Source organism: Triturus cristatus, chromosome 2_1 (genome assembly GCF_964204655.1).
Source record: "Triturus cristatus chromosome 2_1, aTriCri1.1, whole genome shotgun sequence".
Classification (NCBI taxonomy): domain Eukaryota; kingdom Metazoa; phylum Chordata; class Amphibia; order Caudata; family Salamandridae; genus Triturus; species Triturus cristatus.
The window spans coordinates 157,228,655-157,372,833 of NC_140581.1; positions in this window are offsets into that span (position 1 = coordinate 157,228,655).

The following is a 144,179-nucleotide window of genomic DNA, read 5'->3' on the forward strand; positions in this document are numbered from 1 at the left end:
CATGGATAGTGAATGGCGGGCAGTTGGGAATGGATAAGCACACAGAGAATGGAAGGCTTAGTGGACTGTCATGGGACGCACATGGACAAGAGGGGTGTGGGAAGCAAGACCTGTAATGGGAGTTAGAGTTTTAAACAAGAAGAAAAAAAATAGCGCCTGAACATGGAGCCGTGGAAGGACACAGGTGATGGGTCTATGCTCCAGGTGGGAGGGAGGAGCATAAAACACCAGAAGAGAGAGGAAAGCCAATGGAAACTGATGAATAGGAAGCACACAAAGGAGAGTTATGACAAAGCCAACCAATGGTAGTAAGCAATGGGCAGGCTCAAAGCTCGCTGTAAGCTAAGAATATGTGTTGCAACAGGCAATACATGTGCTGCCTCAGTCGACATCTAAAAATGATGCTTTGAACAAAATCAAATACCCTCTTCGACCTCTTTCAGACTGTTCCAGGTCTCGCCTCAACTCCCCATGAGCCCCAGCATTACAATATCAGTATGTAAAGGTTGTATAGACAGCATAGGATCAAATATGAAAATGGTGATGCAGAAGCTATGTTCAGCCGGAAATACTCCGGGCCCCAGGTGCATCTCCACCCAAGACAACCTGCAGGCAGGGAATCTCTATGCTACTTTCCTTTCCTGTCCACACAGCCAATAAGAAATGTATGGTCGATACATGTCAAAAGGAATGAGGGAGTGGGCTGAGACACAAGACCACAGCCTCACTGCAAGACCCCAGCCTCCAACCTCTGCAGATGCCGAGGAAAACCACCTGGCAAATCTACTCACCATCTGCTTTGTAAAATCCTGCACTGCCTGGAACACATAGACTCACACCTCAGGAAGAGGCAACAGCAAGGATGGTAGATGAGCAGCAAGCACTAGATCAACTGGCCGCAGCAAGACTCATCTTCTCACAAGAAGGATTTCTCGGCGAGAAAATAGAAAAGCAGGGTGAATGGGACTCTTTGATTTCGCATCGATCCATCCATCCATTCCTTCCATCACTACCTGGAACAGGCTCCAGGCCCATCTCTCCTCTGCTTCCTCTCCATTCTCCTGAGCGCTTTCTCCTGCTCCAGCACTCTAGGGTTCTCTCCGCCTCACCTCTATCCCTGCGGCTGCGACGCCCGCCTTTCATCTGGAGTGGGCGGGTGGGATTCACTTTTCTTTTCTCCAGCGAGGCCTAGGGTGCCCTTTCACCCCCTTCTAAAACCCACTTGCGGCCTACTATCGTGCCCCCTGATTTGGGGGGCTGTCTACTGCCCTGGGAGCGACCAAGCCTGGTCACCCCCCTTTCGCGGGCTCTCGTCCTGGCGGGGGGGGAGTTCCCGCCTCCGGGCGGAGTTTGTCCCGGGCCTCCATTGGGGCCGGCTTCGCCTTCCCCGGCCCGGGCGTCCACCCCGAAGGGAATCCCATGAGTAATACAACCTGCTCATTTTGTACAAAACGACTGAGTGTGTCTCAGCATGAAGAGGCGGCCATCGAGCAGGGTTAAACACTGAAGCAGGCTGCATTAGTCTTGCAATACACGAGCACACCACGCTCCTATAAATGCTAAGAACGCCTTTAACAAACGCATTCTTCACCAGCGCGCGCTCTTGCTGGGCTGTTAAATGGAAAGTGGCCACGCCACCATTACTATAGCTTGACTTCGGTGGCTGAAAACATTAAATAGGGTGGCAATCAGCATCAGAATGTGCAATGTTCTATAGGAAAGGGAGGGGGGGGCGGGCCACTGGGGGGGGATAAAGCGGTGGGGAGCGCCCAGGTGACCCCCTTGTTCCCTGGACGCTCCCCCACATAGGACGTGCCCCGGCGCTCGGGGCTGATAATTTTTCTTTTGTTTTACAGGTCGGCTGGCTGGACCGGGACTCGTCGGCGCTGGACTGCCGCCTACTGAGGGAAGCTGCTTCGTGCCTTCGTTGCGTTGCCTTGCGGTTTCGTGTTTCGCCAGAGCGGAGTTGCGGTGCGGGAGCCTTCGGAGGATCGTAGTGGGGAAGCTGGTGCAGACCCGGTTTGAAGGAACTAGCGAGGTCCGGTCCGGTGCGTCGTGCTGGGTCACAGGACAGAGGTATTGTGAGGCAGCGGGTGGGGTGCGGCGGCGGAGCGGATTTCCCGCCCATTCTCTACTGGTGCATGGTTGTTGCAGAGTAAGAACAGCAAAGTCACAGATGGCGTCAAATTTGGTGTCATTATAACAACTAAGGTGGTTTAATCAAAAGTGTTTAGGTATTCTATAGCACGTGGGAGGAATTTGATTTCTTAAACGTTTTTAAGTTTCTGGTGTCACTCCTGGGTCCTTTTTTCTCGTTTTTCCGGCGGGGAGGGCACGGCTGTAATAAGACAATAGCGGAGCATTGTTAGGGTACTGGTGGCGCACAGTACTGAAAGAGTAGTTGCAGGGGGATACAGGAAAAGTACAGGGTATCAGCACTACTGCAGGGAGTGTGTAGAGACAGAAACACGCGCAAAAGGGTTTAAAGGCTTTCTTTAACGAGCTCTATAGAGTAGGTTGTGCTCAATACTGCTCAAAGGGTGTGAATAATAAGGGCGTGTGCCTTGGTCTGGTCGCTAGTACACGTTCTGTGATTGCTAAGGTAGGGGCAACAGCCAAGGCCAGTGGACTGGGCAGTTAAAGAAAGTTAGAGCTTGTACAAACGTGTTAACTTTGCACAGTCTGCTTGCACATCTGTGTGATTTACAACGCCCAGGATTTAATACATTTTCTATTTTAGGTGTGTTATTACTGCATTCCTGCAATTTCTCGTGGTAAGCCTCGAGGGGTGGCCGGCAGTTGTGGTCGCAGGTCAATTCCGGCTGGGAGAACGCAGGATTGGAACGGTAAGAGGAGAGCGGGGGGCTCGCATTACATTGCTTCTGGTAGCCGCCGGGTGGGTCTACGTTAGAGTTTACTCACCCCTGACAAACCGGATAAGCCGGGGCGTTGCGGTTACGGTTGCATGGTGCTTACAGCCCCCTGTGGATCCTCCATCTAGTGAAGGTAATAAGCGTACTGACACCTGTATTAGGGTATTAGTGTAGGGCGGTGCACCCAAGTCATGGCGGGGCCAGTGGGTAGTGAAGGTGGGTCCAGGATGGAGGCCATGTTGCAGGCCATGATGCAGGAGATGAATAGCATCAATAAGAGATTGAGTAAAGTGGATGAATTGGAAGCGCGCTTGAACGAAAGGTTTACTGACCCCCCAGCGTCTGCAGGCAGGCCCGCGCGGCAGCGGAAGGCACCCTTGTCCAGGGGGGATTTTGTTAGCCCGCCCAAGTCATCTAAGGCTAAGAAGCGAAGGCGCAGTGCCCCAGCCCCAGTGGTACCGGTTTCAATCACACCCGTGGTTGCTGATTCAGTACCCTTGGTACCTGTCCCGACACCCGCTACATTGGCTCCTGCCATGCCGCCGCCGCCACCTCCTGGGGGGCTTACCCCCCCGCCCATACTACCGATCCCAGTGCCGGGTCTGCCGGTACCGGTCTCTCCATCGCCTATCAGGCCGGCCCCACCGGCTATGCCTCCCGGGGGGCCCGTAGTTCCACCAGATAGCCCAGACTCGGTCCCGCCTGAATTGGCATCTCAGATAGCGGCTTTACTACCTTGGCTAAAAAAGGGGGGGGTTTTACCAGCGTCGTCAGATCATGCAGCTGAAGCAGCACAGTTGGTTGCAAAGATTAAAGCAGCAGCGGCAGCGGATAGAGCTGCGGTTCCCCCTTCTTCTTCACTTACAGGTTCCAGCCCCGCCCAACCAACGGCAGATGGAGGTCAACCGGTCGCGGCGCAGGAAAAGGGTAAGGAGGTGGCACTGCCCCTCTTGGGCGATGGGTCATTGCCCTCTAGGTCTGAGAATTTGGCACAACATGTGTCCCAGGCAACGAAGGAATGCATTTGGGCGGGGAAATATGTTTACATTTTTTCATTACTACTGGATCACAGGGAGATGGACCAGGCAAAGACACTAAAGGAGTGGATGCTTCCAAGTGAGTGGAGGGCACAGTGTGCTAGGTTTAGGGTTGAAGAATCTTTGCTCAACTGGGTGAGGGCTTTTGCAGTGTTCACGACCATCATGGCCGAGCGGCCTCCTAATGTGCAGGCGGCATTGGCTTGCTACCAGAGTAGAATCGTGGGGTGGAGCGAGCAGTACCCAGGGGATGCCTGGAAGGAGTATGATGTCAATTTCAGGAAAGCTAGGGAATTTGACGCGTCATTGGCATGGGATAAGGTGGACTCTGTGTCATGGCATAGGCAGTTCTCTGGGAGCTCTGCCCCACTACAGTCTGCCACTGCGGGCAGGGGGTACTTCACCAGACCTCAGCACCCCTTTCGGGCGGCCCAGGGGAGTGAGGTCCCGGGTAGGGGTAGGGGGGGGGGGGGGTTCGAGAGAAAAGGGGTGTGTTGGGACTTTAATAAGCGTACCTGCACGAGGGCCCCGGGCACCTGTAAATTTAGACATGCATGTGCGATCTGTGGTCACCCCTCCCATCCCGAGTCATCTTGCAGGTCCAAGCAGGGCAACCACAGCCAGAGGGGGAGGGGGAAGCCAGTGTAGGGCCGATATTCGGGATATCGTAACCCCTATAGATGTTTTGGCAATGATCCCTTGGTTGAATAGGTACCCGAATCACACAGCGGCCACTCTACTGCAAGAAGGTTTTTCTCACGGTTTTAGGATCCCGGCAGGGGGCTACACAGGTAGCACGCATTGCAGGAACCAACTGTCGGTGCAACATAACCCCGCAGTGGTGGCTGCTAAGATTAGCAAGGAACTGGCCCTGGGTAGAATAGCTGGTCCTTTCCAGGAGGTGCCTGTCCCCGATTTTGTGTGTTCACCACTAGGGGTGGTACCCAAAAAAGAGAAGGGTGAGTTCAGATTGATCCACAACCTGTCGGCCCCGAGAGGTGCGTCACTGAATGATGCTATTGATGAGGGAATTTGTAGCGTCAAGTATGCATCATTTGACCAGGCAGTGGATTTATTGCGGGCACTGGGGCCAGGGGCATTGATGGCAAAATCTGACATAGAATCTGCCTTCCGCCTCCTCCCAGTTCATCCTCTGGACCATCACCTTTTAGGCTTCACTTTCGATGGCAAGTTTTATATGGACAAATGTATGCCCATGGGCTGTTCTATCTCATGTGCGTACTTTGAGGCGTTTAGCTCATTTTTGGAATGGGTCATGAGGGAGGTGACGGGGCATCGGCAGGTGATGCATTATCTGGACGATTTCCTTTTCTTGGGTGCGGCGGGATCTCAGGAGTGTGCTTGGGCGTTGCAGGAATTTTGCGCGCTCATGCGGGCTTTTGGTGTCCCGCTAGCCCCGGGGAAGACGGTGGGCCCGTCCACTTGTTTGGAATTCCTCGGTATCGAAATTGATTCCGTGGAGGGATGCTTCAGGTTACCCAGGGCTAAGGTAGCTAGCTTCAGAGCAGCCCTACGGCAATGCCTACGCAAAGACAAGGTTACATTGCAACAGCTACAGGAGGTGGTGGGGCAATTGAATTTTGCGCTTCGGGTTATCCCAATGGCACGCCCTTTTTCACGCTCTATTGCCCAAGCAATGAGAGGACTACGGGAGAAACACCACCACACGAGGTTGTCATCTGAGGTTCGCCAGGATATGCTCATTTGGATGGCATTTCTGGAGGACTTTAATGGCAGAGTAGTGTGGCCGGGTCCTCCCTCCACATCGGCGGAATTGGGCCTATGGACGGACGCTGCTGGGAGTACCGGCTTCGGCGCCATTTTGGGTACCAGGTGGGTCGCCCAGCGGTGGCCAGCGGAATGGAGGACACAGGGTCTGACTACCAATATTGGCTTTCTCGAGCTTTTTCCGATATGGGTAGCGTTGATGGTCTGGCCGGAACACTTGCGCAACCAATCCGTGGTGTTCTGGTCGGATAACATGACGGTGGTGGAATGTATAAATCAGCAGGGGGCACGCTGTCCATTCATACTCCGCTTACTGAAGGAGATTGTGTTGCAATGCTTAAAATGGAATGTAATTTTCAGAGCCAAGCATGTCCCTGGCATCCTCAATAATGCAGCTGACTCCCTTTCTCGCTTTAAAATGCAGGTTTTCAGGGAACACCTTCCGGCGGCAGATCCCCAGCCGGCGCAATTCCCGGCAGTACTCTGGCAGATTGGTGCCCCAGATTACAGGACCTCGTGGTCGCTAGCTTAGCCCCCAGGACCAAGACAGCTTACGAAGGGGCGTTTTTGTCTTATCGGGCTTTCTTGGGGCGGGAATGGGAGGCTAGGTGGGCGCAGGAGGACAGCTTCGCAGCTTACCTGGAATCAATGCACAAGGAAGGGCGCTCAGTTGCGACTGCGAACAGACATAGGGCGGCAATCTCCTTCTTTGCGCAGAGTAGGGGTGTGCGGGATCCCACTAACACATTTCTGGTGCGCAAGGCATTGAGGGGTTGGCGCCGTGTACAGGGTTACCGGGGCGATAGGAGAAGGCCCATTGGATTGGCACGGCTGACGGCTTTATTGGGGGCACTGCACACGGTTTGTAGCTCCCAGTGGGAGGTTATCTTGTTCAAGGCGGCATTTTCCCTGGCCTTTTATGGGGCTTTGAGGGTTGGGGAGTTAGTTGCTGGGTCAAAAACTGATAACGTGGGGGGACTACAGCGGGCCGGGGTTGAGATCAAGGAAGACGTTATGCGAATAACAATTCAGAAATCAAAAACCGATCAGGACTCTCGGGGTCACACCATAGTGCTCCATCGGGCGCGGGCCAACCCCTGCTGCCCGGTTTCCCACGTGGAGGCTTTCTGTAGGCAGCGGGAGTGCACGGCGGGGGACACACTGCTGTGTCACGCCGATGGTACACCATTGACTAGGTACCAGTTTAAGCGAGTTTTGGAGCTAACGGTCAGTCTGGCAGGGTTCGATCCAAAGGAATTTGGCACTCATTCGTTTAGGATTGGGGCAGCAACCGAGGCAGTGGCGAGGGGTCTCTCAGTGGAGAGTGTGAAGACACTGGGAAGATGGTCGTCTGAACGTTACAAGAGTTATGTACGAATTGACATGTTGTGATATGATGGTGCTCACGCCCTGTATGTTTCTTTTGTTTACAGTTTCTCAAACCTGTCACGCAGGGGAGGAACTCGTCACCGGGCGACAACGGTCGACATCGGCAAAGCACGGAGGACACAGGAAGCTGGTGACTTGGATTGTGGGCCATTCTTATGTTAGGCGCGCGGAACATGTTTTTCTTTCAGGAGACCGTAGGATGAGCGCAGCGCAAAAGGGGTTGGATATCTCATTCTTCGGGAGGGGGGGTTTATGCCTTAGCCAGTTTCGGAGTTTCTTCCAGGGAATCTTAGCTCAGCAGCGGCCCCCCCCGTCAGTGGTGATACTTCACCTGGGGGAGAATGATTTGGCGAAATTGGGGAGGCGCGTGCTCATTGAGGAGATCATTTCCACTGCGGGGTGGGTGGCCAGGGCTTGCCCGGGTTCCACAGTAGTTTGGTCGCAACTTATTCCTCGGTGGCAGTGGCGAGGGGGGGTCTCGGTCAGGGCATTGAATCACTCGGTACGGAGGGTCAACACACAGTTGGACAAATTATTTCGGACCCCCCAGTTGCAGACGATTCCACATGGGTGTATCTGGGGCGAGCATTTTTACTTGAGGGACGGGGTGCACTTGACCGAGGCAGCTAATGTCCTGTGGTCTAATAATGTCTGGGCCTGGTTGGAGGGGTTTTTAAAAAAATAGGCGCGCTCCTGGTTTATGTCTGGGTAGAGGGGGAGGCCAGATCGTCGGTTAACAATGCTGGCCCGTGGCGGTAAGGTCATGACCGGTGAGCAACTATTTGAAGGTCTGAGGGGGCGGGCATCATCCTACGGAGGTGCCCGCCCAGGGGGAGGGGCCATTGGCCCCTCCTAGAACTTCAGGGGCAAGGTAACTGGTGCTTCAAAGGGGCGCGGGTTGGGGAGTCACGCTTTCCTTAGGCTGGTAGCCACCCCGCGCGCGCATACTCATGACGTCACCGGATGGCGCAGAGTAAGGGCCCTCCTTTAGTGGGTAAATGAAGTTCACGGCGTGGACCGGGTAATTACCGGGCCCGGCTGCGCATGCGCACACCTGTAGGGGAGGCGCAGCTAGTAGGACCTGACACCGGTTAGCGACCTTGCCATATGGCCCAGAAATGTTAGTATACAAAATTGCAGAGGAGGATGTTAGATTCGGTTAGGAAACAATTTGTATTAGAGTCTTTGTTAAGGATAGACACTCACACCTGTTGACAATTATGTATCTAATGTCCTGCTGAATTTTGTATAACCGTTTATCATGCAAGTTTGAAATTTATTGTTTTTGTACTTAATAAATACGGCCGGGGGGTTTCGCGACCCCCCGCCTTCCAAAGATACCACGTCTGGGTGCTGTGTCCGGGGGTGGTGTGGTCATAGGGGGAGGGCGGTAGCCAGTCACTGACCATGTGGAAAGGGGGGGCTTTTGGCCCCCCCGCCTGCATGGCTGTGCGGCGACCTCCACCCGGCCTACTCGGTGGTGGGGCGCGTCACTAGGGGGCGCGCCCTACCGCCGATTGGCTGCCTGGATGACCCGGATGTCGTTAATCGACATCCGGGTCGGAAGGGAGGGGGGGGCGGGCCACTGGGGGGGGATAAAGCGGTGGGGAGCGCCCAGGTGACCCCCTTGTTCCCTGGACGCTCCCCCACATAGGACGTGCCCCGGCGCTCGGGGCTGATAATTTTTCCCCACCCACCATCCCTGGAGTACGTAGTTGATGTGTTGTTTGCCCAACTAGCGGGCATTTGGGCGCGGGTAATTGTCATGAAATGTTGGTTTCTGATGAGGTTGTTCTGTTAGGACTTTTTCTCCCATTGTAGTGATCAATATGGTATTGTGCAGTTATGTTTTGACTATGCTTTTTGTAGCCCTTTTTCTCCCTAGGTAGCGATTGATTTTGGATTATGTGCAAACTGTTGCAGTCGTGTTTAGGCCTTTTCTTCCCTAGTAGCTTTATGATGTTGTACATGACCTGTGTTTTTAGTCAGTGTAGTTGTCCTTTAGAATTTTCTTCCTTAGGTCGTCGTATTTATTAGGTATGAGGGGCATGCGGTAAGGTCATGACCGGTGAGCAACTATTTGAAGGTCTGAGGGGGCGGGCATCATCCTACGGAGGTGCCCGCCCAGGGGGAGGGGCCATTGGCCCCTCCTAGAACTTCAGGGGCAAGGTAACTGGTGCTTCAAAGGGGCGCGGGTTGGGGAGTCACGCTTTCCTTAGGCTGGTAGCCACCCCGCGCGCGCATACTCATGACGTCACCGGATGGCGCAGAGTAAGGGCCCTCCTTTAGTGGGTAAATGAAGTTCACGGCGTGGACCGGGTAATTACCGGGCCCGGCTGCGCATGCGCACACCTGTAGGGGAGGCGCAGCTAGTAGGACCTGACACCGGTTAGCGACCTTGCCATATGGCCCAGAAATGTTAGTATACAAAATTGCAGAGGAGGATGTTAGATTCGGTTAGGAAACAATTTGTATTAGAGTCTTTGTTAAGGATAGACACTCACACCTGTTGACAATTATGTATCTAATGTCCTGCTGAATTTTGTATAACCGTTTATCATGCAAGTTTGAAATTTATTGTTTTTGTACTTAATAAATACGGCCGGGGGGTTTCGCGACCCCCCGCCTTCCAAAGATACCACGTCTGGGTGCTGTGTCCGGGGGTGGTGTGGTCATAGGGGGAGGGCGGTAGCCAGTCACTGACCATGCGCCTTTAACAAACGCATTCTTCACCAGCGCGCGCTCTTGCTGGGCTGTTAAATGGAAAGTGGCCACGCCACCATTACTATAGCTTGACTTCGGTGGCTGAAAACATTAAATAGGGTGGCAATCAGCATCAGAATGTGCAATGTTCTATAGGAAATAATGATAGTGCATGTAATGTAGTGGTAGGCACGTAACGGCCCTGTTGAAACTCCCCCTGCTGACTGAGCTACAACACTAAAACCATGAATAATTCACACCAGCTCAGCACTGAACTGCGTGCAAAATAATCTAATAGGTGAATGTTTTCTGAAACCAGACATAATGGCGGCTAATGAGAACATATTGCAATTAAAGTGCCCAGTTCTTGCTGGGAAATCGCATTTTATACAAATGATGGTGGAATTAGGCACACACAGTATTTGAGTGCTGGGGGGGGTTGTTACACGTTTAGTCTCATGTTTTAATTATACAATGGAAAAGAAGTGTTAGCGTTGCTTTGATGTGAAGATCGTGTCTGTAGTGCTTAATTTATAAAAAAAACATAAGTGCCAGGGCTCTCGTCAGGAGGCCCCTGCAGCTTGCGTCACACATGGCCCCTGCCGGCGCTGCCAATAACAGTAGCATCACAACTAATAAACATCACACTTCAGACTATTCCAGCCCCCCAGAGCTGTAAGAATGGCTTGGGCGGCAGCTAATAGTAATTTCTAATGTATATTGAATTAATGATTGACTGTTGTTGTGGTCATCTCGGACAGTGCCACCTTGTGGCAGACTGTCACAAGCGCTGGTGTTGACACTTAAGCACTGCGTGCCTGCATTGGCTTTATGTGTTTGAGAATCTGTAAGTGAGGCAGATCCCCCAGGATGTTGCAGCATAGATTTGCCCATTTTGCTGCACAAACTAGAAATTTTGCGACACAAGTATGGAAATTGTACGCATTATTTTGGCACTTTATTTTACTTGTAATCATTTCTTTTCAGCCTTAAATCAACGGAAACTGGTTTAGCAGAGTATTCCACTTTGACTTTTAAAGTTTCTGAGAGTGTTTGTTTGCTATATTTTCCTTTGTGGTAACATTCTGGATCATAAGTTAAGCCAAGCACAATAGCACAGGGTTGCTAGTCATACTGGAGCAGATTTACAATAACTGGCACATCTCTGCATATTAGCAGAGATGCACCAGTTATTTTGCGTCACGGAAAAACTGCCTTTTGCCACCATGGATGCCCACATTTAGAATGCGACGCACCGTGGCGCAAGTATGGAAAGATGTGTAACGCATCTTCTGACATAAAGGCAGCGCATTGCAGGAGTTGTGTCACAAGCACGACACAACTCCAGCAACGGCTAGGAATGCTTATTTTGAACATGCTGTGTCACTCCTTGCGCCTGCTTCAAGCAAGCGTAAGGTTTTGACGCAGTAGTGTCGTAAAAGTTACTCAGTGAAATCTTGTAGATTTCACTGCGTCACTTTTACAAGGCTTTCCTTCTTCGGGACGCCCACCCTGCATACATTATAGCTGACACAGTTATAATGTAGCGCAGGGCTTTACAACGTGACGCATCTAGTGAGATGTAAATATGCCGCATAGTGGCGCATTGTTTACAACGCCGCTGGGTCACAGAAGTGACGCAACGGTGTCATAAAGATGTTCCAAGGGGCTTGTAAATCTGCCTCCCTGTTTTTTGTGGCATTGTGCTGTCTTGAGGCAAGCGGTTCCAAGTCCCAGAGCCATCTACTGTAGAGCACTGTTTTGATATTTCCACAATGTGAGAAAGCCAAACTCAGGGTTTTCCATCAGCTGCCCTGAGATTACCCTAGATTACTCGTCCACCTCTTCTTCACCAGGCCTCTTACTGTCGTGATATTAGAAGAGCCCTAGTTGGACATTAGAATCCCACTCTGACATCTTTCACTAGCGGTTCTGTTTATCAGTCACGTATCCTCATTAATGAGGATAAAAGAATGATGCTTTGTATAATGGCGTCTGAGTTAGTTTTGAGACCCATCATGGTGTCATTCACCAAACTGTTCAGTAACCAATCATGAATCACCAACAAGGACATCGAAGTGTTCCTTTGTCTGATCAGGTCTGGTTCGACAAGGGAGACACATATTTATGTCATACAATTCTATGTCTGATAACCATTCACATAGCACCAACAATGAGGTCATCAGAGTTATTTTGTTTTATCAGATGTGGTTCCACAAGAGTTATCCATTATGACATCACCCACAACGTGATCCATTAAACTACTGATGCACCAACAATGAGGTAATCAGAATGTTGCTTTATTTGATCAAGTCTGATTCGACAATCTCAACTCATTGTGACATCATCCACTACTAGGGCTGCTAACCATTCATGTACCACCCACAATGTGGTCATCTGTGCTGCTTTATTTGATCAGGTCTGGTTTGAAAATAGAGACTCATTTTGATGTCATCCACTATTAGAACTGTTAGCCATCCATGTACCTCCAACAATGGTGGTGTCAGAATGTTACTTCGATTGATGCCTGGCTGTCTTCACTTACTACAAAGTCAGTTTCATTAATATTGACCACGTGTGCAGCTCATTTTACAGATTGACCTGTCTTATCTTTCGGTATTTTACGAATCACACACCTCAGCAGGACCTGGCGGGATCGACTGTGCCACATTTTACAACAAAATAAAATGTTAATTTAATTTACAGGTTATATGTAGCAGCACGAATGTACATATATTTCACCACATGTTGCTAATGGTTAACATGCAAGGCTGTTCAAAAGAAAACGGGTGGGGGCACTGCAGGTTTAGGTATAAATACAGAGCATTGGAAACAGGATCTTTCCTGAAAGGAAAAACTTGGAACGGAGAGTAGCTCCTCAAACCTATGCAGCCACTGGACTAGGATCCAGATGTATGACCCTTTTTTGCAGCCGGAAACGGGATATCCTCCCGTTTGCGACCGCAAAAAAGGGTAATGTCATGTACAAATGCTATTAGGAAGGAGAGCCTATCTAACTTTGTGAAGACTTCCTTGGATTTAGCCTGCTGCTTTGCTTGAAGGGAAAAAAACCTAGGGCCAGATGTACAACCCTTTTTTGGAGCCGCAAATGGGAGATCCTCTAGTTTGTAAAAAAGGGTAATGGCATGTACAAATGCTATTTTGCGAGTCACTGACTCCCACAATAGCATTTGTGACTCTCGATATTAGGAAGGGCCGTCCCTTCCTCATAGCGAGTCACCATGCCAAGTACTATTGTTTTGTGACCGCAATTGTGGCTGCAAAACACTTGCAGTTAACCACCTACTTCAAGTAGGTGGTAAACCACTCACAAACGGGAAGGGGTTCACAGGGGACCCCTTTCCCTTTGTAGGTGAGAAAATATTTTTTAAGAGCAGGCAGTGGTCCTATGAACCACTGCCTGCCCTTAAAAAAATTGAACTGAAGGGTTTAATGTTTCTTTTTTAAATGCATTCCGTTTTCCTTTAAGGAAATGGGCTACATTTAAAAACAAATAATCTGCTTTATCAAAAAAGCAGTCACAGACATGGTGGTCTGCTGACCCCAGCAGGCCACCATCCCTTAGAGTGCTAGCCATTCCTAATGGGGTTGCAAGTTGCACCTGCCTTATTAATATTAATGAGGCATGCAACTTGCAACCACATTAGGTTTGCAAACAGTGTCTGAGACACTGTTGTGCTTTCCAATTTGCTAGTCACAAATTGCGAGTCTCAAATGCGACGCAATTTGCTACTCACAAATTGGTGGGTGGTACATCTGGCACTTTGTCCCAAGGTAAAACATCTGACCCGGCCAAACCTGCTTGGTGTATCCTGCCTGGACTGCTTCACGGTCAGCCCAAAATACCAGTCTACCGTGACCATTGACTGCCATTGGTGCTTCGCAATTTTTGGTGATTTTTTCACTTAAAATCCAAAAGGTTTATATCCCTGGTTTCCCTTATTAGATTGTTCTTATTTTTGCGTCAGCTTGTTCACTGCATTTTACTCTATCTTTCTTAAATGGTTTCGGATTTGTATCGCTTCGTATTTTGGCTATATTACCATTTTTGCACTGCATAAATATTTAAATATTGCCCAAAGTTAAGCATATCTGTGCTCTGCAGTAGCTACTGGGGGGATTGAGCTCAGGTTCATTTAGTGCCTTTGAGGGTTCGCTCTGACAAAAGTTGTAATTATTCCTTTAGGAGGGCAGTCTCCCATTCCAAGTATCAATTTAATTTGTTACACATTCAAACACATGATTAACAGATATAAACTAAAAAGAACGTACCTTTTCTATCATCACTGAGTTGTATTGCTCTTTTTCTAAATGTTGATATGTGCAAGATAATGAGTGATTAGTTGGGAATGATGCAAGCCTTACTTAAATAAAAAATCTCAAACCTGTGTTCAGCCCCAGGTACTATAGCACAGAACAGACGGGCTTAACTTAGAAAAATGTGCAAAGTATTTGGCGATACTAAAAAAAGACAAAAAGTCAAAACACAACTCAATAAAAATCCCACAACCAATTTTTTTAAAATAGGAAAAATGACACCAAAACGGCTAAAATCCAATAAGAGGAACCTGAGAAAGTTTTAAGGCAATTAGCAACAAGAAATAGTAAAGCGCAAACCAGAAATCACTGTTAGCATTTGACCGGTACGTAATTTTAAAATGACCACGATGGAGCAGAGGACCGATACACCAAGAAAGTTGTCCCAGTCAAAGTTTTTACCTTTTCAGCTGGTCTTTATAATGGAAATAAAAATCCTTTAGTGGGCAGGGTCAAAAGCTGTATCCAACAAGGCCCCTTCAAACCAGTGGAGTCACTGGGCAAGGTCCTGCAGAAGCTCTTGCTGTTGGTGGGAAAATCTCCCATCAGCAAAGTTCAACCTTTGTGGAATCCGATTTCCTCTCCTCAGACAGATGCATTTTGGTTTATCTTCATACCTTTTAAGGCACAATATCCTCTAGTGGGTCACTCCTTGACCCATGGCGCTATTTCAATATGGCTCCATCTATTCCAAATCACAGCTCAAGCTTCTATGACTAAGGTGCATGCTCTTGCAGAGTCCAGTCCCTCTTCCACTTCGAGCATTTAAATGAAGCTAACGTTGTGACATCCACTGACCCTTCTTGGGAGGAAAGCAAGTATACTATACACTTTCTTTAGAAAGCTGAAAAATGTTCAATTGGCACATTCCACGAATATTAAGCAGTGCTTAGAAAGAAACTAATTCCATCCTTTGTGTCAGATTACATAACATATTTAATGTCCGTGCATTGTTTAAATGATAGTAAAAAAATAATTCAAAATGGAAATTATTTGACCTACTTTGGTCTAACTTTCTCTGCTAAAGTTGAGGCTCTCATTACACTAGATTGTGAACTTGCTGTTTGAAACAGGGTTTCTATTTGTCAGAGGTATGCACCCTGTCCAAGCAGGAACCACAATCCTAGTCAGGCTAAGTCAATGAAACGATGTTTAAGGGACTGTGCAGAAGCACTTTAGCACTAGAGGTGGTAAGTGAATAGAATCCTAAGGGCAACAAAAATAATTTACCAAAATTGGACTCAAATGGGCAAAATGTTTGGGGAAAGAGCACCCTAGGCTGACAGGTCTAACACTTGCATTTTGAGATGCTGACTTGATATTCCTGTTCCCGAATGCTTGCTTACATTGTATCAAATTTACTGGCAGAGGAATATTTGGAAAAGAGCTGTCCATTAGTAAATGCCAAGAACCTTTCACCCACCAGTGTGCACCGAACATATAGATTCTGTGTTTTTGCAACTCTAAACATGACATATGGTCCAGAGAACGGGCGTCGTTCTCTGGACCATATGTCATTGGAATATAGATCCGCCCGACTGAAAGAGAGTAACGAAAGCCTCGCAGTGCGCGGAACCCTACATTAACTTCCGAGAAACTAAATATAAGAAGGAAGGAAAAATAAAGATTTAGACGAAAATTAAAGATATATGAGAGAAGGAGGTCGTCATAAGTAACCAAAGATAGGATATCGGACCTACAATCGTCGAAGACTGAATAGTCGTTAAACGAAAGATTATAAATAAAACTCTGATTTAAAAAAAACTGAGGATTCATCATAAGAGATAGACAAATTTGTGTCTTGCTAAAGATGGTACGATTAAGTTGAGGCCATCGAAACGCGTCGACGCCGTTGAAGGCACAATCCAAGGACCAACATAGAGAAATTAAATACTGATTATATCAATGTATTAAGAAGCTATGTTTTGAAGTCCAATGGGATGTGCATCCGTAAAGAACAGTAACTTTTGTCTTACATATATGTCTGTCTCTATTATGCTGGTCATAATTGTGATTTGTTGTTCATTTAACCTGTTGTTTAATACGAAATGTAGATTGTTTTAGTGAAAACATTTTTTTCTTATATACTGTAATAATTTTTGTGAGATCAAATTTTATTGTATGTGTTTGGAAACAAATCAAACACAGTATATATTTTTAATAAAATATTGTGATAATATAGAACTTTTTGATCTAGTACTTAATTTCTCTATTGAATTAACAGTATCCATTGATATTGAAATTGTTAAATCAAGGGAATCTCTCTCTTTTTCTCTGGTTATAAGCACCTCATTTCCCTTGAGAACTTTAAGGGGTCCCTCTTATTATTATTTCACTATTATGAAATCACACATTTCAAATTTAAATTATTGAAACTATGTTTTACCTTGACACATTTGTGGCTTATCTCAAATCCACCCAAATTAGTAACTCACAGACATAACAACTAAACAGAGAAGCCTGTACATATCATGAGAGCATATACAGGGAGAGCACAATAAATCAGGAACTTGAAACTGATTATATTAGTGGCAGATGGTGCCTTAGTAGGTCTACCCAAAGTAAATGCCTTAAATGTCTGTATATATGTATGTATGGAACCACAATGTTTGTTGCCACTCCGGTCAGAAATCATAACACATTTATAGGTGAATCCTCCCATGCTACTTACATTTCTAAATAGACAGACAAAGAAGCTGCAATGGTGAATAAAGAAGGACAGGGAACATAATAGCATATATCATTTGAATTTTGAAATCCACTGCAATATGTTACAAAACGCAGCTGCATGTCTTGACAGGCAATCCCTCCTACATTTATTAATGATGATGAGCCACAAGGACTTAATCTTAATACTGCCACTTTAATGTGTTGGTGGGCAATCCTTTATTGCATTGATTTTCACATTTGTAAACCTTATTTTTGAAGGTTCTACTCTAAATGTTTGTACATCCATTCATCCTGAGTATGACCCCATCATTGATTAAAGGGGTTGGTTTTAATATATATATTGGTAGAACTTGTGTTATTGGTTGACTGGGGTGTGCCCCCTGGTCGAGCAGCAAACACAATCCTAGTCAGGGTAAGGCACAAAAAAAAACACATTAACCTATCCTCAATGCCTTTGTAGCTTGGAACAGAGCAGTCAGGCTTAACTTAGAGGCAATATGTAAAGTATTTGTTCAACACATCAAAAGCTAAAACAGTGAAAACACCACACTAACAGAATCCCACACCAGGTTAGAAAAATAGAGATTCATCTGATAAATAAATCAAGACCAAAATGGCCAAAATCCAATCACTAGACCCGGCGTGATTCACTTTTAAAGAATAGACTGCAAGTCCACCTAGAAAGTGACAACCGCAACTATTGTTGTGCTGTATCGGGTCAAAGTTAAAAAGTTCAGGCCAACCACAATGTAGCACACACGTTCGGCTACTGTCCCAGATTATTTCAATTGGAGGTTTACCTACTCCCGTTCACATTGGGAGCGCAGGGTGCATGGAAAGCATTGCCGGTGGTGGTCGATGGGGCGCTAGCAGCAGGCCAGGCATCATTGATCGGCAGGTTTGATCGATCAAAGCTTGCTGTGTGAAGAGACAGAGTGGCGGTACAAAAGGGGGTGGTGATGGACGGAGCATCAGAACCAATCAAACACTCACACCCAGTCAACAGATCTGGGTTTGATCCATCCCCGTTCTTTAGCCCACTCTGCCACCCCAGTTCAGACATGGCCATATGCAAATCAGTCTGACCCTGTGCCTCATGGGAACAGTCCAGCCCGAACTGCCAAGCCATGCCTTCCCTTGACCGGAAACAAGCTTCCTAGGACCGGTTTCTGGCATTTCAGCCGTCTTCAGCCAGGCTTGCTTGAATCCAGTGGCAAAGTGAGCAAGGGACTCAACGTCTGAGCATACCCTGCCAACTTATGGCGAACAAAGCGGTACAAAAGGGGGTGGAATTTCCGTGCAGACGACAATGTTCCGGTGCGAACAGGCCTGTTCACGGTTACAAAGATCCCAAAAGCTTGCTTTAAGAGCCCAGTGAGCCACACGACGGGTCCAGGACCTGAGGGGCACCATTTGGGGGTCAGGAGCTCACTGAAGGCAGGTCCAGGAGCCGTAGTACAGCCTTTGGGGTCCTTGGGGCTCAGATCAGGAGGCCATCATTCTATCCCTTTGAGTCACTCTGGGGTCCTGGTTTCAAGATAGGTTCTTCCTTCCCAGGCAAGAGGGAAACAGGCAGCAGGTCAGCACAGCAGGGCAGTAGCAGTCCAGCAGAGTGGAAGTCCTTTCAGCAGTACAGCAGTCCTTCTTCCTGACAGAGTATACACAGGTCTAGAAATGTACTGAAGTGGTGGTGTCTGAGGTCCTTCTTTTATACACTAGCACCCTGGTTCTGGAAGGAGGAGAAATGTCTAGACAGTGGCTTTCAAGTGCATAGTATTCCCTTCCTCCCCTGCCATAGCTGCAAGCTATCTGAAGTGTCAATACAGGGTTGTTAGGCCCTTTGTTTGGTGATAGGACACAGGCTATTCAAGGGTAAGATGGGCTGTGCCCAGCTTCTCCTTCCCATCCTGCTAGTGATGGCTCATTCTGCTCCATTTAAGATCCCCATTGTGTGTGGCTGTCCAGGAGAAATACACAAAGGCTAACTGCCAACTATACCCAGTCATGTCACCAGAGACAGGCTGCAGGCACCAAATGGCTTAGGCAAGAAAGTGCAATTTTGCTTAAAGTGTAATTTACAGAATTGAATTTTAAAATCCAACTTCACCATAAGTTAGGATTTTAAATTGTGATTCCAGAGACACCAAACTTGAAGGGGTTATCTCTTCCCATTTGGAAATTACACTTATAAAATGTCATAAGGCAAATTCAATGTTATCATATGGGAGATAGGAGATAGGCCTAAACCTTAAAAGTACATGCCCTACCTTTTAATTACACTGCACCCTGCTTCCAGACTGTCCAGGGCCTACCCTAGGGGTGTCTTATAGATATGAAAAGGGAAGGTTTAAGCCTGGTAAAAGGTTTTTGTTGGCAAGGTCCAAATGGCAGTTTATAACTGCACACTCATGCACTGCAATGGCAGGACTGAGACATGTTTAAAGAGCTACTTAAGTGGGTGGTGCAAATAATGCTGCAGTCCCACTAGTAGAATTCAATTGACAAGCCTTATGAGTAAATGTAATATGTTTATGTTGATGTTTTGTAAAGCGCATTGTTGCCCTAAAAGAGAGCTCATTTTGTAGTCATCTGAGGTCCAGTGGGAGCTCATTCAACAGCTTCAGGACCAAGTGTGCAAATGATCTTCATCCCATCTTGTCCTTTTGACTCTGGTCCTACTGAGAGGATGTACTTGAGAGGATCTTAAGAGGTTGGTTGGAGCATATGCAGATACCATATTTCTGAGCTTTGATGGACCTTTGTTATGTATGGCCCTGTGTGCTATGCAGAGGGATTTTAACGTGATACTAGCCTCAATCTGCAGCAAATGGAGCTGTTTAAATGATTCTCTTACAGAGACGTAGCTTGGAACCTTTAGCATATGCCAATTGGGTATAAGCCAATTCTACCATGTTTTAAGAAGAGAGTACAAGCACTTTAGCACTGCTCAGCAGTGGCAAAGTGCAAGGAGTCCTAAGGACAACAAAAATGAAATAAGCAAAAAAAGGAGCAAGGCAAAATGTTTCGGGGTGACCCTGCAGTAAGTACCATTTCCCAAAAATATATTGGTCTGTTTTGTCATTCACATTTTCATTTTGCCCTCTACATCAGACAGCATGGGCAATGGGCCAACATCATCGAGCCACTGGTTAACATGACTTTGAGTGACTGCATTTTCCCTTTTTCAAAAAGAGCATATTTGCACAAAGTAGTTCCCTTCAGTGCCACTGCTTTAGTTTTTACATTAGTGTTGCCTTTGTGTGTAGAGCCTGATGTAATAGCACAGTGATTTCTACCAATTGTGAGCATGGGCACAGTGCAGATTTATCAGTTTCTGCAACCTACTAATGCTGTTCTTTGTTTCTTTGTTTCTTTTTTCTTCCTTTGTTTGTTTGTTTATTTGTTTCTTTCTTACTTTTTTCTTTCTTTCTTTCTTTCTTTCTTTCTTTCTTTCTTTCTTTCTTTCTCTCATTCTTCCTTCCTGAATCTAGGGGGGTAATACACAAGACACACTTCAATCATTGCCTGACTTCATTATGAGTTATGGCATGCTACCCTTTCACAAGGAGCACTTCCACACCCAAGATAATTTATTCAGAGTCCTATGGTATTGTGTTTTGTTTTAGACCCCAAAAACAATTTGGGGCTTATTTACAAACCCCTTGCGCCACCCTTACGTCACTTTTCCCATGTTAAACATGATGCAAAAGTGGTGCAAGGGGCTTGTAAATCTGCCCCTTTGCCTTTAGCCAAAGGCCCAGCAGCTTCCGGAACAATGACGGTTTGTGAAAACCATGAACAACCAAAACAAGAATTGAAAAAGGCTGAAGACCAACACAGATATATTGGCTTTGCTAGAGTTTGTTCATAAATGGAACAGCATATATTAGAGTGTATTTCTCAGATACCATTCACTCCTGGGTATGATATGATATAGACATTTAGTGTAGCACACAAATCACTCCCGAAGGAGTATCGTGGCGCTGCACTGCTGAGAGACTAGAAACGTCCAAAAACAACTAAGTCTTCAAACCCTTCGTAAAGGAGATAAAGTCTGAGCAGAAGCGGAGACCGGGGGGGAGTTTGTTTCAATGATAGGGGTGGTGTAGGACAAAGATCTACCCCCTGATTTGAGGTCCGAGTGCGAGGGAAAATCAGAAGAGCATTATTGGAAGACCAAAGGGTCGATTTGGTTTAATCGCATGGACTAGTAGTCAGGGTGGGATTTGTGACGTGCCTTATGTGTCAGGCAGCAGAGTTTTAAAATGAACTTCCTCTGATTGGCAGCCAATGTAGCTTACCAAGAATAAGGGAGGAGGGGGAGTGAGAAGGAAGATTACAACTTAATCTAGCATTGGTGTTATGTACCACCGGCAACATGGTCAGCAACGTGTCATTTACTGATGTTAGCAGAGCATTTCTGTAGTCCAGGCAACTGATCATGAGAGCCTGAACAAGGGTTTTCCTAGCACTGTTGGGAAGGCAAGAGAGGGCATTTTTAAAAAGCTTCATAGTGGTGAAGCAGGAGCCACAGGCGGTGATTACTTGGTCCTTCTTTGAGAGAGACCGTTCAAGATTTACACTGAGATTTTCCACATTCTGCTTAGATGCATGGGCCAGGCCAAATTCAGGCGGTCGCCAGTCGGCAGACCAGAGCACAGATGCTTTCCAAAAGAGCATAATCTCAGTTGTGTCGCTCTTTAGTTGGGGATAGTTGCTAGACATCCAAACAGCGACTTTCCCCATACAATTAGTCAATTTGCTTTTCACTTTGTCTGGGCCAAAGCAAATAAGAAGTTGGGTGTAGTCAGTGTACAACACTTTATCCACATCACAGACTCTCACAACCAGAGCAAGTGCCGCCACATAGATATAAAAGAGGGTGGGGCTTAGACTCGAGCCCTGGGGCATTCCCTTATTCAAGTACATAAGACATGACTTGAAGGGTTCAAGGCAGACTTTTTGTGTTTTATTGATCAGAAAGTTGCAGAGCCATTGAAGGCCTCGGCCATGTAGCCCAGCCCCGTGAAGCCTGTGCCAACAAATCCAGCAGCACCAGAATAATTGGGGTACCTGTGTCAAGAGAGAGCCTCATATTATCAACCACAGCCAACTAAGCACTCTCTGTGCTATGGAGCTCTCCCAAACCTGATTGTGAATAATCCAGGATGTGATTTCCTTCAAGAAGGGCAGTGAGTTGTTTATTGCTAAACCTTTCCAGAGATTTGACGAGGAGAGGAATCAGTGGGATTGGTCTATAGTTGGCAGCAAAACTCGGATTTGCTGAGGATTTCTTGAGCAATGGTGACACTAATGTGTGCTTCCATTCCTTGGGCATGACAGATGAAGTCAGAGAGAGGTCATGTAAATCTGTGACTACAGGAGTCAGACAAGTTGCTAAACTAGCTGGGTATTCTGGGAGGGCAGGGTCCAAAGGTGAACCGGACTTAGCGTGGAATAATATATCCAACACCTGAGCCTCAGAGCCAAGTGTGAAATTTCTCAGGCTACCCGTGGCCGTCGGATGGGATGATTACGTTTGAAATTGTGCTGAGAACTATCTGAGATATCTTTACAGATGTTTATGGATAGATCCAATTTGGTCTTCAAAGAAGTTGGAGAAATTATCACAGAAACCCTTGGAGGCCTCAAAGGTGGTGATACAGGCACAGGGTTTCACAAAGTTATTGAAAGCTTTTATAAGCTCTGTGGTGGAACTCCCTCCTTTTTCAATTGAGATTGCTAATAAAGCTCCCAGCCTCGAGCTATACTCTGCTTTATCTTTAAGAAATTTAGTAGAATGCCACCTGCGTTCGAGGCGTTTGCACATAGATTTTCTTTAAAAGCAGGGCGTCTGAGTACCACGGGGCTTGAGCTCCTAGAAGAGACTGGGGATGATATCTTGAGGGGTGCAATATAGTCTATAGAGTTCGTCAAGGTATTATCGTCACCCTAGAACACCCATAATTTGACCAACGGTGCTGATTTACTCTAACCTGATATCACACTTTGCAGGGTAAATACCATGGATCTGGTATTGAGTTTAAGTGTTATTTAACACACTTGATAAATAATGGTACCAGGGGTAAGTTATTTATTAGGTGGGATAAATAACACATTTTCTGAGTTTGTAGGGGAATAAAATGCGGATTATGGTATTTAATGAACCAAAAACCGCATGATACGGCAAATACCGCATGTTTTTCCCGTTACATTTCAGAACGTTAAACCTGACAAATTTGAATGAAGGCTGAGTTATTCGACGCGTTTGATAATTATCGGTTGTGCAGAATGGCTTCAAACTCGTAATTCCGACTCATGGGTAAAGAGGGGTTTATGCATGGGTTGGAATTAACCGACCCACTTGTAATCAAGAACTAAGTGTAAATAACGTGATATAAAAGTCGGATTTGGGTTACTTGAAATGCAGAACCCAAAACACCAATCATGAAACAAGCCACTGGCATTTGTAGGTTGATTTTCAATGGGCGAATGACTTGCATTCGGCACCAGAGTTCCATCGTAATGAAAGGTATGTGTGTGTGTGCGCGCGCGCACGTGAAGTTAAAGGAGTTAACGTAGGTCTCCTTTAGCGACACCGTTTCTCTAAATTAACAGACGAACATAAATTGCCTTTTGTTCCTAAGAGACCAGGCTCAGGGCTAGCTTGGTGTTCCCTTTTAGAGAAGGAGTCAGGTTCCCTCTTGCAATGTCTTTTGCTATTTCCTTTGGCTAATTGTTAACTTTTACTTTGCAAACACAAACTACAAACAGTGAATGTACAATCAGGCCTGCTACACACCAAGGAGTCAGTTCTTGATAAATTGAGGGTAACACGTTATAAATCAACAAAGCCCCACTTTCTGCTCTGAATAATTGAACATGAGAGCAAAACCTTGGAGGAACTTAAACAATCTATCGCTGACTGAGCTCAAACTCGGAGATTGCTTTCTGATACACAGTGATCCTTCCCTTTGCATTTTAATTCCATTCAGCAGTTTAAATATAATTTGAGTTATAGCTAGTTAATGTTCATCACAGAAGGCAGCTAAATCTTTAATGATCGCCTAGTGGCCTGCTTAATATCATAATGTAATTGATGGCTGTAAAAAAAGACGCACATCCCTGCGTGTGTGGACATTAAGTTATGTTTGTGTGGGGATTAATTCATATCATACATAAATATGCACCATTTCTACATTTGCTTTAATATATGCCTATAGTTAATGCACAGAGCAAGCAGACAAGAAAACTATTTATTTGCATCACACTAAGGAAAATGTTCAATAAGCTAGTCCACACCATTCACATGTAAATTTGATGAACTAATATTTCCGAGCGGGGTGGGGAAGTTGTTTTGACTAGTTGGAGACCTTCACTTCAGTGGGTGTGCTAAGCTACCGACTATGCTCAAGGTGCAATATAAGCCACCGCCATGTTGATAGCGGTGGCTGGCACATGTAACCGCGGTGAAGCAGTAGGGTGGGGAAGGGCGCGGCAGGGGGGAAGCCAACAGATGACGGAATAGGTATGATTTATTTATTTAATTAAACCTATTCAGTCGTCTGTCAACTTCCCCCTCCCACCCCACCACGCCCGCCCACTGCGTTTTCCTGTGCCAGTCTCCGCTGCATGTTGCTTCACTAGTTTCCCCAGCAGGACTTTCCATGTGCAGGATATCCAGTGCCAGGAAATTAAGGGGCATATCAACAACAACCGGCAATAATTATCGCTGAGCGCACTTAGCGCTCGGATAATTATCGCCGGCTAGCGCCGATTTTTATCGCTGAGATAGCGTGCTATTAGCAACGCTTATCTCATCAGCGATAAAAATCCTAGCGCTAACTGGCTAACGTGAGATTATCGCTGGAAACCCAGCGATAATCTCACGTTAGCTAGTTGATAGGGACTAACAAACTTAGCCATGATATCCACCTTCCATAGAATATCATGGCTAAGTCAGTCCTGAAGCAGGTGTTAGGAAAGTAGCGATAACAGGTGTTATCGCTACTTTTCCTGACGCTATGCTTCATAGCGTGGGGCTTGATGATAGGAGAAATGTCGCTTAGCGATATTTCTCCTATCATGTCAGGTCAGGAACGCCCACTTTGCATCTCATTAGAGATGCAAAGCTGAGCGTTAGACATCCCCACGCTAATATGCTAATATAGCGATAAAATTATCGCTGCTGTTCGGCCGTAAACGGCCGCTAAAGCGGCGATAATTTTTTATCGCCTCGTTGTAAATATGCCCCTAGGTGCTTTAATGGGCTGGTCGGGTGATTCTATACTTCAGCTCATGTGTGACAAAGACTTTAAATGATATTCACAGTAAAGAATTTTTCTTAATTCGTAGTACAGTCCAGGTTTACTATTATTTGGAGCAACACAGCAAGAAAACTTGCTGCTCTGCGTCGAAAGGAGAGCGCATGAATGTGCCATATTAACTAACATATGGGATATTCCTGCTCTCTGTCTGCGGTGGCACACACTGTACAGCCTAGCGCCAAGGCAGGCACCCTATAGTGCAAAGGTGCCTGCATCACAAGCAAGATTATTTTGTGTAGGAAGGGACGCAATGTGGAAAGTATTTGCGAGACACTTAAATTATGGTAATTCAATGAAAAACACCACAAAAATACTCCATACACGTTCAGAAAAATAAATAGAATAAAGAAAATCTATCTGATTAAAAAATGACCAAAACGACAAAATATCCAATAAGAATAAGTCAGGAAATTCATTTTTAAAGATTAAAAGTGAAAACATTGCATAGAAGTCACTAGCAGTCAAAAGGTTACTTGAGGTTGCGATGGGCCGGTGCAAGTTCAAACTTTGGGGTGACCGATCTGGAGGGCGTGCCGGCTACAGAACCCATACAGGGTCCACTAAAAAATAACTTTGCATGGAGACTGTGGATCTGCTGTCGTTTGGCAGCCGCTTGTCAGTTCAAACAGCTGCAGTGGTGGAATCAGAAATCAGCTACAGAACTCACTTCTAAGTCCCAGGACTGGAGGGTGCACCTCAGGCAAGAGTAGGACTCACAGATGGCAAAATTCAGCAGCACCAGCAGGATTGCAGGAAGTCTTTTTTGTCTCTGAGACTTCAGAAAACAGGGGGCAAGCTAGCAATCCCTTGGAGACACTCTGGGTTCACATGAGAGGGTCCAGTCCTTGTCCTCAGCAGGGCAGAGATCAGCAGGCAGCAGGACAGCTCAGCAAAGCAGAGAAGTAGTTCCTCAGAACAGTTAGTCACATCGAGGTGGCAATCTTTTTAGCACACTAGTCTTTACTCCAGCAGAGTTCTTCTCCGGTCCAGTAGTGTACTGATTTGATAGGGCAAGAGTACTGGTACTTATACCTAAAAGTGCCTTTGATGTAGGGAGGTGATTCCAAAGAAGTCCTCTGAAGAGCACAAGGATCCCTTTCAGCCCATCCCTGGCTCCAGACTACTGGGGGGGGTAAATCAGCCCTTTGTGTGTGGGCATGACACAACCTATTCAGATGTAAGTGTGAGCCCTATCCTCCCTCCTGCCCAGGAAAGCTATCAGTATGCAAATGAATACAGATGTATGTCCTGTCACACCCAGCCCTTCCTGTGTTTCGGCTGTCTAGAGAGAATGCAAAAAGTGAGGCTGTCACCCCGGCAAGACTGATATTGGAGGCTGGCTGCAGGCAACAGAGCAAAGTTAAGAGCAGAGAAATGTCCACAGTGCCATTTTTAAAGAGTTTTTATCACCACCATTCCAAAGGTATTAAACATGAAGTAGCTACTCCTTTTTAAACAGCAATTACAGCTAAAAAGGTGTTTTAAGTAAATCCCAGTGCTAGCCTATGGAAGGCATAGGCCTCACAGCAGTAAAAAACAAATGTATCTGGTTGTCACTGCCAAGACATGTAAAACTTAAAAGTGCATGTCCTACCTTTTAGTTACACAGAACCCTGCCCTTAGGGTCACTTAGGGAAGTTTAAGGCTTGACAAGTGGTTTTAAATGCCAAGTCAAGGTGGCAGTACACCGCACACATGGGTTCTGCAATGGTTACTTGTGTGGGTGTCATAACCAGTGCTGCAGGCCCACTAGTAACATTTAGATTACATGTGTTGGGTACATTGTATACCACTTTACAAGGGACTTATAGGTAAACTAAATATGCCAATCAGGTATACACCAATGTCAACATGTGTAGGGGAAAAGCATATGCACGCTAGTACAGGTAAGCAGTGGTTAAATGCTCAGAGTCCTAAAGACAACACAAAGTTACAGTAGTTGGGGGAAAACCACCTTAAGGATGGCAGGTTCAACAGAAGCCCTTTGCTCTTGTATCAGGGACCTTCTGTTCAAACCAAGCAGATGCAAACAAGGGTGCCCACGTCTGTTTGATAGTCACTCTTCTGCAACCATTTATCGACTGAGGAAGGCGCTCTCGGCTCTTCTCATAGATCTCCAGGAGATTAGGGCAGCAAGGTTAACTATGAGAATGCCATGAAGGTGAGGAGGAAGCTCTTGTTTAGTAAGGATTGGGGAAGACTAGAATATGGAGCCACACAGCATAACAGTAAAGCCGTCTGGGTTCTGGTGAGCAGGATTAGACATAGGGATGCTTTGATATATCCACTTTTATCTTGTAGTGTGATGGGTTCTGATTGGGTCCAAATATTTGGTTCCATAAATCATTTTGAAGTATACAAGAGACTGGAGGCCTGTTTAAGGGATACACTGAGGTATGCTCCCTCTTTGATGCTTATCTTACAGGAAGTGGTAGCTGTTATGTAGCATAATCCGGGCGGATCGATCTCTGGGGCCCCTTGCTCTCTAATACTTTAATAACTCTTTTTCCACAAGATCCCAAATTCTTGGAAGGTGTCTACCATAGTCCCCGTCTCAAAAAGGGGGTCAGGAATTCACCTAAGTGCTATCGCCCTATTTCCTTACTGAATAGCACTGTTAAGATTGTATTAAGGGTGGTATTCAATTGAGTAAGAGCATGGGCTACACAGAACGAAGTTTTGTTTCCTTACCAATTTAGCCTCTGTACGGGACTGGGTACAGTGGAACAGTGCCTGAGCTTGCATCTGATTATAGGCAAATACACCGTTGCTATGCACTCTCCACTGTACCTGACCTTTATTGACTTATCCACAACATTCAACTGCGTTGATAGAGCCAAATTATGGTCAATGCTGTTGGAATTAGGGCTGGACCTTGCATTGGTAAAATATCTATCCAATCTGCATTATGATCTCATAGCTAAAGTGAGATATGGCCCTACAGGTGAAATTTCTGATTCCTTTTTGCTGGCTGGAGGGGTTTGCCCAGGATGCATCTTAGCTCCCTTATTGTTCATCCTCTACATAAATAAGCTGAGATCACATTTGTCAAGTGCAACCACTAATGTGCAGAGAATAAAGAATCTGTTGATACCAGCACTGCTTTATGCAGATGATGCTGTTCTCTTCGGCCGGACTCCCAGAGCCTGGCGTGTCTTGGTAGAGGCATTCGTAGCGTTTATGACCAACCTCTACCGTATCACCAGCTACGGGAAGTCTGATATTATGGCCTGCGGCCCAGGCAAGAAAGGATACTCATCATTGCATGTCAATAGGTAAATTTAGACCAGTGTTGATAGTTTTTGTTCTCTGGGTGTTGTTTTTGACTCCTCTGGCTCCTGGCATTCTCAGGCTATCACTGCACACCTGTAAACTGAGTAGGTTGGCTGAGGCCCCTTTCCAATCTTCAATGCACAGTGTGTTTCCACGGCTGTACATGGTGCAGGAGTCTGGGGCTTTTTAAATCCCTTCGTAATACAATTAGAGGAGAACCAAGTCTGCAGGTGCATGCTTTATCTCCCCCTTACAGCTCCCATTTCATTATTTAGTTGGAATTAAATCTTGATTTTATTTCAGATCAAATTAAATCAGCTCCATTATTGCTCTGGGTCAATTTATGAACTAATGTGGATGTCGGCTTATGGGGGGAAATTATACTAGATTGTCTCAACCTTGACAGGGGTTTTCCTATCCCATGGTTAAAATATGTATCCAGCATGTTTGATGAGCTAGGACTGTTCTCCATGTTCCATGCACCAAGCAGTTTATTAAAGTCTGATAAGACTAATGTATTTTTTTGTTTTCTAAAAACTGAGATTTGATGATTTTAAGAAACTGAGATTTGATGATTTTAGCCATTCCGGAAGATTGTGTTCTGAGTCTAACAAAAGCTCAGTTAGGAAGTCTGTAGAATTTAACGTGCCTGAGGTGCCAGGAATGTATTTATCCTTACCTCTTTTCAGGGTGGGAGAGGTTGCTTCAGTTCCGTTTTAGGGCAGGCTCGATATGGCACCTGTTATATTTTTGGGACAGTCCACATGGATTGGATACATGTGTTCAGGGTTGCCCTTTCAACAGGTCCTCTGACCAAACCTTGATTTATTTCATGTTTTTTTGTTGTAAATTTTATAGAGCACCTTTTGTTATCTATCTCAAGCCAATTTTAAAGTTTCCTGAATTTAGAAAGTGCTGTTATGGTTTATTTTTTAGCAGCTTCTAGGTGGTTTAGATGTGTGTTTTATAGTTTCCTCTTTTCTCAAAGTGTCTGCGAGGTGTCGAAATCCATGGAGGGCTGATTTAGGATTTTATTAATGGTCTGCCTATTCTGGTATCAAAAAATAAACTAAGTTTTATTTGATTATGTGTGAGTGTGTTTGGACTGTATATCTTGTATGGTCTTCCTGTAAAGTTTATAATGATACTCAAATGTTTTATGTGATATTAATCATTACAGTATTATCTTTTATTGCTAAATGCAAAGCAGAATAAGGATTATTTTGACTTTTACCCAGTTTGTCACCAAGTCTCCACTCATCTGGCAAGACATGGCTGATGTAGTTTTTTTTAATGTCCAGCTGGACCAATTGGATCCACTCCCTCTGCCCTGCACTGACTATTTTTAATTAAAGTCAGATGATCTGTGCATGTGTCTAATGGGATGCATACAGGGGAGCCACCAAATTTGTTTAAACATTATACTAGTATTAATTCTGAGAAGTTCAGCAATGTATTGAAGGCTTCTACTACAGCGCTTTTAAGTGATATGGAGGTCAATGCTAACGCTGTTGATAATTGGCTGTGCTAGACTGTAGATAAATTGGCTCCTGTCAGTGCACACATCTTGTAAAAGATGCGTTTTGGCTCCGTGGTTCTCTGAAACCGTAGTCACAGAAATTAAATTCTGTATAATGGAAGAGAGACGCTGGCGTAGACATTACAATGAAGAAGATAAAGCTGCCTGTTGGTCAGATTTAAGGACCATGCCTTAGTTAAAGCCACTAAAAAAGCTTACTTTGGGGAGAAAAGTTAGGCCGCTTAGAATAAGACTTGGCAAATGTTCAAGACTGTAAAGAGATTTCTTACACCTACTGCTTGTGCCAAAAGCTTACCCCCTTCTTTAGAATGGTGCAAGAAACTTGCTACCTTCTTTCAAGATAAAATTGTAATGGGCACAGAGGCTCCTCATGGCCTTAATACAGATGCAGAACTGCATGTCACTTGTAATTATAAAGCATACCTGTTGGTTACCAATATCAGGATTTGATTTTGATTAAAGTATAACAAAAGCTATTAAGTGAATCAAAAATTAGGGTATCATTTAACCAGATTATATTTGTTTGGGGAGATGGGGAGAACCGCCACCAACACCCACCACAAACTCATCAGAAATACGAGAAAAACAGCGATCAAAGACAGAATATCCAGACATGCACACAACAGCAAAGAACTCTTCAGCACCACCAGCAAGTCTACTGACATTCCTCCCTCACAAGACCTCTGCAACAAACTCAGTGCCTTCTTCCACCACAAAATCAAGAACATCTACGACAACTTCGACGAAGACATCCAGCACACTGAACCCTCACCAACCACCCCGACACCCTGAAACCAACGATTGGTAGCAGGACAACCCTCACCACCGAAGACACACTGAAGATGATGAAGTCAATCCACTCTGGGGATCCCACGGACCCCTGTCCCCACCACATCTGCAAAAGAGCCGCCGACACCATCGCACCCATGCTTCGCCACACCACCAACCGCTCCCTTGCGAACGCGTCCTTCCACGACGACTGGAAACACGCCGAGGTCAACCCCCTCCTGATGAAGCCCTCGGCAGACCCCACTGACCTAAAAAACTACAGATCCAGCTCCCTGCTCCCGTTCCCAGTGAAAGTCATCGAGAAAGCCATCAACAGCCAACTCACCACCTTCATTGAAGAGCACAACATCCTCGACTCAACCCAATCCGGCTTCAGAAAAAACCACAGCACAGAAACCGCCCTCCTCGCCGCAACAGATGACATCCGCTACCTACTGGACAAAGGAGAAACAGTAGCCCTCATCCTCCTCAACCTCTCAGCGGCCTTCGACACAGTCTACCACCGCACCCTAACACGCAGATTCCACGACGCAAGGATCCGGGTCAAGGCCCTCAACTGGATCCACTCTTTCCTCTTCGGCATAATGCAGCAGGTCAGACTCCCTCCCTTCCTCATGGACCCTACACCAACCACCTGCAGAGTCCCCCAAAGGTCCTCCCTCAGCCCCACGCTCTTCAACGTCTACATGGCTCCGCTCGCCCCCATCGTCAGAACCCATGGACTCAACATTGTTTCATATGCGGACGACACCCAACTCATCCTCTCCCTATCCAACGAACCCAACACAGCCAAACACAACTTTCAAGAAGGCATGGAAGCTGTTGCCAAATGGATGAAAAGCAGCTGCCTACAACTCAACACCGACAAAACAGAAGTACTCATCATCATGGGCCCACACCCCGATGCCTGGTCTGACACTTGGTGGCTCCCTGCCCTCGGAAGCCCACCCACCCCCAAGGACCACGCACGCAACCTTGGAATCATCCTGGACTCTGAGCTCAAAATGGACCACCAGATCAACTCTGTCGCATCCTACTGCTTCCACACCCTCCGCCTCCTATGCAAGACCTTTAAATGGATCTCCCTCGAGCACCATGCAGGGACATGTACAAACGCTATTTGGCGAGTCTCAATTAATTTGCGACTTGCTAAATAGCGTTTGCGACTTGCAATTAGGAAGGAGCATTTCAAGGGTGTCCCTTCCTAATTGCGATTCTGAGCCCTGTGTATGACTGTTTTGCGACAGTAATTTTGGACGCAAAACTGTCGCAATTTACCACCTACTTCAAGTAGGTGGTAATGCAATCTTAAATGGGAAGGGGTCACAATTCCAAATGGTCGTACATCTGGCCCATTGTTCTGAGAACAATAATGGAGCCCTTGCATATGAGGATGGTATAGAAGCTAATTGTTTCAAACTTACTGATATTTTGCACTTCATTGTGTCATTAATTAATCATTTGACTTTTTTTTAAGATTGTGAATGTTGCAATTGGATTGCCATTCCCATAATAATTGTATTGTTATAGATACACACATCTATGACATAGAATCCAATGTTTGAAGATTACTTGCCATTGCATCTATACATGACATTAGGAAATTATGTGACGTTTTTGAATAATATTAATGGTAGGCTCAACATCCCCCACATCACCCTAAAAAAATCTTAGAACTCTTGTTCCCTCCTGCCCCTCCCTCTCCATGCCTTATCCTCCTCCTCTGTGGGCCACTCCAAATCCCATATTTATGTGGGGGCTAGTTAATGCCTGACATCAGATGCATTGACATAATTGATACATGAATTCATCTAAGTGGTATGGCATTTTCAAGGATTCTGCAAATTCGGCATCACATACAATAAAACCTAGGTACTTCACCTGAATATATCTCTCTGGCGTAAGGGTATATAGGGAAATAAAAAAGAGTAAATCATGTGATTAAAACAATAATATTCATAAATAATAATTTATAGAAAAATAAAATAAAAATCTAAATACCTGTTCCGGATGTTGTGTAACTAATGCTTCTAGTGGATTCATTTAATTTATGTATCTTGTAAATGTAAATACATTTATGATGTGTGGTTCCATATTTATAATCCTTGAGAAATAGCACTAATACCTTTGAATATTTGGGTACTACAATTAAGGAAACAGCTATAGAGATCAAACTACTATGGGGGTGATTATGATGGCGGGCGGATCGTCACCGCCCGGCGGTGGCGATCTGCCCGCCATCACAACCACATTTACCCCCGCCATATTACCATGGTGGGGGGTACTGCGGCGAACGGAAAGTCCGTCCGCCACTTTTCCGCCGGTCGGAAATTGTTATGCCGGAGCTCAGAAATAAATGGTGCACCGCCATCCATATTATGATGCCTGGTGGTAAAGGCCTGGTGGGGATGTGCATTGGGGGCCCGTTGTTGGCCCCCAGGAGGAGTGGGGGTGCACTTAGGGGGTACCTATGGTACCCCCCTTCATTGCCATGCACAGCAACATGGCAATGCACAACATGCCTCTTTGGCATTGAGGCAGGTGCTGCTTACAGCAGCACCCACTGCAATGTTGAAGATGCAGAATGCGACCACGAGGGTGGCAATCGCATCCTAATTGGTGGTGCGGTTCCGCCACACTGCTGGCAGCCGGTCCCAACACCGCTAGGGTGGCGGGCGGACTAAAGTCCGCGCGCCAACCTAATGGGGCCCTAAATGTTTGGAAATCCAAAATGGAGGAAAGAATGTTCTTTGGGTAAAGTAATATTAGTAGTCTTGTTGTTGTTTTTAAAGGAAGTGAAGCAAAGGGGTTACCCCTTGAAATACACATTTTGCACTTTTACTACCTTATGACCATGTTGAAGGCTACGGCTTGAAACACATTATTCTTTATGTTTGTATCAATGGAATAAATGAAATAAAGAGGATTGGTAACCTTAAGAAAAAAATGGATCAATGCCAAATCATAAAAAGTGTGCTTTCTAGACCAAGAGCTAGCTTTCTGCCAAATTTGGTTTAATTCTGTCCAGCAGTTGGTACTGTAGTCATGTTCAAAATACCTAAAGGAATTAACATAACCTCTCCTTTTTCTCAGACACCACTTGACGGATCACCCCCAAACTTTCAAGACTGCAGCAGAATTCTGATCAGAAATATTTTTTGGTGCAGTTTTCTATAGCACAAAATCGACTGTAAATAATTGGACAGCTTTACGTGAGCACCAGTTTCATTGCATAAGGTCACATTATTTTTTTTATTTTTAGAAACGGTATTAGAAATTGGGTTTCTAGTTGGCAGAGATATCCACCCTGCTCAAAGAGGAACCACTATCCTAGTCAGGGTAAGTCACAATGTATTTTATTATATAATTTAAATGTATATGATGTAAATTTTTTGTACAATAATTTTTTATGTTGTTTAACATATTTTTAGTAGATATTAAGTTGAATGTAATTAACTTTAGTGATTTTTAGTGCCGGAGTGGGTTGTGGGTTTATAAGGGTAAAGGGTGGGAAGTAATTTAATTATAATACATATAATGATTATTTTTTATTTAATATTATTTATTTAATTAATACTTAATTATGGCAATTGTGCTTTAAAACATTTTCTCTACATTTTATATGTTGGTAGTGGGGCTTATAAGGGTAAAGAGTGGGAAGTAATTTTTTTTCAAATTAATTAATAATTAGTTGTTAATCAATATTAATTAATTGATATTTAATTATGTTAAATGTGAATTTTTCTTTTTAGGTGCAGGTTTGTGGCGTTTATAGGGGCAAAGGGTGGGAAATAATTTCCTTTAATTAATTAATAATTAGTTGTTAAATAATATTGATTAATAAGATAATCAATTATGTTTATTGTGTAATTTTTTTTTTTTAGGTGCAGGTTGTGATGTTCATAGGGTTAAAATAATTTTCTGTTAAATTTGCTGTGTGTTTTGTGGGGGTATTTTGTGGAAAGTAAAATAATTATAAATACTTAATAATTAATATCCAATTAATGATAATTAGTTTCTTGATAAATATGTATATTAAGAGTGTAAATATTTTGCTTTTAAAAAGGTACGTTTTAGGTGCAGGTTGTGATTTTTGTGGGGTTATAGGGTGAGGAGTACCTAAATTAAATGTATGTAATAAATATTTTTGGTTAATAAATGATTTTAAAATAAAAATATGTATTTGTATGAAAATTATATTTGTATTTATAATAGTTATTTGTGATATGTATTTAACATTGTAATATTTTTCTATTTTTAAAATTCTTAACATTAAATATATTTGTTGTTTTTTTGTACATATTTATATTTTTCTTTATTTACTTTGTTTTTGAAATAATTTGGTTTTGTTCAAGATATTTTGTTGGTATTTAATGCTACTCTGACTGGAGTGGGAATAGTAAATTGTACCCCTCCGCAATCCAACACTTTACCTACTGTTGTGCAGACTGGAGTGGGAATAGTACATTGTATCCCTCATCTATGTAACACTTTCCCAACTGTTGTACTGATTCAAGTGGGAACAGTAAATTTGACCCCTCTGTATCCAAAAGTTTCCCTACTGTTGTACTGATTGGAGTGGGAAATAGTACCTATTACTCCTCCGCTATCCAACACTTTCACTCCTGTTGTAATGATTGGAGTGGGAATAGTAAGTTTTACCCCTCCACAATCCAACACTTTCCTTACTGTTGTACTAATTGGAGCGGGACTAGTACGTTTTACCCCTCTGCAATCCTAAACTTTTCCCTACTGTTGTACTGATTGGAGTGGGAATAGTACGTTTTTCCCCTCCGCAATTCAACACTTTCCCTATTGTTGCATTGATTGGAGTGGGAGTGCTAAATTTTACCCCTCCCCTATCCAACACTTTCCCTACTATTACATTGACTGGAGTGGGAATAGTCAATGTTACCCTTCTGCGATCCAGCACTTTCCCTTCTGTTTCACATATTGAAGTGGGAATAGTAAATTGTACCCCTCCGCTATCCACCACTTTCCCTACTGTTGTATTGACTGGGGTGGGAATAGTATATTTTACTCCTCTGAAATCCAACACTTTCCCTACTGTTGTACTGAATGGAGTAGGAATAGTACATTTTACTCCACTGCATTCCAACAGTTTCCCTACTGTTGTACTGATTGGAGTGGGAATAGTAGCAATTACCCCTACACTATCCACCACTTTCCCTTCTGTTGTACTGATTGAAGTGGGAATTGTAAGTTTTACCCGTCCGCAATCCAACACTTTCCCTACTATTGGACTGATTGGAGTGGGATTAGTAAGTGTTCCACCTTCGCAGCAATTCAACACTTTGCCTACTGTTGTATTGACTGGAGTGGGAATAGTAAATTGTTCCCTTCTGCGATCCAACACTTTCCCTTCTATTGCATATATTGGGATGGGAATAGTAAATTGTACCCCCCCGCTAGCCAACACTTTCCCTACTGTTGTATTGACTAGAGTGGCAATAGTGAATTTTACGCCTTCAAAATCCAACTCTTTCCCTACTGTTGTACTGATTAGAGCAGGAATAGTAAATGTTACCCCTCCACAATCCAACACTTTCCATACTGTTGTACTTATTGGAGTGGGAATAGTAAATTTTACCCCAACACTATCCAACACTTTCCCTACTGACTGGAGTGGGAATAGTACATTTTACTCCTCCACGATCCACCACTTTCCCTACTGTTGTACCGAGGGGAGTGGGAATAGTAAATTTTTACTTCTCTGCAATCCAATACTTTGCCTGCAGTTGTACTGATTGGAGAGGGATTAGTAAAAAGTACCTATCCACAATCCAACACTTTGACTACTGTTGCATTTACAGAAGGAAGATTTGTAAATTTTACCCAGTTTTTTCATGTTTGCGTTGCGTTAAGTGGGAGAAGTACATTTTTTATATATTTACTATAATAGTTTGCGTAGTTTTGTATATTTTAAAATTTCTTTTATATTGTTATAATTTCTAATATTATATTTTTGTTTATTTAAAATTATAATATTTATAATTAATGTTTTTAATATATAAAATATTTTTACTAAATGTTAAGTTGTTTACTTTTTAAATTTAATATGAATGTTATGTTTTTTAATGATGTTATGTTCTTTCATTGGCCTGGATTCTAGTTCCTCAAGTAGTAGTCCTGCAAAGATTTTTGCACAAATATCTATAAGTGCAATCATGTGGTAAATGTCTGGGTTCACATATGGGCCTTTCTTACAAATAAGATGTATAATTGCCTATTTCCATGAGTCTGGAACCCTGTTTTCCCTTAGGCAGGTATTATATATTCTGCCTAGGTGACTGCTCCAGAACACTCAATCATTTTTAATAGTGCTGTGGGCAGGCCATTAGGCCATTAGGACCCAGAGTCCCACTGCCTCTGTAGGCCTGTATTCTTACTTCGATTCTTTGTTCAGTGAAGTTTAGGCATGAAAATACACTGGGTGTACTTGACGAGAGTATAATATTATTTGAGGTCCAATATAGTTTGGAGACGTACACTATCCACTTTTCTTTGAGCACCATGTTTCCAAATGCTCCTATGAGGCCTTGCTTGAGTTGGTTATGTAATAGTAATGTGTTATTGTTCTTTGCCTTACAGCCTCCTCAATTCGTATCCACTCCTGATCCATATAGTCTTGCTTTGCCTCCTATACTGCCTTTTTTTTACTCTTTTCTTATTCCATAAACGGTTTTTAGGTACAACCTGCTATATATTGTGACTTCAGGTTTCTAGCAGCGGAATTAACTTGCTGCCTCTGTTGCCTTAAGGCCTGGGTATACCATTTATTTTTATGTATCCGTACTCATGGTTCTTTGGATGCTGTGGACCCAGCTGTTTTCTCAGTGATACCTGCATAGTCTCCCATTTAACAATCAAATTTGATTCATCCCCTTGCTCAGTTGGTAAGTTCCCTTTCCTTTTGTCATAATTTTTTAAGGATATGTTGGTTCATCTTTTTTACTGCCAGTGGCTGCCTGGATCTTGTGAATCAAGATTTTTCATTTGGTCCTTGCGCCGGTAATTGTTTCATATTTTCGTGATCTGGAGGCGATGGTCACTTTTGCATCTAAACTCTATATGAAAGCTCTGAATGTTGTTGAATATAGATAGTAAAGTTTAGTCCAAGGTCAACTCAGAATTCTGTGACTTATTTGTCGCTGCCATTGGAGAATCAGAAGGAGTTTCTACCATTTAGGGTTCTCAGCCCCAGAGCCTTCAGGACATGCAGGAGAATATGATTGCTTCTGTTGATGTTCATGAATTGTGATACCTACATTGAAATTCTCAGCTTCATGTCTTGGACCCTTTCTCTGGAGGTTCTCGTATAATTGGTTGCCTGAGTTATGTTGAAGTCTCAAGTGATTATCCATGGTATTTCTTCATTGGTGTCTCATAATTCTAATAGTTTGTTCTCTGTGGTTGTGATTACATTTTGTTTCCGAGTGATGTTAGGATTTATATAAATATTGATTATCATGAGGGAGGTTGCCAGAGTTCCAGTTTGGAATTGTTGTTGCCAGCATGCGGTTATTCTTTTGATCCAATTGCCTGGCATTGAACATTTCACTTTTCATTATGTAAGTTGATAAGCCGCCTTTCGAAGGGTCTTTGCCTTCTTTGCTATATTCGTAAATTCCACATATCCTGGCAGTGGGTTCTCAGCTTCTCACCAGGTTTCTTGGAGACAGATGATGTCAAAGTTGCGCAAACCTGTTTCAAGCGTAGGTCCTGGGCCAATTTACTGCCCTCCTACTATATTCCACAAAATCAACTTAGTAGTTGAAGACATTGAATCAATGTTAATTTGCATTAGCTAGATTTTATGAGTTTTTCCTGAATTGAATGCTTGGAATTCAGCCCCATTTCAGCCGGTTGTGTCAGAATGTTGTGGCTCTTGCAGAGCCACTTACTTGGATGGATAGGGCAATGGCGATAGTAAACTCGCCTATAGACCTGGAGAAGTTGAAGTTAACTCCCTTAATATGGAGTACCACTGAGCCCTTATTTTCAGGCCAACTGCCTGTAGGACAGCCTCTTCCATCCTTTTCCTTTCTCCCTAGTGAGTTAGAAATGATGGGTATTTTTTTACTCTTGAGCTACATCAACTCAATCCCCCTATCCTCAAGCACTTTAACCTTGGTCACTACTGACTGCATCATTTCTTGATTGCAGAAATGCACCTCAGTGCTCTCATTTGATTCACCCTTTTTAGGTGGCATGAAGGCTATATATTCCAGGTCCTTCTTCTTTATGTACTCTAAGCCCTGGAGTGGGTTGCATATCTTTACTATGTGGCCTGGTGGGCACCTATGATGCCCCCTTAACATCCCTGCACTGTGGGGCAGGCAACGCATGGTGCAGGGACGTTTTTAAACCTCTCTTTCTCAATGGAAACTTGTGCTGCGGGCCTTTTCAGCCTGCTGCACAAGCTTCCATTGTGAAATGGAGGTTTGCAACCGCCCAATGGGCAGTTGCATCGTAATATTGTGGTCGAAAACACAGCCCTAAGGTCAGGCAGTTTCTTTCCCACAATGGTGTCCACCCGACATCGTGATAAGGCCCTTATTGTTTTTCCCAAAACTTGTTGTGGAGTGGAAAGAATTTGTTGAAATATTCCTCTTGGCAGTCAGATTGTCCATTCACATTGTTCAAGGATGGAACCCTGTCCTGGTTAAACACTTCCTCTAGTGCCTCATGAGTTAGTGAGTCCAGACGATCTTTTCCAGTTCTTTTGAAACTTGCCTTGGTATTCCTGATGTCTGGTTCTTGGGAACACCTTTACCTGTTGTCAAACTTAGTGGCCAGGGCCCACCAACTTCCATGAGGTCTTATATGTAGCCCTTTATGACGACAGTCATTGACAATGAGTAGTCCTCTTTAGACCAGCTGGTGTTGCACTACGTTTGGCTTATTTGTGTTTTTTAGGTGAGGACCCTGCTTGCCGCTCCACTGGTGCACCTCAATGGCATCTCACTATCAGGCTGCTGGTGTGGCTGGATGAACAGGTGATAAGAAAGTGGCAGGAGGTGGGCAACTGACGGCAGGAAGCTAATGACAGACGAGCAGTGCCAGATTGCTGGATGGAGAGAGCAACAACATTGAAAGGTATCGAATGAGGAATCGGCAGCGGGCGCGATCCAAGATGGCTGCCGCACCTTGAGCTCCGTCATTACCTGCATCACCTACGAGTCTCTACCGATGATGGAGGCATAACTATGCTTCGTTTATGCCCCCAGCTGCTCAGTTGTGGTTACTGCAGCGCCTGGTCCTTTTTCAGGAATCTGGTGTCTCCGTAGGAAGTGTGGTAGATGTTTTTCATTTCTCCTCACAGAGGGCTCCTGCTCTCCTCAGCAATCTTCAACAGCCTTCCGCGCAGAGGTGGCGGACTTAACCTACTGGACACCTCCTCTTTTTAGAAGCCTCAGCCCTTCTTAAAGGGGTTTTCGTCCTGCCTCTTGTTGGCCACAGCTTTGCAGTTTGGAAAGAATTAAAGGTATTTTTTTCCTTTTTCTTTGTACTGCAGCCTATTGTTACTGTGTATTAAGTCATTTTGGAGCTGATTCTCCTGATTACTGGTTTGGTTTTTAATACCATGCCAAGTCTCCTTATTACACTGCTGGCTTTTGTTATTTGTGGTGTAAATATTGTTTGCTCCCTGTTTACCAGTTTGGAGTCTAAAATGGGTCCAAATAAACGCAAACAAGCTGTCTCACCTCCTCCTGCTAAATCCAAAGCTATTGACTCCCAAGAGGATTCATTGGCAAAAATGTTGGAGGAAATTCAAACTATCCATATCAACACGGACACAATTTCCTCAGATATTAAAAATGTACATAGAGAAAGGGTTTCCTTATCGATGAGAGTTGCTGATTCTGAGATTAGGATTCATGATAATAATGCAGCCATTACAGCTATGGCTCTAATTTCTGCTCAGGTTGCTTCTCTCCAACGTTCCCTACTTGATTTGGAAAACAGAAATAGACAGTAAAATTTACGCATATTTTATGTTCCTGAAGGAGTGGAAGGTCAGAGTTGTCGCCTTTTCTTGGAAAATCTTCTCCCTAAACTATTAAAAATTAACTTTCCAGAGCGCTTTGAGATTGATAAAGTCCACAGAATACCTTCAATTCGTAAACCTCATCAAATAAAACCACGACAAATCATTTTCAAAGTTATGAGGCATCATCATCATCTTCTTCTTATACGTAAGGCTGTCCGAGATATCCCTTCTCTCCTAATTGAAGGAAACAAAGTCTTCACTCACCAGGACTTTGCAAAAGAGACGGTTCAAATACGACGCCAATTTTCAGATTTACGTCCTTGTTTGCGAGAAGCTTTCTACAAATATGGTCTTTTTGACCCGGCGGTCAAATCTTTGTCAGCTCCTGCAGATTTTATAAGATTTTTGGATCAACATCATCCTATTCTCATGGACTCCCAACCTTCTGGTTCTGCGGGCTGATAATAATAATATTTTTTCTATCGCCTTATTGCAAGTTGTTATTCACTTTCTTTGCAGGTACATATTAATGGTGGTTTTCTTGCTTCGTTCCTCCATCTCCAATGTTCTATTGGTATGAGGTCCTGGTAACTGACCTCATTTCATGTTGTTTGTCTTGTTTTGTCTTTTTTATATGGGCTACTATATTTCTTTCTTTTTTCTGTCCTGTTATTTCTCTTCCCTATAGGAAAGTATGTCTAGGCCACAAAAGTTAATTGTTGCTTCCTTAAATGTGAAGGGTCTTAGACACCCAGTTAAGCGACGTAAAATTTTAGAATATTTACACAAGTCTACGGATGATATCTGTTTTGTTCAAGAAACTTATGTTAATTACAAAATACTGCATACTATGTCTAAAGGTTGGGTAGGGGTTATAGTTTCATCTCCTGCTGCAAAACGTAAAAATGGAGTAGCTATATTTTTCTCACACAAAGCTTGTGCGCAAATTTTGGCACATCACCATGACGCAGATGGTAGATTTGTTGCTGCTCAAGTTCTTATTGACAAGCTTACTTTAAAATTGGTTAATATGTATGCCCCTACCTCTGACGACCCTGCCTTTTGGTCCTATGTCTCTGCTGAAACACTCAAAATTGGCAATGCGTCCCTTATAATGGGGGGTGATTTTAATCTTATCAGGGATCCTTAGTTGGACCGGTCTTCTGTTTTAAGTTCTGGCCCAGGAAGGCATTCTTTGCTTTGAAATCTTTTCTTTCTATTACCAAATTGGTAGATTTTTTGAGATTGGAATACCCTACAGACATAGATTTTACTTTTTATTCTAATGCTCATTCTTCTTTTTCTAGAATTGATTATTTATTATCCTCACATAATTTATGTTACATGATTAGTGAATCAGATATTCACCCTATTACGGTTTCAGACCATGCTTTAATCTCTTTTTCTTTATCTATTTCCGATCCCTAAATTCCTAATAAAAGATGGAGAATGAATTAGAAATTAGTTCTTAACCCCACCAATGCAAAAAAAATTGCCTCAGCCATTTCTGATTATTTTTTTAATAATAAGTCTTGTGACACCTCCAAAATCATACATTAGGATGCTTTTAAAGCTTATATCCGTGGAGTTTCAATTTCTTTTATGGCACACGAAAACAAATCTTTTTATTCCCACCTAATGCATTGGAGACTCAGATTGCAGCAGTGGAAAAGCTTTTTATTACATCTAGAGATTCACAATATAAATCCCAACTTCAGAAATACCGTTACGAATATAATTGAATGCTTAGTAAACAAGCAGGTTTACTTATCTCAAAAGAAAAGTCAAATTTGTATTTTAATTCTAATGAATCGGGTCGCTTGCTAGCTAATTATCTGCATCTCAAATGTGAAAGAGTTCAAAGTCTCTTCATAAATTATAACTTCATCAACATTATTGTTATCAAACATAAATCTGTCTCCTCTTTGATAATACTACCTGGGTGACATACTGGAAGTATTCATTAGATCATATGATTTATAGACAACCAACACATTATCCTTTATGCTACAGCAAAAAGCTGGGCTCCATTCTAAGGACTCTTGTAAGCACATACAGAGAACTGCTATTTATGAAGCAGTAACTTAACTGGTGGTAGGGTGCCATGATGCTCACTGCCTTACTTCATATTGCTGTCAGACAGTGAGGTGTAGATTTACTAAAGTTCTGTTTGGTTGTTCTCATTTACATCACCAGCCCAGGTTTTTCTATTCGATGGGAGTTCATTTCTATTTGTATGCAGATAATACTCAGCTAATATGTAATTATTCCACCTACACTGTTCTGTAGTAGCTCAAAACTCCCTCCTTCAAGATCCATCCACAGTAAGACATTGGATAGCTGCACACTTTATAAAACGTAGTCCAGCGAAAACAGAACTCCCCATAAACAATGCAATCAATAAATGGACTCTTCCTGAGGTAGGTAACCCACTATTGCCCTTCAAACGAATTTGCAATCTGGATATTTATATTGATTCATATATCTCTCGTGAGCATTGTATCTTCAAAGCACTAGTACTTGTTTATAGCAAATAAAACTGGAGAATACAGTTCTGCCCTTTATTGATACAGATCGCCCAGCTGTTCTAGCTTTTGTACAATATTTCTTTTAGCTGGCCCTTCAAGGTCCAGAACCTTGGTTCAGAACCTGGAAGGGCCAGCAGGTTCAGAACCAGTACCACCACGGTGATCACATCTCCCCCAGGTATCCATTGGCAGCCTATCCAAAAGTTCCTTTCAAGGCATTGTTTAATCTCGAACCATGTTATCAACAGCAACCAGCCTCTTCTTTAAAAGTCAGACCTGTAGTCAGAAATGGTCCTTCTTGGCAACTGCAGCAAGAGCGGAACACATTTCAATACAAAACCATAGGCTACCATTATGCAATGACTTTTATTGCTGCCCCAACAAGCAGCCCTTTAAAGTAAACTAATACATCATAAAGAATAGAATGTTCATTCAGGCACTCTAAATATATTGTGCACCTTGTCATCCTCCTCTTTTATTATCTGCTCCTCACCAAGATGAGTATATGATCTTCACATGATGTTTTACTGTGTCTAATACCTTATGTCTATGTTTCTTAATGTGGAGTGTAATGCTGTTTAAGGATTAATATTATTCTCATTGTTATCATTGTTTTAATAATATAGAATGTTTTTTCTAGTATTCAACATATTCATACACTAGAAAAATGGAAATCGTAAGCCCATCTGAAGACCTAAATACGCAGCCTAGCAGCCTAGCGTAGAGACACATTCAATAGACCTAATTATACCATAAGTAAGATAACGTGGCTGAGCGCCGACATTATCGTGTTTGTACCAAACTACGAGGGCACGATCACCATCTAAATTTCAGTATTGCATCCTCCAACGTGGTTACTAAATTAAAAAGTGCACAAAACAAAGTAAATAAGCGGTATTCTCTCCTTCCCTTAACAACGAAGCTGCTGGCTGCAACAAGTTTAAATGTCAGCATTGCATTGCTTGATGTGCTACTCCTCACATCGGAGGATCGAAAGTCAACAAAGGAGGCAAACATCCTTCCTTTGTGTTGATGCCCTCTGCAACTTGCTAGCGTGTAGCCTTGATAACAGCTCCTCGCTCGAGCTGAAATGGCTGAGCTGCTCGCCGAAACATACTAGACAACAAGAGCCTCGTCTATTGAGAATAAAGTGATGCTTTAGCCCCATATTGTGGCCACCCCCCAAAATAAATATTCTTAACAAAAACCTTTTAAGGAGATACAAATCCTTGCATACTACAGACTGCTAACTCAAACCATGAGTAGAACCTTGCAAAGAATTAAACTATTTATATGAGAAAGAGACTTAAAGACCCTAACATAGTCTCCTATTATTATGAGTATGGAAACCAACAACCCCCAACCACAAGCAGAGCTATTGGGGGGAAACATTAAGAGGTTTCTAGAGGAGGAACGTAGGTCCTCGGTTAAGGAGGCAGTGGGTGCCGCACCATCCAGCAGGAAGAGGGCAAGCTCCATGGAGGAGAACTCAGATGGGGAATCCCCTATCATCTCTAAACCTAAAAGACGGGGGAAGGTTTCCCAAAAGAGGAAGCACTTGGATGAGGCTTCTAACAATGCCTATGGCTCCGGTAGCCCTTGCGCTACAACAGAAAATGGTGCTCCTAGCAGACCAAGAGAGAAAGGCCACCCAACTGGGGAACATAGAAAGGTTGCCCGTAGCGGCATGATAGAAAGAAGTGACCCTCATGGCACAAGAGAAGCAGAAGATGTTTTTAGCTTCTCTTCGGAGAACATTGATTATGATGAGATGCTAATGGATGTATTTATATTTGGTCTGAAGACACATGTAACACCATTGAGATCCCAGACCAAGATCTAGAGCAACCCTCAACCTCGTCAGAGATTAAAGACACCTTTGGGGGAGAAATGTTCAAACCCACCACCATTAGGCACCCACATAGTGCAGAATGGTGGCCTATGGATCATGGAACAAAGTATTTGATACAGTGGGTAAGAAAAGGACTGGAGAAAGAAACTCACAATTTGCTGAGAAATGAATACCCCTGAGCCTCTACTGGGGACAAAGTATGCAATACCCCCAACCTTGACCCCAAATTAATTACCTTTTCATTTAAGTTTGGAAAGGACCCCAGGAAGGTCTTTGAAAAATGCCTAAAACAGTGCTAGGACAAACTCCTGGACATACTCGGCCAACTTAGCTGCATATTGGATATGGCAAAGGAAGCCAGAGGGAAGACTACACCTGTGAATATTGACCTCTAGAGAGGCTTATCCCAATACGCCATATGCTTACTGGGTAATGCCAATGCTGATTTGATCACAGCAAAACGTAAAGCTGTCTTATTGAGAATGAATCCAAAAGTAGCGGACTGATCCTCTAGGGAGGACATGGGGGACACCAAGGGCCTCCTATTGGAGGTCGACTTTGTTAGATCACTGGGAAAGTAGGTATCCACCTTCACAGCTTTTAGCAATGCTCAAACCAACATGCTTAGAGTCTTCTTCTCACCCCCCTTTTTTGGACGGGCTGACAGGAGGGGACCAGCTGTCAGCCACAAACCATTTAAGCTCACTTCTACCCACAAGATCAGAGAGGGCCTCCTAACTTCAACAGAGGTTATCACCAGAACTCCAACTTTTACCCTCCCCCTTCCCCCCCAAGAGGAGGAGGCTCAAGATCCTGCGGCGTAAGAAGATTATTTACTCCCCCATAAAGGTAGGGGGAGACTAAAACTTTTCACCCACAACTGGGAAAAAAGAAGACAGGATCCTTGGCTTCTGAAACAGTACGAGTTTCAAGATAGATTTTTGGGATTACCCAATTCAAACCAAAGATCCCAGGGAAATGAATGTGGATGGAGAACAAATGATTTTGATAGACTTAGAGGTATCATAAATGTTGGCCAAAGGGGCCTTAAAGAATGTCTCAAAACTAGAAAATTTAAAAAAGGATTCATAAGTATAATTTTTAGGTGAAAAAGAAGGACAAGTGATGGAGACCAGTTATAAACCTAAAAGAATTAAACACATTTTTAAACCACAGACATTTCAAGATGGAACGTATCATCTTTTGAGAGACATCTTGCAAGCCAAGGACTGACTGGTAAATTTGGACCCCAAAGATGCCTACTTTACGATACCCATGGACGAGAACAGCCAGAAGTATCTCTTTATCAGTTCCTCTGCCACCCCTTCGGACTGTCCTCTGCCCCATGGTGCTTTACCAAAGTGCCTCGGGCTGTTGTAAGCTATCTCAGAGGAGTTTGACTAATTATATAACTAGACAGCATTTTCATTATGTCACAGGACAGGTTGGAAGTTGAGAAACATCTTACCTGGGCAATAAACCTCCTAGAAAGTTTGGGTTTATTGATACATTCGGAGAAGTCGGTCATCGCTCCAACACAAGAGATAAAATTCTTTCGCTTTTTGGTAAATGACATAATATCTCAACTAGTTCTACCTCGCAAGAAAGTAATAAAAATAATGAAAGAAATAAAGGAAGTTTTATCCAAAGATTCCAAACTAATACGATACCTGGTGAGGGTTCTGGGTCTTTTTTCATTCTCGATTCAAGCAATTTGCCCTGGCCCCTCCACTACAAAGGGTTAGAGAGATTGGAAGCATGGTTTTTTAGGAAAGGTCTCTGGTAGGGGGCCCAATACCCTTATAGAAGGACACCCAGCAGGACTTATTATGGTGGCTGAAGAATCTCGAAACATGGAATGGCAAGGTCATCTTTGGGAACGTACCGGACTTTGTGCTAGAATAGGATGCAAGCAACCGAGGCTGGGGAGCCTGGATAGGCAAATTAGAAACAGGGGGAAGATGGTCAGTAAACGAACAATCACTCCACATAAATTGTCTGTAGATGTTAGCTGGGCTAAATGCCCTTATGAGATTCAAAGTGCGGCTAAAGATTTCAAACACTTTGATTCGTTTAGACAGCTTCTCAGCAGTCTCTTATTTAAATCGGTTGGGAAGTGCCAAATCTAAAGCCTTATTGGATACAGCAAGACAGATATGGTATTTTTGCATGGGGACAAAAAATTACTCTCATAACAGAATTTATACCAGGGAAACAGAATAAAAGGGCAGATTGAAATAGAAGGTTTCTCCAAGATTCCAGCGATTGGAAATTACACACAGGCGTTTTCTTTATGATAGAGGATCTCTGGGGCCCAATCCAGGTGGATCTTTTTGCCAGAAGATTAACGTCCCAAGTACAGACATATTTCAGGGGACTCTGGGTCAATTGGGCCAAGTCTGGAGTGTATCCCTTTAGTGCAGCCACGGCAGAAACTGATGTGTTCATTAATGGTTTGCGGCTCCCTTGGTATCCCACTACCTTTCGGTATCTACGGATCCATATATACCGAAACCCAGATGACTTATTGGAGGGTAATTTGATGAGGGCAATCTCGGCGGTCCGTGCACAAGTGCACTTCTGGAGGACACTCCCGTTGAACGTCATGAGTTGTGTCACCCTGCTGAAAATGATAGTTCTTCCCAAACTATTGTAATATTTTTCCAACCTCCTGGTCTATGTCCCACCCAAGACCTTCCGTGAATTAGAGCGTCTATCCCGAGATCTCATATGGAACAACGGCAGACCCAGAGTCGCGTTGTGGAAACTATACACCCCTACTTCGCAGGGAGGACTGGAGTTGTATTACATAGCAGCTCAGCTACAGTGGGTGACAAAGTGGCTCAATGGCACTAGTCTGGAGGACACGACTTTTATAGAGATGGCACACTCTTAACATTTGAGGAGCTAGCAGAGGACACTGACTTACCTGCTGGGCAGTTTCTTCTTCATACCTCTCTCATAAGAGCTTTGTCAGCCCTAATGGTGGACATAACGTCCGAGCCACCGACACACCTGCTGTTGCAATACCTGCATGTCATGTGGGCGGGCCCCACATAGTGCATTGGCTGGTGACTGCCTTACTTACACATATGCTGAGGCCAATGCTGACGCTTTGCACCTGCTAGGAGGCAGACAGAGGATAACCCTGGACAGACAAAGAATGGACCACCATCCTGGCTGGTGCTACAAATATACCACGATATTCTAAATTCAAGTTAATACAGACATACATACTACAGAGGGCATATCTCTCTCCAGACAACATTAACAGATATTTCAACATTGCTACATCTGAATATCTGCATTGTCGCCAGCTCGACGCGGATCTGCTCCACCTGTTATGGTCCCGCCCTTCAATCAATCAATCAATCAATCATTTGTAAAGCGCACTACATACCCGCAAGGGTCTCAAGGCGCTGGTGGGCACTACTGATCAGCCAGGTCTTGAGCATCCTCCTGAAGGTCAGCAGGTCTTGGGTCTGTCGTAGGCTCAGTGGGAGGGTGTTCCATGTCTTGGCGGCGAGGTGGGAGAAGGATCTCCTGCTGGTGGTTGTTCTTCGGATGCGCGGGACAGTGGCGAGTGAGAGGTCGGCGGAGCGTAGCTGGCGGTTGGGGATGTAGAATGAGAGCCGTCTGTTGAGGTAGGCTGGGCAGGTCTTGTGGAGTGCCTTAGGTGCGTGGATGAGGAGCTTGAAGGATATTCTCTTGCTGATGGGGAGCCAGTGCAGGTCCCTCAGGTGGGGGGTGATGTGGCCGTGGCGTGGTACATCGAGGATCAGTCGTGCCGAGGCGTTTTGGATGCATTGTAGTCGTTTGATGAGCTTGGTCGGGGCTCCCGCATAGAGGGCGTTTCCGTAGTCGAGTCTGCTGCTGACGAGGGCCTGGGTGACTGTCTTTCTTGTATCTGTCGGGATCCATCTCTAGATCTTGCGGAGCATGCGGAGGGTGTTGAAGCAGGAGGAGGAGATGGTGTTGACTTTTTTGGTCATTGAGAGCATTGAGTCAAGGATGATTCCCAGGTTGCGTGCGTGGTCGGTGAGTGTCGGGGCTGCTCCCAGTGTCGTTCGCCACCAGGAGTCATCCAAGGCTCAAGGGTTGGAGCCGAGGATGAGGACCTCCGTCTTGTCCAAGTTCAGCTTCAGTCTGCTGGTCTTCATCCAGTCGGCGACGGCCTTCATTCCTTCCCTTCGACTTTACTGGCAGAACGTTGCTGCAGCGTTGACGCTTTGCACTGGTACCTCCCTGCCGCCCACGTGGGTAATATGCATATTAGGAGTCTATGTCAGGTCCAAGAAGAATAGAGTTACATCACGATTCAGAGATTTAGGGCTAATAGCTGCTAAACGTTTAATTACGAAACGGTGGTAGCAGGCAGACCCCCAGAGACGATCAGCTGGACCAACTCACTTAAGATATGGGCACAGGCAGGAAGCACTGTACATCACAGGGAAGAGACGGCGGGGCTCCGTATATATTCCATAGCGCTACAATGGGACGCCATATTGACAGCTTTTACCACCAATGGTGCCAGGGAGGGTGGTGACACCCAGCCAGCTGCTCCATGAGCCCATGCTGTAGGTCCCGGGGGTGGAAGATGGGATCATGGTAGCAAACACCTACACCCTTCCGGATGTCGCCTCGCAGAGCATGCCTAGTGTAGCGGGGTCCTCACTCCCTCTTGCCCCGATGCCTGTGCTCCTGAGGCTAATTCCCAGCACTGACGCGAGCTTGACTATTGCCCCAGTGTACTGTCCTGTCGCACCTCCCTCACTCTCTTGTCCCATGCTCTGTAATGTAGTGGCTTATTTCATGATTGCTAGACAGCAGCTTTTTAACCAGGTTGTTTATCGTTCTTATATTGTAAATGAATACTTTATTGATGTGTTTGCTTTTATCCTTCTTTCCTTTTCCTTGGAACAATCCCCTCATTGGCCTGTCGCACTGGCCACTCAAGACTGTTTCTAACATCTGCTGATTTCATGGTGATTAGCCAAGGGTGGCTTTAACGTTGCAGGAAATGTCATCAGGTAGAATTGGCACCCTTTTCTCTCCCTTTTTATTTTGATTGAACGCTTATTTCTCCATGGGCGACTATGCAATGTGGGGAGGAATGCAGGTCAGGAAATCACGGAGACGCTATGAGGGATAACCTCTTGAGGATAACTTTGTGTGCTGCAACACATCGGGATACGATCTGCTGTAATACGAGTAGTTACTCCATAACAGTAATGTTGCGATAATGTGATATGTAATTGGAAATACTGTTTCTTTATTCTCTTTGCCATTCTGTTATGTCATGCATCATGGAAAAATGGGAAAACTTGAAAAGACCAATAAAGATATTAAAAAAAAAAGCTGTTACACTTCCTATGGACTAGCTACTCCAACTCACAAAATGTGACCTGGAAGAATAATATTTTAAAGAAGTGATTCCAAAGTCGCAGCATAAAGATATCTGGCCTCCATTTGTTATTATTGCTATGTTCCATGATGATGAGAGATACAAACTGTGAAGACGGTAATGCAGGAATATGATTTAGTGGTTTGGGCAATTTAGCTTGCTACAAATCCTTAGGCCTGAGAATGCAATTGTGCTGAAGGCTTGGGGATGGTTAGCCATGTTAAATGGGAAACACAAAAATCCCATTTCAAATCTTGTGAAAGATGATTGATATGCAAAAATAAAGAAAGTAAAACATTTTTTTTTTAAGTACAGACATATTTCAGTTGGCTACCAGACCCAAACGCAGCAGCTGTGGATGCCTTCCTTCAATACTGGGGGAAGAACAAAGCTATGCATTTCGTTCCTCCTTCCTGATTGAGAGAGTCTTGTGGAAGGTGAGACTAGAGTCCTGTGGTATCATTCTAGTAACTTCCTTCTGGATATCACAAGTGTAGTTTCCAGGAGTGATGGCACTTACAATAGATATCCCATGCCTAATCCTGGCGTCCTTGGGTCTTCTTCAAAGATCAGATGGGGAGGAACACCTTTAGTGTCAGAAGGGAAGATGAGCCTTCTTGTCTGTAGGATTTCTGGGGATCACAGAGATATTCAGGCCTTTCAGGAGAAACTAAGACCTTACTGGTGGAATCATGTGCACCAGAAACTAGAAAAAGATATTGGGGTTTTGAAAGAAAATTGTGTAGTTGGTGCATGGAAAGGAATCTGGGTCCTCTGGAAGCCCATGTACAGCAAGTAGCCAATTATTTAGCACAACTTTTGATTAAGCCTCGCTATCAGAACAATAAATTGCTATAGATCTGCAGTCTCTTCAGTTCATGCTCTGGTTGACAATCTAGCTGTTGGTAGCAATTCTTTAATAAAAAGAGTGATGAAAGAGATAAGATTGAAAGGGCCCCCGAAAAGCACGTTACGAATCCCTATAGCATGTCAATCCGATTTTTTTACTTTTTCCTACTTGGCCAGACAATGCCTTTCTCTCTCTTGAACAAATTTCTATGAAACTTGCTACCTTATTTTGCTTAATCTCCTTTAGAAGAGTTTCAGACATCAATGCTCTAGAACTATCTAACAGATTCTATTCAATGGAAGGTGTACACTTCGACATTTGGAAGACAGCAAAGACTATGTCAAACTCCGTCTTTTTCCCTTCTTCCATGAGTGTGAACAATTGTGTGTGGTAAGATGTAGGAAAGAGGATGAAAGTAAAATGTCAGATCTCAGAGCTCATAGTATTGATCAACTGCTCTTATTGTTTATGAAACCTCATGAGCCAGTTTCTACAGCTACATTAGCGAGATGGATATGCGTGATTATGAATGAAGCGGGAATAGACCTCTCTAGGTTCGGGTAACACTCATTCAGGGGCGCTATGGCTAGTCAGGCCTTTTGGGCAGGGGGAATCCTGCCAGAAATACTTGTGGAACGCAAACACCTTTGCAAAGTTTTATTTAAGACCAATAGAGCATGTTAGCAATCTAGCCTTAATTGGCTTTAATCGTGCATAATGGTAGCCTCCGGCCTTGTAATGAAATGACGATTCTCAAATTAATATGCAGAGAGAATCTTGATTTCATTAAAGACAACAGAGGCTAACATTATCCCTCCCTCCTCACCCCAGGAGATAGACATTTGTTGATGAGTAAGACTTCTATGTATTAAAACGGAAATTGAAAGTTTAAATGTTACCATGTCTAATGTTCTTTTGCCTTTGTAATTTCATTCCTGTCAGAACTTCAGATACTGTGAGAATCCTTCTTCTTTTTTCCTTTAGATAATAATGCATAACACCCAGTGGAAATCAATGAAGTGGTTCACCTCTTGTGATATCGCAGCTAAACGAGGAGGATAAGATGGTGCACAAGATATTTATAGTGTCTACACAAACATTCTATTGTTTGTGATGTATTAGCATTCTTTAAAGGGTTGCATGTTGGGGCAGCAATAAAAGTCATTGCATAATGTTAGACACCGTTGTCTTTAATGAAATGAAAAATCATAATTTCCAGTGGATCAGTGCTCACTTCCCAGATTGCCCATCTTTCAAAAGAAATATAAGGCATTCCTTTTTTAGCCTACTTTAGTAAATACATGGAGTGCATTGAAATAGATTAATTACCCATTGAGCATCTTCGGCAGTGGCAAAAAATGGTGGCAAACCTGCACTGTAAGACTCACAAATATCATATCATGAGGTAAAACCCCTTATAATGGATGCAAAGTTGGCATCTCACTGCGCCCCTGAGAGTCAACACAAACCCATTCCTAACAAATTGAAGCCAAGTGCATACTAGCCTTTTGTGGAATTTTAGCACCAAAAGAAAACGCGCAAACGCTGATGAGGAAAATGTTGAGGTGCGCAAGTGATTTTTCAACACGTGGGGCCATATTATCAAGAATGGCGCAAACATTATCGCTGCTTTAGTGGCAGGAAACTGCCGCTAAAGTGGCGATAAGGGGCTTGATAATATTCCCTAGGGAATTCCAATAGAAGCCCAGGTTCTGGTGTCAAGTACATCAAACATGTCTGAACTGGGCTGGCGGAGTGAGCTAAAGAAGGATGATGGATTAAACCCAGATCAGTTGACTAGGGGTGAGTGTTTGATTTGCTCTAATGCTCCGTCCATCATCCCCTTTGGTATCACTTTGTTCGCCCTAAGTTGGCAGGGTATGCCCAGACGTGGGTCCCTTGCTCACTTTGCCACTGGATTCAAGATAGCCTGGCTGACGAGGGTTATGAACCCGAAACCGGTTCCAGGATGCTTGTGTCTGGTCCAGGGAAGACATGTCTTGGCAGTTCTGGCTGGACTGTTCCCGTGAGGCACAGGGTCAGACTGATTTGCATATGGCCATGTCTGAACTGGGGTGGCGGAGAGAGCTAAAGAATGATGATGGATTAAACCCAGATCAGTTGACTGGGGGTGAGTGCTTGCAATGTTCAACACTCCGTCCGTCATCCCCTTTGGTTTTGCCTTATCGCCGCTTTAGCGGCAGTTTCCTGCCGCTAAAGCAGCGATAACATTTGCGCCGTTCTTTATAATATGGTCCGTGTTATGTTCAGCAACTTGGAAAAGTATGCGTAATATGATATTCACTCATGCGCAGTTGATGCATCATAAACCCACGGATTTTCATGCAGTGTCGCGTGTCACAAATCATGGCTTATTTGCTCATCGGATTCCTATTACTATATGTAATTAGACATCTTTGGTGCTGATGTTCTACATATACTTCTGTGATCTGTTGGATGAAAATAAATTCATTTTCTCTGTCGATGCACTGTTAATGATCATGAAACGCATGTCTTCAACCATCTGAGCTGAAGAGATAGTTCTCACCACATTGTTGGCAGCCAGAGACATGTATTGGAATAGCACCGCAGGGGGTGCTGGTGACTGCTGTGTTGGCCGTATTTACCAGTATAGGAGTGCAAGCCTGCTATGGGTGAGTCACGCAGAGGAATCCGCTGTGAGCAGGGGGTGATCTAAAGCAAACAAGACGTAATGGTGTTGAACAGATGGCAGGAAAAGCCAAGGCCGTGTCAACAGTGAACGTCTAATTGAATTTCATGGGTCAAGGCTGATGTCAGCAAGGTGGCGGCTGTTGCATTTCAGGATAACTTGATACAACATACAAAATATTGGAATTATCGGCAGAGCTACACGAATGTGGTCGTGGAATAAATCGACTATGAGGATAGAACATCGAAAATGCAGTCAAGATGTAAACATGATCTAGCCACAAGCATACATTAAGTAATATTTTCTTTTTTACTTTTATTCAGTTTGTTTCAGCTAAATGTACCAGGGCCCACATTTCTACTCACTGTGACTTTACACAGTTAATAGTATGGGTTTTACCAACTATTAAAATACATGCATGTCTATGTACATCAAAATACAAAAAAACAGTTATCCGGAAAGTATAGTTCAATCTACCTTTTTTAGGGAAATCACGGAGAAAACTGTTTCTCGGTTTTAATAAAGAGAAATTTGTTTTTTACAAGTCTAGCATTATATTTACAGTGGTAAAGTCACGTGTTGCAAGTCATCACGAAATTATTCTATAAAATGAATTATTTCAATTAATAAATCATGTGTTGTCCGTACACCGTGGTATAATTGGCTCAGTGCAATTTACGAGCAGTGCGTTGTTTTGGTTTTGATGAGCAATTTCATGTTTAGCTAATTAGCCTCTCAGTATATTGTGCCATAATTCAGCACATTTCGTAATGTTAATGTATATATTTAATGCTCATGCGTCTTGAAGATTCAGATGTGTAGGAAACAAGACTGGCAGAGAAAAATTAAATAAGAGACAACGCTATATATTTTTCTTCCTTCCCCTAGGAGTCTATACGCGCTAATGGAAAATCACCACAGGGGGTTTCTGAAAACAAACGAGCTTAATTCAGTAATGTGCATATGCAGTAGTAAAACTAGAGGAAACACATGTTTATCACTTTCTCAGCTTAGCAGTAACTTTGCTGAACGTATTGCTGCCTATTATATCACATCTGTACTCCGATTGTAATTTCGTTATCCGGAATTAGGAACAATGCTTTTAGCTAAGGAGCTTCCTTCGGGGTTTTGTAAAAGTTTGCTTTTTAGTGGCACTTTCAGAAATCACTATAGGAAACCACATGTTGCCACCACACTTACCAAAATGCATATTTTTTATTTTTTTCTTGAGCATTTTTACTCCAATTCTTAGGACATTCGAGCGCTCGTATCTTGTCTGTTTCAATGAGTATTTAGAGGTGTGTATGTTGTGTCAGCCAACGTGGAGATATTTCATGTTCTTGCCATACTACTGTTTAAGTCTTGGTAGAGAGAGAACTTGAATCTTGCTAATACATACAAAGACGTCCCTATCTGTAGCATGTACTTGGCCTTTGCTACGAAGCGCAGTAATTTGAGTTTTGCACAGTACACAGTTGATTGCTGATTGCAAGCTCTGTTATGTGAGTAATATGTGAATTGGAAAAATGTACCCCACCCTCTCGCAATAGACACAGTTTCCGCTGGCCCTGCAGACAAAATTCATACCCAATCATACCCAAATAAATTGGTCCCATGAGTAAAACACGTACAACCGTGTACCATTCCAACGTCATTACGATAGCTGCCAAGGTTTCAGATTGCTTTGTGTGACATTTTCATAATGTCACTGTAATTATGAGTGACATTTCAAGGACTATGAGTGACACTTTCTTGCGAGCAAAATCAAGCAATTTAGACAAGTAAAACATATAACTATAAGAAATGACACCCAACTCAGCAAAGAGAAACTCTAAGAAGATGGTAAACTGTTCCGAACCACCGGAAATTGAAGGGCACGAACCGGAGACAGACTGTGTGAGTGCAAAATAGGCAGCCAAGGTTTTTGCTTATGTGTGGCATGTCCATGGTATTAGTGGACTTACCACGTATTGAGGTGCATGGAAAGAGAAATATCAGAAATGTTACACAAGAAGCTCTAATAACAGAACATTGCAACTGGAGCAAACCCCATGAAACGAAAGGTTACACTCGCTTTATAAGGCACTCTAAGGAGCCAATTTACAAGCCCCTTGCGAGACATTTATGCCGCCGTTGCGTCACTTCTGTGACGCAGCAGCGGCATAAACCATGCGCCATGTTGAGCCTTATTTACAACGTGACGCATCTAGGGAGATGCGTCACGTTGTAAAGCCCTGCGCTACATTAAACCTGCGTCCGTCGGAAAAAGCCTCGGAAAACTGACGCAGTGAAATCTACAAGATTTCACTGAGGTACTTTTCCGACGCTGCTGCGTCAAAACCCTGCGCCTGCTTGAAGCAGGCGTAAGGCATGACGCAGCATGTTCGGTAGGGGCAGCCCCTGAGCATTGCTGGAGTTGCGTCGTTCTTGCGACCGACTCCAGCAATGCGCCGCCCTTATGCCATCAGATGCGTCACGCATCTGTTTATCCTTGCGCCATGATGCGCTGCATTGTAAATGCGGCGCATCTGTGATGGCGCAAGGGTAAACTTGCGTGACGCATCTTTCCTGGCACATCCCTGCTGATTTGCAGGGATGCGCCAGGAAACATAAATCTGCCCCTTAATGTCTGCAGTTTTTGTGGCAGGCTAGCTTATACTGTGTGCAATACAATTTTAAAACAATTTGCATATTCATGTGCTTACAGTCGCAGACTGGCTCCTCGTAGCACTATAATATAGAAGTAACTAGCACTACTGAGCAAAGAAGGACAAACTTCTGTTCCTATGTGGTTACAGCTGCACTGAGCCGGAAATTGCCAGACACAATTTACTGCACTTACAACATGAGTACAATTCGTCCTGTGCGCGAACAAATCAACCATCGGGCTCGGGCAGGCTCAGTCTGAAATGAATGGTGTGCACTAACTTACATTGCTGCCTTGTATAGAATAGATAAGGAAATGCTGCAGAGATCATCTGAACGTGACATACAGAGCCTGTAGGCTCACCTGCCGGCTGCCGGTAAACAAGTGCCTCTTTATGTATCAGTCTGAGCGCTTCACTTCGACTTGGTTTCGTCTTGGGGCTGAGCTCTTCGGTTAGCCGGGCCGGGACCAAGGCGGCACAGGTTGCAACAGCAGGCCCCAGTTGAAGAGTGTACCTGAACAGAGACGTTGGAGCTAAGCAGCATGTCTTTACTCCGAGAAGTGCTGTATTCTGGCTGGTAATGGCACTTGACTTCTTGTATGGTAATGGCAATTGACTTCTATTTATTGCGTGCTGTTAGCCCGGCTGCCATCCGTGCCTGCCAGAGTGGGGGCTCCTGGGGGTGGCAATCGCAGATTGTCCAACCCCGGGTTGCTTTGGGCAATGGTATGCCCAGACAGGTGGCGTGCGCTGCGCGCTTAGATTCAGGACAGCGCGAGCGAGTGGTGACGTAATAACCGTCACGCACAGCTGCTGAGGGGCGCTGAGGCAGGCGGTGGCGTTTTTTGGAGGGAGCAGTAAAGTTAACATAAGTGCTTTTATGGAGGGAGATATGAACGCAGCCGCTTCAGTTCGTGAAGCGCTGCGCACGCTGTGTGAGACGGGGCGTGAGGATTCGATTATGCCGGGAGTTTTATCTCAGGCGTGGGTGGGCCTCGAGAGAAAGACGCGCGGGGCGATGGGAGGTGTGTCAGCTGCTGTGGTGGCCTGCCTGTCGAGTGAGAGCTCACCTGCTCCTTCACTCGGTGGAAGGGGTTTAATGGATGGGGTTTTACCTCAGGAGGGGGGCGCTTCTCTCACACAGGCTCCTGGCGATGTGTCTGCACCGGCACTGCTGAAGAGAGGGAGGGGCAGGTCGCGCACGCGCGCTTCCAAGGTCTTGCTGCCATAGCATCAAGACACGACAACAAAGGGCCCGGTTTCCCTACAAACAGCAGAGGTTTTCTTGGGGAAGGAGAATACGCCATCTGGGGGTTTCATGCAGGAATTGCAGGTGGCACAGGCTGACAAACAAGCACTGGCAGCACACAAGCATGACATTTTCATTTTTAATAAGAAAAGATTAGGTGGTTCAGGTGGGAGTACAAAGTCTTCAGGTGAACGACGTTTATCACGTATCTTTTCTAGCGCAGGGGGTGATTTATTGTCTTACCCAGTGCAGGGTTATGGCGCCCTGGACAAAGGTGAGGCTATGTGAATGTAGAAGAATTGTTTTTATCTGAAAAGGCCGGGGTGGCAAGGGGAGGGGGGAGGGATTCCAAGGTTGGTGCTGGGAACAGGGAGGGAGGTCAGGTGTATGATGATCCTGTCGATACAACAGAAGGGCGTTGGGTTTGGATGCCCAAAGAAATAAAGGACGCGGCGCGTCTTTCACGGTTTAAAGTCGCGGGAGCGTCAGCAGCTGCGGGGTCGAGTGCCTTGCAGCCCTCCGGGGGCGAAACGCTGCCATGCACAAAAAAGGGCAGTCGGAGTACTCCGACCAGGCTTTTGGCGTCCTGCAAATAACGAAGCGGTGAGGAGGGGGATTTTTTGGCGAAATTTCCGCCATTGGATCCCAAGAAGGCGGCTCGTTTTGCGCCACAGATAAAATGGACTGTGTATGAAGGGGGTGTTGGAGACGGGGAGATGCCTGGTTGTAGTACAAGGGGTGGTAGAGTAGGCGAGGAAGGGGTTTTCAGGGGCAAGCAAGTAGAAATCGATAATGTCTCTTTGGAAGACGGGGAAATTGGGGACGAAGATAACCCGGTGCAGGATTTTTCCTTTTCTTTGGGGAAGATGGGGGGGTCAACTAAAGACTTTTCCAGAAGTTATTTTTCACAGGAAAAAGCAAAGGTTGAAGCAATAAAAGGGAGCAAGTCACGACCGGAAACTACAGGGAGGAAGAGGAGAATATTATCGGAAGACAGACAGGCCATACCAGCAGGTGAGGCACTTGCGAAATCGCGTTGCAAGAGTTTATGTGTGGATAAGGGCGTGGGTACGGAGGGAGGGGAGATCAAGTCAACACTGATAGCAGCCAGTCAGGTAACTGCAGATACAGGCAGTTTAGACAAACAACATCAGGAGCCTGTAGGTAAAGAGGAGGGGACAAAAACTGAGGTTAGCACAACACAGTCATCTGTTTTGAAGCGCTTACCGTATATGGGTTTCTCGATGCCATTGGGCGCTCATTTGTCCAAAAACACGAAAGAAAAGATTTCAAAGGGGACTTCGTCGATGTATTTAAGCTACTGCACAGGGAGGTCCAGGCAAAAGAGGGTTCCAAGGAAGAGGCGTGGGAGTTGTCCAGAAGACCTAGGGTACCCACTAATATAGATTCCTGGACTTCAGCGTTTCTTATCTTTGCAAGTATATATTGTGAACGTTTTCCAGATAGGTCAGTGGCAATTTTTAAATATATGGATACCATCAGGAAAGCGGCCATTGAGTTTGGTGGGTATGCATGGCTGCGGTATGATGAAGAATTCAGGGCCCGATTGGTTCTTATACCCTAAAAACCATGGGGTGAGGTGGACAACGAGCTTTGGGTGCAATTGATGTATCCACAAAGGCCTCCGCCAGCCAACTATACAGCGAGTGGTTTAGCAGTATACAATCGGCCCTTTCAAAGTAAGCCCACCCTTGGGGGGGTGGGCAGTTGGAACAAACAACAAATTGCCAGTTCCGGCGCTTGTTGGAACTTCAACAAAGGGTTTTGTAACAAATACCCATGTAAATACAAACATGAATGTTCGCGATGTGGATGGAGACATGCCGTTACTCAGTGCTTCGGGGAGCAGTTGCAGTGGGGGGGGGGAGCAGTTTGCCAGGCAGAGGTAGGGGCGGGGGCCCTCAACCTGGAGTCAAAGGCTTCTACACCAATTAACATCGATAGGTTGACTGCATATTTGGCATATTACCCTGACACACACAAAGCATCTCTACTTGCATGGGGTTTTAAAGAAGGGTTCAAGCTAGGCTATCAAGGACCCAGACTTCGCCGTTTTGCAAAAAATTTAAAGTTTGCAGAGGAGTTTCCACAGGTGGTGAGAAAGAAACTGTTGACAGAGGTAGCTGAGGGTAGGATGGCAGGCCCTTTCTATACATGGCCGTTGGAAGATCTTATTGTGTCTCCACTGAGGGTGGTACCCAAAAAGGCAGAAGGTGAGTTCCGTATGATTCAGCATCTTTCCTGGCCACATGGGGAATCCATCAATGATTTCATCGCTAGGGAAGACTCCATGGTAAGGTTCGCTTCCGTGGACACGGCCTTAGGTTTGATAAGGCTTTCAGGGCAAGATTCAGAGCTGGCGAAATGCGATATCAAGTCGGCTTTTCGGCTATTGCCTGTTCACCCCTCAGATTTTTCCTTGCTAGGCATACATTTTGAGGGACAATTTTTTGTGGATAAGGCCCTTCCCATGGGTTGCGCAACGTCTTGCAGGCTTTTTGAAGCTTTCAGCTAATTTTTGCAGTGGTGTTTTTCATGGGTAACAGGCCACATGGGAGTGACACACTATTTGGATGATTTCCTGTTTATGTGTGCGGCAGGTTCCCAGCAATGTGGTAAAGCATTGGCAGATTTTCAATCATTTACACAGGAGATGGGTGTTCCCTTAGCGCCAGAAAAAACTGAAGGGCCGAGCTGTTGTTTAACATACCTAGGTATCGAAGTGGATACCCATAGGATGGAGGCCAGATTACTGAAGAAAAAGGTGATTGAGATCACCGGAATTCTGGAATATGCCATAGGAGCCGACAAGTTGAAGTTGTGTGAGATACAGTGTTTACTGGGCCATTTGAACTTTGCTTGTAGGGTGGTCCGGGCAGGGAGGTCATTCTGCAGAAGGTTGGGGTTTGCCATGTCGGGCATTCAGCTGCCCCATCACAGGATCAGAGTTACTGCCAATATAAGGGCTGATTTGGTAGTATGGTTAAGCTTCTTGAAGGAGTTCAACGGTGTCACAATCTGGTTGTTGGACGTGGATTTCAATTGGGAAATACAGTTATATTCTGATGCATCTGGCGCAAATGGCTTTGGCATATTTTGGGAGGGGAAGTGGTGTTCAGAGCGGTGGCCACAGGCATGGATTGCTGAAAAAAGGAGCATAGCTTAACTGGAATTTTTCCCGCTTATAGTGGCATTGGCTATCTGGGGTCCACAGTTAGCCAACAGAGCAGTGGTTTTTAACGTGGACCACAGAACTGTGGTAGATCTAGTCAATGGGCAGAAGGTCAGGGACACAAAGCTGCTAAAACTGTTGCAAAATTTTTTGTTAAGATGCTTGCAATTTAATATGATTTTCAAAGCCAAACATATTGCGGGGCTGGCAAATAACATCGCAGATGCCCTCTCTCGTTTCCAGTGGACGAGATTCCGTGGTTTGGCGCCCGGAGCAGACTGTCAGAAGACAGCTGTCCCTCGAAAGGTGTGGGATCTAGCGAATTGACCACTCATCATCTCATCGAGAGCTCTTTAGCTACCAGCACCAAGTTGGCTTACAGACGTGCTTGGCTGGAATTTTTAGAATCAGGTGCTAAGTATAGATCTCCTAATGGGGCAGGTTTCAGGCAGCGTAACGATGACATAATTAGATTCATAATGGATAATATCCAGCGGAGCATATCTTCCACTACGATAGCCGGACAGTTGGCCGGGGTGTCTTTTTATGGGAAATTCTTTTGGGGTTACGAACCTTCAGCAGGGGAGATGGGTCGGAGAGTATTGCAAGGTTGGGCGAAAATGAAAAAGAGGGGTCACTATAAAAGAGAACCTATATCGCTCAGATTGTTATACAACATCACATGTGTTCTCGGCGGGGTATGTTTTTCCCAATTTGAATGTCAATTGTTGAAACTATGCATGATATGGCTTTTCTTTGGGGCATTTCGTATTTCGGAATTGTTGGGTACAGCTCATGTCAAGGGCCTAAACGTACATAATGTGTCCATTTCTCACTCCTCTATTTCGATTTTCTTGGAACAGCCTAAAACAGACCAGGCTGGTAAAGGGTCAACTGTGGTCTTGCAAGCGATTAAGGGCCATCTATGCCCCATGAGGGCATGGTCAGATTTCATATCAGCGGGGGGGGGGGGGGCAACATCAAGGTTTGTTTTCAGGCTTCAGGATGGTTCCCGGCTAACGGCCTACCAAACATTGGCGATCCTGCGCAGAGCATTAGAAAGTGTGGTGGAGGACCCCTGTCAATTTGGGACTCATTCCTTCCGAATAGGAGCGGCTTCAGAGGCCGCCATGTGGGGTTTTTCTATCAGTGATGTAAAAAAGTTGGGTCGATGGACTTCTGATTGCTGCTTACGCTACATTCGACACTTAGAGAGTGATGTTCCTAAGTTATGATACTAATTGCCCTTTCTTTTCAGGTCCTTGCGCCAGTGACGCATTGTCCCAACGCCGGGTATGGATCATTGGACATTCTTTTATTAAGTGGGCCACTAAGCAAGTGGAGAAAAGGCAGTTTGGGAGAAATTTAGGCTTCCATTCTGAAGAGATCCTGTTGTCATGGTTTGGTAAGAGCGGCATGAGGTGGGGTCAGCTTTTGCCTCTTATCAGCGAACTGTCTTGTAGAAGTAAACCGGCGATGTTGCTGATTCACCTTGGTGAAAATGATATAATTCAATTGTCAGGTCTTGGGTTAATTATCGACATGAAAGCAGATCTCAAAATCCTCTTAAAGACATGGCCTGAAACACATTTGGTTTTAACAGCATTAATGCCACGAAGAGTTTGGAAAGGAGCAGAAAAGTTTACGGCAGTCGAAAGGGCAAGGCGAAAAGCGAATAGAGACCTTCATCGCTTTTGTCACGATGCTGGAATAGGTTGGTTGTCCCATGACTCCATTACAAAGGACGACTATCAATTTTTTAGGCACGATGGTGTCCATTTATCCTTCATAGGTAATGAAATTTATTTGCTGAACATAAGGGAAAAGGTTTCAAAGAAATTTCAGATTAACACATGGTGTTAGTTACGATGTTTGGCGACATTCGTTCCACTGCATAAAATGAATTGTGTTGTGGCGGAAGTTTTTGGTTAAGACATGTGCATGTTTTATTGTCTGGTTACGCAGCATTTCAACTATCCAACATTTTTCTCTCCCCCCCCCCTCTTTTCCTTCCCGCCCCCCCCACCCCCTCCTCCCCCAGTTTTCATAGAAGCTTTCAATTTACTTTTCAAGATATGGAGGGGTCGGTTGCATTGTACGTCTTGGGAGGGGGGGTAAAAAGACTTTCTTGCTTCAAATATTGCGGGGTTTTTTGGGGGATGAAGAATTTTGACAAATCTGAGATTCATGGATTGTTATGTATGAATAAAGTTTCACCTGTTGGGCGACAGTGGTGGCATGTGTTACATTAACTGATGACAAGCGTCCAGTCAAGGGGAGTGGTGTGTTTTTTGCCGGGGGGGGGGCGGTGAAAAACTCCCGTGTTGGGGTTTTCCCCGGTGGCAGAGTTGGGGGAGAGCAAGACAGGCAGGAAGGGTTGGGGGCATTAGGAAGAGTTTCGAACAGAGGAAAGTAAGGGAGCGAGGTTGGAGGCAAGGGGTAGGCAGGAGAGGAAGATAGGGGTTTGGGGAGGAGGATTAGGCACAACAACGTTAGGGGAAGCCGGTTGTTGGGGAAATTTGGTAGGGGTGGGGGGTGATAGTTAGGAATATGTATTTTGTGATATTGTTGTATTATTTGCCACCTGTCCAATAAAGCGGTCTTTTACCCCACTTACTGGCCCAGGTTCATTATTATTGCCCAATGGGGGCTCCTGGGGGTGCCAATCGCAGATTTTCCACCCCCAGGTTGCTTCGGGCAATGGTATGCCCAGACAGGTGGCGCGCGCTGCGCGCTTAGATTCACGACAGCGCGAGCGAGTGGTGACGTAATAACCGTCACGCACAGCTGCTGAGGGGCGCTGAGGCAGGTGGTGGCATTTTTTGGACCACCCTCCCTCCCCATGTGCACATGAGTGGTACAAGGGGAAAAAAAAAAACATTTTGGGTGGTTGTCGCTTGGCCAGGTGGCAGAGTTGGAGGAGAGCAAGACAGGCAGGAAGGGTTGGGGAAATCAGGAAGAGTTTCGGACAGAGGGAAGCAAGGGAGCGAGGTTGGAGGCAAGGGGTAGGCAGGAGAGGTAGATAGGGGTTTGGGGAGGAGGATTAGGCACAACAACGTTAGGGGAAGCCGGTTGTTGGGGAAATTTGGTAGGGGTGGGGGGTGATAGTTAGGAATATGTATTTTGTGATATTGTTGTATTATTTGCCACCTGTCCAATAAAGCGGCCTTTTACCCCACTTACTGGCCCAGCATCATTATTATTGCCCGAAGTCCACAGCACCTACCCCCTAACTAAAACAATACAACAGTTCACTGCAACACTGAAATGAGTTTCTGCAGGCAGGGAGAGGCCCAGCTGATTTAAAATGCTCTCTCTGGCACCGTACTGTGTCCTCCTCAGCAGCGGCAATTAATAATTCCTCCGGAGGACCACCTGTCGGGTGGTCCGGTTGCAGGATAATTTCCATTTTGGATTTAGGTAGAGCTGCCTGTGTCACTGCATTGCGAGCAGCCAAGGAGCTTGAATTTACTCATGCTGGGCACGCGCCCGCAGGCGTCAGGGCGTCCCGTCACGTGGCCTATCAAAGTTTGTGGCTAACTGACAAAAGACTAAAGAAAGTGAAAGTATGCCGTGCTACTGCGCGGCCGGCGATTCAATGCAATTGATACACCATAGCAAGTGGGCAACTCAGAGCCCAGCCCCCAAGAAGTCTCCCGTGCAGCATGGGCTGCCTGCCTGTGCCACTGACAGTGACACTAGTGTTTTATAATAACAGTGCTTAATAGGCACAGGCCCTTATATGCGTGACTTCACATTTCAGTGCGGTGATGCGGACCACCTCACTGAAATGCGTTAGCATCACACCTGATGCGTGATACTTGGCAGAGCTGTATTACCTCCTCGTTCTCTCCTCGCCTGCAGCCAGTACATTGATTTGTGGCCTTCCTGCCTCCCTAGACACTAATTCTACGTAGTCTCATCCAATACAAATCCTTCCCCCCGCCACACCTTCTGTCTTTTTGTGTCTCCATAACAGTCCTTGTTGGTGATGGCGGGGCCTCGCTGATCGCCATATGGATCAGGAGAGCATTTTTGGAGAGTGTATATATCTCACTTTTTTTAAGGATATCAGGAAGATAAATAACAACAGATTTCACAATGGTACTCAGCAGGCTTCGGTATTTTGTTAAGGCCGGCAAGCCAATGTGGAGCCAGAAGAGGCTGGGAGGATACACCGTGATCCACGCTGCCAGAGTGTTCTCTGCTGCGGGGAAGCAGAGACTCGCAGCAGCGTGGGATGCCTGGACATGATGGAGCGGTCCCATGGTGGCTGGGGAATCGTTCCCGACCTAGCAAGGAAACAGGACCTCGTTTAATCGGAGCATTGTCAGTGGCTCATCAGAGGGAAGCAGAGCTTCCCATGTGAAGGCTGTAAGGCCCTGAATGGAAAGAGGGGGATAAGTTGGCCATTCCATGTTTTTTTGCAAAAACTTTACATACTTGAAGGTGATGAGGTTCTTCCACTTAATGTCAAAGTGGACTTTATTTTGGCGATTCTGATTAGCAAGACTTCCATTAATCCTGAAGATCATTCACCTACTGACCCTGCTGATAAAAAGATAGATGTGAGGTTAAAGAAAGCATTTGCGGCAGAGAAACTGGCATTGCAGGCTAGCAACATATGCAGCCCAGTCTATTATTAAAGACTTTGATCAGTTGGAAGAAGCAACCCAGAAGGGCCATGAGTGTTCGGAGCTGTTATCTGGCACAGAGTAATCAGGTCAGCTTATTGGCAGATATAACTTTGGATGTAGTCAAGGCTGCAGCTATCTCTTGGGGGCTTTGGTGGCAGCCACATGGCACCTCTGGATGAGGAATTGGAAGCCTGAGGCGGTGGAAAAATCTGCTCTGATGAAAATTCCATTTGTGGGGAAAATATTGTTTGGCAAACAAATGGATGCCATGATTTCAAATGCCTTTAAGGACCATAAACATACCCTGCCTTATAAGGGAAGGTCTGATTATAAAAAAAGGTTTGGGATAAGCAATCAAGGTCATTTCCTCTTAAAGATTTCAAGACAAATTCTACTCGCAAGCAGAAGTATTTCGCCAAAAGATAGATTTAAAAAAGAAGGGGTCAGTGCAGAAGGCATGGAGTCAGGATGTCACAGACAAGTGTGTACTCAACGTTGTCAGCAATGTTATGCAGTGGGATTCTGGAGGACTTATCCATGCATGGAACTCAAGTTGACCCATCTGCCAGCACAGGGTCCAAAATGCCTTGCACTGCTCCAAGGGGTAGAAATGTTGCTCAAGAAGAAGTCAATAATTCAGGTCCCTCCAGGAGAAAAAGGCATGGGGGCTTAGTCAATTCTATTCTTCATGCAGAAACTATCAAGAGCCTACAGGCCGGTGTAGGGTTTGAAATAGGTCAATGCTTAGACCCAGACTCTTCACTTTTGGATGGTGACACTGCAGTTGATAATTCCTCTGATAAGGACAGGAAATTAGTTGGCATGCATAGACTTGGAAAATACTTATCACCAGATCCCAGTCAAGCCCTCGCATCAAAGATTTATGTAGTTTGCCCTAGAGCAGGGTTCTCCAAAGTCGGTCCTGGAGAGCTGAATCCATGCCAGATTTTTAGCATATCCCCATTTAGATAGATATAGTTATCTTAAAATCAGACATGGATCTGGCCCTCAAAGACAGACTTTGGAGAGCCCTGCCTTAGGGGGTGACCACTATCAGTTTTGGGTCCTCGCTTTAGGGCTCAAGTCATTACGGAGGGTGATCACTAAAGATCTAGCACCATCTGTGGCACTCCTGCATTCAGAGGGAATTGTTGTACACCTGTATCTAGACAACTGGTTGGTGCAGGTTCCATGAGGAGAGGCGTTGTTGTCCCATACAGAGAGAGTGCTGGAAGTAATTTTTTCTCATGGGTTCCTAATCAATTGGAAAACTTCGTATTTAAGTCCTTCATAAGACCTGGTCTTCATTGTTCTGAACTCTGCAGGGTTGAGTTTGTCTTCCAGAAGGGAGATTGACCAAGTTTCAGGGTCACATCATGAATCTATTGGGACATGAGTGCCCAAAGGTGGAATTTTGACTCAGGGTCTAGGGAGATATTGGATCTACAATCTTCCTGGTTTCAAGGGCTTGGTTCCATCTTCTTAATTGGGATCCATGGTCAAAGGATTTGGCAAGGTCTATTCCTCTTTCTTGACAGGTGAAAGGTGATCAGGCATGGAGGTAAAACACAGCAAACCTTTGGCATGGGGATGCATATAGATTCTCCTGATCCTGTGATTCTTGCAACACAAACTTGTTTGTCAGACGGAGGAGCCACTTTGCAGGCCTCAGGTTGTTGGTTTTGCACAGAGGCAAACTATTCCTCAAATTGGAGGGAACTTGAAGCCGTAAGAAGGTCCCTTGTTTTATTCATCTCCCAGCAACAGTGGAGGTCAGCTCTAGGGACAACAGACAACGTCACCACCAAGGGATATTTGAACAGAAATGGGAGGACTCGCTCCAGAAGTCTGAGCAAGATTTCACCCAAGATGTTTTCATGGACTCTGGAGTCTCTGCTGTCTCAGAGGGCAATTCCCATTCACAGATTATTCAATGTTACTGCTGATTTGCTCAGCAGGGACATTCCCTCCTTGGAGGAATTTATTATGGATCTTAGAGTATTTTCCTGCTTGACTCAGCTGTGGGGGTCTTCCTGTGGTGGATCTATTTGCATCACAAAGCAATGCCAAATGTCCGAGGTTCTGTGCCAAGGAGAGGGATGTTCATACTTGGGCAATATATGCCCTATCATGTCGGTGGCCTGAGGGCCTGATGCATGCATTTCCTCAGTTTCCTCTTATCAGGCCCATTGTAGTAGGGGTTTGGTAGTTGAAAGCCAGGGTAGTTCTAGTGGCTGCCAGGCGGCCTAGAGCCAATTAGTTTCCCTTGTTGTTAATGATGCAGAGTGCTCTGGAGTGGCCTCTGCTACTGGTTTTGTCTCCTCTGGATTTCCCGGTTTTGAGGATGGAGAGTCTATGGAAGCTCTGTTTGATGGCCTGGAGGTTGAAAAGGGGGGATTGAGAGGTCAGGGTGTTTCAGATGCCTTGTAAGCTACCTGACAGAATTCTAGGAAATGATCTACTTGATGCTCTTATACACAGCATTGGGGTTCTTTTTCTACGTGGTGTGGGGCAAAGGGGCCTGTTCCTACTTCAGTGAGTTTACTTATGGCAATGGAATTCTTGCAAGATGGTTTCAAGTTGGGTCTGACAGTGGCCACTCTCAGAGTGCAGTGGGCGGCTATACAGGCTTTCAGAGGTCCATGGAAGATTTTTGTTGGATGAAGCCGGCTTAGTGGCACGTCTGCTGAAGGGCCTGTCCAACTCCTGCCCTAAGTCGGTTGAGTCCTCCTTGTGACTTGTCTGTGGCCTTGAAGTCTCTGATATCAGCTCCATTTGAGCCTTTAGAGGAGGTTGAATTACAGTTCCTTATACTTAAAACAATCTTTTTGGTGGTGATTACCTCAGCCAGGAGGTTGGGTGAATTGGTTTTGTCCTCTAATTTTCCTTTTTGCAGGGTGTTTCCGGATAGAGTAGTGTTGGTTACAGTTCCTGGTTGCACTCCAAAAAGTCAGCTCTTTTATACATAGCAGGAGGTGGCTCTTCCAGAATATTTACGAATGGTTCAGCCCCTTCCTAAGGTGGAGTCTTTGTTTGTGACTTTTAGGACAGCAAGGAAAGGAGAGAAATTAGCAAAGGCTACTTTGAGGAGGTGGATCAGGTTGTTGGTCTGTAAGGCATATAAGATTCAGGGTCAGGTTCCCCCTTTCCTGGTTCAGGGTAGATTTATCCTGAACATGGCTTCTACAATGGCAGAGCTGCAAGGGGCTTCGATGGGGGACATTTGTTGTGCTTCTACATGGGCTGACTCCTCAACATTTGCTCAATATTACAGACCTGCATAAATACAATGTATTACTGATGTGTTTGGCCATAGGGTACTTTCTTCAATGGCAAAATAGAAGGAGCCCTTGTGATGTGTTTCTTAATAAATGTGTAGGTTCAGCAGGTATTGTCAGTTGTTCTGGTTTTGTCGCTTGCTACTTCTCATATGTAATTGCTGCAAGCGAGTGAAGCAGGAGGAGGTAATATTTGCATTACTCTGGATACAATTACCTCTTTTGTAGCCATTGTCCCTCCCACCCTCCCTGGTTACAACTGACAAATGTTGTTGGTTGGAACTTGTTAATGATAGGGGGAATGGCGAAGAGGATTTTGTATTGGTTAAGACTAAGTGGGGTTGGTGACTGGAGAGGCAAGAGGACCCTAAATGTAATGGCTGCAAGTGAGGGAATTACCGGTAAGTAAATTTGACATTATCCCCTGTTCATGGCTGGCATGGAAAGACCAGCGGTTCTGACCAGGAAAATAATGCATGACTCCACCAGCTGGGAGAAAACTCACAACATGCCAAATGTTTCTTTTTGTGTGCATTGATCATGGTGTTTGCGCAGCAGAGCTTTAGATCCTTCATCAGAAATGCCATGGCCAGGGATCTGCTGAAAGTGCAGAGATATTCACTTGCCTAAATACCAATTTCAGAACCACATCTATCTCTGGTCCTCTCATACAAGGATGGAGACCATACCCAGCTTAACAGCCTGTCCAAACCATTATGACAGCACTGAAAGCCATCCTACATGCATGGCTCATTATGGCATGGCTCATCATTAAGTCACATCAGCCCAATGCTAAAGGAATGTTCTGGCTCCCTACAAAGCTCAATCCTTCTTCTACATCAGTTGCATCAAATGCAGGCCAATCAAAAGATTACCCTTAAGACTGTCACAGCCATTGCTTAACACATGTGCTGACATTCTTACATTTCTTCTGTCCCTGCATGTTTATTCTCCTGAGCATGCAGCATTTCACCATTCACCTATGTTAGACTTGTATAGCCTGATAATTTTCTTTTTATAAAATACTTGTCTTATTAAATGTGATGTTTACTTTAACAATTGATTTCTTCTTTGTGTTTGCTATATATCTTACAGATTATGCATTTGATTTGCTACCTCTGCGTATATGAAAAAGTGTTCGGACAAATTAATATGGAAAGAATATCGTGGCATACAGATTTCATGTGTTTTAATATTGTGATGTCAAACATATTATAAGTCAGAATATTGCCGTTAAGATTATTGTTTTTTTAATATTTTGTACTATTGTATTTATCATTATTAATATCATTGATGGGTGGTAACTGGTATCATTTTTATTATTATTATTATTTTTATTTTTTTTAAAAACCTTTATTTTAAAATCAGTGACACAGCTATTCAGCCGACAACCCGGAGGTACGGCAGCTTTAGAGACACAACACATGCTTGCGTCCACATTTTACTGACAGGAGAGTCAAAGGTTCTGTTTTAAATAAACATAAATCCAACCATAAACACAAACAAGGCGATAAGTACTGTAAGCACCAAAAGAGGTTCCCATCAGGGGGGACGAGCCCCATTTCGTCCAACAGACACAGGTCTATAGTAAGGGAAAGGAGGGAAAGGCAGAGACTCAAGAAGACAAACACATACCAGCAAGGAATTCAAAGCCGGAAAGAAAGCTAAGGGGAAAGCTGCTCCTCAGGCGGGTCCGGGTCTGGGGGCAGGCATATGTCCCCTCTGTACTGGTTCCATGGCCCCCATACAGAGTGCCATTTCCGAGGGCGCCCTCGAGCACAATACACTGTCTTCTCCCTAAACATGCTCCAATCCATGTTTTCCATCCACGCTGTCAATGTAGGAGGCCTATTAGAGCCCCACAGCCGAGCAATGTCGCGCTTGGCTACCATGTTCCCTAGGGTCACCCACTGAGTCTGTGCCGCGTTGTGGTCAGTAGGACTCCAGACATTCAGGAGACAACATCGCGCCTCAGGCTGCATGACTATTCCCGTCACCTCCCCCATCACCTCGTGGACTCGCCTCCAAAATTCCATAATCGCACCGCATTCCCAAATAATATGTAGGAAGGTACCCACCATACCACAGCCTCTCTTACATAAGCCCTCCTCAGAGAAACCCATGTGGACCAACCTGGGCCCCATCACATAGACCCTATGGAGTATTTTAAGCTGCACCAGCCGCAGGCGCGCGGGGATAGCGACCTCTTTGGGAGAAGAAACTGCATACTGCCAATCCTCATCATCTAGTTCAAGGCCATCCCTGGTCCATTGATCGCGCAACCCTAGAAGAAGATCCGCCCGAACATTAATAAGTTTCTTATAAATGAGCGAAATCGTGCTCTCTGGCATATGGCCATCCAGGATCCGGTCCTCCAACGGAGAGGACTCGGGCACCTTCTCCCCTTCTACAAGGACTGACCGCAAGGCGTGGCGCACTTGAGCATATCGGAAGAACTCCGTGCTCCCCAGCTCGTATTCCTTCTGCAACTCCTCGAATGACTTTATCCTACCCTTAACCAAAAGGTCTCCAACCCTGGATATGCCGATCAGGTCCCATTTCTCAAACCCTTTAGTATGCCAAAGCTTCCCCAGAATATCGGAGTCAAACAGAGGGGTGGCAAGGGTAAGCTTACCCTTCCAGCCCAGTGAGTCCGTCGCCACCTTCCATACATGAACGGCCACTCTGGTGGGCCCCGTAAGGGTGAAGTCCGACGACTTCGAGTACAACGCTCTGTGGTAATTCCCCCCACGGAGCAACCATCGGTCCATGGCGAAGCCGGGGCTCAGCACCGGACCATATACACCATGGTTAATCGCGCTCAACTGGGTGGCCCAGTAATAACGTCGAATGTCTGGAAGCGCGATACCACCGTCATACCACGGAAGCGTCAACTTAGCGATCGCTATACGCGGACGCCCGTCCCACAAGAGCGCGCTGGTGGCTTTCGACCTCACGGAAGTAGCTGGCCGGGACCAAGTCAAGGATATTCTGCAGAGCATAGAGGAAACGGGGAAGAGACATCATTTTAAACAGTGCGGCACGGCCAAGGAGGGAAAGCGGCAACCGCCGCCAGCCCGCCACATCCCGCCGCAGACGCGCCAAGGGAGGGAGCAAGTTCTTCTCGTAGCGTAAAAGGGGGTCGGTGGAAATATAGATCCCCAAATACAAAAAGCCCTGCTGGGCTATCTAGATCGAGCAGTTGCGCGGGACAGGCGGGACATCCCCACACAGGACATACAAGTATGACTTCCCCCAATTAATGACTAGGCCAGAGTTTCTACCGAAAGAGGTCAAGACGTCACAAACCACTATCAGAGATTTCTTGGGCGAGGCAAGGTATAGCAGAATATCGTCGGCGTAGAATGAAATACGGTCTTCGTGGTCAGGCGACCAACGAATCCCACGTATGTCCGGGTGCCATCGTATCCACGCCGCCAACGGCTCAAGAGCAAGGGCGAACAACAACGGCGACAGGGGACAACCCTGCCGGGTTCCTCTCCTGAGCTCGAACGGTGCCGACGCCCGCCCGTTCACCACGACGCTAGCAAGAGGCCCCTCATAGAGCAACCTCACCCATCCCACAAATCCAGGCCCGAAGCCGAACTTGGCTAGCACAGCCCACAAATATGCCCACTCCACCGTGTCAAAGGCCATCGTGGCATCGAGGGACACCACAATAGCCGGCTCTTGCATCGTGCCCGTCCTAGCAATCACTCCATGGAGGCGTCTAAGATTCAGTGCAGTGTTACGGTGCGGGATGAAGCCCGACTGATCCGGGTGGATCAAGTCGCCAAGCACCCAGACCAGGCGGTAAGCGAGGATCTTAGCAAGGATTTTCGGCTCGGCGTTGAGAAGTGATATCGGCCGATAGGAGCCACACTTGTCCCGGGGCTTTCCGTCTTTATGTATTACCACAATCGTCGCCAGCCGTTGATCGAGCGGAAGAAACCCATTCCCCCGCGCCTCCACGAACATGGCGCGCAGGTGAGGAGCAAACTTATCCGGACAAAGCTTGTACAGCTCTATCGGCAAACCATTTGGGCCCGAAGCCTTACCGGAGCGCAACGCACGGATAGCACACGCCACTTCGTCTACAGTGATATCGCCATCGAGGTCATCCCTATCAATGGCAGAAAGGCAGGGCAGGGCGATGTCACGCAGAAGATCACACGAGTCCTCAGTCGGCCTATCCGAGACCGAGGTGTATACCATACGAAAATAGTCCGAGAAACACCGAACTATACCGTCGGGATCAGTGACAACCTCACCCCCATCCGTCAACAACTCCGGCACCACTCGATTAACACGCTCTTTTTTATCCAGCCATGCCAGCAATTTCCCGGCCTTATCACCAACGTCATACAATCGACCCTGCTGCTCCCTATTGAGGGTCTTGGCGGCGTTCGTCACCAGATCCCTATATTCCAATTGCTTCAGGCTCAAATTATGCAATGTGGACGTCGCAACATCCCCATCCGAGGCCACTTCTAAAGCCGCTATCTCGTCCTCTACTTGTATCACCTCGGCGTCTCTCCGCCGCTTGGCGGCCACTACCAAGGACAGAGCCTCCCCTCTCAGTACAGTCTAAGAAGCTTCCCACAAGGACACCGCAGATTCAACTGAGCCCTGATTATCTTGAAAATAATGGTCAACTGTCTTCAGCAACGCGCTGCGCAGCTTGGGGTCACGAAAATACCAGGGGTTAATGGGAGCCACCCTGCCCCCCACCACCCGGCCAATGTCCAGACGGGCCCACACCGGTGAATGATCAGATATGCCCCGTGCCATGTGCCTAGCCTCAGATACCAAAGAGGCGTGCACCGCCAGAGTGAGCAAATAATCAATCCGAGAGAGACTCCCGTGGGCCCCGGAATGAAAGGTATATTGTCTCTGAGTAGGGTGCCGCAGCCTCCAACAGTCTACCAGACCAAAAGTATCAATAATGTCAGGAAGCCACTGCTGAGCACCCCCGGTGTCTCTGGGCGGGTACCTATCGAGCATTCCAGAACCAACTGCATTGAAGTCTCCTCCCACCACTAGCATCCCTTCGGGGAGTTCCAACAAGGCCTTGCCCAGATCAGCAAACCTGGAGGCCTGCAGGGCAGGAGGGACATAAACAGAAACCAATACCAACGTTCTGCCCTCCCACCTCCCCGCCACAGCCACAAAGTGCCCCCTGTCATCAGCAATGGTGGAGTCAACCTCGAATGGTAGGGAAGCTCTAACAAGTATGCCCGCACCCCTGGATCCCGAGGAAAACCCCGAGTGAGCAATGAATTTATAGCCCTTTCTGTTAAGTGCATAACACATATTCCCTAGAAGGTGGGTCTCCTGCAGGAGGACCACATCTGGCGAGGTCCGCTTAAAAAATTGCAGGACTATCCCCCGTTTAATACGATCCCCTAAGCCATTAACATTCTAGCTAATTATGTTTAAGCCCCTATCCCCCATCCCTGAACACAAAGAGACCTCCAACCCCCCCGGAGAACCACGATCGGACAATACTGACAACCATTGCTACGCCATGCAAGAAAAGAACAACCCCAACATCCTGAATCCCCCCCCTCCCTGCACCCCTGCGTCAGCTTACAAAGCCCCCCTAACTTGCAGTGTGCCTGTCGCCCTATCAAAAACAAATCTACAAAAAGTACCCCAAGGGAGGAAAGAGCCCCTATCTTCCCCCCGCCACCCTCCCATTACTGCAATAAGGTGCGAGTCACTGTCCGGGGCTGAGTCAAAACAGGCCGACACCAGAGGTATCACTTATGTCCATCCCGGTCGCCTTCCGCCCCATCCACGCTGTCCCGGCCGGGCTGTCGCCGAGGGAGTGCATCCAACCAGTCCCCTGCCATGTCCGGTGATTCGAAGAAGAAAGTCCGATCCTCATATACCACACGTAGCCTGGCGAGGAAAAGCATGGCATACTTCAGGTCCATATCCCTAAGCCGCCGCTTCAACCCCAGGAAACTTTGCCTCTGTTTCTGCACCATCTGGGTGAAGTCAGGGTAAAAGCTCACAGAGGCATTCTGATAAGGCACCGGGCCCGTCACCCTCGATGCTTGCAGGATAGCGTCCCGATCCCGAAAATTGAAGATCCGGGCGACAATCGGCCGCAGGGGGGCTCCCACCTTAGGCCGTCCGCCAGGCACTCGGTGAGCCCGCTCCACCGCAAAAAACCTGCCGAGGCCCTTAGGCGCAAGATGATTCACCACCAAATCCTCGACGAGTAAATCCACGGGGAGCTCCTCTGAAGTTTCCGGGACCCCAATAAGGCGCACATTGTTGCGCCGGGCCCGATCCTCAAAGTCCTCGAGCCGGCGGGCGGAGAGGTCATTCGCGGTTCGTAACTTACGAACCTCGGCCTGAAGCTCCGAGACATCGTCCGCGAGGCCAGTGGTCTGGAGGTCCAGGGACTTGACCCGCTCGTTGGTTTTGCCCAGGTCCGCGCGAATCAAGTTGACATCAACCAAGATCATGTCCACCTTGTGTGCCAGGGTCTCGAACTGCCGCCCAATCAAAGATTGCATCCCATCTATCGCCCCCTTGATATCCTGCAATGATAACTCCGAGGCCGGGGATGAATCGGCCTTCTATGCTTCCAGCGACTGTCCCGATCCACCAGGCGACCCCTTCTGCTGGGCATAACGATCCATATTATTGGATTGGGTGTAGCCGCCTCGCCTGGTAGTCTTAGACTTCGACCTGTCCGCCTCTGATTTGGTCGACATCTCGAATAGCAGGACGGTCAGTCGCAAAAGGACGTCCCTCACTCCGCTAGAGGAAACAGGGTCAACTAGGACTTCAGCAGCTAGTCAGGACCGAGTAGAGGTCGTCCAGACAATAGAGGGCCTGGACGGAGCACACCCAACCCTGAGCAAACAAAGGGCGAGAAAGCGAAAGTGAAAGTGCAGCGGCGTCCGTCCGTCAGTTCACTCCTCCCAAGGCCGCTGTTGTTCAATTAGTGGCCGGGCATCCTGCCACCGCAAGCCCCTGGCATCCTTCGGAGGTAGGCCGCAATCTTCCGCCACGCATAACTTCGGTCCCCGGTGGGCGATCTTAGCCCGGACAATGTCAGTCGCCCCAGCTGTGACTCATCTGCAGGATGCCGTGCATGAAAATCAGGATTTAGGACAGGATGATTGCAGGAGGGCGCGAGGGTAGCGGGAGCTCAAGGCTCACGCGGCCATCTTGGTCAAGCGCTAGGCTCCTCCCCCTTTATTATTTTTTTAAGTGTATATTGTCTATGTTGTTTTATTTGTTTTGAAAATGTTTGCAGTTTTTGGATAATATTTGGGATGTTGGTAAATAGGAAATAAGGGTGTGGAGTAATTTAAAAGTTTCACCTTCATAAGTTTATGTTTGGAATTGTTGCTGCGGACATGTAATTTTAAAATTTTATTAAGATATTTTATTTGTGAAATTATATCTGTAAAATTTTAATTTTTATATGAAATGAATTTTCTATATGTAATAGAATAACATTTGTTTTAATATTTGTGCATTTTGTAATAAGTTTTATGTTCCTTGTTTATAAAAAAAATTAAGGATTTTTAAAAAATAAATTAAAATAAACTAGTAGCTTTATTTTTAATATAATATGAGACCTAAAATAAAGGTGTTTTTGTAATGTGAGTTTTTTCCATTGAGAGGTAAACATTTATATAATGTAATTTTAAAACTTGAAATATGTTTATAATTATATTTTTTTTGTTTCCTAAATTAACTATAATCATGTAGTATAAATGTATAATAAAGATGTGTTTTTTTGGTAGTACTCCAAATTTGCCTTGGTTATGTTAAGTTGTTGACTTTTTGGGATGCGTAAAATTGCTTTCTGCAATTTAATATTTTTCGTTTATTGTCTTTTATAATTTTTTAGGAATCCCCGATCCCTGCTAAAACAGGGGTTTACACAGGGGTTGGAAAATTCTGAAGGATTTATTACAACTTTTTTAACATGACTGTCTTGAAACTAGACCTAAAAATTCAACTTGAAGGACTAACTGAAACGAGTTATTTTTTTTGTAGAATACAGCCATTTTACTGGAAGCTTACAATATTTGTTCTAGACAGAACCACATTTGCATAAAATGGGAGACTCAGAAGCATTCGTTGAGGGAAGAATCAATTTTCCAACATTAAAAATTAACTTTGTAGCTCTCTGACCTTCTTCATCTCCACAGATGATTTGTAAGCTGGAATCATACCTTAATAACAAATTGTTGTTGCCATCAATTATTATTGATTTATTACATAAGGTCTTCGGGCTTGATCTAAGTGGATCAACCAACTAAAATCCTCTATTTTTGGCCAACTGATCGTACTCACTGACCCTTTATTTACAAACAAAATTAATTAGGGGAGTCTTTCCTATTTTATATTCAACATTGCTGTATGTCAAACACGCTTACATTAACATGTATTTTCCATGTTATTTATATGGAACAGTTGGGTTTACTTAAATAACCTGTGGAACCTGTCTTTATTGTTTTATTAATGAAACTCATATGGACTTTCAAGTCTTTATTCTGTAACTTTAATGCTGCGGGGTTGTTTGTGAAGCACAAACACCATACACACATTTATTTAGAGGTCTGACTTTCTGCTTAGCCCAGATTATCAAACTTGGATATTGTATAAAAAGATATTGAACACACAATATTGTGGTACAAAAATATCATAATCAATATTGAAAGCAAAACAATAGTAATGAAGAAAATATCATGGTCTAAAATATCACCACTGCATTGGTAAGCATATGTATTCAATTGCAATTAACTTTATTAAAATGCATTACATTATTCCTTAAAAACATGTGACATATATAAAAATAGTATGGCATGAAAAATATATGTTACATTATTAATTTAAGAAACATATAATTAAAGATGCATATACCTTAAAAATAATATTTATCAATTATTAAAACATTTAACACTGATTATAAATTATAATAAATGTATTAAAAATGTAGGTTATTGAGTTATTATTTTTGCAGGATGTAAGTCCTGCGCAAGTAATCAATCCACAATTGTCTCTTTTCTGAGACCCAAGCACCACATTTTAGCACTTGACTTTCTCAGGTTAGCGAAGCAGAGCAGTCCAAGGCATACTCAAATGAGGTGGTGTTGGGCTAGTAATCTCCAACTGCTGGCATGTAACAGCACTCAATAAATTATTGTTCAATCAGTGCATAATACTCATACACTTCAAACAAATCTGCATTAATTTACAAATATATACATAAGATAGATAGGCAATGGGAGCCCCTCCCAGTCATTACTACGGGAGGCAGAGGAGGCCAGTGCACCACTCACGCAGCTTCGGTCACCCCCAGAGGAGAATGGGTTTTGCCACAGCACCCCCAATGGTGGGCCTTCTTTGTTCCAGTGGATGGGGTCCACAGTACAACAATGATTGTGCCAGGTTTGATCCTGGGGAGGGGTGTTAATGCATGCCCGCTCCCTGGGCCAACTAAATAATTAATTAATCTTGTCTTTTGCTAACACCCAGGAACTGGCCAACCCCTGAAATATTGAAAGGAAAATGTGGTGGAGCACCAAGCGCTTGTTGACCCACTGGATATGTTTAGATGGGCAGTCTTCAAGGATGCAGAACTCAGGCCCCGTTGTGCAGAATTTCATGATCTTGGGCTAATTGTGCCCTAGGTGGTGAACTCTAAACACCAGAACCATTTTCAGCAAGCTTCTTGGCCTCTGAAGAGGTGCTCTTTGCAGGATGCTGTTTTCACAGGCTCCCTGCACCAACCTTCATTTCTGCTTTGCTGTCCACAGGCCCCATGGCCTACTGGCGAACTTGTTGGGCAGTGGAGTCCAGTTCTTCTCCCAGCTGGTCATTAGGGGAATATGGAGGCCAGCACCATGAGCCCTGGAGAGACCCTTCTAGTCCTGAGATGTCAGAGCTGGGCAATTCCGGTCCAAATCTGCTCGAATTCAACCCTTTACTCGGCTAAAGTATAAGAGGTTGCCTAGTTACCCATTTGACAGGCTCCACCGATACATTTCACAGAGGCTACTTTAGGTGCTGTTTAAGCAGATCCATGTCGGTCCACGGTGGTATTCCAAGATGACGGCTGCCAATTGTGTTTCTGTTAGTGGGCGGTCTAGTGTTCTGCCTAAAAGAGAAGTGTATTTGTTATCGTGCTCGTGCTCTATGCGCTCTGCGTACTTCAACTGTCTTTTCCTGTGGTGAAGCAGCGTTTAGTTACCTCGCATGTTTGTGACTGGAATTTCATCAAGGTAGTAGCGTTTTCCTAAGCGTTGCTCCACCTGTCATTCTCCAAAATTATTTCATTTCCTGTACCGAGTTGAGAGAACTCTTGAGTCTTTCATATTAGGTATTTTGTTTTTTGGAAAATTAATAAGGAAGAAGTGAAGAAGTCCAAGTAAGTCAAAGCTGTTGATTCAAGCTGTGACGAATATTCTTCTCTCATTCTGACAGTCGTTGAGAGAGGAATACTAAAGACTATAATATATGTTATTCCTGAGAGAAGAGAATTTTGAACTATTGATTCTAAGCCTACATTTAATTCTGGATGACAGCATTGAGGTATGCAGCTAGTACAGTCATCTCCTCAATATACAAACTATTACAACGCAACTTTTATTCTCTGTAGATATAAATATATATATATATATATATATATTTGTACTTACCACCAAGAGTTCCGCAACCAGCATCTGTAAAGAAATTACAGAAAGAACTTGAATAATAGTAAATAGATTGTACATGTACTAATGTCATTCAATCATTAAGGAGAGAAGCTAGACCACTACGTAATACAAGTAATCGGAATAGCACTAGGGAGGAGACTAGAGTGATGAGGAGGGGGTCAGAATAAGAAGTGTTTGTGTTTGTTTGTGCTTGCAGGTGCTCGTGAAGACCCTCCCTAGGAATCCAGTGAGGAAGAGGCACAGCAGTGGCAGTCTCTCTTGTTATCCCAATCCCCTTTCCCCCTCTGTACAGTGAGTGGATTATATATTTAACTAGCAGTGGAGTCTGGGATTCGGGGAAAAGCTCTTCTGCTCCTGTGGAAACCGAATTTCTGGTGCGTGGTACTGACATGAGATTTCACCTGTAGGTAAAGTCCTTAGTCCATTAGGGGAATTATGTGGCATTTCCTTCGAGCTAACCATGATTCTGGCATCATTGTCGTCAAGGTCCAGGCCCAGAATTTCGCTCCCTGTCTCACCCTTTTACTGGTGTTTTTAAGTGCAGGTGGAAAGTTCAAGATGCCAGGCACCTCTGGACGATTCTAGGATGCTCCATCATCTCTCCACCCCTGTCCCAACCCTAATGCATAGCGTTCTGGGACAATCCAATATGGTTCTATCAAGTCTTCTTTGTACAGTGCTTCAGCTCCACCCCTAGCTGTCATCCCTTCGCTCTAAAACTTTAAAGAGCATCCCCTCCTGTGTTAGTTCCAAATGTCTGGTCTTCCTCCTTTGTTCTGTGGGACTGGGCTCTCCCAAACCCCGGTGCAGTATGACAATTAGTTACCAGATACAGATTTTCCTCCCCTCCCCTCCTTCTCAGTAATTGTGTCAATCACTGATTATTGCTCCATTATTGTGGGGTTACCTTTAATCCCTCTGCCGAGGAGCAGAATAATTAACTTGGGGACAAAAGGTCTGAAATTTTATTATGCGCTAAGCCAGATAAATATGATGATTCTTGGAGACTTATTAGATTCACACATATGTTATTTAGACCTATGTATTCAAACTCAGAGTGCACCTCGCTGGACTGTGTAGGTCTAATTGGAGTCAGACTCCATAAATCAATCAATCAGGGTTAGTAAAGCGCAGCTACTCACCCGTGAGGGTCTCAATGCGCTGAGGTGGTGAGGGAGGGTGGCTCTGTTGAGTCTTCCAAAGAGCCAGGTCTTGACGTCCTTCCTGAACTGGGTCAATGTGGGAGATTGACAGAGGTGGCGGGGCGGGTATTTCAGGCTTCGGCTGCAAGGTAGGAGAAGAACTTTCCTCCCATTCTGTTCTTGTTGATACTGTCAGGCTCTCCAGTTCTGTATCCTCGGGGCTGTGCCGATGCTCAAAGGGGGCCCACCTCTGAATTGACCCAAGTCTGGAACATGTGAACACACACAGACTTTTGGGGCAATTGAGCGGGGGAGGGAAAGGGTAGGGACTGCGGGGAGGGAGACCAGTGGGGGAAACAAGGAGACACCATGAGGTTCTGACTATAACACCTTCTTCTATTTCTACGTTCTATTATCCCTGAACTCCCTCGATATCCCTTTCCTAACTGTAAAGGAAAATAAAGACAACCCAGGACACTTTAGAGGAGAGCAGAGGATAACGCCCTCAGACCAAGGCTTCGGTATTCCTGTTCAGTGTGACCCGGCTCTTGTCCTGTAATGTTTTTGCCTTTTCGTTTCTCACTCTGTGCTCTCACTCCTGTGTGGTTACCAATATAGAAGCAAAACAAAAAAAAAGAACAACGGAGAACAAACACAATAGCAGGGTACTGTATTTGGAAATATCCTGACAGGTTATGACACAGAGGAAAACGTTAGCCAGCACGTCTCCTCTCATGGCTTAGCACTCCATGACCCAAAAAACGGTGCGGGTGTATACAACACACACAAACTGAAATCAATGCAATAGTCAGGCTGTGTTATCCCCACACAAGCGTGTTGCCGACACCGTGTCTCGTGCTCTGAACTCGGATATATATACACATACTCACGGTATGTAACTGTTTGCCGAAGTCAGGCTGTGATATCCCCCCCACAAGCGATATGCAGGCAGCGAATCCCGTGCACTGAGTTCAGGTAATGTCACACACACTGTTAAACACTGTCGGAGGACAGTTATCGCAGGCGCGATTACTCACCCTGCATGAAACCGAGCTCGGTTTCTCCAACAGGGTGGAAAAGCAGCCCAAGCGCCTCTAAGGGCACATACACTCCCCTGCACGAGACCGCTTCTAGAATTGATCTCATCCAACAGATCTCGTCTCCGGTTGCCAGAATGATAGCGGTTCTCAAGTGTTGTGTCTACGACACTCTTACCGCCCATGGAGCAGCCAAAAGAAACGTCCTGTTTCACCAGGGAACTTGGTCGAATAATCGGCAGTGCGGTCTGGGGTTCGGGTGTCTTCATTTCCTGCTTCCGGAGACGCCGCTGCCTCATGCACGACGTACCTCGCTTTGCTTCCTGGGTAGTGTAGTTCTGTCAATTATCTTGCAGCTGGTTTCCTTTTTGGAGAGCAGATAGCGTGTCTGCCTGTGCCAAAATCCTGACAGATACATGGAACAGTGACCAGTGAGAGCTGGGCTGATTAGAGGTGTCTTTTGGGTGTGTGGAAGGAGAGGTGACTATTATATTCAGTTATGAGGGTCCTGTGATGTTAAGGGCTTTGTATGCGTGGGTGAGGAGTTTGAACGTTATTCTTCTTTTGACTGGAAGCCAGAGGAAATTGTGGAGGTGTTGGGTGATGTAACTGCGACAGGGGATATCGAGGATCTGGACAGTCTGGGGTTTACGAAGGAGTTTGTGGTTGATCCCGGCATAGACAGTGTTGTCGTAGTCCAGTCTGCTGATGAGTGCTGCGTGTTTTTCTGGATTCGTTTGGGATCCATTTGAATGTCTTTCAAAGCATGCAGAGGGTGTTGACTCAGGTGGAGGATACAAAGTTGATCTGGCGGTTCAATGTGAGCGATGAGTCTAGTATGTTGCTGAGGTATAGTGCGTGCTCCGTCGGGGTGGAGGGATTTTTGGTGGCGGAAGGAGTCGTCCAATGCGGAGAGGGTGGAGCCAAGGATGAGGACTTCTGTCTTTTCTGACTGTGCTTTAAGGTAGATTTTATCTTTGTGTATAATACAGTGAAGTACTACATATTTTCATATTTTCCAATAAACACTACTGAATTATCTTTGGATTCCCAGTAATACTGTGAGGCCCATCCCATGTTAGCACCTACCCATGCAGAGTCCCTTCTGCAACACGTTACCTGTATGCAATTACTGGGCTGTGTGTGACCACAGTCTCACACGCACTGCTCACAAATGTGCACACTACGTGTGCACACGTGTTGAGGTGTAACCAGCCCAGTACCCGTTACTCTAGCTGCTCTTCAGCGGCCTACCAGTGGTAAACATGCCCAGTACATTTTAACTGATACTACCATGAGACTCAGGTAGTGAGACTAAACACCCAGTAAACATTCAAAAAACGGATGATCAAAAGCAAAAAATCTGGGTGGACTAAATGAGCAGAACCTATTTTGCTATAATAGAATGTTATCAATTTATATTAAATAATACAATATAGAGTAACAATGTATGGATTTTAAAGATTTCAACAACTTAAATCATGTTTTGTTTTATTCTACTAAGCAACTTTTTATTACTTTTGATGAAACCTTCATACATTTTTGGGGGAAATGTGTAACGAAAATAACGTATTTAAAAACATTTGTTGAAGAATAAGTGCTGGCGCCAAATCTTTGCTCAGAAGCCCTTGGCCAGCACCGGTGCAAAGAATACCAAGGCAGTATAGTCCGGAATCAATCTCATAGCTCTTTGATTGACTTTCAGACACTCCCTGTCTCTTTGTCTCTCTCTTTCTTGCTTTCCCCTTTTATGACTTTTTTTCATTTTTAATCTTTCTCTGTTGTGAATTTCCCTATCTTGCTCTCTGGAATTGTTAAATGAGGAAAAAGAAATGGAAATCTCAAAATATGATTGCAGGTGGGCCTCACTGATCCCAAAAATGAGTGAATGAGTGCTGGTGGCCTGGAACGGCAACTGTGGCTCAAATTAAGCACCAGACATAGTCCTTGGGTGTGGGGAGGTGTTTCGTACTTCTGACAGGAAAACCATCTGCGCCATGCCCAGTAATTTAATTATTCAAAGAGGGTTACCTCCTTTGTCATCGAGACAGCAACCTTAGTGGGAGAGGAGCTGCCTTAGAACTGGTTAAAAGTGACCACAGAGGAGGAGTTGCTCATTTCCGTGGCCACACCTCTGGAGTGGACACAAGAGCACTGCACAGAGGAAGAACGTTTCTGTCATGTTGTATTTAGGAAGAAAGGGGGCACTGTGGGATTGTTAGTAGTAGGACACACATGAACTGCTGAAAAATTGGGTATGTTTACCTCTGGGAACCTCTTTGTTATTGGTTAGGGAGGCGTCAGAAGTCACACCCGCAAACAGGTTATTGCCAGGCATAAATGCGGTACAAAAGGGGGTGGTGATGGACGGAGCATCAGAACCAATCAAACACTCACACCCAGTCAACAGATCTGGGTTTGATCCATCACCGTTCTTTAGCCCACTCTGCCACCCCAGTTCAGACATGGCCATATGCAAATCAGTCTGACCCTGTGCCTCATGGGAACAGTCCAGCCCGAACTGCCAAGCCATGCCTTCCCTGGACCGGAAACAAGCTTCCTAGGACCGGTTTCTGGCATTTCAGCCGTCTTCAGCCAGGCTTGCTTGAATCCAGTGGCAAAGTGAGCAAGGGACTCACGTCTGAGCATACCCTGCCAACTTATGGCGAACAAAGCGGTACAAAAGGGGGTGGTGATGGACGGAGCATCAGAACCAATCAAACACTCACACCCAGTCAACAGATCTGGGTTTGATCCATCACCGTTCTTTAGCCCACTCTGCCACCCCAGTTCAGACATGGCCATATGCAAATCAGTCTGACCCTGTGCCTCATGGGAACAGTCCAGCCCGAACTGCCAAGCCATGCCTTCCCTGGACCGGAAACAAGCTTCCTAGGACCGGTTTCTGGCATTTCAGCCGTCTTCAGCCAGGCTTGCTTGAATCCAGTGGCAAAGTGAGCAAGGGACTCACGTCTGAGCATACCCTGCCAACTTATGGCGAACAAAGCGGTACAAAAGGGGGTGGTGATGGACGGAGCATCAGAACCAATCAAACACTCACACCCAGTCAACAGATCTGGGTTTGATCCATCACCGTTCTTTAGCCCACTCTGCCACCCCAGTTCAGACATGGCCATATGCAAATCAGTCTGACCCTGTGCCTCATGGGAACAGTCCAGCCCGAACTGCCAAGCCATGCCTTCCCTGGACCGGAAACAAGCTTCCTAGGACCGGTTTCTGGCATTTCAGCCGTCTTCAGCCAGGCTTGCTTGAATCCAGTGGCAAAGTGAGCAAGGGACTCACGTCTGAGCATACCCTGCCAACTTATGGCGAACAAAGCGGTACAAAAGGGGGTGGTGATGGACGGAGCATCAGAACCAATCAAACACTCACACCCAGTCAACAGATCTGGGTTTGATCCATCACCGTTCTTTAGCCCACTCTGCCACCCCAGTTCAGACATGGCCATATGCAAATCAGTCTGACCCTGTGCCTCATGGGAACAGTCCAGCCCGAACTGCCAAGCCATGCCTTCCCTGGACCGGAAACAAGCTTCCTAGGACCGGTTTCTGGCATTTCAGCCGTCTTCAGCCAGGCTTGCTTGAATCCAGTGGCAAAGTGAGCAAGGGACTCACGTCTGAGCATACCCTGCCAACTTATGGCGAACAAAGCGGTACAAAAGGGGGTGGTGATGGACGGAGCATCAGAACCAATCAAACACTCACACCCAGTCAACAGATCTGGGTTTGATCCATCACCGTTCTTTAGCCCACTCTGCCACCCCAGTTCAGACATGGCCATATGCAAATCAGTCTGACCCTGTGCCTCATGGGAACAGTCCAGCCCGAACTGCCAAGCCATGCCTTCCCTGGACCGGAAACAAGCTTCCTAGGACCGGTTTCTGGCATTTCAGCCGTCTTCAGCCAGGCTTGCTTGAATCCAGTGGCAAAGTGAGCAAGGGACTCACGTCTGAGCATACCCTGCCAACTTATGGCGAACAAAGCGGTACAAAAGGGGGTGGTGATGGACGGAGCATCAGAACCAATCAAACACTCACACCCAGTCAACAGATCTGGGTTTGATCCATCACCGTTCTTTAGCCCACTCTGCCACCCCAGTTCAGACATGGCCATATGCAAATCAGTCTGACCCTGTGCCTCATGGGAACAGTCCAGCCCGAACTGCCAAGCCATGCCTTCCCTGGACCGGAAACAAGCTTCCTAGGACCGGTTTCTGGCATTTCAGCCGTCTTCAGCCAGGCTTGCTTGAATCCAGTGGCAAAGTGAGCAAGGGACTCACGTCTGAGCATACCCTGCCAACTTATGGCGAACAAAGCGGTACAAAAGGGGGTGGTGATGGACGGAGCATCAGAACCAATCAAACACTCACACCCAGTCAACAGATCTGGGTTTGATCCATCACCGTTCTTTAGCCCACTCTGCCACCCCAGTTCAGACATGGCCATATGCAAATCAGTCTGACCCTGTGCCTCATGGGAACAGTCCAGCCCGAACTGCCAAGCCATGCCTTCCCTGGACCGGAAACAAGCTTCCTAGGACCGGTTTCTGGCATTTCAGCCGTCTTCAGCCAGGCTTGCTTGAATCCAGTGGCAAAGTGAGCAAGGGACTCACGTCTGAGCATACCCTGCCAACTTATGGCGAACAAAGCGGTACAAAAGGGGGTGGTGATGGACGGAGCATCAGAACCAATCAAACACTCACACCCAGTCAACAGATCTGGGTTTGATCCATCACCGTTCTTTAGCCCACTCTGCCACCCCAGTTCAGACATGGCCATATGCAAATCAGTCTGACCCTGTGCCTCATGGGAACAGTCCAGCCCGAACTGCCAAGCCATGCCTTCCCTGGACCGGAAACAAGCTTCCTAGGACCGGTTTCTGGCATTTCAGCCGTCTTCAGCCAGGCTTGCTCGAATCCAGTGGCAAAGTGAGCAAGGGACTCACGTCTGAGCATACCCTGCCAACTTATGGCGAACAAAGCGGTACAAAAGGGGGTGGTGATGGACGGAGCATCAGAACCAATCAAACACTCACACCCAGTCAACAGATCTGGGTTTGATCCATCACCGTTCTTTAGCCCACTCTGCCACCCCAGTTCAGACATGGCCATATGCAAATCAGTCTGACCCTGTGCCTCATGGGAACAGTCCAGCCCGAACTGCCAAGCCATGCCTTCCCTGGACCGGAAACAAGCTTCCTAGGACCGGTTTCTGGCATTTCAGCCGTCTTCAGCCAGGCTTGCTTGAATCCAGTGGCAAAGTGAGCAAGGGACTCACGTCTGAGCATACCCTGCCAACTTATGGCGAACAAAGCGGTACAAAAGGGGGTGGTGATGGACGGAGCATCAGAACCAATCAAACACTCACACCCAGTCAACAGATCTGGGTGTGAGCAGCACACCTTTTCAGAACTCTACTTGATCTGTGAAAGACAGGGGAAAGATTGTACCTGCTGTTGAAACCTCAAAGGCTGGACCTACTCCCACCTTTACCCAGGACAAAGAAGTAGACTCCAAGGGCCAGTTGGCCGACCTTCTGACAGGTAGGAGCAGTCTTATACCTCATCTGATATTTCACAGTTTCAAATGTTGTCTGAAGAGCTGGGGGTGAGGTGCTACTTCTCTAATCAGTATGTGGGGCTGCCTCCTGGACACTCCCAGGCTACTATGTAAAAACCTCCTATGAGTAACACTTTCCTCATGTACAGTAAATTTTGTGTTTGTGTCACTGCAATCTATTCCACAGTGCACCTTTTTCAGTGAAAGCTAACCTTTCTGCCCCTGTAGGAGGTGTGTGTCACAACCTGGTGGTGCTTGGGGGTATTGACCAGTTCCCAGTGATAAGTGACATTCCTCACTTATCACTATACTATAAAGGTGCTACTTCCTTTCAAGTTAATCTTGTTCCTCGACCCTCCTCCACTGCTCATTTTGGGATTGGCTGCGTCACATGCCTCACCCAGGTCATCCTGTCAGCCCAAGCCATGGTCTCTGTTGTGGGGAAGTGATCATGCAGAAAATTTGAATTTCCTATATATTTAAAAAAGAGAATGGCTTGTAATGGAGTAGAATACCGAAATGTGTGCATGTTTGTATGTATTCTTAAAGTTGTGCTAACAGGATGGGAATGGGGTGGCGTCAAATGTACATTCGTGAGGGTGCAGAGAAAGGAGATTCTCCACTTGGACAGATAGTTTTTCAAATGGAGAAACAAATACCAATGTTTAAAAGTGCAATTTCACCATTCCAAGTGTAACTGCATACCTGAGTTATTTATTCATGCAGGCATGCTTTCTCCCGAGAGGAGCTAGGAATGTACAAAATAATTCCATGACTACCAGGCAACTGTAACTGCCACACCTCCCTCCTGGAATTGTCTGCTGTTGGAAAGTGTGTTATTAGCAGTGGTAAATATGCATCTACCACTGGCAATAAGGCCACTGACACAGACTAGGGTTCAGTACTGGTCTCAACAAATTATTCCCATGCTCAACCCTTGGTAGCTTGGCTGCTAGCATGCAGGCTTAACTTAGGAGGCAGGTATGTAAAGCATTTAAAAACACAAATACAGAAAATAATTAAGACACAACTCACAATAAAAATCCCACACCAATTTATTCAAAATATTTGTATCTTTAAAATGACACCAAAATGACAAAATTACAATGTAGGGAAGCGTAGAACTGAATTTGTAAAGATTTAGCACTGTATAGCACTTAGTTTCAGGCTGACCGTGATGGATCCCTGCTCGTATATCCCTCGCAGTAAGCCTTGGTCCGCAGCGGTGCGGCGATGGGTGGAAATTCATCTTGAGCCATGGAGATGCATCAGGAAAACAGCTGCGAGAAGAGCGATGCGCCGATTTCTTCTCTCTTCTAGCTCCAAAACAACCTACAGAGGCCCAAAACTGCAACAGGCCCCTCTTGGCAGGTTAGAACTTGCAGCAGCAGAGTTCAGGGGAGCTGGGGTGAAGTCTTTGTATCCCTGAGACTTCAGAACAGGAGGCCAGCACACTTCAGGCCCTTGAAGATCTCCTTCAAGCAGGGGACACAGCACAGAACAAAGTTCTTTTCCTTTCCTTGGCAGATCCAGCAACTGCAGGACAACCCCAGACACACAGGAAGGGCTACTCATGTGGGTGGCACAACCAGTGCTGCAGGCCGACTAGTAGCATTTGATTTACCAGCCCTGGCACACTCAGTGCACTTCACCAGGGACCTACTGGTAAAGCAAATATGCCAATCAGGGAGAACCAATCACAATACCAATTTACACAGAGAGCACTTTGACACTGATCAGGAGTGGCAAAGTGCCCAAAGCATCTAAGTCAGCAAAAATGAAATCCAGCACATCATCAAAAACACAGGAGGTAGAGGCAAAGGGCCAGTGAAAACCACACCAAGGATGCCAGGTCTACACCTATGAACATTAATAACTTTGGTGCACAAGTAGAAATTGAGTTTCTGGTTGGCGGAAGTATCCACCAGCAGCAGCCTCTCCATTATGACGAAGGAGCGTTGCCCCACTACTGGTTTTAGCAGATGAAAATATGTAAAATAACATTCTAATAAAGCAATTTAATTATCATTTAATTTTTAATTGATGGAGCGAGCCAGAGTCTTGGGGGTGGGTCCATTCTCTAGCAGCAGCAAGCTGGAGGAAGAGTGGTAGGCACTGCAAGTGTGCATGATGGTTTGGTAGGCTGTCTTAGGACTGGCAAACCAATATGCGCAGTGAAATCTCTCCAGGCTGCTGCATGGAGAACAGCAGGCATAGGCGTTGTTCTCCAGGCTAAGGCTCCCAGTATCTGTGGGAGCATAAAACCAGCCTGCTCTACCCAATACCTGTGCATCTCTCATACTGGGCATTACAAGCATTAGATCAGCGTTTGTTGTATTTTCGCAGGGGAATCTGGGAGCCTGTGCATCTTAAGCAGAAGACCACAAGGTGGCGAGTGACAGGTACGTTTTCTTTTCTTTTTTTATTATTATCATGGCCCGCGCTGTGTGCCAGCCAGTGCAAGCTGCAGATAAGCCGGGCTTGGACCCGAGGGCTTGTCTCGAGCCCATGCCTACTGCCATCCATGTGGTGCTGTTTTGTGTTTGTTTCAGACTCGTGGCTGGATCCCAACATCTTCTGATCCAGTATTGACTCTCAATGCAAACATGAGCTGCCATTCAGAAAAACGCTCTCAATTGTTAATTAAGTATTTAACACATGTAAGAGTGCCTTGAATTACTAAAGGTCTGGATGATTGCTGTATGAAAGGAAAGCTTTTTGTACAGAGCACATTTTGCACTCACGTATTTCAAAACACGTTTCATATAAACTAATGAAGTCATTAGTACACATGAGAGCACCTTGAAATATGTGCTGTGGCAATAAATAATGGACAGAATACTGAATATATCAAATATTCAACCCCAGTCAAGAGATCTGGGTCAAATCCATTGTTCTTTTGCTCACTATGCCACCCCAGTATAGACACAGCCATATGCAAATCAATCTTGACCCTGCTTCTCATGGGAACAGGTCTAGCCCGAATAGCCAAGGCGGGTCCTCCCTGGACCGGAAACAAGCATCCTGGAACCGGTTTTGGGACATCACCCCTCAATACCCAGGCTAGCTTGGGTATGCCCAGAAATAAGGGACCCACTTCTGGGCATACCCATCACACTTAAGGTGAAAAATGCTGCAGCAACAGATGATGGAATGAAAGCTGAATAAATCAAACATTCAACCCCAGTCAAGAGATCAGAGTTAATCATAATTTGTTGCTGCAGCATTGAAATACGTGAGTGCGGGAGGGGCACTGTACAAAAGGAAACATTTTTATACAGAGCACATCCTGAGCTTACGCATTTCAAGGTGCTCTCATATATGCTAATGACCTATTAGCACACATGAGAGCACCTTGACATATGTAAATTCAGGATGGGCGCTGTACAATAGCGCATATTCTTGGATCATGTTTATCACGGTGCCTCACCACTTCTAAACTACACCAGACGCTACTGGTATGCAACCTGTCCAAGGAGAAACCACAATCCTTGTCAGCATAAGTCACAAACACACCCTAAATTAACCTGTGCTCCCCCTCCAGTAGCTTGGCGCTGAACGGTCTTAACTTACGAGGCAATGTGTAATGTATTTGTGCAATACATCAAACAGTAAAACTGTTAAAACACCGCAAAAAGACTCTACAGCTAGCCTTTTTCTTTTTTCTGTACCCAGATTCCGTCTTACTCGTATGAGAGGCAGCTCATTTTCTTATCTTGTCCCAAAACTTTGGAACTCTCTTCCAATTGAACTTAGGATGTGCCACTCATTGTTGGCCTTTCCCAAGAATTTAAAGACTTTTAAACTTTTAAAGAGGTTTATTTGTTGTCCTGCTCTGTGCCGGGAGACCCTGTTGGGTAGCTGCGCTCTCTATAGAACTATTCATTCTGAAGTGCTACATCTTCAGCAAGTTAAGGAACGGCTTAACATCATGAATGTATCGTACCGTTCAGGGAGGTGTAATCCCACGGAGGCTCCACTGATCAAGTGGTAAGGTGTGGGCCTGGCGGAGAACTCTCTGCGTGTATCTGCCTAAATTGTCCAGCGGCTGAAATGACAAGTTGACAAAAATGGAGGTCATAGACTCCTCTCCTATGTCAGGTCAATGCTTGTACCGTGCAAGCCTGAAAGACTTGATCCTGGTGGTGTTCAAGATAAATCTTCTTATGGGTCCTGACTGGAATTTCTCGTGTAGGAGTATTATCCTCAGTACAGAATTAAAGGGATGCGTCATTTATTTGTGAATTTTCCCAAGTGGACACTCATACCAAAATTTATCACAGGTTCTTTTTTATCATGCACTGAGGTTAATGTGCAGTCTGCACAACAAAGAATCTGTGGGGTACCAACTTGGAAAGTGCTGGGTGCTTTTAGGGCCAGATGTACGACCATTCTAAATTGGGAGTCGCAAATTGCGAGTCGCAATTTAGAATGTTCAACAGTGTCAGAGACACTGATTGCGATTCCCAATGGTGTCACAAAATGTGAGGCTCATGAATATTAATGAGCCACTCGCAATTTGCGACCCAATTTGGAATGGCTGGCCCTCCCAGGGATGGTGGCATGCTGGGCTCAACAGACCTCCATTTCTGAAATTGCTTTTCAATAAAGCTGGTTTTTATGTTTTTAAATGCAGCCCATTTTCCTTAAATGAAACGGGATGCATTTAAAAAATAAAAATTAAACGTTTTTGTTTCATTTTTTATGGGCAGTCTGTGGTCTCTGGGGCGACTGCTTGCCCCTAAAAAATATTTTCCCCTTCATTTGCAAAGGGGAAGGGGTCTAGGGACCCCTTCCCTTTTGTGAGTGCATTAACACCCTCTTGAAGAGGGTGGTCATTTGCGAATGTTTTGCAACCGCAATTGCGGTCGCAATCATTCATACATGGCTTTGGGGTCACTATTAGGAAGGGAATGCCCCTTCCTAATAGCGACTTGCAAAACACTATTTTGCGAGTTGCAATTTATTTGCGACTCAGAAAATAGTGTTTGTACATGGCTCACAAGGATTTAGCATTCGCAAACGGGTCGCACATCTGGCCCTTAAACACCAAAAGGGGGGACAACGATTTAAAAAAGATGCAAAGATGCAAAACATGGAAGTTGCATTAGACTGTGACTCTGTTAAGCCAACACCATCATTGTGCATGTGCTTCATATAAGTGTGGTACATATACCTAGTGCATGCCTGTTACTTTAAATATGGGTTCATGTTTCATTTTGCGTTAACTTTGTTGGTAAAACAAATACCGGCATAGCTACTATTTTGGCAAGATTTCTTTAGTAAAGTGATATATTCAGGGGACTCAATTATTGTATCAGATGTGAAGTGCTGTTAATCATACCAACATTCCTGCTTACATGATAGCATGCCTAAGGCTAATGTAAGTGCAAGGGGTTAACAGAGTCCCAATAGTAGCACCCTGGGCACATGTAGTGCACTGTCCTAGGGATTTATAAGTAAATTAAATGCACCAATTGTGGATACATCAATTAAACCATGTTTAGGGGATGGAGCACATGCACCTATAGCACTGGCTAGCTGTGGTAAAGTGTCAGAGTCAGAAAGCCAACAAAAAAAAGTTCAGAAAAAGAGAAGGAAGAAGGCAAATACTTTGGGGTGACCCTTCAGATAGGGCCATTTTCCAACATGCACATATAAGCTTCATCAGATAAAATGCTTGAACAATAGTAGCATGCCGCACTGAAGCAAATGCACCCAATTAAGTTCTCTTCTTTTAATACTGATCCCACTTTAAAATTGAATTCTGTTGCAAAGCGGCAGTGATTTGATCTGCAGTCGTAGGAAGCAGTGGCTCCACATTAGCTGTAAGTCCATAATGTTAAATATTTTATTTCAGCACACATTACCTGACAGAATTGTTTACAAAATGGGCATTTTACCAGCTCTGCTGTTTAATTATGCATTCATACCATTACCTGAATTAGACCATTAGAGGGCCAAATTACGAGGAGTGTATATTGTCTAATTATCTGCCACACTAGAAAGATGTTGAAAGACATTAATGTGTTAGGATTGTGTGAAAGAGCGATGCCACACTTTGGGACATAAATATTGTCAGCATTAAGTGCCACACAATTAAAAAACACACATTCAGCATTTGACATCACTCATTGTTTCCCATGCATCAACGTTTGTTCCCATTTTTATGGAAGCACTTCTTGTAACATATCTTGAGTGTTATTAAAACAACTAATGTTCCCTGAGACTGTGGAAAACAAAACAATTATCAAAGCTAGCTAAGATGACATTGTGCTAATGCAGAAGGATTAATTTTCTGAGTAGGCCGAGCTCGTTCTTCATAGATTGTCTCTCTCCTTCCTTGAAAAATAAAAAGGAAAACATCTGGGTCTATTTGACCACATGCGTCATTTTGCTTTACTACAAATACACTCTCTAAGTGCTTTCCCCCAGTCTCAGCCAGTGTTGGTGGCCCATTATGACTAGGGCATGGATGTCATTCTTTCAATGTGTCCTGTCAGAGGATCTCTTCAATCAAAGGCAGTGGTCCTCTTGTAGTCACATGATAATATGGTATTGTCCTACAACTCCTTCTCTTCCCATTTAAAATGTCAGTGATACTGTAATACATAAATCAGACATAGTGTCTGCTCTGTGACGAGGTGTCTCTTAGTCACTTACCAATCTGACTGCTCACTCGCACCAGCTGCAAACTCTTTTAGTTCTCCTCCAACACCTCTTGCTTTGGTGGCCCCTAAGGATCTGTTCCACTTCACTTCCTATGTTGTTTTTGCACCATGTCACTTTGCAACAATATGGTCTCTACTGATTTCTCCTTCCATCTCTATGTCAATGATATGTGTGTATATGTGTATAGGTTAGGTAGTTATAGTTATAGTTAGGACCTATTTTCCATAGGAAATCTGCAACATTCTATTCCCAATAACTTTGGCGCCGGTTGACGAATTTTCGCGAAATTTTATAAACCTTTGCCTAGCTCCGGTCCGCTCCTATCCTGAAAGTCTCGGGGTGATTTGTCAAGCGGGGGTCGAGAAAAAAGGGGGTCCCAAAACGTGTGTTCCCCATGCAATTTTCCATAGGGACATTTAGTCGCAGCTACAGCCTGAACTGCTGAACGAAAATACACCAAATGTGGCAAAAAGGTAGCCCTTGGTTCAGAGTCGTGCCTTTTGGTTAAATGGTGTAAATCTGTTCAGTAGTTCCTGAGAAAATCAAAAGTAAAATCACATATATATCTGGGCGAAGACTAACCATACATCTCATCGTGAGATCTGATTGGCTGTCAGCACTTCATCCAAGAAGTGTTGGCAGCCATCTTGGGGCCAATATACATGATAGCACCTCATTAAAAAGCATTGCAGTTAATAGAAGGTTTTAAGACTTTAGTTACATTATAAATCATTTGTTCATAGTACCATACTCATTTTAGGAATTGTGGTGTGTTCTAAGGTGATTTTACCATGTGAAAAAGCCTTATGCTGAGATATCATGGATCATGTTTGAGAGAAAACTATTTTCTCATGCTTTTCCCACAGAGTTTCGGAAGTTCATCTATAAGCTAAACTGAGAGCATATTTTCTGTAAATTCACATTATCTTTTTCAGTCATGTGAGAATGAAGTCTGACATTCTCAGTAAAACATGTACATCCAACAAGGGCAGAGACTGTCAGTTGATTCCTTTGTGTTCTACTGCTGCTTCCCAGAGTGTTCTAAAGAACAGCTAGAGCGCTAACAGTCCTACTTATGACAAACGTATTGCACACCTGAAGCCATCTTGATTGGAATGTTATGCTATGTTATGTTAATGACATTTATTGAGCGCAACAAATAACCGGAGGTGTCCTGGCGCTAACTAGTTCCCTGAGACTAGTGGCCGCTGAAGAGTGGAAGAACGCTTACTCTTTGGAGACGAGCCAGGTCTTTAATTCTTTATGAAAAGGCAAAAGATCCGTCATGGTCCTAAGATAAAGGGGCAATTCGTTCCCAACTTTTGCTGCGCCGTAAATAAAGCTTTTGCCCCCCCATCGGGCTTTCTTTATACATGGCACCTTGGCCAGGAAGGGTTCTTTGGACCGCAGGGATCTTCCTGGGACATACCATCGCAGTCTAAGCTTCAGAAAATCTGGACCCATACCGTGTAAGGCCTTAAATGCTAAACAAAGAGCCTTGAATCGTATTCGGCTTTTGACTGGACTCCAATTTAAAGCTTTCCTCTCCTTAGAGACTGAGGAAAAACTTGAGGAGCCTGTGAGCAGTCTAACTGCCGCATTCTGTAGTATCTGCAGTGTATTTAGCGCTCTCTGTTGTGCATTGAGGTAAAGTCCATTACAATAGTCCAATCTGGCCATCACAAGAGCCCTAACCACCGTTTGTCTGCTTTCCCTGGGCAGCGAGGGCAACACTTTCCTCAACATTTTGATGATATAGATAGTTTTGGATGCTACCGCATTTACTTGAGGCCCTAAGGTCAGTCTATCGTCAAGTATTATGCCAAGGTTTTTTACCTTTCTAGTTAGGACGGGGGGATTGCCCATTGAGTCGGCCCACCAGGAGGGAGTCCAAAAATTCGTGCTATTGCCAAACAAGATCACGTCCGTTTTATCCGAATTCAGCTTGAGGCAATTGTTAACCATCCAACTGCCAACTGCTAGCATGCACTCTCGAAAGCGTCCTTCCGTACCTGCCTCTCCCTCCGGTGTCAGAGATACCACAATTTGTGTATCATGCGCATAAGATGTGAGGCCAAAACCGAAGGCTTCTATAACTGGGGCCAATGCACTAACATAAATGTTAAAAAGAGTTGGGCTGAGTGAGGATCCTTGAGGGACCCCACAAGGTAATGTGAAGGGTTTGGACTGAAAGTCCCCCAGGGCCACAATCTGTTTCCTGTCCGCGAGGAAGGATCTTAAAAGATCCCAAGCTTTCCCGTAAATTCCACATGCATTTAAGTGGTTCAACAGTATAGTGTGGTGAACCGTATCGAACGCAGCGGACAAGTCCAACAAAATCAATGCAGCCCTCGCTCCTTGATCCACCGCTGCCCTGATCTCTTCCGTGGCTTTGATAAGGGCCGACTCAGTGCTATTTCCTGGCCTAAAGCCATATTGAGTGGCGTCAAGTACTTGAGTCTCATCCAGAAAATGACTAAGTTGTCTATTCATAGTTTTCTCCACCAGTTTCGCCGGTAAGGGGAGTCTGGAGATAGGACGAAAGCTATTTGGGTCATTAGCGAGAAGATTTGGTTTTTTTAAGACGGGCAAAACGGAGGCCAAATTCCACTGTCTGGGGAAATGTCCAGCTTCAAACATTGAATTAAATATTGTCGCTAGAGAATCCGCTATCGGACCCGAGGCCAGTTTAGCCACCTTGGTAGGGCAGGGATCAAAAGGAGATCCCGAATTGGCCTCCAAGAGGAGCTTTTGGATGTCACCTGGAAGTACTAGCAAAAATGTATCTAACACCGGGCTGTCAGTCCCCTTTGAGGTGGGAGTCTCCCTACACCCACCTGTGTTCCCAGTGCTTATGCTACTAAAAACCATGTAGATGGCTTCTACCTTGGACAGGAAGATTTTGGCCAATTCCTCACAAAGCACTTGGCTGGGCTGGACTACCACTGGCTTAGGCAAGGCCAATGTGGCAACCGTCTTAAACAGTTCTTTGGCTGAATTTTTAGATTTGTAATCTGTGCAGCAAAATAGTTCGGTTTAGCTGCCACAATTGCCTGTTTATAGGACAACAGGTAGGCTTTGTAGGCTTTTTTCTCAGTTTCCTTATAATTGCTCCTCCAGCTTCTTTCAAACTGCTTACAAATAAGCTTTTGGTTCCTGAGCTCTTCCAAGTACCAGGGGGCGGAGGGGTGTGTTCTCGTGGGGCGCAAGACTTTACTAGGAGCTGATCTATCACAGGCCTGCTGTAACCAACCTGTGTAACTATGACAGGCCTCATCCACTTCGGAGGGCAATTACGTTGCAGAGGAAAATAACAGTTCATTTAAAGTAGTTCCCTCCACCTTGTTCCACGCTCTTGTTCTAATACACTCCTTAGGACATGTGCTTTTCTCATATGACTCCGGCAGCAGAATCTCAAATTGGACTGCAGAGTGGTCCGACCATACCAAATGGAGGATGCCCCGGAAATGAAGATTATGATGTTTGGAAAAGATCCCGTCCAGGGTATACCCTCCCCTGTGTGTGGCCCCCACTACCTGCTGCCTCAGGTCAACGGTCAGCATCAGGTAATTCAGAGCCATCGTGTCCGTTTCCTCCGTCAGCTCTAAGTAAAAGTTAAAATCTCCCACAATTGTAAAAGCCTCTGCGAGAGTCCCTTCTTCCAGTAGGGTACCCAGGGAGGTTAGGAAAGAATTCCTAGCTCCAGGCGGCCTGTATAAAAGACACCCCTTAAAGGAGTGGTGATGGGTGAGGGTAAGATTAAAAAATAATGCCTCACAGGTATTCATAGGAATTGGCTGGAAGGCTGCCTTGATAGAATGATGATAGATCACTGCCAAACCTCTGCCTTTCCTTATCGGTCTATCCAGTGTATGGCATAAAAATTCTGGGGGGGTGGCCTTCACAATATCCGGCCCAGAAGCACCATCTGTCCAGGTCTCCGTGATGAAGGCCACCTTAACCTCCAGATCCTCAATAAGTCTAGCACATTCTAAGCTGTGCTTGAGTAGAGACCTCGCATTAACCAGGATACATTTCATCGATTGAATTTCCTTGATACCCGCCCCTCTGCTCTTCTCCTTCTTAAAGGAGATCGGTAGGTTTAGGATCCTAGGTAAATTGGATCCACAGCCAGAACAGGTCTCGGGAGCCACTAACGGTAGGGTTTTGGGTAGTATACAAGGGCAGTCCTTAGTAATGGAGGTCCCTCTTAACTTTAGCAGCATTGCGCTGTCATACCTGAGAACAGGCCGAGATCCTGTACTGAAACATCCAGGGTCCCTGGCGCTAGGCGCTGAGCGGGCACGGACCGGCGCAGACGGGCTTGCCTTAGGCGCACCTTCAGCGTGCCTAAGGTGTGCTCGCGCTAGCTTCCATTTTAAGCACGAACTCGGTCGCCTGGTCTGCTGACCTAGAATAATCCCAAGATGGCGGCCCTTCCTGTCACTCGCTCCCGTGTATTTTAATGCCCCAGCTCAAACTCTGCCGCTCTAAAAGCTTAAAGTAAAATGCCCCATGATCATTAAAAATGGTAGTGCTTAAAACTAAATAAAAACAATTGGTTTGTGCAAAATACGCAAAGATAATTCTTGCCTTTCAAAATCGCTCAGCTCTTCTCTCTTCTCCCGGCTCAAGCCTCAGGAGAATTAGAGAATAAAGTGGTAACTCTTAAAACATTTAATTTAAAAAGGAACAAGATGAGGGGGTTAATTTTGCCATAGAAAGTATGATTAGTGCTGCAGAAAGATATATTAGGGCACATTTTGAGTGACTTCTCAAATCCTCTTCTATCTCATAAAAAAATTCTGACATGCAGACTGAAACATGCACTTTCAATACCAGCAGCAGACTTCCCTGGTGAGCAGTAGCTTTACTACAGTGTTCTAATGAGCAACTAGAGCGCTAACATTCTGAATTTATGGCAAATGTGGGGCTGGGGGTAAGGGGGTAGGGCAGGAGCAGCAAGATGACCATGGAGGTCAGGCACGATGGGCACTAGAAGCAAGACACACCATGGAGAGCAACAGTGAGACTATGATGGCATACACACAGACCATGGAGGAAAGATGGGAGGGGCCATGGCAGCACTGAAGACCATGCATGGCAAGCGGGAGGGTTAGTGGCAGCACAATGGCTATGCTGGGCAAGAAGGAGGGTGCAAGTGCATGCACAAAGGACCATGGAGGATAGGAGGGAGGGTCAGGACCTAGGCACAGACAAGAGAGTTTAGAGGAAGGGGCCTCACAACAGACCATACAGGGCAGGCAGGAGGAGCATACCAGGGAGGGCAGAAGGGTGTGGCAGTAAAATGGACCATGAAGGACAGGAGGAAGGGGATAGGGGCATGGAATGTGGACAGGCAGGGTGGAGGTGGTAGGGACAGGTTACAGTCATCTGAATGCTAGGCAGGTGTTAGGGGAGTGGCTGCTCAACAGAACACTCAGAGTAGATAGGAGGACAGGTCCATGGAACACGGTGGGCAAAAAGGATGGAGCTGGGGCATGCACAAAGATATCGGAGGGCAGGGGGAAGGAGAATAGGGGCAGCAAGCTAAGCACAGAGGCTAAGCAGGAGGTCAATGATGGGGCATAGAAGTGGGCAATGGAGGGCAGGAGGAGTGGACTGGTACATCATGCTAAATGGAGGGCAGTGGCAGCACATCAGACCATGCATGGCAGGAGGGATGAGTCTAGTCCATGGATTCAGACAACAGAGGATAGGGAGGAGGTGGATGGGAAAGCAAGCTAACTGTTCAGAGAAGGCGGGAAGGCCAGTGGCAGAACAACGGCCACACGGGGCTGTAATAAGGGAGCAGGGACATGGAGTTGGACAGTGGATGGCTAGGAGGAGGGAAGGCAGGAGCAGCAAGCTTGGATGGGGGCAGCACAATGCCGCCCTGCTTCCAATCCCCCACCATCCATTGTGATATGCATCTTACTTAACGTTAAAAAAAACCTAGATATTTGCTGAAAAAAACAAAGATTACAGGGACGGTATAGTTAGACTCAGATTTCACTCATACACAACCAGTGAAATTCAGCAGTTATAGTTACCTGAGCTAACTATAACTTACGCCCCCGCAATGTACTGCTAATGACCTCAGACATTATATCATTCATGACATGGTCAGTTACATCACTCATGACATCACTCATGACATCTCTAATGAGCTGTGTAGATGGAATGGAACTATAATGGCTAGAACTTTATTTAGGGATAGTGTGTATATATTAACACCCCTTTTTTTCCTTTTCTTTTGTGTAAGAACCATTATAATACGCAACGTGCCCAGATTAATATGGACGATAGCCTTTCACTTTAAAATAATGTGTAGTCCATTGTTTATGTTGATGTTTGCAATTCTAAGTATGTTTATTATGAATAAGTCACATTGACGAACATACAGGTATGGCGGTCACGGGGAAAGATATGCTGAAATGACATTGTGTGCATATTAACACTTGTTTTCTTTTCTTTATTGTATCAATTCCTGAATTTTCACATCATGACCAGACCAATATGGCCACCAGCTTTTTGGATTAAAGTAATGCACTGCTGATGATGTCACATATTACATCACTCATGACATGGTCAGTGACATCACTGATGACATCTCAAATGATATCACTGATGACATCATCTACATGATCATCTGATGCACCTCCTCACACCCTAAAATACAGACGACCATTCTCAAAACCATAGACACACCAATACTACTACAGCTACAATATTCTGTGCACTATGCATGCAGACCTCTAATCAGCTACATACCTTTTGATACAGTCTTTTAGATACTCAGTTAGTACCTATGCAATCTAGGAATCCTTCTGTCTGTCCCATGCACTTCTCGGTTCAACCATCCAGCACTATCTACGTATCCTATCCCTCCACCAATACCTAAGCACATATAAATTCAGCACGCACTTTCTTTGCAACACTGAAATTACTCCAGTTATTAGTCGTATACTTAAGGAATGACATAGTCAAAAACACAAGTGCAGGTACAAAATTTTGTACACTATGCATGCACACCTCTAACCAGCTACAAACTATTGATACGCTCTTCTAAATACCCAGTTAGTACCTATGCAGTGTAGGAATCCTCCTGTCTGTCCCATGCATTTCTCCAATCACCCATCCAGCACTATCTACTTATCCTATTACTCCACCAATACCTAAACACTTATAAATTCACTATACACTCTGTTTGTAATACTGTAATTATTCTGATTACTAGTCATGAACTTATGGAATGGCCTAGCTACTAACACAAGTACCAAGTACATCTATAATATTTTGTGCACTATCCAAGCAGACCTCTAACTAGCTATATACTATTGATACACTCTTCTAAATTCCCAGTTAGTATTCATGCAGTGTAGGAATCGTCCAGTCTGTCCCATGCACATCTTTAATCACTTATCTACCACTGTCTACTTATCCTATCACTCCACCAATACGTAAACACCTATAAATTAAGTTTTCACTCTGTTTGCAGCACTGTCATCATTCCAGTTACTAGTGGTATTCTTATAAAATGACCTAGGCACCAACACAAGTACACATAAAATATTCTGCGCATAATCCCTACAAATCTCTAAGCAGCTACATACTATTGGTCCACTCCATTAAATACTGAAGTAGTACCCATGCAGAGTAGGATACCTCCTGTCAGTCTAATGCAATTCTTCAATCACCCATCCAGCACTATGTTCTTGTATCAGTCTGCCAATACCTAAGCACTTATTGGGCAGATTTACAAGCATCCTGCGCCACCAGTGCGTCACTTTTTGTAACGTGGTGATGGCGCAAGGCACTGTTTCATATTTACAAGGAGAGGGAAAGCCACCCTGCATGGTTTTTCCTCTCCTTGTAAATACAACCCCTTCATACACAGAACTTTGCGTTGAAGGGGCGTCCCATAGGTGTTGCTGTGGGTGTTCCCACGCAACACCCATAGAACAAGACACATCTCCAGATTTATGAGAAATCGTAAATCTGGAGATGTGTGTGAATGCTGCACCATCCTAGAGTTGGTGTAGCAAGGCGCAACGAGGAGAATTTTTTCATTTCTCCTCATTTTTTCCTCTTTCAATGCCTACTGCATTCCACAGCATACATTGAAAGAGGAAAATGCCTTTACTGATTGTTTTTGTGCAGGAAGGTGTCCTTTCCTGCAGAAAAACAATCTCCACACGACACAGACATCCTTGCACCATGATGCAAGGGTGCCTGTGTCACCGCATGTGTGGTATCCTGCTGCTCAGCCAGAGTGAATGCTGTGAGAATATTGGAATGTGGAATGTAAGGTGGAATGTTGGAGTGCCTGTGTCAGTTGGTGTATGGGCTGAGCAGCAGGGAAGCTGCTCCTGGTGGGGCTCTCTTTAGGATCTTATTTGGACATCTTATTAACTTCTATGTAACTTGCTAATCAAATAAACCTTCTTGGAAAACTACTTGGACTTTGTCATCATTCAGCATACTACATTTGATACCAGGAGTGGGGTATCTTCAGTTTGAAAATAGAAGAGGCTGAAGAAAAAGAACCCACAATCAAGATTCAAGATCAAGAGGATTTCATTTAATACTTAAGAGGAGGATTTCAATTTAACTGGCACCAACGAGCCCCACCAGTGACCTTGCCATCGGTCGCCCGCAACTCAATATTAAAGTGCCAGTCCCTGCTGTATTTGATTTTCCTGCTGCCTGCTGTTCTGCTGCTGCTTCCCTGTTTCAACTATTTACCGGCAATTAATTTTCCTTTTCCTGCTATGTCGACTTTAACATGACCGTGTTCCTCTCAGCTGCAACTTTCTATGTCAAATGCCACAGCGCATAGAGAGTTTCTTTTATGTTATTGTCCCTGTGGTGGCCTGAAGAAATTTTCGGGATGTTAAGAGGAGAGAGTGTGAGGCATACTAGCCTGGGAGGAGTTGGATTTAGACGGCATGAATCTGCTATGATCGCCAAGTTACGATCAGCATTTGGAGCACCGTAAGCTGATTTAATTTGTTTTCTTTGTTCGCGACCCATTTGTGACTTTCACTTTATCCCGTTTTTGACTTCTCCCAGTGATATTTTAAACTTACAGACAAAAGGTGATTGGCGCATCGGCGAGACTAGGCTGTTTGGTAACTGTTCTTCGTTTTATCCAACTTTAATTACAGCCATTTCATTGTCAGTTCAACTGTCGTCCTTGTTTTTAAAATTCCTGGCATGAGTCCCCATGCGCGCACTCTTACTTCTATCTTGCGCAGCTCCTCGAGACCTTTTGTGACGTAGGGTTGCCTTTTTGCTTTCCCTTGGACGTTTTGGTGCATAAGCGCACCGTGAGCCACCCTGCAACCACGTCTAAAACGTGCCGCCATTTTGAGTTTGGTCTTCTACATTGGTTCAATTGCTTCTACCTGCACATTACGTGTATTTCCAACCACGTTTTTCACTGAGTTAAAAGTTTGAAACCCTACGGATGGTTCTACGGACTGTTTGTTGTGCGTCTGAATTTACCGTTTTGTGGGAGAACCATGGTTTGGTGGAGTCTTACATCAAAATTCAACAACAGCAGGATGTTAAAATCTCAGCTCTTCGGTTTTCAAGGAGATCCAGCGTTATGTACTCTGTTTTGGTTCCAGTTCAGATTTCTACATTCTTCATGATTTGACTCTGCTAATCTTTTCGTGGTTCCTGAATTTGACATGGATTTCGGGTGAGAAATTGCTCATCGGAGGGAATTATCATTTATTTTAAAACTGTTTTGCCAATGTTCAATGCTCAAGCTCGACTGGAGTTACCTGCATTGCTCATTATTATTTTTCACCACTTTTACATCATTTTCTTGTATTTTCCTTAACATATTATTAGCTCTGTTACGCAAAATTGTATTTTTTTACTGGGCAGCATGGTTTTAAAAAGTAAAAGGGGGAGGAGTAATTCTACTCCCTAAACCTTTTTCATATTTCCTGTTATTGTGCCTATCCATTTTCATGTAGCACATCGTGCTGTGTGCCCTGCTGCACACCTTTTCACCCCAAATTTTGTGGTGATGTTCATTTAATTGGAATTTTAATGCTTTATGTGGTCTTCCTCCACATCTATATCATTTTCATGTAGCACTTTGTGCCGTGTGCCTTGCCGTACACCTTCCACCCAAAATTTTGTGGTGATTGTCATTGTTCTAATTGCGTTATCGTGTTTTTCATTACTTTAACCTTCTGTGCAACAAGGATGTCAACGGCAATGTGTTGTTATGTTCTCCAAGGAAATTTCTTTGCATAATGTAATTGTTATGGTAGTTGCTGTATGGTATTTTATACCATACCTTGTGTTTTGCTGTATGGTATTTTATGCCATACCTTGTGTTTTGCTGTATGGTATTTTATACCATACCTTGTGTTTTGCTGTATGTTATTTTACACCATACCTTGTGTTACTGTGATATTTTACGTCACACTAGTTTTACGTTTCTGTATGGCAATGTATTGTGTGGTTCTTCCCACACCTATTTCAGTTTTGCATTTATTTATTGCAATGTACTGCAATGTATTCTGCCATACCCAGGATTTGCTGTCTTTCTGGGGACTTTTCTCCATACTCTTGCTTGAGTCAAAGACGTGTATCCTTTTGGTTGTTCTACTTATAGTTGTCCTTCACCCTTTCAATGTATTTCCTCTCCTTCACCTTGTTGCTTATACCCTTGTATATTTTTGTGTTTGCTTGGCCAGCTTTCATAACCTTGTACATGGGTTTCTTTTGTTATTTATGTGAGGGAGGATGTGGGTTTGTCTTTCTATGTGAAAGGGTGTTGGTGCATTAGTCACTTAGTCACTGTTTTCTTTTCATCTTTTCTTGGTTGCGTTTCCTACTTTTCCACTTTTCAATTCATGTTTAGTCACTGATTTCTTTTCATCTTTTCTTGGTTGCGGTTCCTACTTTTCCACTTTTCAATTCATGTTTTCCGGTGTATTTTCTTCTTTATTTTTTATGCTTATTTTCTGATGTAATTTGGTTTTTCTTTCTTTTCCATTGTAAAGAAGGGAGATATGTGGTATCCTGCTGCTCAGCCAGAGTGAATGCTGTGAGAATGTTGGAATGTGGAATGTAAGGTGGAATGTTGGAGTGCCTGAGTCAGTTGGTGTATGGGCTGAACAGCAGGGAAGCTGCTCCTGGTGGGGCTCTCTTTAGGATCTTATTTGGACATCTTATTAACTTCTATGTAACTTGCTAATCAAATAAACCTTCTTGGAAAACTACTTGGACTTTGTCATCATTCAGCATACTACAGCATGGCTGCAGTTTGTGCAGCAGTGCAGAGGGAGGCCCAGAGTTGCAACATATTCATGTACATATGTCACATCACTGTGCTTCAGAAGCGCCACAGTGCAGTGCAGCTAAAGAGCTTGCAGTGTCACGCTGCAGTACTTCCTCATAAATCTTCACCTATAAATTCACCATACACTACTAATGCATTCTTTCAGTCAATCATGCTGTATACATATATTCAACCAAACTTTCACACATTACCTTGCAATTATAGTTCTTTCTTTAACCAGATAAGGTAGTTCTGATAAGAACATTTTTTTCTTCTTTTTTCTTTTGTATTTTTTCGAACAATTTTGTATTATTTTTGATTTTTTCAAACATTGAACAAAAAAAAGAACGAATAAAACAGGAAACATTTGGAATTACTTATCATTCCAAATACAAAAAACAAAACAATTAACAACGATGGTTGCGTTGCGCAGCACAAACTGCATTCACCGACTGCTCACCGAAGCATATAAGTTTCTTACACTTCACGCAGTGTTGCTCGAGAAAGGCAAATTCTGGCCTAGTGTCCATTGCAGGTGTTCCTGAGGACGCTCCAGATGTACTTGTCACAGCAGGTGAGGGGTTCAAAGCAGCTCGCCTCATTTCCTCCCGAGCAAGATTGAGAGGATGTGTGGTCCGGAGATGCTTGTACATAGAAGCAGTACCACAAGAGTATTTTTTTCACTGCCTCTTGACAGGACTCGGTCACAAATTTTGCACATCCCCTTTCTCGCATTTACTTTCTTCTCTCCAGGTGGAAAAGTGAAGAATTTCCACACGACAGATTCCGGCCTCTGTGGACGTGGTGCCTCCTGCAAGAATTCTTCTTCAGAAGATACTTTCTCCTGCTGCTGTCCAGATGCCATTTTGTTTGATATTTTTTGAAAAACACCAAAAAAAAAGCAAAAAGGGTTCTTGTAGGAAAAGAGATGTCTCTCTTAAGATGCTCCAACAAGAATGATTAAAATGGGTGGGGTTTCAATAGTTACAGTGGGAAATGTTATGAACAAATGAAATATTTTTTTTTTAGGTCACATGGGATCCGCGCACTCTGCGCTCACGAAGCACACACCCGACGTGACTTCGAGAAAATATATTTAAAAATAATATAAGTTTATTATAAGTACAAATATATTATTTTTATGAATATCTTAGATACTCCCTTGCCCTAATATGTATATTAAACACACATACATATAAATTAAGAACATAACATTTTTTTGCGGGAGTCGCGCACCCAGCGCACCCCATATGACGTCGCGCGGGACCCTCCACCACGCAAGCGTCGCGTACTGTAATGCGCATGTGTCACAAATGCACGGGAGAAGGATTCGCGGACTGGTCGCATACCAATCGCGCACATCAAGTAATATTAAATGTATATGATGTAACTGAAAAACACGCAGCCGTCGCACACCGTACGCAGATCCTTCACGACGTTTCTAAAATGGCGGCTAGAATCCGCGCACCCACCGTGATGTGTACGCTTTGGGTGCACAACTCCGAAAAAAAATTGGAAATAAGAAAATAAATATATTAAAATATAAAAACAAAACAAAAGAATTAATAATATTTCAGTTTTAATTTTCTAATTTTTTGGGGGGAATTTTCTGAAAAATATATAATGTTATTTAATGAATAAAATATTTATAAATAAACAGTTATAAAACTGTAGAAAATCAGTACAAAACAAGAGGTATAACTACTAATACACTTAAAAATTAGCATTTAAAAAACATTGAAATTCACTGAAAAAACCATAGGTTTCAGAGACGTTATAGTTAGAAATTAGCATTTACAAAACCTTAGAAATTCACAGAAAAAAACCATAGGTTTCAGGGGTGTTATAGTTAGCTGGACATTTCACTCATACAAAACCATAGAAATTTCTCCGTTATAATTAGTTCTGCTAACTATAACTCGCGCGCCCGCAATGCACTGCTGATGATGTCACATATTAGCTTGAAGGGTGTTCACTTCACTCACTGTACTGTGAGACTTATTAAGTATTAAGTTGTAGTGAACATTATACAACGGTTGAAGAAGACACCCTTTACTTAGCATTAGCAATGCATTAGCAATAGCATTAGCAGCATGAGTTGAGTAACCAATGACCTCTTCTATCTGACTCCAACTCAGCTGTGAAAGTTTTATGGAGAAGACTAAAAGTCAGATCAGATGACCTTGATGGATGTATTGAACAAAGAGGGAAGGAGGGTGGAAGGAGGAAGGACGGGCGAGATGTAATATGACTGGCAGAGAAGGATATGTTGGAAGCATGCATAGGTGGCTGATAGGTTATCAGATCAGATGCATGGGTTGTTGAAGGATGGATGGAAGGTGAAAGAAGAAGATGCCTGCCTGGGTGGGTGACACAGTATGGGTGGATACTAGATAGCAAGAATCATCAGCTTTGTTGTTTGGGTCAAACTCAAAGCCAAGGCAAGCAAGGTGTCAAGAATTCCTGTCATGCGAGGGGAGGAAAACGGTAACCAGCGAAAACGGACTACATCTCCCAGGATGCTTAGCGGTTGAGAGGTTATGTAAACAGGAGAGCTGTTACATAACTCAAGGAAAACACGCCCTTATGTAAACAGGAGAGCTGTTACATAACTCAAGGAAAACACGCCCTTATGTAAACAGGAGAGCTGTTACATAACTCAAGGAACACACGCCCTATAAAGGGAGGAACCGGGAGGTACAACGCTGTCGGATATTGTGTTTACACCGACGTACCTGCTTAGTGAAGAGCAGTGTTCCGGAGTGGTGCTCTAGTAAGGCAAGAACGGAGGTAGGTCGAGTCGTTACTCCCTGGGCCGTGTCTTGCCCCATCGTCACCTGTGAAGGACCCGGAAGCTCTACCGGATAACCATTGAGCTTCGCTTTTTGACTCGGCTGAGTCAAAGCGCAGTGGCGCTTTTGCTGGTTGGAATCGTAACTCCCAGCCCGACCAGAGATACAGGGACTGCCAGCTGTAATGCACACCAGGAGGTGTTTGCCGCGTTACAGACTCGGAAGTCCACAGGATCGATCGAGCGGCTGCTCTCGGTTCAGTCTTCTTTGCTTGTGATTGGGGTATCGGTGACGCATCACCAGGAGGTGACTCCGCGTCCCGGTGCAGTCTGAGGAAGAGGTTGAGCGGCTGCTCCCTTCAGGTAGAGACCCCGGCTGGGTGTTTCCCTGACTCCTCGATTCTCCGCAACACTCTTCGTGCCCCTCACAGCCTACCGATTGGCATTGTCGGCCATTTCATTTCTGCCCTCTGTTGGCATACGCCGGGATCGGCGTATATGCAGAGGACGGTTAGGACCATCCGTGCTGTGGGCTGGTAACGTACTTAGCCTGGAGGATTCCAGTGACTATAACCTTTGTTTATTCCTTGTATTCTTTTTGCCTTCATTAAAATAACTAAACCTTCACAAGTGGTTGCGTTCTCATTATCGTGTCTGTTAAACGATCCTGAGACGTTCAGGGCGTTACAAAATATCCGACCTTAATAACACTAACTGTCTCCCGGTCGATAACAGACATGGCAACACTTGATGATGTGCTGGCTGCTTTGGCGACCGTGCAAATTGAATTGGCTGCCTCCAGGCAAGAAACAGCCGATGTAAAAGCCAGACTGGATGCTATCCAATTGGACCCGCTCACGCCCAGCACCTCCCTCACGAACCAGACCCCTGCGGTAGTAGTGGAAATGCCGGTAGCCGTCCCCTTGGCAACACCAGAGAGGTACAGTGGGGATCCTAACACAGTGCAGGTATTCCTCACACAAGTGGCGCTACATTTATCGTGCAAACCAAGGGCGTTCCCCACGAGTCAGGCTCGTGTGGCTTTCCTTATATCCTATTTGGCTGGAAACGCGGCACAATGGGCCGTACCTCTGGTGAGCAGGGACGACCCCATCTTATGTGATTGGGGTGCTTTTCGCGAGGAATTCCTGAAGGTCTTCGACAGAAGGGCTGACTCGTACACGGCGGACCGTGAAATGCTTGAGTTGAGACAGGGATCCAACGACCTGGTGCAGTATCTCAACGCGTTCCGAAGGCTGGTTGCGGAAACCAAGTGGCCTGTTGCTAAACAGACGGCGCTCTTCCATCACGGGCTGTGCGATGAGCTCAAGGATGCCGTGGCTCATATTGACCCACAACCCTAGACGTGTGAGGGCCTTATCAACTTGATATTACGGCTGGAACATAGGCTAAGTGAAAGAAAGGGGGATCATGGGAGAAAAGGAAAATCCCTTCCATCCTATGTGACAGTGGGAAGTCCTGAAACTTCCACCGCATCCAAGGGAGAACCCATGGACATCGGCGCAATACGAGCGAGCCTCACAGCCACGGAGAAAGAGTCACGCCGTAAACAAGGATTGTGCCTATATTGTGGCAAAAAGGCCACTACGTACGTGAATGCCCTGCCAAACCGAAGACGTCACGTTATCGGGCCAACCGGTCGGTAACAGCCGTGGTGGACGTACCGGCGGAAAACTAGAGGACTCCCAGACCAAAGAAGGGGCATCTCGGAGTCACTCATCCATCCCTTCACTTTCCAACTCGGTCACTAAGGGACAACGACACCTGTTTCTCACGGTGCACGTGGGAGTGCATGACCAGTGGATACCCGTTGTGGCCATGGTGGATTCAGGGGCCACTGGCATGTTTATGGACCACAACGAGGCATGCAGGCTAGGGCTAGTGCTTCTTCCCAAAGCTGTACCCGAAGACGTCTATGCTGTAGACGGAAGGCGATTGGTGACGGGGCCCATCGGGCAGCACACGGGGGTCCTTCCGATGAGATGTGGGAGGAACCATTTGGAACAAATCGATTTTAACATCATCCGAGCGCCCCAATATGGCGTCATATTGGGATTGCCGTGGCTACAGAAACACAACCCCTCTGTGGATTGGCCAACACATCGCATCGAACTGACGTCACCGTATTGCATCCTGCATTGTGGAATAAGAACGGAATCCCTTGACGCAGATGAGAGCGGGAGTCAGACGGTGGCTACAGCGGCAGAAAAAGATGTGGCTCTCCCCCAGGCTTATCACAGTTTTGAGGATGTATTTGATGAGGTGAAAGCGGAAGTGCTACCACCACATAGACAGTTTGACTGCCAGATCGACCTGGTGCCAGGGGCCAGCGTTCCCAGCGGCAGGCTGTATGCCCTGACGGAGCCTGAAAACGTGCATCTCCGGGGGTACCTGGATAAACTCCTCAAGCTAGGATTCATCCGCCCGTCCAAGTCTCCGGCCGCCTCGCCACTCTTCTTCATCCCGAAGGCTAATGGGGAGCTGAGAGCCTGTGTGGACTTTAGGGCATTGAATGCGATAACCGTAAAGAATCGGTACCCCTTGCCTCTCATCAGTGTACTTCTGGAACAGGTCAAGAAAGCTCGTATCTACACCAAGTTGGATTTGAAAGGGGCATACCATCTGGTGCGCATGAGGGACGGAGACGAGTGGAAGACCGCCTTTAAGACCAGGTTCGGCCTTTTTGAGTACCTCGTCATGCCGTTCGGTCTGTGCAACGCCCCGGCAGCCTTTCAGTACTTTTTGAATGAGGTATTCAGAGAGGAGTTGGATATCTACGTGGTCGTATATATCGACGACATCCTCATCTATTCGTCCAGTGTGGAGGAGCACGTACACCACGTCAAAGCTGTGCTCCAAAAGCTGAGGGAAAACATGCTGTTTTGTAAACTCAGCAAGTGTGGCTTCCACGTCACATCCGTGGAATTCCTCGGAGTGATGCTGAGTCCAGAGGGACAGGAGATGGCAGAACGAAAGATCAAGGCGGTGAAAGAATGGCCGGTGCCCCAAAGCGTGAAGGACGTCCAAAGTTTCATTGGCTTCGCCAACTTTTACAGGCGGTTTATAGATGGATTTTCAGGATTGGTGGCCCCAATCACACAGCTACTGAGGAAGTCCAAGGAGTTTGTCTGGTCCCCTGAAGCGAACAAAGCCTTTGAGGCCCTGAAAAGCGCCTTTGGTAAGGCGCCGGTGTTGGCTCACCCCGATCCGGATCTCCCCTACGTGGTGGAAGCGGACGCATCGGATGTGGCGCTGGGGGCTATCTTGTCCCAACGCAACCACGACACAGGGGTGCTTCATCCCGTTGCGTACATGTCCCGCAAACTCAACGACGCCGAACGCAACTACCATATTGCGGAGAAGGAGCTTCTCGCAATCAAGGACGCCTTCACCGAATGGAGGCATTGGTTGATGGGGGCAAGACATGTGGTATCGGTGTACACGGACCATCGGAACCTACAGTTCATGACGGCCACAAGACACCTTTCTCCCAGACAGCTGCGGTGGATGATCTTCTTTGCGGGGTTCAACTTCCGCATCACATATCGGCCGGGGACGGAAAACCGGAAGGCGGACGCCCTGTCCCGTCAATCTGCAGTTAAGGAACCATTGCCTGCGACCGAGCATTCCATCATTTCCCCGAGGATGGTATTGGGGGTTATCCAACCGGATACTTTCCTGAGGGGAATAAAAAGAGGGATCAGGTCATTCGCATGGCGGAGGTGGCTCCTCAGTCACAGAGAATGGCAGCTGAAGGACGGGATACCCCTGAAGGGCAGGTGCCTATTGATACCCACACCTAGGCTAAGGAAACAAGCATTCATCTGGTGCCATGACTCTCCATGCGCAGGTCATTTGGGCTTTGAAAAAACGGTGGCTAGCATGGGACGGCATTTCTGGTGGCCAACCATGAGAGTGGATGTCAGGAGGTGGGGACAGGAGTGTCCTACGTGTGCTACCATGAAGGCCGACCATGGCCGAACCCAAGGGCTCTTACATCCACTTCCGACCCCGGATAGACCATGGGATAGCATATCACTGGACTTCGTGGTGGGCCTACCGGTAGACCAGGGGATGACGGCAATACTGGTGGTGGTGGATTACTTGACGAAAATGGGGCACTTCATCCCCTGCAAGAGAGTCCCAACGGCCGGGGAATTGGCGTCACTACTCCTAAAGAATGTGGTACGACTGCATGGATTACCTGGGGTGATCGTGTCGGACCGGGGGTCGCAGTTTACTGCGCAATTCTGGAAGACTTGGTGCACTGCGCTGCATGTTAAGACCGCCCTGTCCACCAGCTACCACCCTCAAACGGACGGCCAAACCGAGCGTCTGAACCAAACGCTCAAACAGTATTTGCGATGTTTTGTGGACCAGGGCAGGGAAGAATGGGTCGACTTGCTATGGGTTGCAGAGATAGCCTATAACAACGCCACTCACAGCTCCACACAGTCATCTCCGTTCTATAGCAACTATGGCCAACATCCCAGGTTCTTGCCATTTCTACATCCGTTCAGAGAGGACAGGATTCCCGCCACAGCGGACAGGGTGGCACACATAAAAGACACGTTGATGCGCTCAAGGGCTGTCCTAATAGAGGTCAAGAGAAGATACAAGGCTGCGGCAGACAGGAAGAGAAGGCCCGGGCCACTGTACCGCACTGGAGACTACGTCTGGATATCCACAAGAAACATGAGGTTTCGAAAGAACAGTGTGTTCCATCCCAAGTACATGGGCCCCTATCGAATTACCAAGTGTATGGGTCCCGTGAACGTGAAGGTGTGCTTGCCCCAGTCATTGCGGATACACCCTGTCTTTCATGTATCATTGCTCAAACCAGCACCCTCCAAGCCGTCTGGGACACCTAGGCCGGTATGCGTGGAGTCGGAGGTGGAGTATGAAGTGTCGGGCATACGGGCGTCCAAATGGTGCAGGGGGAAGCTGTGGTACCTGGTTGCGTGGAAAGGCTATGGCCCGGAGGAGCAGTCATGGGAACCGGCTGAAGGGGTTCATGCTCCGCGCTTGGTCTCCTTGTTCCATCGGCGTTTCCCTGCCAGCGCTGGACCCGGGGGGAGCCGCTGAGAGGGAGGATGTACTGTCAAGAATTCCTGTCATGCGAGGGGAGGAAAACGGTAACCAGCGAAAACGGACTACATCTCCCAGGATGCTTAGCGGTTGAGAGGTTATGTAAACAGGAGAGCTGTTACATAACTCAAGGAAAACACGCCCTTATGTAAACAGGAGAGCTGTTACATAACTCAAGGAAAACACGCCCTTATGTAAACAGGAGAGCTGTTACATAACTCAAGGAACACACGCCCTATAAAGGGAGGAACCGGGAGGTACAACGCTGTCGGATATTGTGTTTACACCGACGTACCTGCTTAGTGAAGAGCAGTGTTCCGGAGTGGTGCTCCAGTAAGGCAAGAACGGAGGTAGGTCGAGTCGTTACTCCCTGGGCCGTGTCTTGCCCCATCGTCACCTGTGAAGGACCCGGAAGCTCTACCGGATAACCATTGAGCTTCGCTTTTTGACTCGGCTGAGTCAAAGCGCAGTGGCGCTTTTGCTGGTTGGAATTGTAACTCCCAGCCCGACCAGAGATACAGGGACTGCCAGCTGTAACGCACACCAGGAGGTGTTTGCCGCGTTACAGACTCGGAAGTCCACAGGATCGATCGAGCGGCTGCTCTCGGTTCAGTCTTCTTTGCTTGTGATTGGGGTATCGGTGACGCATCACCAGGAGGTGACTCCGCGTCCCGGTGCAGTCTGAGGAAGAGGTTGAGCGGCTGCTCCCTTCAGGTAGAGACCCCGGCTGGGTGTTTCCCTGACTCCTCGATTCTCCCCAACACTCTTCGTGCCCCTCACAGCCTACCGATTGGCATTGTCGGCCATTTCATTTCTGCCCTCTGTTGGCATACGCCGGGATCGGCGTATATGCAGAGGACGGTTAGGACCATCCGTGCTGTGGGCTGGTAACGTACTTAGCCTGGAGGATTCCAGTGACTATAACCTTTGTTTATTCCTTGTATTCTTTTTGCCTTCATTAAAATAACTAAACCTTCACAAGTGGTTGCGTTCTCATTATCGTGTCTGTTAAACGATCCTGAGACGTTCAGGGCGTTACACAAGGAAGGAGTGGACGCATGGGTGGTTGTTGGTGAAACCAAATAAGGTTTATTAAGAGACATATAAAAAAGAATGATAGACATTTACTTTTAATGGATGAATGCCTGGATGTATTCATCATAGACAGCATAGGTGGAGACTGTCACTGGATGCAGAGTCTTACTTTGAAGAGAATGTAAAAGAAACTGCGCCAGAGTAGCAAAGGGGAGGGGAATATAAGTAGTATTTTCAGAATACAGTTGACTCACAGTAGTTTGCAAGCACATCATGTATATATATATATATATATATATTCACTGAAAAAAACAAAGGTTTCAGGGGCATTATAGTTAGGAATTGGCATTTAAAAAACCTTAGAATTTCACTGAAAAAACTATAGGTTTCAGGGGCATTATATTTAGCTGGACATTTCCCTCGTACAAAACCCTAGAAATTCCCCTGTTATAGTTAGTTCAGCTAACTATAACTCGCGCCCCCGCAATGCACTGCTGATGATGTCACATATTACATCACTCATGACATGGTCAGTGATATCACTGATGACATCACTGATGACATCTCAAATGACATCACTGATTACATCACTGATGACGTCATCTATGTGATAAATTAGTACACCTTCTCACACCCTAATATAACTTTTGATACACCAACTCAAAATTTCAGAAGGCCATTTTCAAGACCATAGATACTCCAATACCAATAGCTACATACCCACTCATTGACTCTTAGGTCTACATGCACCTCCACTCACTCACCTGTACAGTCACTCATACTTACAGTCACTCCGTACAAGACTATCAAATGCATTTATACAGATATATAGACACTCACACACTGCCAATGATCCATTGAGATACTGACACACCTAGACAGTTGTGCAAATAATTAAACACAGTCCAATTGACTCACCTATACAGTTAAACACACTCAAGTTCACTTACTCATAAAAATACTAAAACATTTTGACACTCTTATTCAATTACTAGTACAAGCACACACTCATCCATACAGCCAGTCCCGCGATAACACACTCTCACATATAGATAGTTATTTACTCTTATACACATATACACTGTGTTTCACATATGTAGTTACTGTCACATGTACAACTGAGATATACATTCAATCACTAACACACCCTTACATACACTCACCCAACCATACAGTCCATCACAGTTGCACTCTTAAAACCATGCACCCATAAGATCACCCACTCACACATCTATGCACAGAGTCACACACACCCCACCCACACATACACTCAGGCACCCATACAGATACTCAGACAACCAATCAATAACCCATAGAGACACTCATATTGCTATTCACAAAACCATGCAGCCGTTTATACACCAACAGATAGACAGATACAGACATTCACACAGTTTAGTCACTAGTCTGCAGTAAGATAAATTTAATGACTCACTTATAGAGTCAGTTACGCACCTAGAAAATCACCCATTCACACACTTGTACATCCACTTATTCTTCAACAGGCCTTTCCCTATATATATTAAACATATTAAAACTGTTCAGAAACATCAGTGATGTCATCAGTGATTTCATTTGAGATGTCATCAGTGATGTCATCAGTGATGTCACTGACCATGTCATGAGTGATGTAATATGGGACGTCATCAGAAGTGCATTGCGGGGGCGCGAGTTATAGTTAGCTGAACTAACTATAACAGGGGAATTTCTAGGGTTTTGTACGAGGGAAATGTCCAGCTAACTATAATGACCCTGAAACCTATCGTTTTTTCAGTGAATTTCTAAGGTTTTTTAAATGCCAATTCCTAACTATAACGCCCCTGAAACCTTTGGTTTTTTCAGTGAATTTCAAAGGTTTTTTAAATGCCAATTCCTAACTATAACGTGCATGAAACCTATGGTTTTTTCTGTGAATTTCAAAGGTTTTTTAAATGCTAATACCTATCTATAACTTATCTCTGAACATATCATGAAAAGCATTCTTTTTTAAAAGTAGGGTGCACATTAGTTTTGTGGAAAAGCATCTTTGTGATTGGTTAAGAAAAAGCAGTTTCAACGTGGAGTACATATCATAGGATAAAATTTGCTCAGCTCAACCACACCTGCTACTTGCATTTGGAAGGCACTGTTCAAACTTAAAACAATCGTCAACTTTTAACCTGCACATGTCGTTAAATGTTCAAGAAAATGTTACAAAAAAATATCGTAAAGTTTTAAAAAATTGATGAACTTTGAACCTGCACGTATTGTAGAATGTTCTAGAAAGTGTGTTGCTAGAATACGTTGCACTTCTGACTTCTATGTGTTGTTGAATATTTAAAAAAACGGTTCATATGGAAAATTAAAAAGAAACCAACAGAGAATTTTTGAAACCTAAAAGAATCAAAGAACTATTCTAATTGATTCTTTACATGTATTTATGTGTGGAGCAACAAAATGATAGACACAACAGCACTAGGAAAAGGAAGAAGCAGGGAGTGGGGGGAGGGGGGAGATGGGGTGAGTGGCACACATGCACAATAAAGTACAACACACATATAGACTAACAATGGCCAAAATGAAACACACCAACAAGGAGCACAAGTCACACAACCTGCCAACATCACACCACTGAACAAGCATAGAAGTGAAAACCACGCTGCATTCATAGAGGATGTGTACAAAGGCCAGTCGTTGGTGTTGTGGGATGTCTGTGACCGTGGTCATCATGGATGAGATGCCCAGCATGTGGCACATGGTCAAGTTCACTGTGTGTTATGTTGCCAAATGGCTGCTCCTCCCTCCCACAAGCCCCCACACTTTTGTACGGTGAGCTGTTGTATCTCGTGCACTCGTACGGCACGCCATTGTAATGCCTATTTGCGCATCTCCTGCTACATACCAACTACAACATCACAGTGCCGTTTGGAGGTGGTGCATGCCACTTTACAACATCGACTGCTGCGGCTCTTGTAACAGGCCACACCAGAACACAGAGACACACTTACCGCACTTCCTGTACACGGACATGTCCGAGACACCCGGTTCCCCTTGCCGGATAGGCACACCCCTGCACTGACCTGTGAACGACAGACCAGCACACGCCAGTTGTGCATGCAGGAGGATGCGTACGTAGTTACACATCCAGGCTCACTGCCAACGCTGAGGTGACAGCACACTGTGATGTTGCAGGGCTCGTGCCTATCATGCTAAGACAATGACCACAAGTACACACTTACTAAGATGTGGGTTTGGGGGGCATTGGCGGTCCTGCAGTTGTTGAGATGAGTCTTCTGGCCCTCATGTATCATGCTCATTGACTCTATGGCACCTGTGGGTGTTCTGGTGTGGCTCTTGGCTGTGTTCCCTTTCATGGTGCAGGTAGTTGTCCTGCTTAACACCAGCAGAAAGCAGGTGTAAAATCCCTGGTGCTAACGTGTCTTATCGCCGGAATTTGTTTCGCATTGCAATTGGTGTGAAAGTTGTGATGTGATTTTTTTCGTGTGCACAACAATATATGAACTGAGCAGTGTATCTCGTCAAGATCCAGCACCTGACACACTATTCGCAATCAATATAAATACAATGAGATTTCTTAATAGATTTTGTGTGTACACTGTAAGTGCAGCCAATACCTCAGTGCAATACAATACAGGATTTTAGTATTTAGAATAAATCGCAAAGGTGCACCTCGTGTCTTTTTGCACGGGAACAGCTACTCTCCATTTCATTATCAGCACTATAACGGAAGTAAAGTTGAGATAAATCTAACATACTATTCAGAAGTTGGTGAAAACTGCAGATATCACCAGTATTCCAGCGATAAGTGCCCCAAAATTTAACACCATGGTGGACTCCATCACGAGAAGAGTGCAAACAGATGAGAAACATTCCTGTTCTATATCTGCAAAAAAGAATCACAAATAAAAGTATATTAATAACTTTCAAATTTATACTATTCCATTACTGTACAAACACATTTTATATAAAAACTGACCAAGAAACTATAGCCCTGAACCGCAAGTGTGACGATCGTTAAAACACTACATGCATAGTGCATACTACTTTGAAGCAGTTCATGCCTTAAAGCCTACCTCAATAAAAGACTACATGCTAACTGACTAAATGATTACAGTACTATAAGGAGACACACTGGGTGAGTGACAGGGTGCTTGCTAGAAGAGTATGAATACTAACTAGGAAATTGAAGGTGTGAAACACAACTGTGTAGGTGATTAGAGGACTGCATCCATACTGCATAGGCATTTAAAGCAGTCCATGTGCTAAGGCCTGGCTCACTGCATGACTACTTGGGTACTGACTGCATGATTAGAGTACAGCAAGGAGAGTGCCTTGGTGAATTTATAAGTGCTAGGCTTTTCGCACAGGGAATGGATTATACTTGGTACTGAATGGGTCACTAGAGGAGTGCAAAGGCAGTCACAAGTGCTGGACTGTATGGATACTGACTAGGAAATTGAAAGTGTGAAAGGCAAGTGTCTAGGTGGTTAGAAGACTGCATGCATAGTGCATAGGGGTTTGAAGCAGTCCATGTGCTAAGGCCTGGCTCAGTGTATGAATACTTAGGCACTGACTGAATGATTAGAGTACTGCAAAGATAGTATCTTGGTGAATTTATAAGTGTTTGGGTTTTAGCACAGTGAATGGATCAGTACATGGTGCTGAATGGGTCACTAGAGGACTGCAAAGGGAGTGACAGGGTATTTCCTGGAAGTGTATGGATACTGACTAGGGAATTGAAGGTGAGAAATACAATTGTGTAGGTGCTTAGAGGACTGCATTGATAGTGGATAGGGGTTTGAAGAAGTCCATGTGCTAAGACCTGGCTCAGTGCATGAATACTTAGGCAGTGACTGAATCATAAGAGTACTGGAAAGAGAGTGTCTTGGTGAATTTATAAGTGTTTGGGTTTTGGCACAGTGAATGGATTAGTACATACTGTTGAATGGGTCTCTAGAGGACTGCAAAGGAAGTGACAGGATGTTTCCTGAAAGTGTATGGATACTGACTAGGGAATTGAAGGTGTAAAAGACAAGTCTATTGTATGTTAGAACACTACATGCATACTGCATATACATTTGAAGCAGTCTATTTGGTACTTAGAAACTGACTAAATAATCAGACTACTTCTAGGACAGTGCTTAGGTAAAACTTTTAAATTTTCATTTCTGCCACAGTGAACAGAATAGTACATGGTACTGCACCTTAGTGTCAAACCCTGACTCATTTTATCAATGCATAAGCAAAGACTAGCTTCTAATGCTACTAAAACTTGACAACATGAGAGGTTTTAAATTAGTTATCTGTCAGCAAATACACGATGTTACCAAATGCTTCTCTCACAGTGGTTCTCAAATGCACACAGACTCACAGTGTAAATCTAGACAACAACCACTATACCTAGGAGTTTACCAAAATTCATTCACTACTGTGGAAGTGGTAAGCGAACTGCACACAATCTTCATATTTCAGGACTGCACTTTTGTGTCAAAGCCTGACTCATTTAATCAAAGCATAAGCAAAGACTGGCTTCTAATGCTACTAAAACTTCACAACATGACCGGTTTTAAAACAGGTATATGTCAGCAAATACAAAATGTTACCAAATGCTTCTCTCACAATCCTTACCCAAATGCACACAGACTCACAGTGTGATTTTAGACAAGCAACACTATCCTAGGAGTTTACCAAAACTCATTCACTACTCTGAAAAAGTTAATGGTACTGCACACAATCTACATATTTAAGTACACCACATCAGTGTCAAAGCTTGACTCATTTAATCAACGCATAAGCAAAGACTGGATTCTAATCCTACTAAAACTTCACAACATGACAGGTTTTAAAACAGTTATCTGTCAGCAAATACATGAAGTTACCAAATGCTTCTCTCACAGTGATCCCAAATACACACTAACTCACAGTGTGATTCTAGACAAGCACCACTATCCCTATGAGTTTACCAAAACTCATTCACTACAGTGCAAGTGGTAAGGGAACTGCACACAATCTACATATTTCACAACTGCAATTTACTGTCAATGCCTGACTCATAAAATGAAAGCATAAGTCATAACTGTCTTCTAATGCTACTAAAACGTGACAACATGACATGTGTTACAACACTTATCTGTCAGCAAATACACAATGTTACCAAACACTTCTCTCACAGTGGTTCCCAAATGCACACAGACTCACAGTGTGATTCTAGACAAACAACACTATCCCTAGGAGTTTACCAAAACTCATTCACTACAGTGGAAGTGGTAAAGGAACTGCACACAATCTACATATTTCACGACTACACTTTAATGTCAATGCCTGACTAATTTAATCAATGCATAAGCAAAGACTGGCTTCTAATGCTACTAAAACTTGACAACATGACAGGTTTTAAAACAGTTATCTGTCAGTAAATACACGATGTTACCAAATGCTTCTCTCACAATCCTTACCCAAATGCACACAGACTCACAGTGTGATTTTAGACAATCAACACTATCCTAGGACTTTACCAACACTCATTCACTACTGTGGAAGGGGTAAGGGGACTGCACACAATCTACATATTTAAGTACAGCACATCAGTGTCAAAGCATGACTCATTTAATCAACATATAAGCAAAATCTGGACTCTAATGCTACTAAAACTTCACAACATGACAGATTTTAAAACAGTTATCTGTCAGCAAATACATGATATTACCAAATGATTCTCTCACACTGATCCAAAAATACACACTAACTCACAGTGTGATTCTAGACAAGCACCACTATCCCTATGAGTTTACCAAAACTCATTCACTGTCAAGTGGTAAGGGAACTGCACACAATCTACATATTTCACGACTGCAATTTACTGTCAATGCCTGACTCATTTAATGAAAGCATAAGTCATAACTGTCTTCTAATGCTACTAAAACTTGACAACCTGACTGGTTTTAAAACAGTTATCTGTCAGCAAATACACAATGTTACCAAATGCTTCTCTCACAGTGGTTCCCAAATGCACACAGACTCACTGTGTGATTCTAGACAAACAACACTATCCCTTGCACTATATCAAAACACATTTCTTCATCTAGAAGTAGTACTATATTTTAGTATAGAAACATAACAAAACTCATTTCACAAATTCATAGACAATGACTGGTTTCTAATTCTACCAAAATATAAAAACTGCACAGTTATCTGTCTACAAACACATGAAAAACACAAATGCCAATCACAGAATGGTTTCTACATGCACACACATTGTAGAGAAAAAAAGTACTCCCTACACTTTAGCAGGAAAAATACATTAGTCTGATTAAAATCAAAATAGTCTACATACATCCCCTCACAATTAAATAACTCATCTTTCAAGTTCTTTTGTAGATTAAGGAGTATATCAATCACTCACCATATTTTCTTTTACAGAATCTCTGCACTGTGCACCTCTCAGCAAAAGCAAAGAATGAAAAAGTTTCCCTTTCATTTTCCATACATATACATGTAAGCATCAAAACATCAAATCACAATCCTTTGCACATAAACTCAAAAGCAAACACACATTTCTATTGGTTAAACATTTCAACCCTTTCCAACTGAAATACATTTCAACCCTTCCTCCAATCTGCCTTCTGCCTGTTACCATAGAAACAGTTCATGGAACACTGCACTGAGCTCACAGGTCACATGTTCAGCACACAATGTTCCTACACAAGACAGGACGTGTGCTTGACTTTTCAACATATCAGCTTATCATATATAATGTTCCTTACAATCTGTTTTTGTTAACCAATAACAATCATACCTTTAAAAAACAAAAATATACACCCTACCTTTCAGTGTAGAAAGTTGTTATACAACCAATGATTTCTTGTCTTTTTTCAAAAAACGTTGCCGTGGATCTGCGCACCTACCGCGAGAGAATGCGTGCATCCAACGCGATAGGATGCATGCACCGTGCGCGCATTTCGCCGTTTTTTTTTTTAAAAAGGGGGGCTACAGGGGATCCTTCTGGGACCCCCTAAGCAGATCTATAGGGTCAGAGTATTTCCACTCTGCCCCCTTTATTTCTTTTACACACTTATTCCCCTTCCATCTTCAGCCTCGCTTCTACCGAGGCAGAAAATGGCCGCCAACAGTTCCTGGTTTCGAATGTAGAGAGACGCTCGACAGCCAATTAGCATTCAGCGCACGATCGGGAGGGTGCGCTTACGGTGCGGGTACGGTCCGCGGATCCTCCGCGGCCATAGATATCACTAACTTTTTACCCTAATTTTCTCAGGAACTACTGAACAGATTCACACCAAATATGCAAAAGGCACGAGTCCGAACTGAGGACTACTTCTTTGCCAAATTTAGTGTCATTCCGTTTAGCGGTTCGGGCTGTAGCTGCGACAACAGATCCTATGGGAAATTGCATGGGGAAAACACGTTTTGGGACCCCCCTTTTTTCTCGGCCCCCGCTTCACGGATCACCGCAAAACTTTCAGGGTAGGAGCAGAGCGAAGCTGGCCAAAAGTTTGGAGAATTTCACGAAGATTCGTCAATCGTCGCCAAAGATATTCCCAATAGAATGTTGCAGATTTCGTATGGAAAATAGGTCCTAACTATATATATATTTTCACTGTCGTATGCCTCAGATGAAGGAGATTCCGAAACGCGTCAGGTACAGGGACGTGTGAGCTGTCATGATTATCGACGTGCCTAGCTGTTTTTACCAATAAATACCTACCTGGGATTCCTGGCTGCAGAGTGCTTCTTCACGCCTTGGGCAACTTGAAGCAGTATATTTAGGCGGCTGCCCCGCCGCCGAAGAAGCACCACCCCGCGGATTGCAGGGGGCCGCAGTGTTCGAGGATTTCTTGCGGGCACACATCGCGGAGTAGCTGGGCTGGATTTAGAGCAGCGACGACACGTTGAGGCCCATCAGAGGGCTGGCACTGCATCAACAGTAACATTTGCATCCGACCACAAGTCCCAGAAAGCTCAGTACCAATAGGACAGCCCATTCAGAGGCGAGCCATTATTTAAAGTGTGGGCGTGGTCAGGACACATTGATTTCACCGTCGTATGCCTCAGATGAAGGAGATTCCGAAACGCGTCAGGTACAGGGACGTGTGAGCTGTCATGATTATCGACGTGCCTAGCTGTTTTTACCAATAAATACCTACCTGGGATTCCTGGCTGCAGAGTGCTTCTTCACGCCTTGGGTCACTTGAAGCAGTATATTTAGGCGGCTGCCCCGCCGCCGAAGAAGCACCACCCGGCGGATTGCAGGGGGCCGCAGTGTTCGAGGATTTCTTGCGGGCACACATCGCGGAGTAGCTGGGCTGGATTTAGAGCAGCGACAATACGTTGAGGCCCATCAGAGGGCTGGCACTGCCTCAACAGTAACATTTGCATCCGACCACAAGTCCCAGAAAGCTCAGTACCAATAGGACAGCCCATTCAGAGGCGAGCCATTATTTAAAGTGTGGGCGTGGTCAGGACACATTGATTTCACCGTCGTATGCCTCAGATGAAGGAGATTCCGAAACGCGTCAGGTACAGGGACGTGTGAGCTGTCATGATTATCGACGTGCCTAGCTGTTTTTACCAATAAATACCTACCTGGGATTCCTGGCTGCAGAGTGCTTCTTCACGCCTTGGGCAACTTAAAGCACCTATGTTAATTTATTTTTGAATATATATATATATATATATATATATATATATATATATATATATATATATATATATATATATATATATATATATATATATATATATATATATATATATATATATATATATATATATATATATATATATATATATATATATATATATATATTCAAAAATAAATTAACATAGGTAGGGAGTAGTCCTCAGAGTTGGAGGAAGGCGCTTGATAATATATATATATATATATATATATATATATATATATATATATATATATATATTATCAAGCGCCTTCCTCCAACTCTGAGGACTACTCCCTACCTATGTTAATTTATTTTTGAATGTGTCAGCCAGCCTGCAAAAGGGGGGCCTATCAGTTGGTTACACAATCAATGAAAACAAAGTACCTTATGCAGTAGCTGTCGGTGGTGGGAGTGCTGGCGGGTGGTGATGTGGGGAGGGGGAGGGGCAGAGTGTGGGGTAGTAAACTATTGATTACGGCCAAATACAGGTAAGTAAACATAAAAATAAATAAAACAATTTTCATTGTGCGCACTGCACCGCCAAATGCGATGCAGTGCGCGCAACAAAATCAGTTTTATTTATTTATATGTATTGTTTACTTACCTGTAATTGTCCGTAATCCATAGTTTACTACCCCCCACCCTGCCCCTCCCCCTCCCCACCACCGACCGCTACTGACCTTATGTTGTGTTCCCATATATAAGCAATGACCATTGGATCAGATAAATAATCTGCCTGTTTGTAGTACCCAGGGCAGGGTGAAAGTGAAATTGAGCAATTGCCCTCATGTAACAGAGAGAGTATGGCCAGTGCCACCCGTAATAGAAAATTATGAGCTTCCCCACCTGCAGACAGTAGTAGTAAATAAAACTAACGTGAGTCTGCATCATGACTCGTATGTTTCTCTTGGGTGCAAGCTTAGCTGACTGAGCTGGCATGCCGGCTACAACAAGGTTATGTAATTTCGCGAAACTAGAGATAAGAAGAAGACGACTGCTGTGTACTGAAGTCCATAGTGCTAGTATAATGCCTGAAACTCCGACAAATGTTAGAGTCAGAGGAAGTGGGAGGAAAGATACTTACCACAAATGTTATGTACTGTGCTTGCTAGTGCTACTGTGCCACTATGTGTTGAATTAATTTTGTGTTACTGTTTTGCTACGAGTATTGGTTACAATATTCTTTTTCTTTCTTGATATAGATCCTCCTTCCCAAGAAAAACCCTCACGGAAGGAGCTGGCAGCCAGGGCCCGGCACCGGAAACTGGAGGCCATCTGCGAAGAGTACCGGCGGCTGGTGGCTCAGGCGGAAGAGGAGGAAGAGGAGGCAGCTGCAGCCTCCTCCAATGACCCGGGCCCCAGTCAGGCCCCGCCTCCAGTGTTACGGTGCCGCGGTCAGGCAGCCACCCGCCACCGCGCTTCTATAACATCTAGCACTGCTGCCCCCCACCCTGGATGCAACTGCAAGGCATTTCGCCACCAGATTCTCCTCCGGATGGCACGCTTGGAGGAACACCTAGAGGAGCAGGTCAAGATCCTCGTTGATAAACATCTCAAAGCCTGCCGAATTTAGGACTACGTTGGATTACCCCTTTTTAATTCCTTTTGTTGGTGGATGGGTATTGGGAGTTGGGGTTTATGGACATTTTGGACTTTTGGGTTTTGTACATTGATTGGGGTTAGGGAGACGGGTGGGTCAGGTCACAGTGGGATAGTTTATTTTTGTTAGGGTAATAAATTATATTTATACTTAAACATACGATGTTAATGTTTTGTGGGGGGTTTACTGTTTTACGAATTACGTCAAATGGTTTCCTTGCTGCTGCAGGCCTGCAGCCAGTGTTTGATTTAAAATATCTGCCGATTTTGTAACACACAAACAGATAGATGCGGTACCCCTCACTGAGTTATTTTATTTGTCCTACTTGTACTGTCAGTCTCTCCTCCTAGTACATTATACCTCCCACCAAACTTATCTTACCTGTGATTGATGACGATTAACTTCGGCACAGCGATGGCTGCATGGTTTCCCAAGAGAATGGAGAAGATGCTATGGTTGTGGTGGTAGTAATAGACACTGGCACTAGCATTTGAAAAATAAAAAAAGAGACAGTCACTTGCCTGAGAGAGACTATGGGAGGAGTAGTAGAACAAAGTACAGTACAGCATCGGTGGGCAAGCAGAAGATCCTTGCCCTGCCTTGAAATTGAATTAGTGTTACTTTCACCACATCTGCCCCAGCAAGCGTGTAATCAATTGTTGGTGTACATTTAATGTAGTCACATCACACCTCAATATAAATCACACAGCCCGGGGGAAGAGGGTTAGGGATTGAAGAATGGATGGGAAGGGGGGTTTGGGGAAAGGTTTGACAAAGAAAAACAGTACGCATGGACACAACAAAAGTAAAACACAATCTTGGAAGACGACCATGATCCATTATCCAATAAATCTATAAAGGGAGATAAAGGAAATGCATGCATGATTATGAACATAATTTGATGGTTAATGAGTAGCACTTACTAGCTACTACTACACAATTAGACAGTACAGGGCAGCAGTATAATTATCAATATGAAATTTGCCTTGCCTGTATGCACTCCGAGAGACCCAAATTACATGCTGTACCGGGCTTACTTTTAAAGCTAGCAAAGAAAATAAAAAAATAGTTGGAGGGATCAATTACCAAACAAACCACAACACACAGTTGTAATGATTGAAGAGAAAAAAGGAATCAAATAAATTAAAAGACGACTGATGAATGATACTAAAGTTACTGTATTATCCTGGTCCCGTTCTCGTTCAAAAGCTTTATTCGGTATGTAAAAATACAACCATATAAGCAGAACAAACATTTAAAATACATATTAGACTAAAATGTCTTATACACAGGACATAACAGAAAACTATATTTAACACATTGTTAAAGTGCATAGTGCTTTCTTGAATAATACACAATTAAGCTTAATTTTCCAACAATGCATCCACATTATATTTGTAACCAGCTGCAAATTCCAGGTAAATTATCTAATATATGCAAATATACAAAAGGTACTAAATATGGTAACAATCCCATATTTACACAATACATCCTAATTTTACTTCAAGCTACAAAGTTCATATCGAAGTCTGGGCGGTATCTATATATACAAAGTACATGACCAGATAGAATTAATCAGCGCAGACTATGGACTTCCTAATATTCATGCATTTAAGCACATAGGATGCCACAAAAAAACAGGTATCAGGGCTTTCTAGAGTTGTTAGGAACTTCATTGCTGATTTAGTAGAGCGTATCTTATTTTTTAAAAGGATAGGTTTTAAGTAAAATTTCCTAAAATGACAATAAAATTTACAAAACAATAAAAAGTGACAGCAGCTTTGTTTTGACATATTGTCACAAGGACACAGCATATTAGATTTGATCTTAATATCTGGGAAAGAGACTAGGTGGTGCACGATCCCAAGCCTTAAACGGGTTAGGACAAATCTGTGTGAGTTGTGAGTCACGATCGCAAGGTATGTCTGGAAACCTACCCTTAAATTCAAATCGAGGTAAGAAGCAACTGTTGTTAGATTTTTGGACTGATTTTCTCTAGCCGTATTCTTGAATGCTAGGAACTTTGATTTTATATCTTTCTTTGGTATCAGTGCAGCTGCTTCGGGGTTCAGACGGATATTACATTCAAACAGAAGATTAAACCAGTGGTAAATATAACTCAACCAAGGTCTACGAGATAGATTATCAAGTTTCAAGCAATCCTTGATAATTGTTTGTGTAAATACAGTCTCGGATTTGGACCAGATAGAACGCCAAAGTAGCAATGGGCGTAAGGCGGCTAAGTCCGCGATAAAGTCAATACCGGCCTCCATATGAGTTAAGATGTTGGGAGCCGAGGATGGGGCACATAGCAGTTTCTTCAAGAACTTATTTTCATCGTTCTGTAAACCATTAACAGAATGATGGCCCCAAACTCCTGCCCCATACAACGCAGATGAGATACACCTAGCTTTGTAGATAGCCAGCATGTCTTTCACTCTCCTTTGCCCTAACTTAGCCGCAAATCTGAAAATACTACTGGTGTTTCTGTTCATCTTTAACCTCACGTTCTCGTCCTCGTTCATCCATTTCCCGTTGCCTGCGAATGTTATCCCCAAATAACAAAAACTATTGACCGGTTGAATCTTCACTTTATCAATAAAGAAGGAGGAATTGGATTTCACCCTCTTTCCACAGGTCATAACAAAAGTCTTACTTTTATTAATGATCAGTTTCCTCTCTTTGGTAAATAGCACAAATCTATCTATGAGGCGTTGCAAACCATTCTGTGTTCGTGATAAAAGAACTGCATCATCTGCGTATAATAAAATAGGGGTAACGCTGCCGTTGATCAGGGGGGCGTCTGAGGATAGTTTGCTTAAAATCATATCAATTTCATTTATAAATAATGAGAATAAAAACGGGGCCAAAACGCACCCTTGACGAATCCCTCTTGCAACTTTAAAAAAAGGTGTACATTCTCCCATAGGACCATAGCGTACTTTACATGAAAGGCCGGAATATATCCTGGTCCAATTGTGGAGTTGCATCTCGTCATTCATCTTGGTCCTCCCTTCCATTGACACTCCGCACATCAATCTTGGGTGCCACTGCCTGCCTGATGCGGATTGGTAAGGTAAGTGTGAGTTGTTTCTCCCAGTATAGCACAGGGTAAAGGTCGGCCTGTAAGTGTAGATGGAAAAACAAAAGGGGTATTGAAAAATAACTGAATAAAAAAAAGCATCAATTACGATGGAGTGCAAGAAGAGAAGACAAGACTCTTGATAGAACACTTTCAGACTGAGGCGGCTTGGATACATTGTGTCTACTCTATTTACAGCATTAAGATACAACAGCAACAGGACAGGAGCCGGCACAGAATAGGCCCACGGCACCGCGCCGTGACCCAATCTCCATTTACCTTAAATGTTGACAGAGCCAGACAAAAGGCATAAACAGCAACTTAGCATTTTCAAATCAAGTGACTAAATCAATGCGACACTGTCAGTCATACCACTACACTCTGCTCCACCACAACACGGATATGTAGCCTAGGTCTGCTGTTGTTCTTGTTGAATTGCTGTGTTTACCTTTTATGCCAGTTCATGAAACGCAGTTATTCCATCAATCATCTCCGATCCAACTGACTGACTGCGTGCAAAGACAGTATGGTCATCATCATGACCATGTGGTACGTGTTGTCCAACACCAGCTCAGTCTGTAGTGACTCTGATTAAGTTTATATTCCATATTAAAAAATTGCAACGGATATTGGCCTGCACCTGCAGTAGTAGGAGTACAATGTGGTTATTAAACAACAAGGAAACATTGACTGTCACTAGAGTCACTTTTACTTTGTAGATTAACTAGTACAGTTCGACTTCATGCACATTCACTCTAAGTCAGCAAGCATCCAATGCAATGCATGCCATCATTCATTAATCATTACCTGTCTTGGTCTTCCCTTTGGCTGTCAGATCAGATGCCTAGCCTTCTGACAGTGATGGGTTTCGGCTCGGAAACAAAATGGAAGATAGCTATAGTCACGTTTCACTTCTTATGGAGGGACTGTTAGAGGCAACATTTATTGTACTATTCTCCATCTCCATCCAATGTGTGGCTTGCTGGAAATGTATTTAGGGCAAGTCAGCAAGATGGAACAGGACTCTGAAGAGTGGAGTGGACAGTTAAATGCACAGACGTGCAACTCCAATAGGGAAATAAAAAGAGGAGACGGTGGTGATGGATTTGTTGTGATTTGATTTGAACCGGAAAGACAGTTACACACACAAATAAAGGAAGGAAGAAAGTAACAATTTGAAAGCCTAGTTGTCAGGGAAGAGGAGCTCGTCCTCAAACTCTGGTGGTTCGGACAGAAGTAGGTCATGTAACCCACTACTTATGTCATCGAAGTCGCTCTCCTCTTCCTGCTGTGATTCACGTATTTTGTACTCCGATGGTATAAAGTGCTGATTCATTTTGATCATGGTTAACCTCTCCACGCTTTTGGGCGAGAGACTGGCCCTTTTCACAGTTACAATGGCACCAGCAGCACTAAAAACACGCTCAGAAGAGACACATGCGACAGGGCAAGCCAGATACTTTATCGCCAGCCTGCTGAAAACTGGCCATTGGCTTCTTTTCCCACACCAATACACCAATGGGCTTTGCTCCATGAAGACCTCTGTTGTGTTATCCAGATAGGCCTGGACCATCCGCTCAATGTTCAGGGGTGCTCCAATTTGCTTGGCCTCTTTTGCTTTTGTATCAGCAATGGACTTACAAAACCCTTTCTGTAGAAACCAATCAGTTGCCGTTTTTTTTTATGTGGCTGATGAGCCTGTCGGTGCTGTTGTTGATGTTATTGCTGGTAGTGTTGGTGACTGATGGGAGGCAAATACACTGGTCTTAGGCTCTGAAGTAGAACTTGACTCTGGATGCCCTGTGGTACTTGTTCTGGCCTGGGGTGCCGGGCCTCTAATTAAGAGTCGTTCGTTTTCTAAGTCAGTGGATTCCTTAGCTATCAAATTTTTGTACTTGGCAACATCCACTTCTGAAAAAGGAATTACTGCATTACTGTTCAGAACTATTTTGTACAGTGGATCCCAAATTGAGGCAGTAATGTAATGTCTATGTGACAAAATGTTATTTTGAATCTTTGTATTTTCTGATAAGCGAACGGCTAAGGTGTCCGCCAAATAATATGTGTCTACTTTGTCATCCACACCTGCGTACGTTTCAGACACCTCCTTCAGCTATTGCTCTAGCACGCACAACAATGGGATAGCTTGTCCCATAGTACAGACCTCCATGCTTACTTCACATGTGCAGACCTCGAAAGGAAGTAGCATCTCTGTCAGGCATTTAACAAGGTCCCATTGGGCCATCTCAACGATCCTGCCTTTCACAGTAGGATCCCCTGATCTTTTCATGACATAAGCATTGAGTGGTATGTACTGCTCAAACAGACGATCAAGCATATAATAAGTTGAGTTCTAACATGTTGTCACCTCCTGGATGAGTGCTTTGACTGGCATTTTATGCTCACGTTGAATGACCCTCAGCTGCTTCCGGGCTTTAAAAGAATGGTTGAAATGTGTGCATATTCTTCTGCAGGTGGTCGGTAAGTTGCTGACTTTGCTTTCATTTTTCAGAAAGTCTTGAACAACAATGTTAATGCAGTGTGCCAAACACGGGACCTTGAAATAGCCAACATCTTTCTTGGTCCTAACTACATTACTGCCATTGTCCGTGGCAACAAAACCAATGTTAAGCCCTCTTGGGCGCAGCCACTCAAAGACCTTGCTGTGAAACTCATCCAAAATGGTTGCAGCAGTATGAGATTTCTCCATAGCAAACATGGCTACAGTTGCATGTCTGCGAGTGTCATTAAAGATCTCAGCAGTGTCAACACCTGCAGATATCTTATCTCTAACACCCGAAAAAGAGATCCAGTGTGCAGTGATGCACATGTAATCAGTGGCTTGGCAACTGGTTCACATGTCTGTTGTCAAGTGGACACTCTGAACAGCCCTCTGTTTTAAGGCTTTTCCAAGCAATTCCAGTACATCGTGATGTAGTGCTGGAACAGCAACTCTGGCGAAATAGTAGCAGCTGGGAACCTTCAATTTTGGGCAGATGGTTGTCACAAATTCCAGAAAACCCACCCCTTCAACAAAAGAAAAAGGCAGAAGGTCCGGTGCTAACATTTTAGCCAGCTTCGCATTGTACAAATGTGGTATTGGGTGGTTTCATTCGTACAGCCCCTTCGGCCTACTAAACTCGCTAAGAATGGTAGGCTGCGTGGTATTCCTTTCTGTTAGGCTCAACGTTGCAATTTTTTTTCAATGCAGTACTCCTTGGTGTCTCAGGCTGACTCTTACTCTTGTGCCACTGAGATGTTGCTGAGGATGTGGGCGGTACCACTGCAGTGCTGGGGACAGGGTTACTTTGTGTACCACTACCACAGAGAATGTCTCCCTCTTCTTCTTCTTCCTGTTCCACTGTGAGCGGACCTTCTACTCGTTTATCCCAACCAACAGCAATGGTTGCAGTTTTTATGCGACGAAGGTGGTCCTCCCATTTGATTGCGTGGTGTTTTTTCAGATGGGTCATTTGTGCTCCGGCACCATAGTTTGTACCAAGCTTACCCCGACTAACAGAGGTATTACAAATCGAGCATATAGCAATGTTCTCCTCCTTTTCGCTAACCGTATGGAAGTCCCACACTGGGGAGCTTAACTTTTGTCTCCTGCTGAAGGTGCCACTTCCAATGCAGGATGAACTGGAGGGTGTGCGTTGAATTTGACTCTGTGCAGTACCACTACCTACTTCTGCTGAGGTGGTGCTTGTGCTGGATATGGAAGCTGAAGGTCGTGTTGGTGTTACCTGTGTTGGAGGTATGCGTGCTACATCCCTCGCAGCCATTTTGGATAGGGTAATAATGTTGGTCTCTGAAGTAAGCACAGGATTCACATCAGGTGGATTCCAGGTAGATTTATTACCATCAGAGAGGACAACTTATACAACCACACAGGACAGACTCTAACTGCTAAAGAGCTCTCAACACATCATGGAACCTAGAACCCTAGTGATACAATAACACTCCATAATAGAACATGACCACTGATAACATGGACACTACAGTCTCCATTTCCTCGGGGCCGGGAGTCATGTTCGTGATGACTGGCTCATCATCATCATCATCCTGCTGTTCTACATCTACCTCCATAAGTATAAGGCTTTCTGGAACCTTCCTTTTCCCTAGCCTGGTCTTGGGACGTGTCTCCCTCTCAGACTCAGTTTGTGGCTCCCAAGTGGCATCTAGATCATCAGAAGGGGGGCTTGGCGAAGAACTTGATGGACTAACCCTCCTTTTCCTTGCTGGGGATTTGGAAGACAATGGAACTTCTGAATGAGTGGCTTCCTCTTCTTCCTCTGCATGAGGCTCAATTTCCTGAACTGCACCTACTTCAGGAGGAAAAACAACTACTATTGCGGGCAGTGGTTGCGGCTGTTGTTGTTGACATCTTATCTGCTGTGTTCCCTCCTGCGTTGATTGTGTACTACTTTGAGATAGCGATAAGTTTAGGTCAGGCTCAGCATCACTGCTTTCCACCATTAGGCTGGCTACCTCTTCCACACTCATCTGCTTGGGCCTGGGTTGGTGTGCTGGGCCTACTGATGCAGAGCTGCTGCCCCCAGCTTGGCCCCCGGACACCGCTGCTGGAGGAGTAATTTTTGGAGTCCCAAAAAGGTTTTGGGCGGCACACCAGACTTAAGTGACACTTCCTTCTTCTTCTGTTCCTTCTTCTCAATAGCAACTTTCTTGGTACTGGAGGACCTGCTACCTGCTTTCTTTGGGGGCATCTTCTTCAGATGTCAGCAGCACTCAGTTGCACAGGTTGCAGAGATGGCTGGTCAGGTCACTCATACGTCACGTCGTGAACAGGAGCAGGACGTCTGTCTGGCACTACAACGGGTGGTGATGACACACCTCCTCCTCAGTCTTTTGTGCACCTAAAAGCAAAAAATCAAGAAGAACATCAGTCAAAAGATAGTACAATCAAACTAATATAATATATAACTTCTTAGTGTGTGGTGGGTGGTCACAATTATTACATTTTAGTAAGTCAGTGAACAACAACAGTGTAGCCATTTATGAGACTTTGACAACAAGGCGAGGGCTTTCCTGGTGTACTGTACTGTGTACACTCAGGAAGAATAAGAATACCAAAGAACAAAAACCTAAATGTAGTGGAGCCTGTTTTCCCTAAATTTGTGCATCACATTGGATGGATGCAGCATCAGGGAGCAACAGCAACGAACACATACACAAAAAAAGGCATTTATTTAACACACCCAAAAAGTGAAATATATCCCAGGAAAAAACCCACATTTTACAATTCAATCCAAAGCCATCCATGCCATACATGATGTTAAAATTCAACAGACAACACAAAAACAGTTTAACTTTCATGCACCCATGATGATTGATGAGTAGTACCTCTGGGCCTACTGGCAGACTAGGCTATAAGTTTGGAGGCCTATGGCAAAAGCACAGTGGCTGGTCCCACAAAATGGCCGCCACCACATGGCCAGGCCACTCACAAAAACAAGAAAAGGAATACAAGACAGACAATGCAGGCCTATGGCAAAAGCACAATGCCTGACTTCTTAAAATGGCCACCACCCACATGGTCAGGCCACCCACCACAATAACAAGAAAGTGAATACAAGGGACAGGAACAGGAAGTTGGAGTCTCTGGGGAACCTCCTTCCTCTTTTAAAAAATTGTAAAACAATTAAAAACAAGCATTTGCAATGCAATAGGTCTCGCATTTGCGAGAGTTTGAGCTATTAGCATTGTAAATGACAGTGCCTTTTATTTTTGTTTTACAAAAACCAAACTTAAATCAAAAGCATTGTCATTTACAATGCCAATAACTCAAACTGGTATAAATGCGAGACCTATTGCATTGCAAATGCTTGTTGAGGTTGTGGGTTCTGTGTTAAGTGGTGCATTAATAGGATTGTAATCGTAGGTAAAATGTTTTTTTACCACTCAGTGGTCCCAATAGAGGGGTGACAACCACCATCACAATTAATCTTATGCCATTGATTTATGATAGTAATTCATGGAATTGTTTATACGTGTGGGAATGTATGTGTGCTTCTATGCGTGAGCAAGAATTCCGGTGCTTCTGTTGTCAGTGCATGCCTGCATATGCTAGAATGCCTGTGGTTCTGTTGTCTTTGCATGCCTGCAAATACTTTATCTTGAATGAGTGCAAAGTGTTTGTCTGATATGCATGTGTCTGTATGTGCTGCCTACGTGTGTCCGTATACATCTGTCTGGCTTTCTGTGTCTGTGTGTTCACACTATAAAATAGCTAGGTCTCGTGGCACAATTTCAGGTCCCTTCACTTTATCAGAGTGTCCTTCGAGTTTAATGGGTTAATCCTGAGACGAGAGTGTCTGAAAGCCTGGCCTGGTTTCCGGTGCAGAATGCCGCGAATCATGTGGTATGGGTGATGTCATTAGTGTGAGTGTCCTATCCGTGCCGGTTGGAGTCTCCAGCTGGGGGCTGAGCTGGTCCCATCCTAGCGCCTCATGGGGTTCCGGGTTCCCTTGTAACTTGTTCCTTAATAAAGTACTTGTTCTTGAACATGGCTGTCTCCTGGGAGTCCTTAACACCGTGCGTCTTAGAAACACAACACTATCTCATTTGCCTACATGATTTTCTTTTAATTTTGGTATCGAATTATCTTTAATAGATCTATTTAGTTAATGTGTTGCAGTTAAGCTTTCAGAAAATGAGTGTGAATCACTTAAAATAAATTGAAATTTCATTCGAAAAAGAAAATAACTCCAAGTTCCGAGAGAAGGATGTGTGTGATCATCACCCCTCCTCACTTTCATTATAACTGTCTGCTGTCAGGAGCTGTGTGTAGTTGGGATATTGTGAATAATTGGCCCTGGGGACATTCTGAAGAAAAAAAATGCCGCATCTCGCGGGAACGCCCTTTCCACTAAACCTAGAAAGGCAACATAAAAATGTTAAACACAAGGTGATCTGCAGGGCCACGTCCATCGTATTCCTGCATTTTTCGAAGTTAGGTTGTTTGTAATTGCTGTGCTGGAGTCCTAGTTAATTGCAGACGATTTGCTGGTGATTTGGAAATTGTCTGTTAGTTATACATATATATAAATTGGAAATCAGAACTGTTCCATTCTATGATTTGTTTATTCCTAACCTAACACTATACGCGGCTGCATTGTCTTCTGATCCGGTGCTTGCAGGCCCTCGACTTAACGCGAATCCCCGAGCTCGGGTTGATATAAATGGTAGAAAGTGTTAGCATTGTTAGTGAGCATGGAGTCGGCCCTAACTCGTATAAAAAGTAGTCCGGTAATATTGAACCGTACCTGAATGAAGAAAGGTCCTTGGCGTAGTCTTAGCACACAGGGGTGTGTAGCGAGCCATTTCCAGCGGTCAGCCTCTTTGTAGTTTGGCCTCTGAGAGGCCCCGTAATGGAGAACCTGCCTGATGTCACTGCCTCTAATCGTAGGCACCTGAACCCATAAAGTAATCTCACTATGTGCTTAGGGGAATTCGATTATTTTGAAGATAGCTTTGAGAAATACCCGTTAACGTTGGACTCTGGGAGAGGTCGCTTGGAGCCAAAAAGGTCCAGATGACCAACCTTAAATGGACTTCTGTGTAAGAGAGGAAACAAGCATTGGCCACGCGGCCGTGAAAGCGAAAGTAATAGCGATCGCGATCAAAGCGATCGCGATCGCTAAGACGGGACAGCATGCGAGTGATGCGCGCGCATCAGTGATTGGCGGCTGCACGCGTGCACGCTCGCGTGCACTCAAGCTTTAGGCCACAGGCAGCACTTGAAAATTCCCAGATACAAAATGTCTCTCCGAGCCAGCGCAAGCGCTGGGGCTCAGCGAGACCTAATGACTACATGCTCCAAAAACTACAGCCAAGTGACAACCGGAGGAGTTTTTCTAGCAAAATTAACAAAATCATCGTTTTCGAGAAGGTTATATGTTGCTCGCGAAATATTATTTGCCAGATTGCAAATTCTGAGTGTTCGGCATTGCGAGCTGTACAAAAAGTCATTATCGAGTGCGCGAACACGCATATTGAGCGCAGAAAGAAGACAAAAACTGTAAATCCACATTGTCGCGCTGTGCAGAGTTGCCAAAACAACGCAAGCTGAACACCTAGGGTTACCTACTGGCTGAAAAGCCCTATTTATTTAACACACATCCAAAAACTGAAATTCCAACCCAAAAAACACATATTGCAATTCAATCCAAAGCCATCCATGGCAAAAATGATGTTAAAATTCAACAAACAACACAAAAACTGTTGTTTAACTTTCAGGCACCCATGATTATTGATGAGTAGTACCCCTGGGCCTACTTGCAGACTAAGCCACAAGCTTGGAGGCCTATGGCAAAAGCACAGTGGCTGGTCCTACAAAATGGCCGCCACCACATGGCCAGGCCACTCACAAAAACAAGAAAAGGAATACAAGACACCACAAAAATCACATTTTGCAATTCAATCCAAAGCCATCCATGCCATACATGATGTTAAAATTCAACAGACAACACAAAAACAGTTGTTTAACTTTCAGGCACCCATGATTATTGATGAGTAGTACCCCTGGGCCTACTTGCAGACTAGGCCACAAGCTTGGAGGCCTATGGCAAAAGCACAGTGGCTGGTCCCACAAAATGGCCGCCACCACATGGCCAGGCCAATCACAAAAACAAGAAAGGGAATACAAGAAAGACAATGCAGGCCTATGGCAAAAGCACAATGCCTGGGTTCACAAAATGGCCGCCGCCCACATGGTCAGGCCACCCACCACAATAACAAGAAAGTGAATACAAAGGACAGGAAAAGAAAGTTGGAGTCTCTGGGGAACTTCCTTCCTCTTTTAAAAAATTGTAAAAAAAATGAAAATGACTCCATATTCCAAAAACTACAGCCAAATGACAACCTGAGGAGTTTTTTTAGCAAAATGAACAAAATCATCATTTTCAAGAAGGTTTTATGTTGCTCGCGAGATATTGTTTGCCAGATTGCAAATTCTGCGTGTTCGGTAAGTGCTGCTTACCCTAGTCCTCCGTAGAACCTTTTGTAGTTTGTTTAGTGAGTGCTAGGCTTAGCAGTGTTAGTCAGTAGCAGAACAACATCAGACGCAACCAACCAACAATTTGGTGTATGCACAAATTTATGCATGTGTCCTCCATCTCATCTATGCATTTTTAATGTTTTGTGGGTGGGTTATTGTTTTACGAATTACGTCACATGGTTTCCTTGCTGCTGCAAAATTAATTCAACACATAGTGGCACAGTAGCACTAGCAAGCACATAACATTTGCGGTAAGTATCTTTCCTCCCACTTCCTCTGACTCTAACATTTGTCAGAGTTTCAGGTATTATACTAGCACTATGGACTCCAGTACACACCAGTCGTCTTCTTCTTATCTCTAGTTTCGCGAAATTACATAACCTTGTTGTAGCCGGCATTCCAGCTCAGTCAGCAAAGCTTGCATCCAAGAGAAACATACGAGTCATGATGCAGACTCACGTTAGTTTTATTTACTACTACTGTCTGCAGGTGGGGAAGCTCATATGTTTCTATTACGGGTGGCACTGGCCACACTCTCTCTGTTACATGAGGGCAATTGCTCAATTTCACTTTCACCCTGCCCCGGGTACTACAAAAAGGCAGATTATTTATCTGATCCAATGGTCATTGCTTATATATGGGAACACAACAAAAGGTGAGTAGAGGTCGGTGTTGGGAGTGCTGCCAGGCAGTGACGTGGGGTGGGGAGGGGCAGGGTGGGGGGTAGTAAACTATGGATTACGGACAATTACAGGTAAGTAAACAATACATATAAATAAATAAAACAAATTTTGTTGCGCGCACTGCATCGCATTTGGCGGTGCAATGCGCACAATGAAATTCGTTTTATTTATTTTTATGTTTACTTACCTGTATTTGGCCGTAATCCATAGTTTACTACCCCCCACCTTGCCCCTCCCCCTCCCCACATCACCACCGGCCAGCACTCCCACCACCGACCGCTACTGCATCAGGTACTTTGTTTTCATTGATTGTGTAACCAACAGATAGGCCCCCCTTTGCAGGCTGGCTGACACATTCAAAAATAAATTAACATAGGTAGGGAGTGGTCCTCGGAGTCGGAGGAAGGCGCTTTAAAATATATATATATATATATATATATATGATGTGCTTGCAAACTACTGTGAGTCAACTGTATTCTGAAAATACTACTTATATTCCCCTCCTCTTTGCTACTCTGGCGCAGTTTCTTTTACATTCTCTTCAAAGTAAGACTCTGCATCTAGTGACAGTCTCCACCTATGCTGTCTATGATGAATACATCCAGGCATTCATCCATTAAAAGTAAATGTCTATCCTTCTTTTTTATGTCTCTTAATAAATCTTAGTTGGTTTCACCAACAACCACCCATGTGTCCGCTCCTTCCTTGCTTGCCTTGGTTTTGAGTTTGACCCAAACAACAATGCTGATGATTCTTGCTATCTAGTATCCACCCATACTGTGTCGCCCACCGAGGCAGGCATCTTATTTCACCTTCCATCCAGGTTTCAACAACCCATGCATCTGATCTGCCACCTATGCATTCTTCCAACATATCCTTCTCTGCCAGTCATATTACATCTCGCCCGTCCTTCCTCCTTCCACCCTACTTTCCCTCTTTGTTCAACACATCCATCAAGGTCATCTGATCTGACTTTTAGTCTTCTCCATAAAACTTTCACAGCTGAGTTGGAGTCAGATAGAAGAGGCCATTGGTTACTCAACTCACGCTGCTAATGCTATTGCTAATGCATTGCTAATGCTAAGTAAAGGGTGTCTTCTTCAACCGTTGTATAATGTTCACTACAACTTAATAGTTAATAAGTCTCACAGTACAGTGAGTGAAGTGAGCACCCTTCAAGCTAGTAGTAATGTCAATAAGTAATGAATATAACTTACCACCGCACGGCACTGCTGCTGGCTCCCCCCTGTAGCTCCTGCAGGTGCCTCATCTTCTCCTGCCCCCTCCGGAATGGCCGAATCGCCATCGCTGCTGGCCCCGTCGGCACTGGTGGTTGGTAGTATGCCTAGAAAAAACATTACACATTTTTAGATGCCTGTACACCTCCCCCTATTTTATTCGTTTTCGCTAGGAAGATTGAAAAAAAAGTTCAACATGCTTCATCACTAGTCCAAATCGGGTACTAGAGTAGAGTCAGTAGACAGACTGTAGTAGTGTTATGGTCCATAGGGTCATCTAGTCCTACTCTACTCTTTGGAAAGTTAGCCTGAGCCATGTAACCATTTTAGATTCATCATGTCTACTCTTTTTGCACATGTTACCTCGCAGCTTGTTGTGCAGTAAATGTCTTTGAGACCACATGAGTGTTGCGTACAGGTGAAGAGGTCAAAAAACAAGCAACTTTGTTATGGATTTCGGTTAGCCCGTATTGCTTAGAAATAACATGTTACACTTTTTGACATGACTGTGAAATGCTTGCATAATTGCATTATACTATCTAGCGCGCACCATTTTTCTCATAATAGGCAGAAGATTCCCTTCTACAAACCAGAGATTTGCAGGGCTTATGATGCATGTAACCTGTATTTCTACGGTTTACGGTGAGGGGTCTACCAGAATTCACACAGATCTTTTGTCTTCTATCATGCACTTGTAAATGTTAACTGCAGCCAGTGTTTGATTTAAAATATCTGCAGATTTTGTAATACACAAACAGATAGATGCGGTACCCCTCACTGAGTTATTTATTTGTCCTACTAGTACTGTCAGTCTATCCTCCTAGACCATTATACCTTCCACCAAACTTATCTTACCTGTGATTGATGATGATTAAGTTCAGCACAGCGATGGCTGCATGGTTTCCCAAGAGAATGGAGAAGATGACATGGTTGTGGTTGTAGTAATAGACACTGGCACTAGCATTTGAAAAATAAAAAAAAAAGAGAAAGTCACTTGCCTGAGAGAGACTATGGGAGGAGTAGTAGAACAAAGTAAAGTACAGCATGGGTGGGCAAGCAGAAGAAAATCCTTGCCCTGCCTTGAAATTGAATTAGTGTTGCTTTCACCACATCTGCCCCAGCAAGCGTGTAATCAATTGTTGGTGTACATTTAATGTAGTCACATCACACCTCAATATAAATCACACAGCCCGGGGTAAGAGGGTTAGGGATTGATGAATGGATGGGAAAGGGGGTTTGGGGAAAGGTTTGACAAAGAAAAACAGTACGCTTGGACACAACAAAAGTAAAACACAATCTTGGAAAACGACCATGATCCATTATCCAATAAATCTATAAAGGGAGAAAAAGGAAATGCATACATGATGATGAAGATAACTTGATGGTTAATGAGTAGCACTTACTAGCTACTACTACACAATTAGACAGTACAGGGCAGCAGTATAATTATTAATATGAAATTTGCCTTGACTGTATGCCCTCCAAGAGTCCCAAATTACATGCTGTACCGGGCTTACTTTTAAAGCTAGCAAAGAAAAGAAAATAACAGCTGTAGGGATCAATTACCAAACAAACCACAACACACAGTCGTAATGATTGAAGAGAAAAAAGGAATCAAATAAATTAAAAGACGACTGATGAATGATACTAAAGTTACTGTATTATCCTGGTCCAATTGTGGAGTTGCATCTCGTCATTCGTCTTGGTCCTCCCTTCCATGGACACTCCGCACATCAATCTTGGTTGCCACTGCCTGCCTGATGTGGATTGGTAAGGTAAGTGTGAGTTGTTTCTCCCAGTATAGCACAGGGTAAAGGTTGGCCTGTAAGTGTAGATGGAAAAACAAAAGGGGTATTGAAAAATAACTGAATTAAAAAAAAGCATCAATTACGGAGGAGTGCTAGAAGAGAAGACAAGACTCTTGAGAGAACACTTTCAGACTGAGGCGGCTTGGATACATCGTGTCTACTCTATTTACAGCATTAAGCTACAATAGCAACAGGACAGGAGCCAGCACAGAACAGGCCCACGGCACCGGGCTGTGACCCAACCTCCATTTACCCTAAATTTTGACAGAGCCAGACAAAAGGCATATACAGCAATCTAGCATTTTCCAAATCAAGTGACTAAATCAATGTGACACTGTCAGTCATACCACTACACTCTGCTCCACCACTACATGGACATGTAGCCTAGGTCTGCTGTGGTTCTTGTTGAATTGTTGTGTTTACCTTTTATGCTAGTTCATGTAACGCAGTTGTTCCATCAATCATCTCCGATCCAACTAACTGACTGCGTGCAAAGATAGTATGGTCATCATCATGACCGTGTGGTACGTGTTGTCCAACGCCAACTCAGTCTGTAGTGACTCTGATTACGTTTATATTCCATATTAAAAAATTGCAACGGATATTGGCCTGCACCTGCAGTAGTAGGAGTACAATGTGGTTATTAAACAACAAGGAAACATTGACTGTCAATTGATTCACTTTTACTTTGTAGATTAACTAGTATAGTTCGACTTCATGCACATTCACTCTGAGTCAGCTAGCATCCAATGCAATGCATGCCATCATTCATTAATCATTACCTGTCTTGCTCTTCTCTTTGGCTGTCAGATCAGATGCCTAGCCTTCTGACAGTGATGAGTTTCGGCTCGGAAACAAAATGGAAGATAGCTATAGTCACATTTCACTTCTTATGGAGGGACTGTTAGAGGCAACATTTATTGTACTATTCTCCATCTCCATCCAATGTGTGGCTTGCTGGAAATGTATTTAGGGCAAGACTCTGAGGAGTGGAGCGGACAGTTAAATGCACAGATGTGCAACTCCAATAGGGAAATAAAAAGAGGAGACGGTGGTGATGGATTTGTTGTGATTTGATTTGAACCGGAAAGACAAATACACACACAAATAAAGGAATGAAGAAAGTAACAATTTGAAAGCCTAGTTGTCAGGGAAGAGGATCTCGTCCTCAAACTCTGGTGGTTCGGACAGAAGTAGGTCATGTAACCCACTACTTATGTCATCGAAGTCGCTCTCCACTTCCTGCTGTGATTCATGTATTTTGTACTCCGGTGGTATAAAGTGCTGATTGATTTTGATCATGATTAACCTCTCCATGCTTTTGGGCGAGAGACTGGTCCTTTTCACAATGGCACCAAGAGCCCTGAAAACACGCTCAGAAGAGACACTTGCGACAGGGCAAGCCAGATACTTTATCGCCAGCCTGCTGAGCCCTGGCCATTGGCTTCTTTTCCCATACCAATACACCAATGGGCTTTGCTCCGTGAAGACCTCTGTTGTGTCATCCAGATAGGCCTGGACCATCTGCTCAATGTTCAGGGGTGCTCCGATTTGCTTGGCCTCTTTTGCCTTTGCATCAGCAATGGACTAACAAAACCCTTTCCGTAGAAACCAATCAGTTGCCGTTTTTTTTTATGTGGCTGATGATCCTGTTGTTGCTGTTGTTGATGTTATTGCTGGTAGTGTTGGTGACTGCTGGGAGGCAAACGCACTGCTCTCAGGCTCTGAAGTAGAACTTGACTCTGGATGCCTTGTAGTACTTGTTCTGGCCTGGGGTGGCGGGCCTCTAATTAAGAGCCATTCGTTTTCTAAGTCAGTGGCTTTCTTAGCTATCAAAGTTTTGTACTTGGCAACATCCACTTCTGAAGAAGGAATTACTGCATTACTGTTCAGAAATAATTTGTACCGTGGATCTAAAATTGAGGCAGTAATGTAATGTCTATGTGACAAAATGTTATTTTGAATCTTTGTATTTTCAGATAAGCAAAGGGCTAAGGTGTCCGCCTCATAATATGTGTCTACTTTGTCATCCACCTCCTTCAGCTATTGCTCTAGCACGTACTACTATGGGATAGCTTGGCTCATAGTACAGTCCTCCCTGCTGACTTCACATGTGAAGACCTCAAAAGGAAGTAGCATCTCTGTCAGGCATTTAACGAGGTCCCATTGGGCCATCTCAACGGTCATGCCTTTTACAGTAGGATCCCCTGATCTTTTCATGACATAAGCATTGAGTGGTATGTACTGCTCAAACAGACGATCAAGCATGTAATAAGTTGAGTTCCAACATGTTGGCACCTCCTGGATGAGTGCTTTGACTGGCATTTTATGCTCACGTTGAATGACCCTCAGCTGCTTCCGGGCTTTAAAAGAATGTTTGAAATGTGTGCATATTCTTCTGCAGGTGGTCAGTAAGTTGCTGACTTGGCTTTCATTTTTCAGAAAGTCTTCAACAACAATGTTAATGCAGTGTGCAAAACACGGGACCCTGAAATAGCCACCATCTTTCATGGCCCTAACTACATTACTGCCATTGTCCGTGGCAAAAAAACCAATGTTAAGCCCTCTTGGGCGCAGCCACTCAAAGACCTTGCTGTTAAACTCATCCAAAATGTTTGCAGCAGTATGAGATTGTTCCATAGCAAACATGGCTACAGTTGCATGTTTGCGAGTGTCATTAAAGATCTCA